Consider the following 114,878-nt stretch of genomic DNA (forward strand, 5'->3'; position numbering starts at 1 on the left):
CAGGATGGAATTCACAGCACAAAGGAAGAACGAGTGGGAATGGTCATAAAGGAAGGAATGGAAGGCACTTCTGAAGGGAAAAAAAAGCCTCTCATTTCAAAATGAAGCAGATGTCAAAGCAAAAGGTGAATTTTTAAACCTCTTTTCCATCTCATCCAGGAGGTTTCCAGCTGCAGGTCAGGCTGTGGACACACATCTGTCCTACACAGCAATGATCAAAGGACAAATGTGAATAACTGAAAACACAAACCTGCTCCCACAGGGTTGAAAAAACACCCAGTCCTGCCCTAATTCCACCTCCAGAGCTCTGCAGGACTTGCCCTAGAAGTCTCTGTGTACAGTAGATTTAGAGGGGATGACTCCACACTCTGGAATCAACACAAGACAAGCACAATTTCCTGAGTTTTTGGAAAGAAGTTTGGTGTGTTGGAAGCAGTGGCTGCAAATGTCAACAGCCTCCTTCCCCAGAACTGGAAACACGGGATGCTGCACCCACAGCAGCTTCAGCCAGCCTTGGAACAGGGCAGGGGCACTTCAGGAGCATCCCCCACGGAGAAATCAGGGAAGGAGGGATGGGAACACCCCCTCCACCCATTCTGGGGGGAAATTTCATCACCCAAAGCTTTGTCCAGCCCTGGGGTCCCCATCCTTGGGGGGATTTCACAGCCCTGTGCGTGTGGCACTTGGGGACACGGCTCAGGGGTGGCCCTGGCACTGCTGGGGGAACACTGGGCTCCATCTCAGAGGGATTTGGGGGCAGCAAGGCCCTCAGGCTCCCTTTGTGTCTCCTGGAAAGCACAAATCAGCAGCTGAGTGGCCTTGAGCGTGCTCCAAGGGAGGCAGGATCTCGTCAGGGCTCCAACACCCCCGGTCTCCTTCCCAGGGAACAAACCTGCCCCTGTGTCTCAGGGAATCCAGCAGGGAGCCCAGCCCCAGAACTCCCAGCCCCTTTTCCTTCAGGAGCACACAAAGCTCATTTCCAGCCCCAGAACAAAACCCCAAAGGCAAGGCAGCAATTCCATCCCGCCTGATCCCAAGGACAAGGCAGTGGAAGGAGCCAATTCCAGGTGAAGGCCGGGTTGGACAGGGCAGGGGGTGGCACTGGAGGGGCTCCCAGCTCCCTGCAACAGATCCTCTGATCAACAGGTAAAACTGGATTTTGGGATGTGGGAAGGTCTGAGGAGACAAGGCACAGTCTGAGCTGATTTATCCCAGCCATGGGATGGAGTTATTTGTAATCTGCACTGAGACCAGACCAGATCAGGGAATCCTGGAATGGTTTGGGATGGAAGGGACCTTAAATCCCATCCCATCCCTTCCCACCCCATCCATGGGCAGGGACAGCTCCCATTGTCCCAGGTGGATCCAATCCCAATGTCCAGGACATTCCCAGGGATCCAGGGGCAGCCCCAGCAAATCTGGGAATTGCAGCCCAGGCAGGAATTCCTTGCCAAGATCCCAGCCCAATCTCCCCTTTCCCAGTGAAGCCATTCCCTGGCTCCTGTCCCTCCCAGGCTCTCCTGGAGCCCCTTTCAGGCTCTGGAGGGTCTCTCCAGAACCTTCCATCTCCAGTGGTGCCCAGCCCTCCCAGCACTGGGTGTTCCCTCCCAGCTGCCTCTGGCCTGGGTTGCCACAAACATCCGAGGCAGAGATCATCGGAAGCCACAGCTCACACCCACTCTGCTCTCCTCAGATGTCTCTTCCTGTTTATCCATCCTGTGACTGCTCAGGGGTGATCAGATCAAACTGGGACAGGTCACAAACCTCATCCCCCCCTGCACCTTCTCAGTGATGCTGCTCCAGGGCACAGCCAGGGGTCCTGGCAGGACAAACCACCTGGGAAAGGGGATTATCCCAGGAAAGGCCTAAAAACCCCCACGTCACCAGAGCTGTCCCTGCTCAGCCTCTCCTGGTCCCTACACAAACACAGCTGCACCACTTATAACAACTCACCTGTTTTATTGAAGGGTTCTGCAGTATAAAACATAACAAGGGAATTTTCTACATTGAGACAGGAATTTAAAAAGTTTAAAAATCCCCATTAAAATCCATTGAAAATAAATATAGAAAACTGCTATTCCAATAAGGGAGTTATAAATATATTATGAACCAAGTTTTTCCAGACTGTTTCCCCTGCAAGTGCCTAACACCACTATAAAAACACAGCTATTTATTTAAAACCCTGACACTGCCCCCAAACAACTGATTCTTACACAGGGCAGAATTAATCAGTACAAAAGTGACCCAAGAGCACAAACTCGAGCTGCAGAAGCATTTACTGCTTTCTCCCTGTCCCAGCAGGTGCTGCTGCAGCCCAGCCTGGCTGGAGAGGCTCCCCTCAGCTCCAGGACACCTTCTTCCCCAGGACACGGTTGGTGATTTTCTGAGAGAAAAACAAAAGGACACAGATGAGTTTCAGTGATTTGAAAATGAAAACTGCTGAGCACAGGTTCTCTGCAGAGACTGTTGTGCAACCCCAGAGGGGTTTGGGTGGGAAGGGCGCTTCAAGCCCCTCCAGGGCCACCCTAACCCTAAGCCTAACCCTAACCCTAACCCTAACCCTAACCCTAACCCTAACCCTAACCCTAACCCTAACCCTAACCCTAACCCTAACCCTAACCCTAACCCTAACCCTAACCCTAACCCTAACCCTAACCCTAACCCTAACCCTAACCCTAACCCTAACCCTAACCCTAACCCTAACCCTAACCCTAACCCTAACCCTAACCCCTAACCCTAACCCTAACCCAACCCTAACCCTAACCCTAACCCTAACCCTAACCCTAACCCTAAACTCTAACACCCTAACCCTAACCTCTAACACCCTAACCCTAACCCTAACCCTAACCCTAACCCCTAACCCCTAACCCCTAACCCTAACCCTAACCCCTAACCCTAACCCTAACCCCTAACCCCTAACCCCTAACCCCTAACCCTTAACCCCTAACCCTTAACCCCTAACCCTTAACCCTAAACCCAAACCCTAACCCTAAACCCTAACCCTAAACCCTAACCCCTAACCCTAAACCCTAACCCCTAACCCCAACCCTAACCCCTAATCCTAACCTCTAACCCCTAACCCCTAACCCTAACCCTAACCCCAACCCCTAATCCTAACCTCTAACCCCTAATCCTAACCTCTAACCCAAATCCCTAATCCTAACCTCTAACCCCTAATCCTAACCTCTAACCCAAATCCCTAATCCTAACCTCTAACCCCTAATCCTAACCTCTAACCCAAATCCCTAATCCTAACCTCTAACCTCTAACCCCTAATCCTAACCCTAACCCTAACCCTAACCCCTAACCCCTAACCCTAACCCTAACCCTAACCCTAACCCCTAACCCTAACCCTAACCCTAACCCTAACCCTAAACCCTAACCCTAACCCTAACCCTAACCCTAACCCTAACCCTAACCCTAACCCTAACCCTAACCCCTAACCCTAACCCCTAACCCCTAACCCTAACCCCTAACCCCTAACCCCTAACCCTAACCCTAACCCTAACCCTAACCCTAACCCTAACCCCTAACCCCTAACCCTAACCCCAACCCCTAACACCTAACCCCTAATCCTAACCCTAATCCTAACCCTAACCCTAACCCCTAATCCTAACCTCTAACCCCTAATCCTAACACTAACCCCTAACCTCCCAGTGTCCCAGGGGCTGCAGCCCCGTCCAGCCTGGCAGCAAGGACAATGAGCAGCTCAGAATGGGAATTCAGCCCCTCCAGGACAATCCCAGCAGCTCAGAGGCTGCTCAGAGAACAGCAGGATGTCCCTGGCAGGAACAGGCCAGGGATTATCCCTGGAGCTGGCTGAGGCTGCTCCCTGGGGCAGCATCCCGAGCACACCGCGTGTGCCCCAGGCTGGGATGTCCCAGGACAAGCAGCAGCTCCAGGGAAGGTCCAGGAAGGGATTTCCACCATCAGCAGTGGGATAAAGCAGGACTCCAGAGGGAGGGATGGGCTGGCTGAGGGGAGCAGAGGGAAACCTGCACTACCCTGGGACCCAACACGGGAAGAGTCATTTGCAAACTCCTCCCAAAAGGAGCTGAAAATACCTGGTGAAAATACCAAAGCAAAGCAGACCCAACAAGAACCCCTGGTCTGTGAGCAGGGCTTGGATCCTACAGGTCCCTGGAGCAGGGGGTGGTTCCAGAAGCTTCCCCCAGGCCCAGAAGCTCCCTGTGCTGTTTCCCTTTGGGGCAGTGCCAGCCTGGTCCCTGGCCAGCAGCAATGCTCCTCACTGCTGGGGCTGGTGGCACAGGGACAGCTGCCACCACCTGCTGCTGCCTTCAGGGGCTTTCTCCCCATCCACAGGGCTCACCCCACCCAATGGGAAATCCTCAGGAATGGAACCAATCTGGATCTGATAAACTCACAAAATCCATTCCCACTTCACTGGGGTTCAAAGTTCCGACTGCTGCTGCAGATCAGAATCTGTTCCCACTACAAAGCGTGCAGAATTCCAGGGCCCTCCCCATCCCCTGATCTGACTGGGATGATTTTATGCTCCATTTGAAATTGGAAGTACAAAAGCAAAGGGCTGCTGGGACAGAACATCAGCCCAGATCCACATGCACCCTGTGATAAAAATAACTTTGCTGTCTCAATGAAGGGAAGCATTAAACAATTTCACAGATTGAGAATGTCTGTGCACTCCAGCCCAGGGAATTTTATGGCTCCAGTTCTAGGTGGGCCCATGGTGGTTCCCCTCAGGATCATCCTCACTCAGTGCCAATAAAACTTATTATTATTGTCTTTTCACCTCAGTGAGCTGCCCCAAACTGTCACAGAAATGCCTTGGAACCAGCCCTGACAGCCCTTCCCCTCCAAAGCCCTGCAGGGATATTTGCACTCTGCTTTACAAAACTGAAGCAAATTTTGTTCAAATCTATTCACTGGTTTGGGGTCTTATTTTGAGTCAAATAAACTCAGCTGCATCTCATCCCTCAGCCTGGACACTGAGATTGTTCCTCCCTGGCACTGCCCGAGGCCAGGCTGGACCTGTGCGAGGTGTCCCTGCCATGGGATGGGATGGGATGGGATGGGATGGGATGGATTCCTTCATCGCTTCCTTTCCCAAAGTTTAATCACTCCCTGTGAGCCCGGAGAATTCCTGAGGGAGCTGGGAAGGGGCTGGAGAATTCCTGAGGGAGCTGGGAAGGGGCTGGAGAATTCCTGAGGGAGCTGGGAAGGGGCTGGAGAATTCCTGAGGGAGCTGGGAAGGGGCTGGAGAATTCCTGAGGGAGCTGGGAAGGGGCTGGAGAATTCCTGAGGGAGCTGGGAAGGGGCTGGAGAATTCCTGAGGGAGCTGGGAAGGGGCTCAGGCTGGAGCAAAGGAGGCTCAGGGGGAATTTCTGGCTCTGCACAAGTCCCTGGCAGGAGGGGACAGCCGGGGGGGATTTGGGAACTGCTCCCAGGGAACAGGGACAGGAGGAGAGGGAACGGCCTCAGGGCAGCTCAGGGTGGATTTTGGGAATATTCCTACATGGAAAGGAATCTGGAAGTGCCCAGGGAGGTTTGGAATTCCCATCCCTGGGGGTTCCAAAGCCCCTGGATGTGGCACTCGGGGACAGGGACAGCGCTGGCCCTGGCAGGGCTGGGGATGGTTGGGCTGGATGGGATCAGAGGATTTTTTCCAACCTGAACGATTCCATGGTTCTCTGATTTCTGGGACAGGGCACATCCCAAGCCCTGCCCTGGGGTCAGGGAACACAGCCCCACACAGAGCTGACTCTGCCTCCCTTTCCTGTGTTTTCCCTGGATAACTGCTAAAGGAGCTGCTCCCTGCTGGGGGCACTGGGGCTGCTCCACACAGCCCTTCCCAGCACGGGAACAGATCCCTGGAGCAGCCTGGGGCACGGGGGTTCCCTGAATCCCACAGCCCCATCACACACTCCATGGAGCTCCTGGAGCAGCTCCTTCCTCCCCCCTAAGCTCTGTCTCATGTTTGGAGTCATTCCACAAAATCCGTGGTTCATTTCCCGGGCACAGTGAAGCCGGTGCTCTCACCCATCCTCACCAAACCATTCCCTGATTTACAGCTCCCCTCTGCAGCTTTTCTGCACCAGCAGGGAAAAATAAAACTTTGGAATTATTTACTGCCACGAATCATCACCTCCCTCCCAATCAAACCCATATTTATGTACAGAAGTTCTGATCCTATTCCCTCCCTGCTTCCAGCTGACTCTATCAATGGCTGCCAGAATCCATTAATTCCTCAAACTTTACTGAACCAGCATCTGGAATTCTCAGACCAGGGAAAAAAAGATGTCCTGAAAACACCCTGCCCAAGTATAGCCACAAATTAAAGTCTTTCTAGTGGTAAACTCCCCAGATTGGAGTAGGAAGATGTTCTGGAGAATCCATTACGAGTGCTGACTTCCAAAATCCAATGACTGCTGTTCCCAACAAATACCCAAGGCTATTATTCCAGCTCTGGAATACCCCAGGAAAGGAGTTCTTCCAGCCAGGAGTTCAACACTGAAGCTGAGGTGCAAGTTTAAGGTGCAGAGTTTAAAAACCAGCCAGTTTTGTTTGTCCATGCTCAGGGACACTGGCTTATCCCACAGCTCCCCAGTCAGGGCTGCCAGGGGCCAGCAGGAACTGCTGAAATCCTCTGAGCTCACTTTCCAGCAGCACTGCAAGCTTTTGACTGGGAAATTAAGGATGACTCCAGGCTTTGTTAGGCACAGCTGGGAAGTTGGCTGGGAATTCCCTGAGCCAAATCCATCCACAGCCAGGGCTCAGGAGAGCAAACCCAGCATCCTCATCCACCTGTCCTTCCTGGAATGTGCTCCAAGATCCCTCTGCTCCTCCCAAAGCCCTGCACAAGCCCTTTTTTGTATCATTCCACCGGGACCTTTTTTCCATGGAGTGGGAGGATTTCAGGAAAGGAACTGGTGTCACAAAGCTTGGCTGCCTTGCCCTGGTGAAATGGAACAGCCCTGGCAGCCCAGCACCTGAATTCCCACTGCCCAGCCCCCAATTCCCACTGCCCAGCCCCCAATTCCCACTGCCCAGCCCCCAATTCCCACTGCCCATCCCCCAATTCCCACTGCCCAGCACCTGAATTCTCACTGCCCATCCCCCAACTCCCACTGCCCAGCCCCCCAATTCCCATTGCCCAGCCCCCCAATTCCCATTGCCCAGCCCCCAATTCCCACTTCCCAGCCCCCAATTTCCATTGCCCAGCCCCCAATTCCCACTCCCCATCCCCCAATTCCCACTCCCCATCCCCCAATTTCCACTCCCCATCCCCCAATTCCCACTGCCCAGCCCCCAATTTCCACTGCCCAGCCCCCAATTCCCACTCCCCATCCCCCAATTCCCACTGCCCAGCCCCCAATTTCCACTGCCCAGCCCCCAATTCCCACTCCCCATCCCCCAATTCCCACTGCCCAGCCCCCAATTTCCACTGCCCAGCCCCCAATTCCCACTCCCCATCCCCCAATTCCCACTGCCCAGCCCCCAATTTCCACTGCCCAGCCCCCAATTCCCACTCCCCATCCCCCAATTCCCACTGCCCAGCCCCCAATTTCCACTGCCCAGCCCCCCAATTCCCACTCCCCATCCCCCAATTCCCACTCCCCATCCCCCAATTCCCACTGCCCATCCCCCAATTCCCACTCCCCATCCCCCAATTCCCACTGCCCAGCCCCCAATTCCCACTCCCCATCCCCCAATTCCCACTCCCCATCCCCCAATTCCCACTGCCCAGCCCCCAATTCCCACTCCCCATCCCCCAATTCCCACTGCCCAGCCCCCCACTCCCACTCCCCCTCCCCCAATTCCCACTGCCCAGCCCCCAATTCCCATTCCCCATCCCCCAATTCCCACTGCCCAGCCCCCAATTCCCACTGCCCAGCACCTGAATTCCCACTCCCCATCCCCCACTCCCCACTGCCCATCCCCGTGCCTGGCACGCTGCAGAAGGACACTCACAGTTCTGTAGAGCCGAGCCTGCAGGCGGTGGGAGCTGTACTCCAGCTTCCTCTGCTCCTCCTCCCTCTTCCTCCTCACCTCAGGGAGCTGCTCGTAGAGCCTGACCGGGGAGCAAAGTGAGCCTGAATCCACACCCTCTGCTTCATCCCCACCGTGCCAAGGGCTGCTGGCCAAGCACACCCCTGGCAAACGTGTCTGGAGCGTGCTGCTGTCCCACCGGGAAACCATGGAGTCCACAGCAGCCTGAGCCTGGGAATTCCTGTCCCTGGACACCTCTCCTGTCCCTGGACACCTCTCCTGTCCCTGGACACCTCTCCTGTCCCTGGACACCTCTCCTGTCCCTGAACACCTGTCCTGTCCCTGAACACCTCTCCTGTCCCTGAACACCTGTCCTGTCCCTGAACACCTCTCCTGTCCCTGAACACCTCTCCTGTCCCTGAACACCTCTCCTGTCCCTGAACACCTGTCCTGTCCCTGAACACCTCTCCTGTGTCCCTGAACACCTCTCCTGTCCCTGAACACCTGTCCTGTCCCTGAACACCTCTCCTGTCCCTGAACACCTCTCCTGTCCCTGGAACACCTCTCCTGTCCCTGAACACCTGTCCTGTCCCTGAACACCTCTCCTGTGTCCCTGAACACCTCTCCTGTGTCCCTGAACACCTCTCCTGTCCCTGAACACCTCTCCTGTGTCCCTGAACACCTCTCCTGTCCCTGAACACCTCTCCTGTCCCTGAACACCTGTCCTGTCCCTGAACACCTCTCCTGTCCCTGGAACACCTCTCCTGTGTCCCTGGAACACCTGTCCTGTCCCTGAACACCTCTCCTGTCCCTGGAACACCTCTCCTGTCCCTGAACACCTGTCCTGTCCCTGAACACCTCTCCTGTCCCTGAACACCTCTCCTGTCCCTGGAACACCTCTCCTGTCCCTGAACACCTCTCCTGTCCCTGGAACACCTCTCCTGTCCCTGAACACCTCTCCTGTCCCTGAACACCTGTCCTGTCCCTGGACACCTGTCCTGTCCCTGAACACCTCTCCTGTCCCTGAACACCTGTCCTGTCCCTGAACACCTCTCCTGTCCCTGAACACCTCTCCTGTCCCTGAACACCTCTCCTGCCCCTGGAACACTTGTCCTGTCCCTGAACACCTCTCCTGTCCCTGGAACACCTGTCCTGTCCCTGGAACACCTCTCCTGTCCCTGGAACACCTGTCCTGTCCCTGAACACCTCTCCTGTCCCTGAACACCTCTCCTGTCCCTGAACACCTGTCCTGTCCCTGGAACACCTGTCCTGTCCCTGAACACCTCTCCTGTCCCTGAACACCTCTCCTGTCCCTGAACACCTCTCCTGTCCCTGAACACCTCTCCTGTCCCTGAACACCTCTCCTGTCCCTGGACACCTCTCCTGCCCCTGAACACCTGTCCTGTCCCTGAACACCTCTCCTGTCCCTGAACACCTGTCCTGTCCCTGAACACCTCTCCTGTCCCTGAACACCTGTCCTGTGTCCCTGAACACCTCTCCTGTCCCTGAACACCTCTCCTGTCCCTGAACACCTGTCCTGTCCCTGAACACCTGTCCTGTGTCCCTGAACACCTCTCCTGTCCCTGAACACCTCTCCTGTCCCTGAACACCTGTCCTGTCCCTGAACACCTGTCCTGTGTCCCTGAACACCTCTCCTGTGTCCCTGAACACCTCTCCTGTCCCTGAACACCTGTCCTGTCCCTGAACACCTCTCCTGTCCCTGAACACCTCTCCTGTCCCTGGAACACCTCTCCTGTGTCCCTGGAACACCTGTCCTGTCCCTGAACACCTCTCCTGTGTCCCTGAACACCTCTCCTGTGTCCCTGAACACCTCTCCTGTGTCCCTGAACACCTCTCCTGTCCCTGAACACCTCTCCTGTGTCCCTGAACACCTCTCCTGTCCCTGAACACCTCTCCTGTCCCTGGAACACCTCTCCTGTCCCTGAACACCTCTCCTGTCCCTGAACACCTGTCCTGTCCCTGGACACCTGTCCTGTCCCTGAACACCTCTCCTGTCCCTGGAACACCTCTCCTGTCCCTGAACACCTCTCCTGTCCCTGAACACCTCTCCTGTCCCTGAACACCTGTCCTGTCCCTGGACACCTGTCCTGTCCCTGAACACCTCTCCTGTCCCTGAACACCTGTCCTGTCCCTGGACACCTCTCCTGTCCCTGAACACCTCTCCTGTCCCTGGACACCTCTCCTGTCCCTGAACACCTGTCCTGTGTCCCTGAACACCTCTCCTGTCCCTGGAACACCTGTCCTGTCCCTGGAACACCTCTCCTGTCCCTGGAACACCTGTCCTGTCCCTGAACACCTGTCCTGTGTCCCTGAACACCTCTCCTGTCCCTGGAACACCTCTCCTGTCCCTGAACACCTCTCCTGTCCCTGAACACCTGTCCTGTCCCTGGACACCTGTCCTGTCCCTGAACACCTCTCCTGTCCCTGGAACACCTCTCCTGTCCCTGAACACCTGTCCTGTCCCTGAACACCTGTCCTGTCCCTGGACACCTGTCCTGTCCCTGAACACCTCTCCTGTCCCTGAACACCTGTCCTGTCCCTGAACACCTCTCCTGTCCCTGGAACACCTCTCCTGTCCCTGAACACCTGTCCTGTGTCCCTGAACACCTCTCCTGTCCCTGGAACACCTCTCCTGTGTCCCTGAACACCTCTCCTGTCCCTGAACACCTCTCCTGTGTCCCTGAACACCTGTCCTGCCCCAGCAGCTCCTCGGAGCAGCACTGCAGCTGTGCCCTGCTGGGGTGACCCAGCTGGAGCAGGTGGAGCTCAGTGTCCCCAGTGTCCCCAGCCCAGGACACCCCCAGCCATCCCGGGCCACGTCCCCCCTGCCATGGAAGGAGTTCAGCACAGCAATCACCTCACTGAGGCTTTTCAGGCATTTCCAAACTTTCAGTAGTGCTGCCCTGCTTTGTCTCCTGTGCTGATGCTGCCCCAATCAATTTTCCTTCAATTGTGGCACCCTGGAATGGTTTGGGGTGGAAGGACCCCAAAGCCCATCCAGTGCCACCCCTGCCATGGGCAGGGACACCTTCCCCAGACAGCCTAACAATACTCTTAAATGCTAAAAATCATTAAAATGTATCATAAAAAACATTAAAATAATTACAAGTCACCAAGGGGTTTATTTTATATATTTCAGTGGGTATTTTGTGGGATCACAGAGAAACTGAGGTTGGCAGAAACCTCTGGGGGTCACCAAGCTCCTGCTCAAAGCAGGGCTAATTCCAAGGCTGGGTCAGGCTGCTCAGGCCTCATCCCAGCAAGCTGTGATTATTTCCAAGGATACTGCACATTTCCAATGGCTCTGCCACCTCTGTGGGGTCCTGGCCCAGCACTTCACATCCCATTTATAGCAAAATTCAGCTGCAATCAACTCCCACTTTTTGTTATCCCTCCCCAGGCTCCCTCTGCAACACAGCTGCTCCAAAGGGTAAATCCATGTGAGCGTGCTGGGCACTGCAGAGATCAATTCCTGCAGTCAAAAATAAGACAAGACCTTTCCTAGGGTGGTTTATCCAAGGGTAAATTGGATAAATTCACCTGGGTTCTCTTGGGGTGATTATTTCTATAGAAAGCCTCTTCCTTTGGGGGAAATGCTGCCTCACTCCTGCCCCAATTAGCACTTGGTTAATTTGTGAGCTCAGATGCTCCAGTGTCCCCCAGCCCCACTCCCTCTCCACTTGGGACCCTGTTTGTGGGTGGCTGACACTGCAGCAGAACCCTCAGCTTTAGCTACAGAAATCACTTTTCCAATATGATTTTCTTTCTTGGAATTTCTAAGTAGGACATTTCTCCTCCCTCTGATGAGACACCTGCATTTTTCACTGAAAAAGCTGAATTATTTGCACACCCGGTTCTTTGGCTGCAGACAGAGCTCTTCCCTACCCAGGGCACTGATCCACCTGAAATAAAACTCCCTGAACTTTACCTTTTAGATCTTTGAAACATTTCTCTCTTGGGAATTGCTCTTCTTTTTTCTTTCATCAGGAAACCTGAACAGAAAATTCTGAGGTCAGTGAAGGAATGAACAAGTTTGTTCCTGCAGCAAGGTGAGTCCTTTATCAGCTTTAGAGAAGTTGTTACAAAAAACTCTTTGTAAGATCTTGCAGACAGCAGGGTTAAATAACTGTAATGCCTTTATGAGAAACAAACAATAAATAAATACACCCTGAAACATAATGTGGGGTCCATGAAATCCAAGAATTCAAGGCAGACCCCTGAAGTACCTCGGTGATTTGCAGTCCTGCAGGCCTGTCTCTTCCCTGGAGGCTGCAACAGCTGCTGGGATGGCAGCAGCTGCTCCTTCTGGGGCTGCAGCTCTCTCTGGGACTGCAGCTGCTGCCTCTGGGACTGCAGCTGCTGCCTCTGGGACTGCAGCTCCTTCTGGGACTGCAGCTCTCTCTGGGACTGCAGCTCTCTCTGGGACTGCAGCTCCCTCTGGGACTGCAGCAGCCTCTGGAGCCTCCTCTCCTCGCGGAGCAGCCGCAGGTGCCGCAGGCGCTGTCCCGAGCGCGAGATGAAATCGGGGCGGTGCAGGGCCAGGGCCTCCTGGGGGGACACAGACAGACAAACCGGGGCTGGCAGCTGTGGGGGAGACACAAAACATCCACCACAAACCCCAAAGCATGGGAAAAAACCCCATCCTAATACTGGGTGTAATATGGAACTCGTATCCTTGATGCTGGTCCTTGAAACTCCTGTCCTAGGTGCTCAGAGGTTTAACAGTGTGGAAATAAACTGGCCAGAAAATAAAAAAAACTAAAATAATAATAAAGAGTAGTAAAAACTCATTTTGATCTCATGCTATGTACACCTGAGAATTATTTCTGTGTGGAAACTAGTGTGGTGGGATGTTCTGCCAGCTACATCCCTCTGTGTCCTGAAGCCAAGGGATTTAATCCCTGTAACGTCAGACCAGGTCAGATGTGGGGGAAATGAACTGTGGAGCTGTTCTGGGGAAAGGCAGGCTGCTGCCAGGAGCATCCCATGGCTCCCAGGCTGGCCCTGGTGCCCTCACCTGCAGTGTCAGCTTCCCCAGGGGCTGCCCCAGCCCCCTGCCAGCCCCTGCCCGGCCCAGGCTGGGCTGCTGCTCCCAGTTCTTCTCCCGCAGGGGCTCTCTCCAGGGCTTTGTGCTGCTCCAGGGCTCAAACCAGGCTGGCCCAGGGCCAGGAATGGCACTGGACTGGTTTTCTTTCCTCCATTCACATTTCAAGTCCTCTGCTGGGACGAGCCACTGAGTCCCTGTTAAAAGAGCACGGAAGAGAAAGGTTTGAGACAATTCCTGCTGTCCATCCCAATCCACGGTCCTTTATTCCTGGAGGAATCCCAGAGGCTGAGGGGACAACAAAGAGCTGGGAGGGGACACAGGCAGGAGAGGTGATCCCAGCTGACCCCAGGGCCATGGGCAGGAGACAGCTGAGTGAAGAGGAAGGGGAACACTGGGAATGGTGGTGCCTTGACCTCCCAAGTCCCCATCAGGCACAGTGGAGCTCTCCTGGGGATGGGAAAGTGGGCAGGGGCTGAAAGGTCCCTCCAGTGCCTACAGGGGGGTTCCAAGGAGCTGCAGAGGGACCTGGGACAGGGGGAAGGAGGAAGCTGAAGGAGGGCAGGTTTACACCAGACATTGGGCAGGAATTGTTCCTGGCAGGGTGGGCAGTGCCTGGCACAGGTGCCCAGAGCAGCTGGGGCTGCCCCTGGATCCCTGGCAGTGCCCAAGGCCAGGCTGGACACTGGGGCTGGAGCTCCTGGGACAGTGGGAGCTGTCCCTGCCATGGCTGGGGTGGCCCTGGGGGGGATTTGGGGTCCCTTCCAACCCAAACCATTCCAGGATTCTCCAAATGGAGAATGAATTCCTTGTCCTGCTGTGCTCCTTTCCCTATTAACCTGTCTCCATCCCAATGCAGTGGTTTCCTCCCCCTCCCCATCCTGCCCCACATCCCTTGGGAAGGGAAGGAGCAGGGGGTTAAACCTCAGCAGTGCCCAGGTCTGCAGCTAAACCCAACCAGTGCAGCAACCCCTCACACTCCAGAGGGAATTTCTGTAGGAACACCTTGGGCAGGTTCAAGAGAATTCCCTCCTCAGGTGTCCCAAAAGCAGCAAATCTTTATCAAACACCACTTTGGAAAAGCCCAGAATTGTTCATTTTCCAGGTTTCTCTCCATGGAAAGAACAGTTATTTACCAGCAATCACACATTTTTAAGGAGCCTCTGTGTTAGGCCTAAGCCCTGTGGCTCTTTATCCACATTTTGGAAGATCAAATGCTTTCATCACCCAAATGTTCAGTGTGTCTCCAGGAATTCAGTTACTCACAATTTACACACACAATGATGTGAATACATCAGCTGGGATTCTGAGCAGATATTCTGAATTTTCTAAATTAAACCCTTATGAGAGAGAATGATCAGTCCCCACAACAACAGTGATGAGTAAGGGAAATATTTTTAAACATTTAATTGTGACGTTGTGAAGAGTGGCAGGAATTTAAGAGAGACAAAAAAATGAAAACTTCGTAAGACTCCACCAGCAGCCTAAAAATGCAACTCTCAAAAACAAGTTGAGTTCTTCCCAATTTCCACTCAAGTACTCTGGAAAAATCTGGGAAGCCTCAGGGCATGAGACAGTAAGGACAAGTTGGTGACCAGCATGGAGAGTTTAACAGAATGTTCTCTATCTCAGAAGTTGGTATAAAGTACCTGCAAGATTCTCTCCAGCCTGTTTATTCCCCCCTCCCCAGCCTGTTTATTCCCCTCCCCAGCCTGTTTATTCCCCTCCCCAGCCTGTTTATTCCCCCCTCCCCAGCCTGTTTATTCCCCTCCCCAGCCTGTTTATTCCCCACTCCTGCCTGTTTATTCCAGCCTGTTTATACCCCCCCCCAGCCTGTTTATTCCCCTCCCCAGCCTGTTTATTCCCCTCCCCAGCCTGTTTATTCCCCCCTCTCCAGCCTGTTTATTCCCCCCTCCCCAGCCTGTTTATTCCCCTCCCCAGCCTGTTTATTCCCCTCCCCAGCCTGTTTATTCCCCCCTCCCCAGCCTGTTTATTCCCCTCTCCAGCCTGTTTATTCCCCCCTCCCCAGCCTGTTTATTCCCCTCTCCAGCCTGTTTATTCCCCCCCCCCCAGCCAGTTTTTTCCCCTCTCCAGCCTGTTTATTCCCCCCTCCCCAGCCTGTTTATTCCCCCCTCTCCAGCCCGTTTATTCCCCTCCCCAGCCTGTTTATTCCCCTCCCCAGCCTGTTTATTCCCCTCTCCAGCCTGTTTATTCCCCTCTCCAGCCTGTTTATTCCCCTCCCCAGCCTGTTTATTCCCCCCTCCCCAGCCTGTTTATTCCCCCCTCCCCAGCCTGTTTATTCCCCTCCCCAGCCTGTTTATTCCCCCCTCTCCAGCCTGTTTATTCCCCCCTCTCCAGCCTGTTTATTCCCCTCCCCAGCCTGTTTATTCCCCCCTCCCCAGCCTGTTTATTCCCCTCCCCAGCCTGTTTATTCCCCCCTCTCCAGCCTGTTTATTCCCCTCCCCAGCCTGTTTATTCCCCCCTCCCCAGCCTGTTTATTCCCCCCTCCCCAGCCTGTTTATTCCCCCCTCTCCAGCCTGTTTATTCCCCTCTCTCCCCCGCCTGTTTATTCCCCCCTCTCCAGCCTGTTTTTTCCCCTCTCTCCCCAGCCTGTTTATTCCCCTCTCTCCCCAGCCTGTTTATTCCCCCCTCTCCAGCCTGTTTATTCCCCTCTCTCCCCAGCCTGTTTATTCCCCTCTCTCCCCAGCCTGTTTATTCCCCTCTCCAGCCTGTTTATTCCCCTCTCTCCCCAGCCCCTCCTGCAGCCGTGTCTGCCTGCAAACAGCAGCAGACCGCAGCTCTGCAGCCCCTGGGCAGGGTCTGAGCCCAGTGAAATGCCAGTGGCTGTGGCAGGGCTGGCTGTCCCCAGCTCCCCGTGGTGCTGACCTTGCTGCAAGTGCAGCCTGCTGCTCCTTGTCCGTCTGTCCGTGGGGAGCCTGTCCGTGGGTGCCCGCTGCCAGGTGCCAGGGACAGCGTGCCTGGGTCCTGTGAGCTGCTGGCTGTGTCCCCTGAGCTCCTGGCCGTGCCCTGTGGGCTCCTGGCTGTGTCCCCTGAGCTCCTGGCCGTGCCCTGTGGGCTCCTGGATGTGCCCTGTGAGCTGCTGGCTCTGTCCTGTGGGCTCCTGGCTGTGTCCCCTGAGCTCCTGGCTGTGTCCCCTGAGCTCCTGGCTGTGTCCCCTGGGCTCCTGGCTGTGTCCCCTGAGCTCCTGGCTGTGTCCCCTGAGCTCCTGGCTGTGCCCCACGGGCTCCTGGCTGTGTCCCCTGGGCTCCTGGCTGTGTCCCCTGAGCTCCTGGCTGTGTCCCCTGAGCTCCTGGCTGTGTCCCCTGAGCTCCTGGCTGTGTCCCCTGGGCTCCTGGCTGTGCCCCACGGGCTCCTGGCTGTGCCCCACGGGCTCCTGGCTGTGTCCCCTGAGCTCCTGGCTGTGTCCCCTGAGCTCCTGGCTGTGTCCCCTGAGCTCCTGGATGTGTCCCCTGAGCTCCTGGCTGTGTCCCCTGGGCTCCTGGCTGTGTCCCCTGAGCTCCTGGCTGTGTCCCCTGGGCTCCTGGCTGTGTCCCCTGAGCTCCTGGATGTGTCCCCTGAGCTCCTGGCTGTGCCCCACGGGCTCCTGGCTGTGTCCCCTGGGCTCCTGGATGTGTCCCCTGAGCTCCTGGCTGTGCCCCACGGGCTCCTGGCTGTGCCCCACGGGCTCCTGGCTGTGTCCCCTGAGCTCCTGGCTGTGCCCCCTGAGCTCCTGGCTGTGCCCCCTGAGCTCCTGGCTGTGCCCCACGGGCTCCTGGCTGTGCCCCCTGAGCTCCTGGATGTGTCCCCTGAGCTCCTGGCTGTGTCCCCTGAGCTCCTGGCTGTGTCCCCTGAGCTCCTGGCTGTGCCCCACGGGCTCCTGGATGTGTCCCCTGAGCTCCTGGCTGTGCCCCCTGAGCTCCTGGCTGTGCCCCACGGGCTCCTGGCTGTGCCCCACGGGCTCCTGGCTGTGCCTGGGCGTGGGGAAGGTCACCCCCACGTCCCTGGTGTTCCTCCTGGTGCCGCTGCTGACGATCTCCAGGTCTCCTGGAAGGGAAAGAGAGCGGGGACCCCTCACTCCCGTGTGCAGGGAACGGCCCCGTTCCAGCTCAGAGGGAAGAACCTGTAAAAAGCTGTTTACTTTTACTTTTAAAAGCCAAGAACCTGTGCTTCACCCACCTCCAGCAGTCAAAGCCTTCTCCATCCCCACCTCCCCAAACCAAGGAGTTTCCAGTGGCTCGGGATTGTGGCTGTGTGATAATCTGAGTGAAATTAAAACCAAATACCCCGAGCAAAACACACATTTGTCTGGGGGTGGGAATGAAACTGGAATTAACTCTGCCCTGTGAAAATGCTTCCCTGAATCAATCTGCTTGCACACAAGCAGGAATAAATAAATAATTGCTGTATCTGATGAATAAACCAAGGCCATTACTCAATGTGATGATGGGGAGTTGGTGTGGAAATGAAAGCAATGAAGAAACTGCTAATTGCCACCAGAAAAAAACCCAACTGCAGAACTGCACCAGGCCAGGAGCAGCTCAGGACTGAAATAGAACTGAACACCCAAAATATTCCCAGGAAGAACACGGAACACTGCAGTTGCCTTCTGAAATAGCATATGCCTACAAAACCCATTCTGGGAGGAACAGATGTCTTGGGGAAAAAAACAATAGATAAAAAAGGCAGCTCACCTTTGCCACTGAAATGGAGCAGGAGCTGAGGTTAATCAGTTTACAAGTGAGAATATTGGTTATTAAAGCAGCCCAAGAATGGCAACTGAGCAGCTGATGTTCACACTGCCCCTCTCTGACAGCACTGAAGGGAATTTGGAGAGTGCTGCCCGTGCAGGCCCATCACCAGAAACTCCCAGACTGTGGAGGAGGGGTTCCAAAGACAGGAAAGGCAGGAGGAGCTCAGGGAAGTCTGGGATTCAGGGCCTCACCTGCCTGGATCCCTTTGTTCAGCATCCGTGTCCGTCGCTTGTTTCTGAGGGCAGAGCTCGGTCCCCAGGAGCTGCTGCTGGCACAAGTGGAATCCGAGGAAAAGGGGATGGTGCTCTACAAAAACAGGCCAGAGAACAGAAATTCCTGAAATTCCAAACACAGTGAGCAGAAAACAGGATTTACACAGAAAAATGACACTGCTTTTCCCTTGTACCTATTGTAAAGTGCTGTCAGTGATGCTGAGCCCAGGCTGCTCTGTCCCACTGCTCTCACAAAAGCAGCCCTGGCAGCTCAGGCTGGTAGGAAAAACACCTGATTTCTGTGGGAAGAGCTTGCTGGGATCAGCCAGGACAGCACTGGGGCTGTCCTGCTGCAGGGAGAGCCCAGAGGGAGCAGGGACAGCAGCCAGGGAATGGTTCCCACTGCCAGAGGGCAGGGATGGATGGGATCCTGGGCAGGAATTGCCCCTGGGAATGTGGGGAGGCAAAATCCTCTCAAAGCAGGGAAGCTCCCTCAGCCTGTGATCCTCACCAGGCTCCTCCAGCTGGGAGAAATGAAACTCAGGAAATCCAAGAAACAGGAGGGCCATGGAAGGAGCATGGCTGAGGGACAAGGGGAGTCTCACACCAGGCCAGCTGTGGAAGCTGCAGGGCTGGGCACAGCTCGGAGATCACACCTGGATTTCAATCACTAAATCCACTGAAAAGCAGGAATCCTGTCCCAAGGCTTGGCTCTGTGAAACACGAGGGCTGGGGCTTCGTTAGCACCAGGACCTGGCAGTGCCCTGCAGAGCTGCCCTCCCCTGCTCACAGCAATTAGCAACCCCGAGTCAATTAACTGGGGGAAACCAACAGCAGCCACCAGAAAATGCAGAGGCTTCTTTATTCCCTTTTACTGGAGCTCTGTCACCCCAAACAAAACTTCACTTCTGTACTAAAAGGAGGCCATTCTGACTTTCCTAAACCAATTTCAACAAAACAAAACTTCATTTCTATACTAAAAGGAGGCAATTTCTATACTAAAAGGAGCCAATTCTGACTCTCCTAACCCAACTTCAATAAAACAAAACTTCACTTCTGTACTAAAAGGAGGCAGTTTTGACTCTCCCAAACCTGTTTCTGATTTCCTGTAGCTATCCCAGCTCCAGGAGAGGCACTGCACAGATGCACTGATACGGATTTTCTTTCAGATAACAGAACATGTGAACGTTTGAATTGTGAACGTGTGAATTGGAATTATGTGCTCGGCGAGAAATGTGTAAAAGCAGGGAGGAAAACCCCAAAATATCCCGTTCCCCTGCCCGTGCAGCACGGAGCAGCCAGGAACATTTGGGATGGGATGGGAACACTCCCTGCTCTCCAGCCACAGCTCCTGGAGGGGACCTGGGGCAGGAAAACCTCCCGGCATGGCTCTGGGAGCTGTAAATACAGAAAGAGTTTGCTGGAAGCAGAGCTGACAATGGGCTCCAAACGCAGCATTCCCACAAGGATTGGGGCAGGAATCTCTCTGGGATACCAAAAATACCAAAATGTGAAAGAAGTAATTCAATATTCCTCACTTGTTCTGTACTTTTCAGCATTCCTGTGTATTACAGAACCCCCAAACTTTGTAATTCTACTAAAATCACCAGATCTGCCTCGGAACCACAGACATCTGCACTAAAAATACAAATCAATCTTGACTCTTCCTCAGCTAAACAGCCCAGAAGTGACCAAAATTGGAATTTTAAATTAAATTTATTATTTTAACATCTATTTTCTCGCACTTCTTATTTGAGGGGGTTCATGTGTGTGTTCAGATGGATTTTTTAAAAGAATATTTCACCAGCAGATAAAAAATGTGAGTTTCTAAAGCCATGGGGGTTCAAAGAGCCTTTAAAGGGTTTATTCCCCATAGCACTAATTCCATTTGTCACCTCACAGGTGATTTAACAGGTAAAAAAATCAGATTTGGGTTTAATAGACCCAAGTAACTTAAGGCTGAATAGAACCTGAAAAATTCATCTTGTGAACGGAACGTGGAATAAAATAAACTAGATTCTGCCAGAAATGCTGGATCCTAATGCTGGTGTTCTGGTTAATAGTCTTAGTATGGCAAAGTTCAGGACAGCTTTTTTTACCTTTAAATAAATGCTACAAATAAAAATATTAAATAAAAGATTTTTCAACCATTCTTCACCTTTAAGAAAATTCTTTCTCCCCCAGATTTATTTAGTTATTTGCATTATTTTTCATTGTTTCATAATTCACTGGCTTATTTGACCAACTGACTTGGAGTTGTTTCCATAAAATAAAATAGTTAATTTCAATTAAATCTGGTAGTAATGATGCCAGTTCCACTTTCATCTAGAAATACCAAAACGTGAAAGAAGTAATTCAATATTCCTCACTTGTTCTGTACTTTTCAGCATTCCTGTGTATTACAGAACCCCCAAACTTTGTAATTCTACTAAAATCACCAAATCCAGGCTGAGTCCCTCCTTAACAACATTTCCATTTCTCCTGCAAAGGGCAACAGCCAAACTCACCTGAAGGAATTATTCCCTCCCCTTTCAGAGAGCTGCAGTTCTTACCTGCAATCCTCAGCTCTTTAAAGAGAAAATGTTCACAGCCAGACAAAACAACCCCACTATTTACAAGACAAGCAGTAGGGAAACTCCAATAATTGTATGGATCCTTGCCCAGGGATATTCAGGCAGGAATTTACACCAGAGTTACAACCTCGAGTTGGGCAGTGCCAAAGCCAGAGCCTGCAGGGATCTGGGAGGAGCAGGATTTGCTTCCCAAGGGAAACTGAGGCCAGGGAAGAAAGCCCAGGTGTGTCCAGGTGTGTCCAGGTGGGGCCAGGGGGTGTCCAGGTGATGCCCAGGGGGTGCCCAGGTGATGCCCAGGGGGTGTCCAGGTGATGCCCAGGGGGTGCCCAGGTGATGCCCAGGTGATGCCCAGGGGGTGTCCAGGTGATGCCCAGGGGGTGCCCAGGTGATGCCCAGGGGGTGCCCAGGTGATGCCCAGGGGGTGCCCAGGTGATGCCCAGGTGATGCCCAGGGGGTGCCCAGGGGGTGTCCAGGTGATGCCCAGGGGGTGCCCAGGTGATGCCCAGGGGGTGCCCAGGGGGTGTCCAGGTGATGTCCAGGTGATGCCCAGGTGATGCCCAGGTGATGCCCAGGGGGTGCCCAGGGGGTGCCCAGGTGATGCCCAGGTGATGCCCAGGGGGTGCCCAGGTGATGTCCAGGTGATGCCCAGGGGGTGCCCAGGTGATGTCCAGGTGATGCCCAGGGGGTGCCCAGGTGATGCCCAGGGGGTGCCCAGGTGATGCCCAGGTGATGTCCAGGTGATGCCCAGGTGATGCCCAGGTGATGCCCAGGTGATGCCCAGGTGATGCCCTGCCCTCCTGAGCTGCTGCCCCGGCTCCTGCAGGGCCAGCCTTGGTCCCAGGAACATGGAACTCCCCTAGAAACCATTCGGTGCCTCCCAGCTAAGGGAGCCCGTCCAGCAGTGGGAATTCCCTGGGGAGCATTCCGAGCTGGGCTCAGGGAGCTCTCACCTGGCTCTGCTGCCCCTTCCCGAGGCTCTCAGCCCCTGCTCCTTCGCTCTCCTCATCCCAGCGCTCCAAGCGGCTCTTCTGCTGGCTGATGGCACAGTACAGCTGGGCCAGCCTCGGGGGCAGCTGTGGGGCCAGCTGTGAGCCCAGCTGTGGGGCCAGCTGTGGGGCCGGCTGTGAGCCCAGCTGTGAGCCCAGCTGTGAGCCCAGCTGTGGGGCCGGCTGTGAGCCCAGCTGTGGGGCCAGCTGTGGGGCAGGCTGTGAGCCCAGCTGTGGGGCCGGCTGTGAGCCCAGCTCTGGGGGCAGCTGTGGGGCCAGCTGTGAGCCCAGCTGTGGGGCAGGCTGTGAGCCCAGCTGTGAGCCCAGCTGTGGGGCCAGCTGTGGGGCCAGCTGTGAGCCCAGCTGTGGGGCCAGCTGTGGGGCAGGCTGTGAGCCCAGCTGTGAGCCCAGCTGTGAGCCCAGCTGTGAGCCCAGCCCCAGCCTGTGCTGCCCAAAGGCCCGGAGCAGCCTGGCCGTGTCGATGGTGGCCAGGGACAGGGAGCTGCTGTCCCCAGAGGCCGGGGAGGTGTCCAGCCCCGCCGGGGTCCCCGTGTCCCACCCCGAGGTGCTGCAGCTGCTGCAGCCGCCGGGCTCTGCGCTCAGCCTGGCCTCCGAGGAGCTGTCACTCGCAATTCCCAGCTGCTGCTGCTGCTCCAGAATCCTCTTCAGGTGCTGGATCACCTTCTGCCCCGGCCTGTGTGCCCCGAGCTCCTCCTGGATCACCCGTGGCCTCCGTCCCGCTCGCGTTCCCCGGGGCTCCGTGCCGCTCCCAGACCTGCCTCCTCCTGCCAGCAGTATTTTCAGCCGCTCCCTTCCCTGCGGGCACCCCTCAGGAACCTTCTCCCCAGCTGCTGCCGGTGCCAGGGCGTGCCTGATGGGATTCTGCAGGAGCCTGGCCAGCCGCTCCAGGCGCTCCACGAGGGACAGCTCTCCGCTCTCCCCGAAATCCTGCTGCTGTCTGCTCTGGCGCTCCAGGAACGTCACCCACAGCTCCCCCAGGCTGCCCCTGGGGCGGCTCCTCTGCCGTGCTGCCTTCCCCCGGCTCTCAGCTGCTGGGCCGGGCGGTGCAGGATCCCTTCCAGCAGCGTCCGGCTGCGGCTCCATCCCGTTCCCAAAGGCTGTGCCGGGCTCCTCGCTCCCGCTGTCATCGGCCTCTGCGGGGAGAGCCGAGAGCTGCCGGCCCGTCCCGGGGGGCGCACGGGGACCCTGCCGCCGTGACCCGGCCGGGACAGCCCCCGAGGAGGGGACAGCGTGTCCTGCTCCAGCAGAGACCCCGCACAAGTGCCGGGGAGCCGGGCAGCAGCCGCCGCTCGCGGGGTCAGGGGCACAGCCGGAGGGTTTTACACGCCCGGAGCCATCTGGGAGCTCTGCAAGAGAACAAAACACTTGAATGTTTCATTTCTCAGCTTCAAGTGGAGGATTTTCATCCTAAAACTTCCAAAACACGTCAAAGGATTAAAAGCGGGATCACTGAGCTCATTCCCAAATGCAGTGAACTTGGAAATGCACTTTGAGCACCATTAACGTCACATAAACAGCATTTTCTACCATTTGCAACATGGAATTCAAGAGAATGTTATATCCAAGTGAATCTGGGGAGGAATTTGACTCCACCTCAGGGAACTGCCCTGACCAACACTGAACTGAGCCTTTCTTGAGAGTGATGGAAGAGACCCCAAAGCCCCTCCGGGTCCCCTGGCCCCACCCAGGAATGGGGATGCTCTGGTCATCCCTGAAGCACACACAGCACGTGCCAGGAACACCCTCCAAAACAGCTTTAAAGTAGTTTTCAATATCATGTAAAACTGAGTTTTGAAGTGTGTTTTGTGCTGTTTTTTCATACAGGGCTGGGCCATCGGATCTCCTCCCTCCCCAGCACAGGGGCTCTGCTGGACACAGAGCTCACGGATGCTGCAGCCAGCCCCAGCCTCACCAACTCTGCAAGTGCAGGAATTTTTCTTCCCTTACAAGGGCAATGTTTATAAACTTGTGTAAGAGGCTTCCTCCACATCCTCCTGACAAATGAGATCAGGCTTGGGAATGCCAGGCAGAACTTTGCTATTCCTGGCTTTTTAGAAAGTTACCAAGAAATGGAAGGAATGTAAACAGGCAAAAAATAAAAATAAGTTTGTACAGAGAAACTTTTTTTTTTAAAAAATACATAACTTGCATAATTTTAAGCTCTAGACAAGCTCTGTGGGTAGAGGTAATCTTTTATTAGATCATCTAAAAATATGGTTGAAGAAGTCAGGGAAGATTTAAGACAAGTCTTTCTTCTGAAAGCATCTTTAAAGTTCCAGCTGCACTGGCTGCCTTCACAAAAGAGTCTTTCTCCTTACAGTTCTTTTCTTACCTGGGCCTTTAGACCACCACAGCTATAAAAAACTGTTAGAAGATAATTTTATATTAACACTTTTGTTCCCCTCTCATTTTTATCCCAGTTACTGATAGCCTTACATAATAACCATTGAAATTTTCCTCTGCAAATAAAAATTGTCTTCTGGCAACACCAAAATCTCTCCATTCTGAGAGGAAAAACTCCAAAGATAAAAACCCCACCTGAAGGAAAAAATGAAAATAATCAGACGGAACCTCTATCAACACACCAGGACAACTTCCTGACAGGAAACATCAGGAGAGCAGCTGCTGCAGGACAGATGGCAGCCACCCAGGAATTGTCACAGTGTCCAGGGATGAAAACCTGGCAATCAGCCACTCACAGTCAGTATTTGTGCTGAACAAACCTGTCCACGAGGATTCATGTCACCTGCTGCCACCAGAGCCAGAGTCAAACCCCAAAATCAGCTGGACTTTGGCAGCATCCTCAGCAAACGGAGCTCGGGGTGGCCCCTGGAGGAGCAAACCCCGACCCCCCTGCCAGGGCAGGCTCCTCCAGCAAGGCCAGCTTGGCAGGGACAGGGACAGGGACAGCAAAACCACAGCCAAAGGCTGGGGACAGCCAGGGGACAGAGGAACCTGATGTGACATCACAGGGCCGTGGGCAGGGACAGCCCCAGGGAATTCCTGACAATCCCACACAGCCCTGGAGACACAGGAGTGCCAGCAAATACTGATGGCCAAGTATTCCATGGAATTATGGAATAGTTTGGGTTGGAGATACCTTAAATCCCATCCAGTGGCACCCCTGCCACTGCCCCAGGCTGCTCCCAGCCCTGTGCAGCCTGGCCTGGGACACTGCCAGGGCCCACAGCCTCCCAGGGAAAGCTGCATTTTATCTCTCAGGGAGAAGCAGAAAGACCAGGAAGAGAAAAACGAGTCAAATTTAGCATTTTCTGGCAGACTGTCAGCAATGTCACTGAACCACGGATCCTGAAATGTCAATCTTCTCCTCTGACTTCTTTCACGTGTACGAACGCACACAAACAATTACAGAATTAAAGCCACGTTCCAATTACCTGAAGACTGTTCCAGTGGTGTCCCCTGCTCCTCAGCCCAGGCCAGCTTAGCCCTGTGGCCATGGCTTGTCCCTCTGTGCTGGGCAGCTGCCCTGGCTGGAGGGGAATCGTCCCCCAGGGCCAGCACTCGGGCCAGGAGCACTGCAGCCGCATCCTCGGACCCTGCAAGAGAGCAGCACCAGTGCAGTGGGAAACAGGGAAACAGGGAAATGCCAGCCTCAGCCTGCAGCCAGCAGCCCTGGCAGTGTCCCAGGCCAGGATGGACAGGGCTGGAGCAGCCTGGCACCGTGGCAGGTGTCCCTGCCATGGCAGGGCTGGGCTGGGCTGGGATTTAAGGTCCTTCCAAGCAAAGCATTCCATCACTCCATGATCTCAACATCAGAAACCCACAACTGTCCCCACCAATTTCTCAACCCTGCCAACCCCACCTCGTTACATCCCATGGATTTCCTGCTCTCAGCTCCCTCAGCTGCTCCCCCTGAGCTGAGCCCCGAGTGCAGCAGGGACTGGGAAAAACAAAATGTGTTTTTTCATCCTGCTGTACGCTTTCCTAGCACTTTGTGCTGCTTCATTTGCATAGTGAATTTTTATATATGGCATCATCATTTCTGCAAAACAACAGATTTGTATCACATTTGTTCCTCTCATTTTGGACACGTTTCCTCAGATAAACTTGAAAAAGGTCAAGAGCAGGGACATCTGAAGCATGCCCAGCACAGTTTGGCTGTAGTGACTGATCTGGACACTGCTGGCAGTGTTGGATCCCCTGGGCACCACTGCTGGAATCCAGAGCTGGGCATCTCTAACACGAGTTTTGTCTATAGATAACTTTGGATATTAAAAAGCTCCGAGTGAGATCAACCTGCAAATAAAACCTGCAATGCCCAGTGATCCATTCCTTCCAGGGCAAGTGGCAGAGATCTGAAAGGGTGAGCAGTAATTCCCAGAGGAAAGTAAGGGATTGTCAGGTTGTAGTGCTCCTTTCCAGTGCCAGAATGGAGCAGGAACCCCCTTTCCAGCCCGGAGATGGAGGGCAGAGCTGCAGAGGAATTGTGTTTGTGGGGTCACAGCTGATTCAGGGCACCCTGTTGAGCCCTGGAGGAGGAGGATGCAGTACCTGAGTGGGAGCTGTTTCCGCTGGCCTCGCTGGTCTCTGGGGACACGCTGGCTCCTGATCTCTGGCAGGGCACATAATACATGCCAGCACTTCCCAAGGGCTTGTAGGGCAGCAGCAAGGGCTGGGCTGGGGGTGGAAGGGAAACAGTGAGCAGGAGCCGGGCTGGAAACCTCCAGTGCAACAAGGCAGGGCCTGGGGAGGCTGCTCGGGGTGTTCCTGCTGCTAAAGCCTGAGAAATACCCCCTTCTTTAGCAAATTGCAACTACTATTTCATTAATTAAGTTAAATAACTGAGTTTTTTAATACCCACCCGAAGATAGAAGGTTTCCATCACTTACCTGGGAAAACAGCTTCACCTATTGAGTATTAAAATTGTGATCAGGGTGGCAAACACTGACTTAGAGAAACATCCCCTGGATCCACAGAGCTCCCAGTTTGTGGGAATCATTTTAAAGGAGTGGGGATATGTCCCTCAAGTCAATAAAAGCAGCAAGAGAGCCCCAGTACAGAACACCACTGTATTCACCACTGTGAACATCCACGGCCCTCTGCTGACAGATACCCCAAACCCTGCCCAGTTTTCTGTTTAATTCTATTAAAAGCAGCAATGTGCAGATTTCCCTCTGATTTTTTTGGTGTTACCTTGATTAGAGAGTAATCAGGAATCAGATCCACCTCTCACTGAACTCCAAGTGAATCAAATCCAATCATCTACACACAAACACCAGAAAATATTCTCCAACCACGCTTGGACACAATGAATTCAGTTCTAGGGAAACCTGAAGTGAACCCAAACTGTATCCACACAAATCCCTCCCGACAAGGCTGAAAAACCCAAGTTTAAGGGTTGGGTTTGGGTTTCAACATTTATCAGCATCTTAACCTTGTACAGATTCCAGTCCACAGACACAGGTAAAACAGGAGTTTGCTCACCAGGCTGCCTTGGGAAGGGAGGAATCTCCCTGTGGGATGAGGCTGGAACGCCGGGAGCTTCAGGGGCTCTGGGGAGCGACGAGTGCTGGGCAGCATTTCCCCCCTGCCAGGCATCAAGGCAGATTTCTGCTGAGAAGCTGGTCTTTGTAGGACTTTCTGTGGTGATCTGAGTGGCAGCATCAGAAGTCCTTCTCCCAGGTTTTGCAGGAGGGGCAGAGCTGGGGATCCCCTCTGCACCCCGAGCCCCTGAGCCCCGGAGCAGCAGCAGCAGCTCCTGCCTGGGGGGAAACGCCTGGCTGGGATCTGCCACTGGCACAGCTGGGCTGGGATCCTCTGGAATACCCTCAGCAGGTGAGAATTTAGGAACACTTTCCACCGAAGCTTCTGGAGCTGCTTTTAAAGTCGCTGCCTGAGCCTTCACTTGGGGTTTGTCCCACAGCCCCATCCCAGCTCCAGCGGTCCCGGCGCCGCGCAGCTCGGAGCGATCGGCCCTGGAGGAGAGGGTGATGTGCACACAACTCAGGAATCTCCTCACTGCTGATGAGGGAGCCTCAGATGTGCTGGATAAAGCCTCCTCTGCAGGTAAAGGGTGAGAAGAAGCCTGTTCTGGAACGAGAGCTGCCTCAGCGGGGCTTTTCCTGCCCTCTGCCAACACCTCACTGGGGCTCTTCTCCAAACCCCCCTGTGCAGCTGCACCTGAGCCCTTCTCCAAACCCCCCTGTGCAGCTGCACCTGAGCCCTTCTCCAAACCCCCCTGTGCAGCTGCACCTGAGCCCTTCTCCAAACCCCCCTGTGCAGCTGCACCTGAGCCCTTCTCCAAACCCCCCTGTGCAGCTGCACCTGAGCCCTTCCCCAAACCCCCCTGTGCAGCTGCACCTGAGCTGTTCCCCAAACCCCCCTGTGCAGCTGGACCCGAGCCCTTGGAGCTGTCACAGAGCTGGGTGTGCCCAGCTGGGATCTCCTGCTGCTGGGGTGAGCTGACAGAGCGGGGTTCAAGCAGTGCATTTATTTCCTGTGCCGTGCCGCAGCGCAGCCCCGCAGCCCCGGTGCTCTGTCCGTGCCCCCCAGCCACAGCTGCAGCCGGGATTTGGGGCTGCTGTGCACCCAGGCTCTGTGTTTGCCCAGTGTGGATGCTCCCAGGCCCCCAGGCTGTTCCCTGAGGAGCTCCAGCACTGGCAGCGGGGACGGGAGGAAGCTCTGCAGCATCTCCAGCCTCCCGGGAGCGGGCCAGCGTGGGGCTGGGGGGACAGCTCTGGATCCTCTCCCAGGGCTCTGTGGCCAGCCTCTCCTCCCCAGGGCGAGCACAGGGAGCCTCCCCCGGCAGGATCCCGTCCCTGGCCAGGCTGGGGCTGCGTGCCCGGGACCCCAGCGGGGCCGGCGCCCGTCTCCACGAGCAGAGGGTGACGGAGGAGCTCGGCTCGCCCGGCTGCCCGCGGGCACGGGGGGCAGCTGCACCGCTCCCTGCACAGGGATCCCCTGCCAGGGGGGCACAGAGCTCTGCCACGGCACTGCAGTGCTCCACGGCTCGGTGCTGCTCACACACTCGCAGCTCAGCGGTGCTCTGGGGCTTCAGCTGCATGTCCTGCAGCCCAGCAGTGCTCTGGGGCTTCAGCTGCATGTCCTGCATGTCCTGCAGCTCAGCAGTGCTCCTGGGCTTCAGCTGCATGTCCTGCATGTCCTGCAGCTCAGCAGTGCTCCTGGGCTTCAGCTGCATGTCCTGCATGTCCTGCAGCTCAGCAGTGCTCCTGGGCTTCAGCTGCATGTCCTGCATGTTCTGCAAGCCAGCAGTGCTACGGGGCTTCAGCTGCATGTCCTGCATGTCCTGCAGCCCAGCAGTGCTCTGGGGCTTCAGCTGCATGTCCTGCATGTCCTGCAGCTCAGCAGTGCTCCGGGGCTTCAGCTGCATGTCCTGCATGTCCTGCAGCTCAGCAGTGCTCCTGGGCTTCAGCTGCATGTCCTGCAGCTCAGCGGTGCTCCAAGGCTTCAGCTGCATGTCCTGCATGTCCTGCAGCCCAGCAGTGCTCCAAGGCTTCAGCTGCATGTCCTGCATGTCCTGCAGCTCAGCAGTGCTCCGGGGCTTCAGCTGCATGTCCTGCATGTCCTGCAGCTCAGCAGTGCTCCGGGGCTTCAGCTGCATGTCCTGCATGTCCTGCAGCCCAGCAGTGCTCCTGGGCTTCAGCTGCATGTCCTGCAGCTCAGCAGTGCTCTGGGGCTTCAGCTGCATGTCCTGCAGCTCAGAAGAATTCCAGGGCTCCAGCTGCATGTCCTGCAGCCCATCTGTTCTCCGAGTCTCCAGCTGCATGTCCTGCAGCCCAGCAGGACCCCACAGGTTGAGCTGCACGTCCTGCAGCAGGGAGCAATCCCAGGGATCAGCTCTAGGGACTGGCACTGCTGGTGGGGAGCCGGACTGGAAGAGCTGTCTGTCTGTCTGTCTGTGCCTGTCCCTGGGAAACCTGGGAGCCTGGAAACGCTCCTGGTCCTGTTCCTGCTTCCTCAGATACTCAGAACCTGCTCCCAAACCACAGAGCCACGGATCCTGAAAAACAGAGCACAGTTCCCAGAGGTCATTCCTGGCCAAAAGCTGGATGGGAAAAGCCAAAGCTGAGAGCTGTCACTAACCAGGAGTTTATCATCAGGAAGGGAGGGAACTCAGCTCTTAACGACCTAATTAGAACTTTATCCTTTCTAAGTGCCAAGTGACCATGCCCAGCTCTGCTGACCCCAATCCACGGGAGGTGCTGCCCTGGAGGACACCAAGAGCTGAGATCTCACCTGGGTCTGCACTGATGGAACACAGAGCTGCTCCCACCCCGACAGAACCCCACAGCAGCCTGCACAGCCCGTGCCAGGGAGCAGCACCTCTGCCACCGCTGCCGTGGGGCACTGGCAAGGGACAGGACAGGGACAATTCCATGGGGAGCCAGCCCTCCCAGCCCGTGTCCGGGGTTCAGGCAGCACCCTCCTGGGCACAGAACCTCTGGAATGGCCTCAGGTTGAACCAGAGGACGGTTAGATGGGATCCTGGGAACAATTTCTCCCTGGAAAGGGTTACCAGGCATTGGAACAGGGAGCTGGTGATGTCACCGTCCCTGGAATTGCTTAAAAAACGTGTGGATGAGGCATCTGAGGATACTTCAGTGCTGAACATGGTGGTGCTGGTTGGTGGCTGGACTTGATAATCTCAGAGGTCTTTTCCATCCTGAATGATTCTGTGATTCCAACCGTCAACATAAATTTATAAATTCAAGTGTAATCCAAAATTCCACCACTTCCACTGAAGAGAGCAAATCTGAGATAAATGTGCTGCCATGGAGATGGGCCAGATAAGCTTAATTAGGGAAAAGAGACACAAAAATCTGGGTTATATTTACTTTTTCCTACTGACTGGGACAACTGTGGAAGCAGCAGAGTCTATTCCAGTAATGAAGCAACACGGGTCCCTGGGTGATTACATCCCCATCAACCACCGGGAATTTGGTGAGAAACAGCAGTGGGAAACATTTTTGGTGTAAACCAAACACACAAACAAGTATTTCACAACAGCTTTCCCAGCCTTTCTCCATCCCAGATGTCATGACAGCAGCAACTAGGGCCTGGATCATTATCCCACCTCTCTAAGGGGAAGTTTTATGCATTTAAGGCAACAAATCAGTTTCTTTGGCATTTCCTCCAGCCAGGAGGGAGAGCGAGGGCCTGTGGAAGAGCACAGGGACACGGAGCAGAGCTGTGCCAGCACAGGGATGATCCCAAGACTTCTCCTCCCTGCACCACGTGCCAGTTCAACGGCCTGAGGTAATCCAGAGCAACTCCCACCAGCGAGAGCAGGCACAGAAGTTGTGATAAACTCATCTTCCCAAGCCTTTCACATGTTTTATTGTGCCTGTTATGTGTCATCCTTCCAAAAAAGCTCCCTGTGCCATATGATCCACAGGAGCCTGCAGAGCAAAATTAGAGCTACAACTCCGTGAACTTCCTGGAGAAGTGAGAAAGCTCAAGGAGTGGAAAAGTACAGCAGGGAGGGGAGGAAAACACTGCACCAGGGGGAAAGGAGCTCACAGGAAAGGGAAGAGGGAGCATCTGGCAGCCTAAAATACAGGTGGGGGGATCAGGTTTTCAATTTCGGAGGAGAATCCTGAGGCTGAAGATGTTGGAATTGTATTTACATCCAACAGCAGCTCCAAACCTGCCATGGCAGGGACAGCTCCTGTTATCCCAGCTGGATCCCATCCCAATGTCCAACCCGGCCTTGGGCACTGCCAGGGATCCAGGGGCAGCCACGGGAAATCTGGGAATTGCAGCCCAGGCAGGAATTCCTTGCCAAGATCCCAGCCCAATCTCCCCTTTCCCACTGGAAGCCATTCCCTGGCTCCTGTCCCTGCAGCCCTTGGCCCCAGTCCCTCTCCAGCTCTCCTGCAAGGGGCTGAAGTTCTCCCCAGACCCTTTCCCTCTCCAGGTGAGCACCCCCAGCTCTCCCAGCCTGCTCAGGTTGAATATTCCAGGGGTTCTGAGCCTCTCCAGAGCCCTGGAGGCCACGTCTGCAGCCCCTCCTGGACCCTCTGCCAGCCCAAGGTGGGGCACCCCCAGGATTTCTCCTGCTGTGACAAACAGCTCCCAGAGACCCTCAACTGCCTCAAAAGATGGAAAATCTTCCCAAGAAAAACATCCCAGAGAATTTCCCCGAAGTGTCCTGCTCCTTTCTCTGCCCACAGACTTCACACACTCCCCGTGGCACACAAGAAAATGCCTCAGTGGCACCTGAACTCCTGGAGCTGTCACCTCTGGGGAGGAGAGGCAGAGTCTGAGCATTCCCAGAGAACATCCACCCCAACAGCCCCACACAGAGATCCCAAAGATCCCACTGGAGCAATTGTTTGCTGGAGCTGTAGGAACAGTTTGTCCTTCTCAGTCTGAAAAGCTTAGTACAGGAAAATATCTTTTCCTAATCTTTGCTGTGTTCTTTTTAAGTCCATGCACAGCACTTAGGCTCTAAACTTCCCCACTTATTGTACACAACAGCTCCCATTAAATTTACAGATTATTTTGCCTGGCTGTGTTTTTTTTTTCAGTGCAGCAGTTTTGAACAATCTGTATTTTTCAGTGACAGTGTTTGGCTTGGAGGGAAAAATACATTTATCTTAAGTACAATTTAAAAAACCCAGTCACCTTCACTCTGCAAATTCAAACCATTTTTTATCTCAAATTAAAAACATTGCAGTGCAAAAATATTTTTGAGATCAAAGCAGGAGGTGCTGTGGTTGAACAAAAGCAATTTCTTGGCAGCTTGGTTTGCAAAATTAAGGTGAATTTCTTCTCACTCTAAATGTGGATAAAACAATCCCCAGCTGACACTGAGTCACAGAAAGGTAAAATCCTTGGCTCCACACTGCACAGAGTTCATTTCAGGGACAAAGCTGTGACCAAGCAAGATCTAAGAGCTGGGGGGAAAAAAGCTTTGATGCCTCTGGTTTTGTATTTGTGTTTTGTTTCTCTCTTTTAAGAAATCTGAATTTTAAGAAATGTGAATTTCTAAAATATTAAATAATATTTAGGTAATTAATTTATAAATGATTATGAATAAAACAGTCCCTTTCTTTTCCCCCAGCTGCCCAGATTCCAGCAATCCAGGAATACCTGGGAAGTGTGGCCTGATGGGTTTTGGGAGCTGCTCCCAGCACTGCTTCCAGAGAAGCTCTAAACACAGAGTACTCCTAAAGCACTGACTGTCACTCCTGCTAATGCAGGGCTTTTAATTAAAACAAACAAACCAACCCCTGCTGCTTTTCCTGGGAGGCAGGCAGGCTGCATGAGCAAACAGGAAAAAAAAACAAGGGAAAAAATAAGAAGCTCTTCCTAAAGCTCAGGGCACTTCTCTGAAACACCAGTCCCTAAAAATCCTGCCATAACCACCCTGGGCAGCAGAGCAGGGCCAAAAATGGACATTTAAAGTGAAAACAAAGGTACCACACTCCTGCTCAGACAAATTCCAGCATTTTATACATGAGCTGGAAACACTCCAAAGAGATGCACAAACCATGGCAATTCCAGGGCAAGTTCTCCCAGACAATCAGAGCTGCAGAGCCTGAACCTCCTCAGCCCTGAGCCCTGATCCACCACCGACACTTCCACACCCCCCCAGACCCTTCCCAGGCTCTTGTGGAGAACATCCTGTGCCCACCACTCTGATTTCCCCCGGCATCCTCACCTGCAGGAATCCTGGAGCAGCCCCTTCCCTCTGAGCCAGCGCAGGGACAATTCCCTCCCTCCTGCCCCAGGAGCCTCTCAAGGCCAGCTCCACGTGGGCAGCACCCAGCAGACACTCCCAGTGCCCGAGGATGTTCCAGGGACACCCAACTCCTGCCACAGGCACAATCTGCACCTCCACAAATATTCTGTGGAAAGAATTCCTCCAGACAATCCAGAACCAGGAGCTCTGGGCACTTTCTCACAGCAACTCTCCCCCCACATCTCTTCCTTCACACCTTCCTCTGGGGCATCTGCAGCCGAGTGTCACCCCCACAGCCAAATCACCCCAAAATGCCTGGGAAAACCACAAAAAGAGCCATGAACACCCCAAGAGCAGGTGCAGCAGCATTTCCCCCAGCCTGAGCTGGTTTGTACCTTGGCTTGTGCAGATTCCCTGGTCTTTGGGAACAGCTCTGCCTTCATTCCCTCCATCCTGTGCTGGGTCTCTTCATCCCTGTCTGGCCCAGACTCCTGGGACTGGCTGGCCAGTTTCAGCTTCACCCAGGCTGCCAAAAACACAAACCACGAGAGGTTTCCTTTCCCATTTAGTGTATGAGAAGAGTTTTTAACTTAAATCAAAGCTGTGCATTTCCAGTTACCCCAGCTGAGAGAACAAGGACCACATCAAATTCCAGAGCTCCTGGAATGACCAGGAATAATATAATGTAAAATGGCTCCTTGAATCCAAGACTCTTTCCTGGTTCTGTCATCTTCATAGTTACAGACACAAGTCAGAGCTCACTCACACAATCCTTTCCCACATTCCTGACAATAATTGTGTGGACAAAGTAATTCTTTACAGTGATGTCAGGAAAATAAGGTTTTCAAACTGGAGAAGCCCAGTTCTACCACAGCACAGATTACAGGAGAGCGTCCCTCACCGGAGCCCTGTCCCATTAAGGCACAAATTAAATTAAAACACAAACAATCCCCTCGGAGGCAGGGAGCAGCCTCAGCTCTGCTCACAGCCACCTCCCATCACACCCTGATACAATCCCACAATTTGGGATGTGCCAAACCCACCCGAGCCACGTTCTCACCTCGGATTTTCCTCTCCTGCTCCTCGGCGTCCCTGAGGATCTGGTGGGCGGCGGTGCCCGGGGCTGCCGGCCCCAGGAGGCTCCGGACGCGGGCGGCCAGGGAGTCACCGCTGCTGTCCTGGAGAGCCCCCTGGAACGTGCCTGGCTGTGCCCTGGTGCTGCCCAGGAGGCTCCTGACACGGGCACCGAGCGAATCCCCACTGCTGCTGTTCTCCAGAGCCCCCTGGAACGTGCCCGGCTGTGCCCCGGTGCTGCCCAGGAGGCTCCTGACATGGGCACCAAGCGAATCCCCACTGCTGCTGTCCTGGAGAGCCCCCTGGAACGTGCCCGGCTGTGCCCTGGTGCTGCCCAGGTGTCCCCCAGTGCTGCCCAGGAGGCTCCTGACACGGGCACCGAGCGAATCCCCACTGCTGCTGTCCTCGCTGCTGCTGCCCCGTGTCCCCTCCGCCCCTCCAGCCCGGCCCACAGAGCCCCGGGAGCCGCCCGGGAGAGCGGGGCCGGTGCCCGGGGGCTGCAGGGGAGGAGGGCCCGGCTGTGGGGCCGAGCTCAGGGCGCTGCTGGCTCCGCTCTGTGCCAGCCCCACCAGCACAGCCTGGCTCCTGGGCACAGCGCTGCACCCCTCTGGCTCTGCCCTGCCCTGCCTGGGCCGCTGGGCCGCTCCCCTCAGCCCTTCCCGGCGCTGCAGGCTGACAGCCGAGGGATCTCCCCGTCCCCGGTGGCAGCTGCCGGGATCCGGAGGATGGAACCCCAGCCCCTCTCCCCGCACACCCCTCTGGGTGACGGGCTCAGCCCCCCGCGGCTCGGGGATCCGCTCCTTCCCCAGCCTGGGCTCCCCGGGATCGGGCTCCCTCCCAGGCAGTGCCGGGGGAGCCTCCCCGGTTTCCGTGCGGGCAGCTGAGGGGAAGGCAGGCCGGCCCCAGCCGGCAGCCAGATCCTCGGCCCGTGCCAGCAGCTCCCGCAGCTCCCGCAGGGCCCCGGAGCCCATCGGGGAATCTCCTTCCCACCCCTGGCTGCTCTCACTTCCCCCGCTGCAGCTCTGGGACCCTCTGTCTAATTCCACTCCATTCCCAGCTCCAGACAAAGCCCCAGCAGCCCATCCCTGCAGGCTCCAGGGCTCACGGCCAGCAAAGGGAACCCGAGCACTCGTCCCCCCATCCCGGGCACCGTCCCTGCCCGAGGAGCAGCTGGGCACGTCCTGCTCCGCTCCAGCAGATCCCGGGGAACCCTCCGCACCCCGGGCTGGGGACGTGGGGACAGCCAGCCCCGGCTGGGGACCCGGCACACTGCCCTGGCTCTCTGGGTGCTCCCCGGACAGCTCCCGGGGGGACAGCACCGCCTCAGAGCCCCCGGGAAGGGACACGCTCCCCGGGGATGCCGCCCTGCCAAAGCCGGCCTCTGACATCTGGAAGGCTGGCAGCAGAGTACCTGCAAAGGAACACAACACTCAGTCACCTGCAGGCTCCAGAAACATCCCTGCTGTGCTCCAGGCCACAGAAAGGGAGGGAAGGATTCAAGTACTGGAAAATATTTAAGGTGCTGTTCTTAGGATGAGACTTGGGCTAAGATTTCTGTAAGAATTGTCTCCTGAAAGAAATCTCAGGAGTATTTCACATAAATATCAAAGAAAATACAAAACTTATTGAGGAAATATGGAATATCCTGAGTTGGATGGGGTCATCCATCCGACCCCTGGCCCTGCAGAGTCCCACCCTGTGCAGCCCTGGGAGCAGTGTCCAGGCTCCTGGGGCTCTGGCAGAGTCGGGTGTTACGAAGCCACACCAGCTTGGGTGAGGATGATGATGGGTGGATGGACTTAAGAACAGATCTGGTCAGTTATAAAAATACACTGAACAAATCCCAGAATGCAAAAGGAACCAAGAATTATTCCTCTCCCAGGAAGGAGAAGTCCAGTCCCATTCCCTCAATCCCAAGATACCATTCCCATCTGAACCGTTTCCTTCTGAAGGACTCTTGGGAAAAGAGAAACGCAGGGAACAAAGCCAGCGTGCCCTGCAGTGCCCACAGCCCCGATCCCTCAGGTCTGAACACTCCCAATGCCCACATCTCCTGCTGGGGATGGGGAAGGTGGATCCCAGGACAGCCCCGAGGCGCAGGAGGGTGAGCTCTGTGTCCTGCCCGTACCCTGTGCCTGCGGGGGGACCCTGGCCAGGCAGCCCACAGGATCCTGCAGGCTCCTGAGCTCCGAGGGGGAGAACTCCAGCTCCCACAGGGGCCTCCGGGGCACGAAGGGCGCCAGGATGCTGCCAGGGGACTGCTCGATGCCCAGGTTCCGCAGGTAGATCTGGAAAACATGGAATAACCAGTGCTTAGGGAATGGATGGATCCTGGGCTGGCAGAGCTCTTTCACCCCGAGGCTGGGCACTGCAGGAGTGACAACTCTCTCAGCTTCAGCCTCACCTGCTGAAAATTCCATTTCCCAGCTGGAAGGAGAACACAAAGGTTTGGTTTAAAAACCTTCTCCCTCCCCAGGCTGCCCAGAAAACGCTGCCAGGCTCAGGAATTCAAGGCAGCAGCCGGGAATCTCCTCATTTTTTAGGACAGGTTTGTTCAAGCCTGCCAGGCAAATAGTCGGGAGGACTTTTGTCAGAGCTGGTTTACACACAGATATTATATGCAGGAAAAAAACTGCCATAATTTTCCTTGACTTCATCACCTGTAGAGCAAATTAATTTCAACTCATCCACACTATGTCCTAAACTAGCCAGGAAAATTAAATAAATTACCTTACACATCCCAGCCAACTCCATCTCCCACGATTTTGTTATAAACCTCCACATTAACAGCCAGGTAAGTGACCTGATCTCCTTTACCTTCCAGTGGTTTATGGGAGCAGAATTCCTCAGAACTAGGCTGGAGAATGTGTAATTATAGCCAGGAACAGAAGTCATCTCTCTGTCTCATGAATTTCATTTCAAACACCCTCCCTCCAATATTTATATTTGTTTCACCACGGGTTTGCAAAGACAACAGAGTGAAAAGAGCTTCCAGAGCACATTCCCAAAGACCTGATGATTATGGAGTCATCCTGTGAGAGGAGCAGCCTCTTACTCAGAGGATAATTTGTTTGTCAGTACCATAAATCTGCATCTCATTTGCTATTAATGCACAGTGCTCTCCATGGCCTGCAGCCCCCCAGACACCAGGAAATTGGGAACAGCCACACGGGATGGGAAGGGGGGAACGAAGAGGCTCTGAAGGTCCTTTATGAGGAACACATCAAGGATTCACAACTGAGGCCTCAGAAACTGGAACAACGTGAAAAAGCAGAATGAGAAAATCCCAGAAAAGGAGAAATTTCATTTCCAAGGAGCTGAGTTTGCCCCTCCTGCAGAGCTGGGGGTGGAGTTCAGCTCTCCTCACTCAGCACTGAGCCTGAGCCTCACCCTTGGATAATGAGAGCCTGATCTGAGAGAGCCCCCAACCCTCCCTTCCCTTTCCTGCTGCTCCCCTGACACCCCTGGGAAAGACAAGACACCTTTCCCACTCCCAGCCCTTTCCTGTCCACGTTAAATATTACCAGAAGTTATTTTTCCACCTCTGTTTAAGATAAGCTGAACCAGTATCATGGATGAAATTCACTGTAGCACAGCCCTGTGTAAAAACATTTGTTTTGCCTTGTAGTGAGTGATTAGATCCTCTCCTAAAAGGGGAGTGGGGGAAAATGGAAAAGTGAAAATGGAAGAACTGGAATGGAAAAGTGAAAAACAATGGAAAACTCTGAAAAAAAAAAAGTATAACTGAAAAAAAAATAGGTAACTCTGGGGAAAAGTGGGTAACTCTGGAAGCAGAGTTAAATTAGAACAGAACTTACCGGGATCCTTTCCTCAATATTAAACTCTTCTTTCTCAGGAGTCTGCAGCGCTGCTCCAGGGGGGATGGAGCTGTTCTCTCCTGCACTGGGGCAGGGCCTGGGCACCACCAGGGAGCCCAAACCACAGCCTGGGGCCCCCTGAGGCTCCCCAGAACCGACAGGAAAATCCAAATTCTCCAAGGAAACAGCTCCAAAGTTTTCCATGATATCGTGTCCAGTGGGAATATTCAGCTTGAGGGACCGATTTTCCTTTTCCTCACAATCCTTGTGCTTTGTAAGGAGCTGAGCAACGCCGCACACGAACACATCTGGGGCCGAGCTTCGCCTGGTGTCGCCGTGCCCAGCTCCAGCCCTCCGTGCCAGGGAGCCCATGGAGGAGCTCTGGGAGCGTCCCACGGTGGGGCTGGGGTGTCCTGGAGGCTCCTCACTGCAGGCTGGGCTGGTTCTGACCGAGGTTCTGCTCTCACTGCAGGCTGGGCTGGTTCTGACCGAGGTTCTGACCGAGGTTCTGCTCTCACTGCAGGCTGGGCTGGTTCTGACCGAGGTTCTGCTCTCACTGCAGGCTGGGCTGGTTCTGACCGAGGTTCTGCTCTCACTGCAGGCTGGGCTGGTTCTGACTGAGGTTCTGACCGAGGTTCTGCTCTCACTGCAGGCTGGGCTGGCTCTGACCGAGGTTCTGACCGAGGTTCTGCTCTCACTGCAGGCTGGGCTGGCTCTGACCAAGGCTCTGCTCTCCCTGCAGGAGCTCAGGGAGGCGTCAGAGCGGGATCTGCCCCGAGCTGGACCGAGCAGGAGGCCTTCGTGAGGGAAATGCCAGCTGCCCAGAGAACCTGCCCCACTGGAGGAGGGAGCAGCGTAGTCCTTGGGATCCCCAGGGCTCCTCTGTCCTGCTAAAATACAGCTTGCAGCCCTGGGAAGTGAGCTGGAGGCTTTCCTTGCAGGGGGAAGCGCCCCTGGGACACCTGAGCTGTCAGGAACCTGCTCCGGCTGGCTCACGTGCCAGGCTCCCACCTTCTCCAGGAAACCCAGCGCCGGGCAGGACTGGATCCTGCCACAGCCGGGGGATTCCAGCCTCAAGGACTCCAAATGTCCACAGCTTTCTTCCACTGCACTCTGGGCAGGATCTTCCTTCCCTGGTCCAGGGGCAGGGGACTCCCCCGAGGTTTCCTCATCTGAACGGGAAAGAGAGGCCCGAAGGTGCGAAGGGATCGCCGGGACTCCACGTCCTTCTGCCTTCCCGGTTTTCTCGAGGAACACCCCAGGGGTGGACTGGAAGTTGGGACGAGCCAGGTGCAGGGAGAAGGAGCCCTCAGCTCCCAGGCTGAAGGAAGGGGAGATCTCTGTGACTTTGTGTCCCCTCTCTATGGAGAGCTCGGAGCCGGTCAGCTCATCGCTGCCTGCGGCGGGCTCTGCTCCCCCCGGGCAGTGCCCAGGGCACCCCGAGGTGCTCCCAGCCGTGTCCTGGGGCTGGCTGGGGGGCACAGCCGGCTCCTCTGTGCCCAGCCTCGCTGCTGGCTGGCTCAGGATTGCTGGCAGCAGCTCCTCGGGAGCAGCCGTGAGCCCCCAGCCCCTGGGGCCAGCGGGCAGCTGCAGCCCCCCTTCCTGCCCCGGCCCCTGGCCCGGCTCAGGGGCTGCTGCACAAGGAGCACCCTCAGCTCCCCACCTTCCAGAACGGTCTTTCCTCCAGCCATCAGAGAAATTATTCAACAAACCAAGCTCAGGCACCTTCTTTCCTTTTTCCTGCCTCTCCAGGACTCCACTCCCAAGCACTTTTACCTTTTCCTGCCACGCCCCCCTTTCACTTTTCTCTGAGAATTTGGTCAGTGCGGTTTTATAGGAGGAGTTTCCTGAGGATGAGGATTCCTCCTCCTGCCTTGGGGACTCCTTGTCCCTCTCTGACAGCTCAGAGGCAGCAGCTGGGCCATTGCTGCCCTGGGAGGAGCGTCCAGAGGAGTGTCCAGAGTGTCCAGAGGAGTGTCCAGAGTGTCCAGAGGAGTGTCCAGAGTGTCCAGAGTGTCCAGAGGGGTGTCCAGAGTGTCCAGAGGGGTGTCCAGAGGAGTGTCCAGAGGAGTGTCCAGAGTGTCCAGAGTGTCCAGAGGGGTGTCCAGAGTGTCCAGAGGAGTGTCCAGAGGGGTGTCCAGAGTGTCCAGAGGAGTGTCCAGAGTGTCCAGAGGGGTGTCCAGAGTGTCCAGAGGAGTGTCCAGAGTGTCCAGAGGAGTGTCCAGAGTGTCCAGAGTGTCCAGAGTGTCCAGAGGAGTGCCCAGAGTGTCCAGAGGAGTGTCCAGAGGGGTGTCCAGAGTGTCCAGAGGGGTGTCCAGAGGAGTGTCCAGAGGAGTGTCCAGAGGAGTGTCCAGAGTGTCCAGAGGAGTGTCCAGAGGGGTGTCCAGAGTGCCCAGAGGAGTGTCCAGAGGAGTGTCCAGAGTGTCCAGAGGGGTGTCCAGAGGGGTGTCCAGAGGAGTGTCCAGAGTGTCCAGAGGGGTGTCCAGAGGAGTGTCCAGAGTGTCCAGAGGGGTGTCCAGAGGAGTGTCCAGAGGGGTGTCCAGAGTGCCCAGAGGAGTGTCCAGAGTGCCCAGAGGGGTGTCCAGAGTGCCCAGAGGGGTGTCCATCCTTCCCAGCTGTGCTCCAGGGCTGCTCCAGCCCCTTTCCCAGCCCCTCCTCTGGAGCTGGCTGTGCTGGGTGTCCCCTGCTCCGGGGTCCCGGTGCCTCCTGCTCGGTGCCACCGTCCCCCCTGGCCAGCGGCTCCCCAGACAGGGAGCTTTGGGAAGCGGCTCCGGGATCCGCGTGTCCCACGGCCTGGGAGTGCTGGGATGGACTGGGAAGGGCTGGGCCCCTCAGGGCTGCGCTTCCAGCGATGTGGGAAGGCTCTGAATGCTCCAGGGATGCTCCAGAAACATCCGGGATTCCTCTGGAAAGGGCAAGAAAAGTGAATTTCTGATCATTTCTCTTATTTCAACATCTCTGGCTTAAATCAGAGGCAAAAGAACTTCAGGTGACAGCTGGGGGTCAGCAATATTCACACAAATACCCATAAATGCATCCCCTAAAGGGGCAAAAGGAACAAAGAAATATCAAAAATCTCCTACAAAATAAAAGCTCAAAAATGATATCACAATAATATCAATTTCTACTTACTATAGCAATATTTTTCCATCTCTTTAGGACTGAAACATTTTTCACTTCACACACTAATAACTGTTACTAGTTAAATAAATTAAATATGCAGTATGTACTTACACATATCTCAGCTTGTCTATGAGTTTTTAATATAAATCACCTGCTCATTATATCATTATATATATCATTATAATAATTATTCTTTTAAAGGATATAAAAGCAGCCAGATCTCAGATAAGCAACAAATTCCTATAAAGCTCTAATACTCATATTGGGGATTGCTTAATTAATAGTTCCTTTATATTAAACATACCATCAAACCCTAATAAATGTTATTCCATGCAAGCAGAGCACCTCGAAATGCAGGTGACAAAGCCTTTTAGTGAAACAGCTCTTTCTTTATGCATTTTAATTTGTACTGTAAATTCCACATATTGCTCCAGCATACAGAAACCACAACACTGTCCGTGGACATTTTACTCCTGCAAATACAGAAACCTGATTTGTGTCCCCAAAATTTCATTTTTGAAAGCTCCAGAGATGTTGAAGAGGGTGGAGCTCCTCATTTTCCCGTTTTCCTGGGGTACCTCAGCGTGACAAGCTCAGAAGAGCCCGGTCCCGGTTTTCCCTTGCTCAGACTCTTCCAAAGGCAAAATCCCGAGGTTTTGTCCCTCCACACACACCCAAATCCCAATTTCTGGGCCCAGAAACCCCATCCCACCTCAAGGGAAGGAAATCCATCTGGGATCCCTGCAGGAACGTCTCGGCCCGCGCTGGGCTCAGCAGCAGGGGCAGGCACGGGGAGAAGCGGCTCTCCTGGAGATCTGGGAGAGGGAAAAACACCAGCAGGGCAGTGAGAGCCGGCAGCACAGCCCTGCATTCCCAGAGATCCCAGCCCTGCATTCCCAGAGATCCCAGCCCTGCATTCCCAGAGATCCCAGCCCTGCATTCCCAGAGATCCCAGCCCTGCATTCCCAGTGATCCCAGCCCTGCATTCCCAGAGATCCCAGCCCCGCATTCCCAGTGATCCCAGCCCCACATTCCCAGAGATCCCAGCCCCACATTCCCAGAGATCCCAGCCCTGCATTCCCAGTGATCCCAGCCCTGCATTCCCAGAGATCCCAGCCCTGCATTCCCAGAGATCCCAGCCCTGCATTCCCAGAGATCCCAGCCCTGCATTCCCAGTGATCCCAGCCCTGCATTCCCAGAGATCCCAGCCCTGCATTCCCAGAGATCCCAGCCCTGCATTCCCAGAGATCCCAGCCCTGCATTCCCAGAGATCCCAGCCCTGCATTCCCAGAGATCCCAGCCCTGCATTCCCAGAGATCCCAGCCCTGCATTCCCAGAGATCCCAGCCCTGCATTCCCAAAGATCCCAGCCCTGCATTCCCAGAGATCCCAGCCCTGCATTCCCAGAGATCCCAGCCCCGCATTCCCAGTGATCCCATCCCCACATTCCCAGTGATCCCAGCTCTGCATTCCCAGTGATCCCAGCCCTGCATTCCCAGTGATCCCAGCCCTGCATTCCCAGTGATCCCAGCCCTGCATTCCCAAAGATCCCAGCCCCGCATTCCCAGTGATCCCATCCCCACATTCCCAGTGATCCCATTCCCAGTGATCCCAGTCCCACATTCCCAGTGATCCCATTCCCAGTGATCCCAGTCCCACATTCCCAGTGATCCCAGTCCCACATTCCCAGCGATCCCAGCTGCAGGGAAGGGGAGGGAATCCCATCCTTTATCCCCTGAGCCTCCTCCCTCCCGGGTTGAGCTGAGCTTTCTCATCCCGTACCAAATCCAGGTCTCAGCCACTGACTCCTGGCACTGCCATCCCAAACAATCCTGAAATTCCTGCTGGGCCATGCCCATCCTGTCCCACCCCACCAGCACCTCCCTCTCATTTCCAGGTGGGATCACACAGGATTCCCTGTGGGATCTACAGGGATTTTATCCCAAAACCTTGTCCTTTACAGAGCCAGGATCCCTCTCATTTCCAGGTGGGATCACACAGGATTCCCTGTGGGATCTACAGGGATTTTATCCCAAAACCTTGTCCTTTACAGAGCCAGGATCCCTCTCATTTCCAGGTGGGATCACACAGGATTCCCTGTGGGATCTACAGGGATTTTATCCCAAAACCTTGTCCTTTACAGAGCCAGGATCCCTCTCATTTCCAGGTGGGATCACACAGGATTCCCTGTGGGATCTACAGGGATTTTATCCCAAAACCTTGTACTTTACATAGCCAGGATCCCTCTCATTTCCAGGTGGGATCACACAGGATTCCCTGTGGGATTTACAGGGATTTTATCCCAAAACCTTGTCCTTTACAGAGCCAGGATCCCTCTCATTTCCAGGTGGGATCACACAGGATTCCCTGTGGGATTTACAGGGATTTTATCCCAAAACCTTGTACTTTACAGAGCCAGGATCCCACTGGTGCTTTCCCTACTCCGTTTTCCAGCTCTGATTCCAGCAAAGGCTGTGTGGAGTTTTTTCCTTCAGGGATCCAAAGCAATAACCAAACCCAGCAGCCAGGGATGAATTGAACAAGCAATTCCAGTTTCTAGCCTGCATTTCTTTGCTCTTTGGGGTATTTGGTGGATTTTTTCCAGTTCATTGTTTATAAAAGCAAATGGAAATGGTTCAAGGCAGGAGAATAAAAGCAGCTCTAAATACAGATGGAATTATCTGTGGGGTTTAGACACAACTCTATCTTTGGGAGGGCTCTCCTTTCTTTAACTCTAAGCTGGTTATGTGATAAATGTAAATAACTACACACATATCTGAGGGGTGCAAAAAATACTCCAAATATTCCAAACAAGCTTTTATTTTCAAAGGGAAAGAGCTATTTGTGGTCAAGGGAGCGACTTCCTAAGCCAGAAATGCCATTTATTGAATTTAGGCTCATGAGTTTCCAATCACTCGGACAAGCCACAGCCTGCACCACCGAGAGGAGAACAAACAAATCAGAGAAATGATCAGCACACACACAGAAATGCAGTTTTCATTCCATCAGCTCCACCCCGAGCATCACCTGACCAGGGGCAGCCAAACACAAGGCAGCCTTGCTTATTAATTTTTAATTTCATCCTTCTAATTAACTTTTTTTTAATTACTTTAGAACTCTGGGTGGTGAGAGAATAATTACCCAGATAGAAATAACTGAATTTACAACACCAAATATGATTAGAATGCTTTTTTTGGAATCTTAGAGAGAGGAAATGAGATGTAGCTTAAAGAAATAGGTGTAAATAATTATTGCTGAGCAATGTGGCAGCAGCAGGAACTGCAGAGGTGCAATCCCGACTGGAAAACACAGCTGGATGGGAAAGTTAATTCTGACACACGTGGAAGTGCAAAAAAGAGAGGAGAAAATGGGAAGGGAAGGGGAAGGGGAAGGGGAAGGGGAAGGGGAAGGGGAAGGGGAGATAAAGAAGATAAATCACTCAGGATATACTCGGGATAACTCACTGGGACACAGCAGCTCCTCAGAGCTCTTCCACCAAAGGGCACAACCAAACCTGGGGCTTTGAGCACCTCTGATGGGGCAGGGATGGGATTGAGACAGGGATGGGATTGGGGCAGGGATGGGATTGGGGAATTGGGGCAGGGATGGGATTGGGACAGGGATGGGATTGGGACAGGGATGGGATTGAGACAGGGATGGGATTGGGGCAGGGATGGGATTGGGGAATTGGGGCAGGGATGGGATTGGGACAGGGATGGGATTGGGACAGGGATGGGATTGGGACAGGGATGGGATTGGGACAGGGATGGGATTGAGACAGGGATGGGATTGGAGCAAGGATGGGATTGGGACAGGGATGGGATTGGGACAGGGATGGGATTGGGGAATTGGGGCAGGGATGGGATTGGGGCAGGGATGGGATTGAGACAGGGATGGGATTGGGGCAGGGATGGGATTGGGACAGGGATGGGATTGGGGAATTGGGGCAGGGATGGGATTGGGGCAGGGATGGGATTGGAGCAGGGATGGGATTGGGGGATTGGAGCAGGGATGGGATTGGAGAAGGGATGGGATTGGAGCAGGGATGGGATTGGAGCAGGGATGGGATTGGGGAATTGGGACAGGGATGGGATTGGGACAGGGATGGGATTGGAGCAGGGATGGGATTGGGACAGGGATGGGATTGGGACAGGGATGGGATTGGAGCAGGGATGGGATTGGGGAATTGGGACAGGGATGGGATTGGATCAGGGATGGGATTGGAGAAGGGATGGGATTGGAGCAAGGATGGGATTGGGACAGGGATGGGATTGGAGCAGGGATGGGATTGGGACAGGGATGGGATTGGAGCAGGGATGGGATTGGAGCAGGGATGGGATTGGAGCAGGGATGGGATTGGGACAGGGATGGGATTGGGGAATTGGGGCAGGGATGGGATTGGGGCAGGGATGGGATTGGAGCAGGGATGGGATTGGAGCAGGGATGGGATTGGAGCAGGGATGGGATTGGGACAGGGATGGGATTGGGACAGGGATGGGATTGGGACAGGGATGGGATTGGGACAGGGATGGGATTGGGGCAGGGATGGGATTGGAGCAGGGATGGGATTGGGGAATTGGGACAGGGATGGGATTGAGACAGGGATGGGATTGGGACAGGGATGGGATTGGGGAATTGGGACAGGGATGGGATTGGAGCAGGGATGGGATTGGAGCAGGGATGGGATTGGAGCAGGGATGGGATTGGAGCAGGGATGGGATTGGAGCAGGGATGGGATTGGGACAGGGATGGGATTGGAGCAGGGATGGGATTGGGACAGGGATGAGACCAGGGCAGGGATGGCACCAGGGCAGGGATGGGATTTAATCAGACTCTGAATCCTGATTTTAAATCAGGAGGAGGCTGGGCTGATTCCCTGTACCTCCCTCACTTTTCTCAAACACTCAGAGAACAGAGAGGTTTGCTCAGGGCTGGGACTGACAGAGCCTGGACTCCACATTCCCAATTCCTGCCCATTAACTGGGAGCCTGGACTCCACATTCCCAATTCCTGCCCATTAACTGGGAGCCTGGACTCCACATTTCCAATTCCTGCCCATTAACTGGGAGCCTGGACTCCACATTCCCAATTCCTGCCCATTAACTGGGAGCCTGGACTCCACATTCCCAATTCCTGCCCATTAACTGGGAGCCTGGACTCCACATTCCCAATTCCTGCCCATTAACTGGGAGCCTGGACTCCACATTCCCAATTCCTGCCCATTAACTGGGAGCCTGGACTCCACATTCCCAATTCCTGCCCATTAACTGGGAGCCTGGACTCCACATTCCCAATTCCTGCCCATTAACTGGGAGCCTGGACTCCACATTCCCAATTCCTGCCCATTAACTGGGAGCACACAGGATTTCCAGTGCATTTGGCCTGCTCAGTGCACATTCACTCCGAATTTTTCACTGTTCCACTTGGCAGTACTGAGCAGGTTAATCTGGATACAGAATTGCATTAAAGATGCAAACCAGTGTTTTTTAAGAAACATTAAGCCAGCTGGAACCTGAACTCTATCAGCTCTGTTAGATGGACATTCCCCCCTCCCAAATCTTGTTTTCTATTTAAAATGGCATTAGTGAACAAGTAATATTAATTGCAGTTATCAAATCAGAGTTGTCAGCTGCCATCAGGACACACTTCATGTGGCAGAACTGGCACCTTCCTTTCAGTCATGCAAGAGAAGAGGAAAACAAGTTTTTCTGATTTCAGATGAACTTCTTCACTTGGAGTGAAAATGTATTTTCAAGCTAAATTGAAAAGCAGGAGTGATTAAAGAAAAGGTTTTTCCACACCAAAAACAAACCTTGGTGTGCTTTGGAAATGAAGAAACAAAGAGGACTAAGGGAGGGCACAGAAAATAATTGGGGAAAAAAAAAGCTGTCAAAAACAGATGTTGCCAATCTTTTGTGTACACAGATGAATAAAGTAAATGTGCATATCCAGACACACACACCCCCCAGAAATCACAACATTTGGCTGATAAATCAGCACTTTCAGGCTCTATTATATCAACAAAAACCTAAGTGCCACTACATTTGTATTAAGAAACTCAAAGAGATGAAGAAGTGACTGAACATTGTGCAAGCAGAGGCAGAACAGGGAACTCTGCACTGAGCCATTCATTCCCTGCCCCACGTGGAACTCCAGAAATCCCAGAACTCCTCCACAGAAGCTCAAGGACGAGGCAGGCGTTTGCCAAACAACCAAACCCTCAGAGCACAGACCTTCAACAGAGGCCAGGGAAGGGAGGGAGGTGTCCCAGGCCAGGCTGGGCTCCGGGGCCTGGAGCAGCCCAGGACAGCGGGAGGTGGCCCTGCCATGGATGGGTGGGAAGGGATGGGCTTGGAGCTCCTCCAACCCAAACCATTCCCAGTTCAAGATTCCTGACCCAAACCATTCCTGACCCAAACCATTCCCAACCCAAACCATTCCTGACCCAAACCATTCCCGACCCAAACCATTCCTGACCCAAACCATTCCCAACCCAAACCATTCCTGACCCAAACCATTCCCAACCCAAACCATTCCTGACCCAAACCATTCCCAGTTCAAACCATTCCCGGCCCAAACCATTCCTGACCCAAACCATTCCCGACCCAAACCATTCCCAACCCAAACCATTCCCAACCCAAACCATTCCCAGTTCAAGATTCCTGACCCAAACCATTCCCGACCCAAACCATTCCTGACCCAAACCATTCCTGACCCAAACCATTCCTGACCCAAACCATTCCCGACCCAAACCATTCCCGACCCAAACCATTCCCAGTTCAAGATTCCTGACCCAAACCATTCCTGACCCAAACCATTCCTGACCCAAACCATTCCTGACCCAAACCATTCCCGACCCAAACCATTCCCAGTTCAAGATTCCTGACCCAAACCATTCCTGACCCAAACCATTCCCAACCCAAACCATTCCCAGTTCAACACTCCCAATCCAAACTGTTCCTGACCCAAACCATTCCCAACCCAAACCATTCCCAACCCAAACCATTCCCAACCCAAACCATTCCCAGTTCAAGATTCCTGACCCAAACCATTCCCAACCCAAACCATTCCCAACCCAAACCATTCCTGACCCAAACCATTCCCGACCCAAACCATTCCCGACCCAAACCATTCCTGACCCAAACCATTCCTGACCCAAACCATTCCCAGCTCATCCATTCCCAGCTCAACATTCCTGACCCAAAGCACCACCCCGAGCCTGACCCCTCTGCAGGGCGGGTTCAGGGGCTGCAGCTGGACAAGGGAAAGTTCTCCCCAATTCAGAATCAGACCTCGCACACCAAACACCTGTGGGGCTGTGCTCTCCAACTGGGATCCATTCCCTGTTCCCAACTGGGATCCATTCCCTGTCCCCAACTGGGATCCATTCCCTGTTCCCACACTGGGATCCATTCCCTGCCCCCAACTGGGATCCATTCCCTGCCCCCAACTGGGATCCATTCCCTGTTCCCACACTGGGATCCATTCCCTGTTCCCACACTGGGATCCATCCCCTGTTCCCAACTGGGATCCATTCCCTGCCCCCAACTGGGATCCATTCCCTGCCCCCAACTGGGATCCATTCCCTGTTCCCACACTGGGATCCATTCCCTGTTCCCACACTGGGATCCATTCCCTGCCCCCAACTGGGATCCATTCCCTGTTCCCAACTGGGATCCATTCCCTGTTCCCAACTGGGATCCATCCCCTGCTCCCAACTGGGATCCATTCCCTGTTCCCAACTGGGATCCAACCCCTGCCCCCAACTGGGATCCATCCCCTGTTCCCAACTGGGATCCATTCCCTGTTCCCAACTGGGATCCAACCCCTGCCCCCAACTGGGATCCATCCCCTGTTCCCAACTGGGATCCATCCCCTGTTCCCAACTGGGATCCATTCCCTGTTCCCACACTGGGATCCATTCCCTGTTCCCAACTGGGATCCATCCCCTGTCCCCAACTGGGATCCATCCCCTGTTCCCAACTGGGATCCATTCCCTGTTCCCACACTGGGATCCATTCCCTGTTCCCAACTGGGATCCATCCCCTGTTCCCAACTGGGATCCATCCCCTGTTCCCAACTGGGATCCATTCCCTGTTCCCACACTGGGATCCATTCCCTGTTCCCACACTGGGATCCATTCCCTGCCCCCAACTGGGATCCATTCCCTGTTCCCAACTGGGATCCATTCCCTGTTCCCACACTGGGATCCATTCCCTGTTCCCAGCTGGGATCCATCCCCTGTTCCCACACTGGGATCCATTCCCTGTTCCCAACTGGGATCCATTCCCTGTTCCCACACTGGGATCCATTCCCTGTTCCCTGGCTTCACCCAGGAGTGCTCCAGTTTTGGCAGGGATCTGCCTGAGCTCACAGCTCCCTCCTTCCCCAAAGGATTCCAGGGATCTGCTGAGCTCACAGCTCCCTCCTTCCCCAAAGGATTCCAGGGATCTGCTGAGCTCACAGCTCCCTCCTTCCCCAAAGGATTCCAGGGATCTGCTGAGCTCACAGCTCCCACATTCCCCAAAGGATTCCAGGGATCTGCTGAGCTCACAGCTCCCACATTCCCCAAAGGATTCCAGGGATCTGCTGAGCTCAGAGCTCCCTCCTTCCCCAAGGATTCCCCTCGGGACTGGGGGTGAGCTCTGCCTGGAAGCAGCAGATGAACAGGGCCAGGAGAGGAGAGTGAGGGGAAGAAGGGACAGGAGAAGGAAGGGAAGAGGCAGAAAAGTTGGGATTTGCTGCAGCCATGGAAATGCAGCATGGAAATGCATGGAAATGCATGGAAATGCAGCGTGGAAATGCAGCGTGGAAATGCAGCGTGGAAATGCAGCGTGGAAATGCAGCGTGGAAATGCAGCGTGGAAATGCAGCGTGGAAATGCATGGAAATGCATGGAAATGCATGGAAATGCAGCGTGGAAATGCAGCGTGGAAATGCAGCGTGGAAATGCATGGAAATGCATGGAAATGCAGCGTGGAAATGCATGGAAATGCATGGAAATGCAGCGTGGAAATGCAGCGTGGAAATGCAGCGTGGAAATGCAGCGTGGAAATGCTCGCTCCCTGCAGAGGAGAGGCACCACAAGGAGCCCAATAAAGGACATTTTCCCAGGGCTGGAAACCTCATTTAGCAATTATAGAAACATGTAACAATTATTACATAATATTAATAATAATTAGTTCTTGTATGAGCCCAAAGGCAGCCCCGTCCCAGGCTCTGCCTCCTTTGGCTTCCCCACTTCCAACAGCACACAAAGCTCTCCCTGCTCTCCCCTGGGGCAGAAATCAGGGAAATCTGGGAGGCTCAGGATGGATCTGGGGCAGAGTTGGAGGCTCAGGAAGGATCTGGGGCAGAGTTGGAGGCTCAGGATGGATCTGGGGCACATTTGGAGGCTCAGGATGGATCTGGGGCACATTTGGAGGCTCAGGAAGGATCCAGAGGCACATTTGGAGGCTCAGGATGGATCTGGGGCACATTTGGAGGCTCAGGAAGGATCTGTGGCACATTTGGAGGCTCAGGAAGGATCCAGAGGCACATTTGGAGGCTCAGGAAGGATCCAGAGGCACACTGAGGAGTCTCAGGAAGGATCTGTGGCACATTTGGAGGCTCAGGAAGGATCTGGGGCACATTTGGAGGCTCAGGAAGGATCCAGAGGCACATTTGGAGGCTCAGGAAGGATCTGTGGCACATTTGGAGGCTCAGGAAGGATCTGGGGCACATTTGGAGGCTCAGGATGGATCTGGGGCACATTTGGAGGCTCAGGAAGGATCCAGAGGCACACTGAGGAGTCTCAGGAAGGATCCAGAGGCACATTTGGAGGCTCAGGAAGGATCCAGAGGCACATTTGGAGGCTCAGGAAGGATCCAGAGGCACATTTGGAGGCTCAGGAAGGCTCAGGCCTGGAGCAGGTGTCTGGGCTGGAGGCTGCAGTGATTTCAGCACCGCTCTCTGCAGCTCCTCGTGTCAGAGCTGGGATTTTTCCTGCTGTCACTCTGAAGGTCAGAAGTGTCCTCAGTGCAGCTCTCTGAGCAGGCAGAGCTGGGCCTGCTCCTTTTTCTCCCAGCCTGCTGACAAGTCTGAATGCCACAGTCAAGCTGCCATTTGGGGGGGATAAAAAAGGAAGGCAAAACAAAAACAAAGCCCTGGCTCTGTCAAGCTGTTCCACGGAGCACTTCAGTACAACTGTCATTGTCATCCCTCCCCTCCTGACATGAAATCCAAGACACTTTTTGAGGAGGAGGAGGAGAAATAAATGAATATTGCAGCTGTGGCTTCCTTCCCTCTCAGTTCTCCTGCTGTATCTGGGGATTCAGTGCACACAGCAAGCTCATCTCCAGAGAGCAGCAGAGAAAACTGCAGAGGAGAGGCCTCTCCCAGCTTTTATCACATCACTCAGCCTTCTGCTTGCTCCTTAATTCCAGCTGCACTGGCAACATAAAGCTTGACAAATATCAAGAAGTTTTTCTTGATCTAATGGCTTCCAGTTCTGCAAATAACAGTGATGGGGAGAAGGGCTGTAAAATGCAGGGAACACAAGAATCCTGCCCAGAGGGTGTGGGACAAGGCACGGCCAACCTTCCACGTCCTGAGATCTGTCCTGAACCTCACTTCCCTACAAAAACGGGGATTTATTCCCTGTCCACCAGCTCCCTGTGATGCACACACAGCTTTTAACATTTCCTGAAGGGGAAGAGCTCCTCAAGACCATCCCAGAAGCAGTTCTGGAGCCAGCAGGCAGCAGCTCCCGGTGCTGTGATTGAACCCAGGCTGTCGGTGCTGGAGCACTGAGCAGGAACTCCTCCAGCATCCGCCCTCTCTCCACTCCTGTGTGCAACACCACAGGCAAGAGGCTCAAACACAAACCCTGTGAGCCACACAAGTGCAGCTGCCAAAAGCCAATTGAATCCCTGCAGTGAATGGAACAGGAGACACTGGGGACAGCTGCAGCCATCAGGGTGACCCCCACCCTGGGAGGGACTGAGCCTCAGGGGGCCTGGGATGAACCACAGCCCGCCCAAGATGCTCCTTCTCCTCTTACAAACTCCTTCACCAAGGATGCAGCACAGCATTATCAAAACCATCTCAAAAACTGATGAAAATGAGCAGGAGCTTCACATTTAAGAAAGGGTCAAATTCCTAAACCCCTCAGGAGCTGCTACGAGATGGATCTGGGGCAGTTCCCAAGGCAATTCCCAAGGCAAGTTCAACTCCATGCCCTTAGGGGGTGTTTTAAATTCCAAACAAAACCCCAAAAAGCAGCTACACACAGGCAAGCTGACACAGGGAATGGCAAATTGCACAGGCAGTTAACTCCAAGCACAGAGGGTTTATTTTAAAATACACAATTATGTTATTGGCCTCTCCATTTTGTTTGTTTGGGAAGAAACAGCACTGGTGGAGCGACAGCAGCTTTAGAGACACCTTCATCCACCAGCTTCATCCTCACCCTGGGAAACTGAGTCACAAAAGGAATGTCCTCACGGGCAGGGAACTCCTGCCTCTGCAGGGGCAGCGGGGCAAGAAGCAACCCCTGGGCTGGGGAGCAGGGTGGAGCTTTACCAGGTGCAGCTTTACCAAGCTTTGGGTGGAGCTTTACCAGGTGCAGCTTTACCAGGATGGAGCTTTACCAGGTGCAGCTTTACCAGGTGCAGCTTTACCAAGCTTTGGGTGGAGCTTTACCAGGAGGAGCTTTACCAAGAGGAGCTTTACCAGGTGCAGCTTTACCAAGCTTTGGGTGCAGCTTTACCAGGTGCAGCTTTACCAAGCTTTGGGTGGAGCTTTACCAGGTGGAGCTTTACCAGGATGGAGCTTTACCAGGATGGAGCTTTACCAGGATGGAGCTTTACCAGGTGCAGCTTTACCAGGTGCAGCTTTACCAAGCTTTGGGTGCAGCTTTCCCAGGTGCAGCTTTCCCAGGTGCAGCTTTACCAAGCTTTGGGTGCAGCTTTACCAGGTGGAGCTTTACCAGGATGGAGCTTTACCAGGTGCAGCTTTACCAAGCTTTGGGTGGAGCTTTACCAAGCTTTGGGTGGAGCTTTACCAGGATGGAGCTTTACCAGGTGGAGCTTTACCAGGATGGAGCTTTACCAAGCTTTGGGTGGAGCTTTACCAGGTGGAGCTTTACCAGGATGGAGCTTTACCAAGCTTTGGGTGGAGCTTTACCAGGATGGAGCTTTACCAAGCTTTGGGTGGAGCTTTACCAGGTGGAGCTTTACCAAGCTTTGGGTGGAGCTTTACCAGGTGGAGCTTTACCAGGATGGAGCTTTACCAAGCTTTGGGTGGAGCTTTACCAGGATGGAGCTTTACCAAGCTTTGGGTGGAGCTTTACCAGGTGGAGCTTTACCAGGTGGAGCTTTACCAAGCTTTGGGTGGAGCTTTACCAGGATGGAGCTTTACCAGGTGGAGCTTTACCAGGATGGAGCTTTACCAGGTGCAGCTTTACCAAGCTTTGGGTGGAGCTTTACCAAGCTTTGGGTGGAGCTTTACCAGGTGGAGCTTTACCAAGCTTTGGGTGGAGCTTTACCAGGATGGAGCTTTACCAAGCTTTGGGTGGAGCTTTACCAGGTGCAGCTTTACCAAGCTTTGGGTGCAGCTTTCCCAGGTGCAGCTTTACCAAGCTTTGGGTGGAGCTTTACCAGGTGGAGCTTTACCAAGCTTTGGGTGGAGCTTTACCAGGATGGAGCTTTACCAGGTGGAGCTTTACCAGGATGGAGCTTTACCAGGTGCAGCTTTACCAAGCTTTGGGTGGAGCTTTACCAGGATGGAGCTTTACCAAGCTTTGGGTGGAGCTTTACCAGGTGCAGCTTTACCAAGCTTTGGGTGCAGCTTTCCCAGGTGCAGCTTTACCAAGCTTTGGGTGCAGCTTTACCAGGTGGAGCTTTACCAGGATGGAGCTTTACCAGGTGCAGCTTTACCAAGCTTTGGGTGGAGCTTTACCAAGCTTTGGGTGGAGCTTTACCAGGTGGAGCTTTACCAAGCTTTGGGTGGAGCTTTACCAGGATGGAGCTTTACCAGGTGGAGCTTTACCAAGCTTTGGGTGGAGCTTTACCAGGTGCAGCTTTACCAAGCTTTGGGTGCAGCTTTCCCAGGTGCAGCTTTACCAAGCTTTGGGTGGAGCTTTACCAGGTGGAGCTTTACCAGGTGGAGCTTTACCAAGCTTTGGGTGCAGCTTTACCAGGTGGAGCTTTACCAGGCTTTGGGTGGAGCTTTACCAGGATGGAGCTTTACCAGGATGGAGCTTTACCAGGTGGAGCTTTACCAGGATGGAGCTTTACCAGGTGGAGCTTTACCAGGATGGAGCTTTACCAGGCTTTGGGTGGAGCTTTACCAGGTGGAGCTTTACCAGGCTTTGGGTGGAGCTTTACCAGGATGGAGCTTTACCAAGCTTTGGGTGGAGCTTTACCAGGATGGAGCTTTACCAAGCTTTGGGTGGAGCTTTACCAGGTGGAGCTTTACCAAGCTTTGGGTGGAGCTTTACCAGGATACTCTGACTCCATGGGAAAATGAACGGAAGCGAGGAAGCACCAAGGTGAAATACTAAACCTGGAATTTCTCAAAGCCACCTGTAACTGGGGGTTGGATGTGAAAAGGGGCAGCAGAGGCACTGAGCTGCCTGAAGTCCAGTGTCAGAACTGGAAAGTCTCAGCAGCAGTGACAGAAACTGCAGCCAAAGCCAAGGGCAGCAGTGAGGAATAAAAGCAGTGGAATGGTTTGGGTGGGAGGGATTTTAAGGATAGTTCATCCCATCCCCATCCATGGCAGGGACACCTTTCCCTGCCCCAGGGTGCTCCAGCCTGGCCTTGGGCACTGCCAGGGGTGCAAGCTGCACTCAGGGCTGTCCTTAACTGCACAGGAAAACAAGAGCAAAGCTTTCCCTGGGACTAAGGGAACCCCTTCACTCCCAGAACATCCAGGGAACCACACAAACCCTTCAGCTCATCTCCAGGGGGGCTCTGACAACAAAATCACACCAAATCCACTTTGAAAACCTCATTTCTCACCCGAGCAAGGTCCAGCCCAGGTCAGGGGAGCAGTAAATTATCCATTGTGTAGCAATGGCTTTGTGCTGTCATTTCTGATGTCCCCGGCCTCTCTCCACCCTGTGTGCCCTGCAGCAGCCAGGGACACAGGGGAGATGGATTAAATTGCCAAAGAAAACCCTAAAATCGAGCTGCTCTTTCCCTTGCTGAGATGGCAGTCACAGCTTTATTCCTTGGGATCCTTCGGGGTGAGGTGGCAGGAGGGAAGGAGGAAGAGGATGGATGAGCACTCCTTTTTGAGGACAGGGAAAAAGGGTGGGGGGAATTCACACAACCAATAAGGGGAACTGGGGAAGAACAAGATAAAGGGAAAGAAACTCACAGTTCTACATTTGTGGGGGTACATTTTTTGGGTCACACCATTTTTCCTAACTGCATTCCAACAGCTTTGGACTCACCCAGCGGCGAGGCAGGGGCTGGAGCTCCAGGAGAAGCCTGAGCTGAGGACAGCAGCCCTTCCTCCAGCGTGGGGAACTCGGCCAGGTCCGTGCAGCCGCTCTCCACCAGGCACAACCACGAGCCCTGCGGGAATAAAAGCAGCCCTGAGAGATGGAACAAAGCAATTCTGCCTCCAAACAGGGCTCCCAACACTCGGCCTGGAACGGGAAAGGATCACAGCTTGATAATAAACACAGAAAACTCCCACTGAACTGACCCTGCCGGGGCTCTCCTGCCCCTGGAGACGCTCCCAAGGTGCTGAAGCTCCCTTCCTCAGCAGAACTTTGCTGCATGAGCCAGGAGTTTTGCACAACCACTCAGAAATCCAATGGTTTTTAATTTATTGATAACGCTCAGCCTTTGGCACCTGCCAGCTGAGGGAATTCCCAGAGCAATTCAGTATTTGGCAGCACATCCAGCAGATCTCTGCCACTGCATCACGGTGCAAGCTCTGGATTGCACATAAAGCACCTCCTTTTAATTGCAGTCACTAATTAACCCTCACCCCAAGCCACACCAGCTCAGTATACACGCTGCAGCAGCAGTGTCCTGAGGGATGGCTGCTCCCAGGGACATCCCAGGAATATCCCACTGCTCCCAGGGACATCCCAGGGACATCCCACTGCTCCCAGGGACATCCCAGGAATATCCCAGGAATATCCCACTGCTCCCACGAACATCCCAGGGAAATCCCTCTGCTCCCAGAGACATCCCAGGGACATCCCACTGCTCCCAGAGACATCCCAGGAATATCCCACTGCTCCCAGGGACATCCCAGGAATATCCCACTGCTCCCAGGGACATCCCAGGAATATCCCACTGCTCCCAGGGACATCCCAGGAATATCCCACTGCTCCCAGTGAAATCCCAGAAATATCCCAGAGACATCCCACTGCTCCCAGTGAAATCCCAGAAATATCCCAGAGACATCCCTCTGCTCCCAGGGACATCCCAGGAATATCCCAGGAATATCCCACTGCTCCCAGGGACATCCCAGGGAAATCCCTCTGCTCCCAGAGACATCCCAGGGACATCCCACTGCTCCCAGTGAAATCCCAGAAATATCCCAGAGACATCCCACTGCTCCCAGGGACATCCCAGGGACATCCCACTGCTCCCAGGGACATCCCAGAAATATCCCAGAGACATCCCACTGCTCCCAGGGACATCCCAGGGACATCCCACTGCTCCCAGGGACATCCCAGGAATATCCCAGGAATATCCCACTGCTCCCAGGGACATCCCAGGAATATCCAGGGACATCCCACTGCTCCCAGGGACATCCCAGGAATATCCAGGGACATCCCACTGCTCCTGGACTCCTGGGTTGTGCTGCTGCAGCTCAGGAAGTGATGGCACTGGGCTACAAGGGATCATTTGCTGGTTAAAAACACAGATTATTGCTCTGTATTTCAGAGTGTTCATTTGCTTCATGGACAAAGAAATCCATGGAATACTCAGGCCATTCCCAACGGGAGAAGCTGGGCTCCAGCCCCACCCTGGGCAGGGACCTAAACCCCACCCAGAGTCCCAAACTGCACTGCAAGAGGCAGGCTCCTTTCCCACTTCAGCTCCCAAAACCTGGGAGCATCATCCTGTGCACAGCAGCCCATCCCTCCTGAGGGACAGAGCTGCCCATTCCCAAATCCATGAAAATCAGGTTTGGAATAAACTCTAAATTCAGCACCTCCATCACAATCACCACTCACCCTGCCTGCTTTACAACCAGGGCCTGTGGGGGTTTCCAGGGACATCTTTTACATTTATTTCTCATGTTTATCTATTATTTCATTAAAACGGGATTTTACTTCTATTAATGATTTAAAATAGATTATTTTAAAGGCATCTTATGCAAATATCTTCAAAGAAGCCCAGGCTGATTTGTCTATTATAATGGAGCAGTATCTGCCATCCTTGAGGGCAGGGATTGAAGTGGGATTGGATTCCTGCCTGGAATTGAAGAGGGAATTCCTGCCTGGAATTGAATTCCTGCCTGGAATTGAAGAGGGAATTCCTGCCTGGAATTGAAGAGGGAATTCCTGCCTGGAATTGAAGAGGGAATTCCTGCCTGGAATTGAAGAGGGAATTCCTGCCTGGAATTGAAAAGGGAATTCCTGCCTGGAATTGAATTCCTGCCTGGAATTGAAGTGGGAATTCCTGCCTGGAATTGAATTCCTGCCTGGAACTGAAGAGGGAATTCCTGACTGGAATTGAAGTGGGAATTCCTGCCTGGAATTGAATTCCTGCCTGGAATTGAAGAGGGAATTCCTGCCTGGAATTGAATTCCTGCCTGGAATTGAAGAGGGAATTCCTGCCTGGAAAAGCAGCTGGATCACTTTCTCCTGGAGCAGGGAGCAGGGCAGCTGCTGCTGAGCTCAGGGAATTGCTCCCCTCCATCAGCCCAAGCCTGAGGACACGGAGCAGCTCTTCCCACCCAGGGCTCATCCTGGGACACACAAACCCAGCAGGAATGGAGCTGGCAGCCCAGAAAAACCTGGAGACAGGCACTGGGGAATATCAGGGAGGATGAAGTGGGAAGTGAGGTGGGAACAGCAGAAGCAAAGGGTCACACACTAAAAGGATTTCCCGAATGAATGAGAAAAGTGCAGAACACAGGGCTGTTCCAATGGCAGTGGAATTTAAATTCAGCATTTCAGGCTGCTCTCCTGCCAGGTGAATATTCCCTCCCACACGAGCTAACCTCTCACCTGGATTCTGCTGCATCCTGACACCCTACAAAGCCAGGGCATGCAAATAAAAGCTGAAGAGGTTTCAAAATCCATTTTAAGACTGCTCCTCCACACTGGAACTTCAGCATGGTCAGTTCACTCTGGACCATTTACTCATGCAATTTTCTTTTTAATACATAACATCTAAAAAAAGTGACTACAGCCATCACAAATGAATCTCCACCCATCTCCCTTGCTCCTTTTTCTGTGTGTTTCAATGCACCTGGTGTTGAAAAATGTCATAAACCCCAGGCTTATCTGAACAGGTTCCTTCTGCCCATAGAATCGTATTTCTACCTTTTTACCAAAGCATTTCATTATAGAATGAAAAAATAACAGTGATAATTCACTATCAACTGCAAGAATATTCCTGGGAGAGGGAATTTCATCTGAGCCAATCTTGGGCAAATGGGGATGGAATGAGATTACAGAAGATAAAGAGCTGAGCTTCTGCTTTAAGGCAATTTCTTCCCCAGAAACTCTCCCTCCTCCTCCCAAACACTCCCTGTGCACTTCCAGCTTCCCAATCCCATTCAGTTCCCAGAGAACCCAGACCAGGTTGGACCAGCCTTGTTTTGGGAACACAGAGAACCCCGTGCAGGTTTCTCGAGGAGGAAGTGGTGAGGAAATACTAATTAATGAGTTATTATTAATGAGTTATGATGCCACCTCTCCACCCAGCAAACTCCCAGCAGCTTCAGAGCACAGCTCCATCCCAAAGGGCTCCCCAGGGCTGGAGCATCCCATCAGCAGGAGGAGCAGGAAGGGATGCAGGCAGCAGCAGTGCAGAGGGATGGAGCACAGGGCTGAGTGGCTGCAGGCACAGAGAGCAGCAGAGCTGTCCCCAAACCCACCAGGACACACATTTCTCATGTCCCTGACCCCACCAGGACACACATTTCTCATGTCCCTGACCCCACCAGGACACACATTTCTCATGTCCCTGACCCACCAGGACACACATTTCTCATGTCCCCAAACCCACCAGGACACACATTTCTCATGTCAACTGACCCCACCAGGACACACATTTCTCATGTCCCTGACCCACCAGGACACACATTTCTCATGTCAACTGACCCCACCAGGACACACATTTCTCATGTCCCCAAACCCACCAGGACACACATTTCTCATGGAACACCCCACACTCCCATTTCTCTCTGCCCCCACGCCGTGAGAGACGGAACAGCCACGAGCCAGGGGCTCTCCAGTTTGAAGGAGCAGGTGAAATGAGGTGTGGAACAGAGGTGTGTACCCCAGCAGGTAACTCCTGCCTGCTGCAGGACCTGGTCTGACCTGATCTGTCACTGCCACAGCCGTGCTGGAGCCCCAGGGACCTGCAAGGCTCTGCACACACGAGGGATTCACGGAGTTAATTCCTGCTCACACAGAATTCAGAAGGGCCTGCAGCATGCAGCTCACAGATCTAAGCAGGAAAATGCCTTCTGTTTGTTTAAGGAAGGAGAAAACACACAGGATAACTGAGAGCACTCCGACTCCATCCAGGTTTGTTAATTCCCATTTCCACCTCAGTTTGTCACCATTTCTTATCCAAACACCCCTAAACTCCAGAGCTGCCTGCAATGTTCCTGGGTGTGGCAGAGGAACAGGGCTTGGTTTGGGGCTGGGTGGTGGAAGGGAGATGAAAAGAAATAGAGAAACGAATATAATTATAATTGGTCAGGAATTCTCCACTGCACCACAGTCCACAGAAAACACCTGTGGAGTTACAGCCAGAAACTGCATGTGAAAGAAAATGCCACCATCAGTGACTGATTCTCCCAGAAAGGCCCCAATCCTGAAAAACCAGCACCCAACAAGCCAAAAGCTCTGAAATCAGGGAGCAATCCCAGCAGCCCAGCTCTGCAGTTGTCAGCACAACCAACAGCTCCCCCAGCCCAGGGTGGGCACTGGAACCACTCCTGGGCACCATCACAGAACCACAGAACCACGGCCACTGCCCCAGGCTGAGCCACTGCCAGGGCTGGGGGAGCCAGGGAATGGCTCCACTGGGAAAGGGGAGATTGGACTGGGATCTTGGCAAGGAATTCCTGCCTGGGCTGCAATTCCCAGATTTGCTGGGGCTGCCCCTGGATCCCTGGGAATGCCCAAGGCCAGGTTGGACACTGGGATTGGATCTGGGACAGTGGGAGCTGTCCCTGCCATGGCAAGGGGGGCACTGGAGGGGCTCTGAGGTCCCTTCCACCCAAACCATTCTGGGATTCACCAGATTCACCAATATATTCCATAAAGTTATCCCAGGAAAAAGCCAAGACTCCTTTGGAGTTTACTCTTGCAATGTTTCCTTCAAGGGAAGCGAAATGTGGAGTTTTACACAAAGGCATTCATCCAAATTATCCAAAAGGGATGCTCTGAAGAGGATCAAGAGCCAGCCACGCTTGAGACACTGCAGTAGGAGAATTGTGGAATCCTGGAATCCCTGAGGCTGGAAAATCCCTCCCAGCCCACGGAGTCCCAGCCCAGAGCCCTGAGTGCACGGCCAGGCGTTCCCTGGACACCTCTGGGATGGGGATTCCAGCACAACCCTCAGGAAAGCTCATCCCTTTTCTCCTGCCATGCCCAGCCTGAGCTGTGCCCTCCCTCAGCAGCAGCCCAGGCTCACAGGGGCAGCTCCCAAGGGATAAAACACGCAGGAGCAATCCCTCCTTCCCAGGGAGCAGCAGCACCCTGCTGCCTTCTCCACAGCAGATCCTCCTTCCACAGGGAAAGGGAAAGGATTGCCCCAGGACAGCACTGGCTGTACCAGGGCACAGAATGAGGCAGAAGGAAAGATTTACTAAATGGGTGTAATCATCTCTGAGGGCTCCCTCATCATTTAAATCAAATGAAGAAAACTTAACAACGTTTTTCTTCCTGAAATCCAATACACGGGTTCTGCTGCTAAATACATAAAGAGGGGTAAAGACTAAAATAAAGCTGAACAACTCCAGCCACCCCCACACCACACAGTGCCATGAATTAAAGAGCTGGAAAAGCAGCTCTGAACTCATGCTGCAGTTCATGGATAGAAATATGAATGCTACTCAGTTTTGAAGTACTTTCAACATCCAGGTTAGCTCTCCTCGTGTTATTGTGCCCCACAGAGCACTGGAAATCTCCCACAATAGAACAAAGCAGAAATCCAGGGAGACAAGGGAAAGAGATCTCCCCAGATAACCAATGCCAGCTAGCTGATCTTCCCAGGACATCAGAAACCCACTCTGACTTCTCCCCACACCTCGAGCCCAAGCACAGGGCAGCAGTGGCAGAGCCAGCACTGGAGCACAGACCCACCAGGCTGTGAACTGTGCCAGGGCTGAGCTGCAGCACTCCCTGGGCATCCCATCCCCATCCCCATCCCCTCCCATCCCATCCCCATCCCCACCCCCAGCTTTTGGGAACAAGCTCTGCTAACACCCACCCAGGCTGTGAACACTGACAGGGGCTGAGCTGCAGCACTCCCTGGGCATCCCATCCCCATCCCATCCCCTCCCATCCCATCCCATCCCCATCCCCATCCCATCCCATCCCCTCCCATCCCATCCCCATCCCCATCCCCTCCCATCCCATCCCCATCCCCATCCCCATCCCCATCCCCTCCCATCCCCAGCTTTTGGAACAAGCTCTAACAGCCAGGCTCAGCTCCCCTGGCCCAGGGAGGCTGCTCCCTGCTGCCCTGCCGTGTGTGAGGTGGGACACCCTGGTAGAGTTCAGAGTTGGGCATGACTCGGTGTCCAGAGTGAGCGTGGCAGGATTTCCAGCTCTGGAAGCTGCTGGCACAAGGAAGAGCTCATGGAAGATCTCCAGCCTGTCCTGCCTTTCTCCCTGGCCCGGGGTGCAGTGAGAGCCCGGTGCCACTGGGAGTCAGCAGCTGCTGCTGCTGGGCAGGGACAAACGGGAATGCACCTGGAATGGCAGGGATCCACCTGGAATGGCAGGGATCCACCTGGAATGGCAGGGATCCTCCTGGAATACCAGGGATCCACCTGGAGAGGGCAGGGATCCACCTGGAATGGCAGGGATCCACCTGGAATGGCAGGGATCCACCTGGAGAGGGCAGGGATCCACCTGGAATACCAGGGATCCACCTGGAATACCAGGGATCCACCTGGAATACCAGGGATCCACCTGGAATGGCAGGGATCCACCTGGAGAGGGCAGGGATCCACCTGGAGAGGACAGGGATCCACCTGGAGAGGGCAGGGATCCACCTGGAATACCAGGGATCCACCTGGATCCCCTTGGAATAGCAGAGATTCACCTGGAGTAGCACAGATCCACCTGGATCCACCCGGAGCAGCAGGGATCCCCCTGGATCCCCCTGGAATGGCAGGGATCCCCCTGGATCCCCCTGGAATGGCAGGGATCCGCTGCTCTGCCCCCGGGGACTGCAGGAATCCCTCTGGCAGCCCCAGGGCTGTGTGTCCTGCTCCCTCCTGGAGCAGCTTCCAGCTGGGAATGTGCAGGGAGGAAGAGCAGGGCCAGAGCCCTTCAGAGGCCACACACAGACACAATTCCCTTCAGAGGTCACACACAGACACAATTCCACAATTCCCTTCAGAGGTCACACACAGACACAATTCCCTTCAGGGGTCACACACAGACACAATTCCCTTCAGGGGTCACACACAGACACAATTCCCTTCAGAGGTCACACACAGACACAATTCCACAATTCCCTTCAGGGGTCACACACAGACACAATTCCACAATTCCCTTCAGAGGTCACACACAGACACAATTCCCTTCAGGGGTCACACACAGACACAATTCCACAATTCCCTTCAGAGGTCACACACAGACACAATTCCACAATTCCCTTCAGAGGTCACACACAGACACAATTCCCTTCAGAGCTCACACACAGACACAATTCCCTTCAGAGGTCACACACAGACACAATTCCACAATTCCCTTCAGAGGTCACACACAGACACAATTCCACAATTCCCTTCAGGGGTCACACACAGACACAATTCCCTTCAGGGGTCACACACAGACACAATTCCCTTCAGGGGTCACACACAGACACAATTCCACAATTCCCTTCAGGGGTCACACACAGACACAATTCCACAATTCCCTTCAGGGGCCCTGCACAGACACAATTCCACAATTCCCTTCAGAGGCCACACACAGACACAATTCCCTTCAGGGGTCACACACAGACACAATTCCACAATTCCCTTCAGGGGTCACACACAGACACAATTCCACAATTCCCTTCAGGGGTCACACACAGACACAATTCCACAATTCCCTTCAGGGGTCACACACAGACACAATTCCCTTCAGGGGTCACACACAGACACAATTCCACAATTCCCTTCAGGGGTCACACACAGACACAATTCCCTTCAGGGGTCACACACAGACACAATTCCACAATTCCCTTCAGGGGTCACACACAGACACAATTCCACAATTCCCTTCAGAGGCCACACACAGACACAATTCCACAATTCCCTTCAGAGGTCACACACAGACACAATTCCCTTCATGCCAGAGCCCTTCAGGGGCCCTGCACAGACACAATTCCCTTCATGCCAAGAGATGTGACTGCAACCCAACCATTTCACCCATCGTGGCCCTGCAGACCCTGTCAGCCCTGACAAATCTGCAAAAAGGTGTTCATAAAAACATCCAAGTCTCATTAAACGGCACAATCCAGTTTTACATCTTTTTTTTTTCTTTTTTTTTTTTGGCCAGAAGCCTGGTGGCACAAATTAGATAAAAATCATTAGCATTTAAGGCCAGCTAGTGAAATGAATGAAAACTCCCACTGTCTGCACACAGCTCAGCACTAGAGCTGGGAACATCCCTCATCTGTGAACGTGCAAACAAGTAACACACATTTCAAAGAGTCAGAGAAATGGAACAAGGATTTGGTGCTGGCAGGTATGAGAAACACAGAGCTGGACCTCGTTTCTCCAGCCAGGACTGGTGTGCCAGCAGAGCTTTCCAACCCAAACCTTTCCCTGCTGCCACCAAGGCACCAGCAGAGCTGGAAAATCCTGAACTGCTTCAATTTGTGCAACAATCCTGGGGCTGCCCAAGGCCCACAGGAGATGAGAGCCAGCAGAGCAGCCACCAGTCCTGAACAACAAACAAACAGCCAGGGATGAGCTGCCAGGGCTGCAGAAACGGGGAGCTGGGTGCTCACATTTGGGTGCTCACAGGGCTGGGTGCTCACAGACACATCTCCTGTCCTCCTGCAGGGCCCACAGACACATCTCCTGTCCTGCAGGGCTCACAGACACATCTCCTGTCCTGCAGGGCTCACAGACACATCTCCTGTCCTCCTGCAGGGCTCACAGACACATCTCCTGTCCTGCAGGGCTCACAGACACATCTCCTGTCCTCCTGCAGGGCTCACAGACACATCTCCTGTCCTCCTGCAGGGCTCACAGACACATCTCCTGTCCTGCAGGGCTCACAGACACATCTCCTGTCCTGCAGGGCTCACAGACACATCTCCTGTCCTGCAGGGCTCACAGACACATCTCCTGTCCTGCAGGGCTCACAGACACATCTCCTGTCCTCCTGCAGGGCTCACAGACACATCTCCTGTCCTGCAGGGCTCACAGACACATCTCCTGTCCTCCTGCAGGGCTCACAGACACATCTCCTGTCCTGCAGGGCTCACAGACACATCTCCTGTCCTGCAGGGCTCACAGACACATCTCCTGTCCTGCAGGGCTCACAGACACATCTCCTGTCCTGCAGGGCTCACAGACACATCTCCTGTCCTCCTGGGCTCACAGACACATCTCCTGTCCTCCTGCAGGGCTCACAGACACATCTCCTGTCCTGCAGGGCTCACAGACACATCTCCTGTCCTCCTGGGCTCACAGACACATCTCCTGTCCTGCAGGGCTCACAGACACATCTCCTGTCCTCCTGCAGGGCTCACAGACACATCTCCTGTCCTCCTGCAGGGCTCACAGACACATCTCCTGTCCTGCAGGACCCACAGACACATCTCCTGTCCTCCTGCAGGGCCCACAGACACATCTCCTGTCCTGCAGGGCTCACAGACACATCTCCTGTCCTGCAGGGCTCACAGACACATCTCCTGTCCTGCAGGGCTCACAGACACATCTCCTGTCCTGCAGGGCTCACAGACACATCTCCTGTCCTCCTGCAGGGCTCACAGACACATCTCCTGTCCTCCTGCAGGGCTCACAGACACATCTCCTGTCCTGCAGGGCCCACAGACACATCTCCTGTCCTCCTGGGCTCACAGACACATCTCCTGTCCTCCTGCAGGGCTCACAGACACATCTCCTGTCCTGCAGGGCTCACAGACACATCTCCTGTCCTGCAGGGCCCACAGACACATCTCCTGTCCTCCTGCAGGGCTCACAGACACATCTCCTGTCCTGCAGGGCTCACAGACACATCTCCTGTCCTCCTGGGCTCACAGACACATCTCCTGTCCTCCTGCAGGGCTCACAGACACATCTCCTGTCCTCCTGCAGGGCTCACAGACACATCTCCTGTCCTGCAGGGCTCACAGACACATCTCCTGTCCTCCTGCAGGGCTCACAGACACATCTCCTGTCCTGCAGGGCTCACAGACACATCTCCTGTCCTCCTGCAGGGCTCACAGACACATCTCCTGTCCTGCAGGGCTCACAGACACATCTCCTGTCCTGCAGGGCCCACAGACACATCTCCTGTCCTCCTGGGCTCACAGACACATCTCCTGTCCTGCAGGGCCCACAGACACATCTCCTGTCCTGCAGGGCTCACAGACACATCTCCTGTCCTCCTGCAGGGCTCACAGACACATCTCCTGTCCTCCTGCAGGGCTCACAGACACATCTCCTGTCCTGCAGGGCTCACAGACACATCTCCTGTCCTCCTGGGCTCACAGACACATCTCCTGTCCTGCAGGGCTCACAGACACATCTCCTGTCCTGCAGGGCTCACAGACACATCTCCTGTCCTGCAGGGCTCACAGACACATCTCCTGTCCTGCAGGGCCCACAGACACATCTCCTGTCCTCCTGCAGGGCTCACAGACACATCTCCTGTCCTGCAGGGCTCACAGACACATCTCCTGTCCTGCAGGGCTCACAGACACATCTCCTGTCCTCCTGCAGGGCTCACAGACACATCTCCTGTCCTCCTGGGCTCACAGACACATCTCCTGTCCTCCTGGGCTCACAGACACATCTCCTGTCCTCCTGCAGGGCTCACAGACACATCTCCTGTCCTGCAGGGCTCACAGACACATCTCCTGTCCTGCAGGGCTCACAGACACATCTCCTGTCCTGCAGGGCTCACAGACACATCTCCTGTCCTCCTGCAGGGCTCACAGACACATCTCCTGTCCTGCAGGGCCCACAGACACATCTCCTGTCCTCCTGGGCTCACAGACACATCTCCTGTCCTGCAGGGCTCACAGACACATCTCCTGTCCTCCTGCAGGGCTCACAGACACATCTCCTGTCCTCCTGCAGGGCTCACAGACACATCTCCTGTCCTGCAGGGCTCACAGACACATCTCCTGTCCTCCTGGGCTCACAGACACATCTCCTGTCCTCCTGCAGGGCTCACAGACACATCTCCTGTCCTCCTGCAGGGCTCACAGACACATCTCCTGTCCTGCAGGGCTCACAGACACATCTCCTGTCCTCCTGGGCTCACAGACACATCTCCTGTCCTCCTGCAGGGCTCACAGACACATCTCCTGTCCTCCTGCAGGGCTCACAGACACATCTCCTGTCCTGCAGGGCTCACAGACACATCTCCTGTCCTCCTGCAGGGCTCACAGACACATCTCCTGTCCTCCTGGGCTCACAGACACATCTCCTGTCCTCCTGCAGGGCTCACAGACACATCTCCTGTCCTCCTGCAGGGCCCACAGACACATCTCCTGTCCTGCAGGGCTCACAGACACATCTCCTGTCCTGCAGGGCTCACAGACACATCTCCTGTCCTCCTGCAGGGCTCACAGACACATCTCCTGTCCTCCTGCAGGGCTCACAGACACATCTCCTGTCCTGCAGGGCTCACAGACACATCTCCTGTCCTGCAGGGCTCACAGACACATCTCCTGTCCTGCAGGGCTCACAGACACATCTCCTGTCCTCCTGCAGGGCTCACAGACACATCTCCTGTCCTCCTGCAGGGCTCACAGACACATCTCCTGTCCTCCTGCAGGGCTCACAGACACATCTCCTGTCCTCCTGCAGGGCTCACAGACACATCTCCTGTCCTCCTGCAGGGCTCACAGACACATCTCCTGTCCTGCAGGGCTCACAGACACATCTCCTGTCCTGCAGGGCTCACAGACACATCTCCTGTCCTCCTGGGCTCACAGACACATCTCCTGTCCTGCAGGGCTCACAGACACATCTCCTGTCCTGCAGGACTCACAGACACATCTCCTGTCCTGCAGGGCTCACAGACACATCTCCTGTCCTGCAGGGCTCACAGACACATCTCCTGTCCTCCTGCAGGGCTCACAGACACATCTCCTGTCCTCCTGCAGGGCTCACAGACACATCTCCTGTCCTGCAGGGCTCACAGACACATCTCCTGTCCTGCAGGGCTCACAGACACATCTCCTGTCCTGCAGGACCCACAGACACATCTCCTGCTCATCACCACCTTCCAAAGAGCATCGAGGTTCCTTTTGTGGGACCATCCCAGCCCCCCCAGACTGCCACAGCTGCCCAGCTCTGTGCACTGGGCTCTGCCCAGTTTATCCCAGCAGCTCCTGTCCTGAGCCTCCATCCTCACCCCAAACTCCTCCCCAGGCACACAGGAACATCTCAGAGCACCTGGGGTTATCCCACTTCTGTCCAGAATTCCTCTTTCTGTTCATTCTCAACTCATTACTTTGGGTTTCGTGGAGCAGCTCACTCAGAAGGGACCATGAAAGATCAGCTGGTTCAAGCTTTTGTGGGAAATAAATCCCAATTTCCAAATAAAAGCACTCAGAGTTCACAGCACTGCAGCAGCCACGGCTGAACACCAAACCCAGGAACTTTCTCCAACATCAGCCTGCTCCTGGCTACTGCAGATCAAATTTAGAGTCACCCAGGGCAGCTCTGCCATCAGAATTTCATTCCTGTGCAAAGCCCCCTCACCTGCCCAAATCCCAGCTCCAATGCCAACATTTAACAGCATTTCTGAGTTATTGTCTGGAATCAGGAGCTACCACTCCTTCACACTCGCAGCTTTGCACCACTGAAAAAGCAGAGACTGTCCCCTGCTTCTTCATTTATTCTTTGTTTAAATCATACAGGAGCTGCACTTTGCACCCCTCTGCCCCCAGGCTTTAAGAAAATGCTCATTCCTGTATCTTTTCCACCACTGAAATAAAAGGTACCTCTGTCAGTGGGTACTTTAACTTGCTATTCCTACTTAACTTGAACAAAAAAAAAAGCAGAATTTAAAGGAATTATGGACTCTCTGGAACATAACCATCAATCTGCAGCATTTAAGAATGAAAACCATAAACCTGATCCTTCTGGGCCTCAACTGTCACACTAGTTAAATGCAGAATCAAAAACCTGGTAGGGCAGGGCTTAAATCATCCTCAGCATCAAAAATCAGCTGAAAGAGGAAATGGACAAAGCTGATAAAGCTGATATTAAAAGTGGTATAAACAGTAAGAAGCTCTGTGGGCTATGGAATTCCTCCCCACTGTTACACTCTGATGCCCAGAACACCTTTAAATTACCAGAGCCTGGGTAATTACCTTGGCTGGGACATCATTCCCAGCCTCTCCTCACTCAGCAAAACCTTGAGGGAAGTGTTGAGCACAAGGTTTTTAAGCCCACTTGAACCCAAATCCAGCAGAAATCTGTGCTGGTTTCTGTGAGACACCAGCACAGAGGCCAGGACAGGTGAGCAGGGCACAGCAGCTCAGGGGGCTCCTGTTCCCTGCTGGCCTCCAGCCGTGGCTCCCCTGGGAAGCTCCAGCCTCTGTCACCAGCAGAGGGGATTCTGTGGAATGAGCTGAAATCAGCTCAGAATGGAACAGGACAGGGCAGAGGTGGCAGGGCAGGGCTCCTGGGGCAGCAGAAACTGCTCCTGCCTGCTCAGTCTGCACCTACAGCCCCAGGGAGCAGCTCCAGGGATATTCCCAGAGCCATTCCCAGGGCCATTCCCAGGGCCATTCCCAGAGCCATTCCCAGAGCCATTCCCAGGGCCATTCCCAGAGCCATTCCCAGAGCCATTCCCAGGGCCATTCCCAGAGCCATTCCCAGAGCTCAGCTCCAGGGATATTCCCAGAGCCATTCCCAGAGCTCAGCTCCAGAGCCATTCCCAGAGCCATTCCCAGAGCCATTCCCAGAGCCATTCCCAGAGCCATTCCCAGAGCTCAGCTCCAGGGATATTCCCAGAGCCATTCCCAGGGCCATTCCCAGAGCCATTCCCAGAGCTCAGCTCCAGAGCCATTCCCAGAGCCATTCCCAGAGCCATTCCCAGAGCCATTCCCAGAGCCATTCCCAGAGCTCAGCTCCAGGGATATTCCCAGAGCCATTCCCAGAGCTCAGCTCCAGGGATATTCCCAGGGCCATTCCCAGAGCCATTCCCAGAGCTCAGCTCCAGGGATATTCCCAGAGCCATTCCCAGAGCTCAGCTCCAGAGCCATTCCCAGAGCCATTCCCAGAGCTCAGCTCCAGAGCCATTCCCAGAGCCATTCCCAGAGCTCAGCTCCAGGGATATTCCCAGAGCCATTCCCAGAGCCATTCCCAGAGCCATTCCCAGAGCCATTCCCAGAGCCATTCCCAGAGCCATTCCCAGAGCCATTCCCAGAGCCATTCCCAGAGCCATTCCCAGAGCCATTCCCAGGGCCATTCCCAGGGCCATTCCCAGAGCCATTCCCAGAGCCATTCCCAGAGCCATTCCCAGAGCCATTCCCAGAGCCATTCCCAGGGCTCAGCTCCAGGGCCATTCCCAGAGCTCAGCTCCAGGGATATTCCCAGAGCCATTCCCAGGGCCATTCCCAGAGCCATTCCCAGGGCCATTCCCAGAGCCATTCCCAGAGCCATTCCCAGGGCCATTCCCAGAGCCATTCCCAGAGCCATTCCCAGGGCCATTCCCAGGGCCATTCCCAGAGCCATTCCCAGAGCCATTCCCAGAGCCATTCCCAGAGCTCAGCTCCAGGGATATTCCCAGAGCCATTCCCAGGGCCATTCCCAGGGCCATTCCCAGAGCCATTCCCAGAGCTCAGCTCCAGAGCCATTCCCAGAGCCATTCCCAGGGCCATTCCCAGAGCCATTCCCAGAGCCATTCCCAGAGCTCAGCTCCAGGGATATTCCCAGAGCCATTCCCAGGGCCATTCCCAGGGCCATTCCCAGAGCCATTCCCAGAGCTCAGCTCCAGAGCCATTCCCAGAGCCATTCCCAGGGCCATTCCCAGAGCCATTCCCAGAGCTCAGCTCCAGGGATATTCCCAGAGCCATTCCCAGGGCTCAGCTCCAGGGATATTCCCAGAGCCATTCCCAGGGCCATTCCCAGGGCCATTCCCAGAGCCATTCCCAGAGCTCAGCTCCAGAGCCATTCCCAGAGCCATTCCCAGGGCCATTCCCAGAGCCATTCCCAGAGCTCAGCTCCAGAGCCATTCCCAGAGCCATTCCCAGAGCTCAGCTCCAGAGCCATTCCCAGGGCCATTCCCAGAGCTCAGCTCCAGGGATATTCCCAGAGCCATTCCCAGGGCCATTCCCAGAGCCATTCCCAGAGCCATTCCCAGGGCCATTCCCAGGGCCATTCCCAGGGCCATTCCCAGAGCCATTCCCAGGGCCATTCCCAGAGCCATTCCCAGAGCCATTCCCAGAGCCATTCCCAGAGCCATTCCCAGAGCCATTCCCAGAGCTCAGCTCCAGAGCCATTCCCAGAGCCATTCCCAGGGCCATTCCCAGAGCCATTCCCAGAGCCATTCCCAGAGCTCAGCTCCAGGGATATTCCCAGAGCCATTCCCAGGGCCATTCCCAGGGCCATTCCCAGAGCCATTCCCAGAGCTCAGCTCCAGGGCCATTCCCAAAGCTCAGCTCCAGAGCCATTCCCAGAGCCATTCCCAGGGCCATTCCCAGAGCCATTCCCAGAGCTCAGCTCCAGAGCCATTCCCAGAGCTCAGCTCCAGAGCCATTCCCAGAGCCATTCCCAGGGCCATTCCCAGAGCCATTCCCAGAGCTCAGCTCCAGGGATATTCCCAGAGCCATTCCCAGGGCCATTCCCAGAGCCATTCCCAGAGCCATTCCCAGAGCTCAGCTCCAGAGCCATTCCCAGAGCCATTCCCAGAGCTCAGCTCCAGAGCCATTCCCAGAGCCATTCCCAGGGCCATTCCCAGGGCCATTCCCAGAGCCATTCCCAGAGCCATTCCCAGAGCTCAGCTCCAGAGCCATTCCCAGGGCCATTCCCAGAGCTCAGCTCCAGGGATATTCCCAGAGCCATTCCCAGGGCCATTCCCAGAGCCATTCCCAGGGCCATTCCCAGAGCCATTCCCAGAGCCATTCCCAGAGCTGAGCTCGGGTTGCCAGAGCAGCGCTCACACCCCGGGGCAAAACAAACACAGAGGGAAGCAACGGCCACCAGGAACCAGCAAAGGACACAAACAGGACCCAAATAAAGTGACCTGTGCTGAGCAGAATGAAGGAGACACAAGAAACAGGAGGTAAATTCACTGCTTTACATCACAGCTTGGGATCAGCGTGCCTGGGGAACTCACCTGGAAATCAGCACTCAAAGGAAAATCCTTTCTGTTTAAATATGTGGAAGAATAAGCAGCAGTGCAAGATCCAGCCCTGCTGTCCTGTGCAAGTTATCCTTCCTGAAAACACACAGGGCAGGTTTATGGGAACTGCATTAGGACTGCACTGAGCTCCCACAGCCACCAGTCAGAATTGCCTTGAAGATGTCCCAGTTATTCCCAAGGCTGTTTCCATCCTTTGTGCCAGGTTTTATCATTTGTCCTGGTAACACTGAGCCCCTACCAGCCTGTCCTTCCTCCCAGGGAATACTTCTAGAAGTTGCTAAGGTTTCTACCCCTGGTTTCCACGTGGCTGCCGCACCTCTGGGCTCCTTCCTGGCTCTGGAGCTGCCACCCTGGAGCTTTTCACTCTGAGAACAGAGGGACAGCGATCCCCAGAACTGCACCAGCACAGGCAGGATGTGCCCAACGCTCTCACAAGAGCCCAGGCCAGCAGGACACCGATTCCTGCACGTCCAGGATCTCATCCCTGTCTCCAGCACGGCCAGGAGTGCACAGAGCTGTGTGTGAGCCCTCCTCAGAGCCACTCCAGCCTGCAGAAAGGAGAGCTCCAGGGACACCTCCAGCACCTCCCAGTACTTAAAGGTGACTTTAAAAAAGAACAACTTTTTACACTGCCAGATACTGAAAGGACAAGGGGGAACTGCTTTAAATTAAAAGCTGGGAGATTTAGGTTAGATATTGGGAATAAATCGTTCCCTGGCAGGCGGGCAGGCCCTGGCACAGGTGCCCCTGGACCCCTGGCAGTGCCCAAGGCCAGCCTGGGCAGGGTGGCACGGGATGATTCTGAAGGTCCCTTCCAAACAAAGCATGCTGTGATTCCATGACTCCAGCCCCTCTGTCCCTGATTTCCCTGCAGGGTCAGGGCCAGCTGCACTCACCTCTCTGCAGGGCAGAGCAAGGCCCGAAGGGAACTGATTAATCCATAATTATTAAACTATAATTAGCACAATAACAGAACTCGTGGCCTTTTCCCAGGAGAGGAGGAATCCAGAGTCACTGGCTCCTTTCTCCCGGGGGGAGCGGGGCATGGAGGGACCTGGCCAGCCTGGGCCCTGCTGGGGAGCACAGGGGACAGGAGGTGACACCACTGAGAGCCTCTGCAGGGACAGGAGGTGACACCACTGAGAGCCTCTGCAGGGACAGGAGGTGACACCACTGAGAGCCTCTGCAGGGACAGGAGGTGACACCGGGCCTGCTGTGCCAGTCCCAGCAGGATAAGGGGCAGCGGAGTGATGGCGTGGGACACACGGACACATGGACACACGGACAGGGATATACACACACACACACAGGGACACACACAGGGACACAGGGACACACGGACACAGGGACACACGGACACAGGGACACACGGACACAGGGACACACGGACACAGGGACACACGGACAGGGATATACACACACAAGGACACACGGACAGGGATATACACACACACACCCAGGGACACACGGACAGGGATATACACACACAAGGACACACGGACAGGGATATACACACACCCAGGGACACACGGACAGGGATATACACACACACACACAGGGACACACGGACAGGGATATACACACACCCAGGGACACACGGACAGGGATATACACACACCCAGGGACACACGGACAGGGATATACACACACCCAGGGACACACGGACAGGGACACACGGACAGGGATATACACACACCCAGGGACACACGGACAGGGATATACACACACACACACACAGGGACACACGGACAGGGATATACACACACACACCCAGGGACACACGGACAGGGATATACACACACACACACACAGGGACACACGGACAGGGATATACACACACACACACAGGGACACACGGACAGGGATATACACACACACACACAGGGACACACACACACCCAGGGACACACGGACAGGGATATACACACACCCAGGGACACACGGACAGGGATATACACACACACACCCAGGGACACACGGACAGGGATATACACACACCCAGGGACACACGGACAGGGATATACACACACACCCAGGGACACACGGACAGGGATATACACACACACCCAGGGACACACGGACAGGGATATACACACACACACCCAGGGACACACGGACAGGGATATACACACACACACCCAGGGACACACGGACAGGGATATACACACACCCAGGGACACACGGACAGGGATATACACACACCCACGGACACACGGACAGGGATATACACACACCCAGGGACACACGGACAGGGATATACACACACCCAGGGACACACACAACCGCCTCGGATGGTGAGCGGCTGTTCCCACGCGCCCCACCCCGTGCTCCCCCCAGCCCGTGCTCGCCCAGCCCGCGCTCACCCCAGTCCGCTCCTCTGCCTCCTCCTCCTCCTGCCGGCTGTGCTCCATGGCGGCGGGACGGGACGGGGCCGCTGTGTCCGTGTGTCCCGTGTCCCCGCGTTCCCGTCCCGCTCTCTGCCGGGGCCGCGCCGTCGCCAGGGACTCGCACTCGGACTCGCGCTCGCCCCGCGCGCGCATGCGCGGGGACCGCCCCCTCCCCGCTCCGTGATTGGTCAGCGAGGGGGCGTGACCGCTGCGCGAGCTCGTCCTTCCGCGCGGTGATTGGCGGGCTGGGAGCTGAGGGGCGGGGCTCCGGGAGCGCGCGCGGGGGTTTTGGCGGGCAAGGGAAGTACCCGGATGAAGGAGGGGGCGGGGCCGAGCCAGGGGCGGGGCCGAGCCAGGGGCGGGGCCGAGCCAGGGGCGGGGCTGAGTCAGCGGCGGGGCCGCGGGGCGTGCGGTGAGACCGAGCAGAGCCGAGCCGAGCCGAGCCGAGCCGAGTGGAGGCGTGACGAGCCGAGCGGAGCCCGGCCCAGCTCAGCCCGGCCCGGCCCGGCCCGGCCGCCAGGGGCACCTCCCCTGTCCAGGGTGCTCCCCCCAGCCTGGCCTGGGACACTGCCCGGATCCAGGGACAGCCACAGCCGGTAACCTGTGCCACAAAAAGTTTCCCCTTAAGATCCGATCCAGCAGGATCATCCCTGGGGTTGGAAAAGCCCTCCCAGCCCATGGGGTCCCGGCTGTGCCCAATTCCCACCTTGTCCCCAGCCCGGAGCAGAGGGCCGCATCCAGCCCTTCCTTGGGCACCTCTGGGATGGGCACTGCAAACCCCCTGCCAATATCCCGTCACCCCTGCCGTGAACAAAACCTTCCTGATGTTTGTCCCCTTGTCCCGTCCCTGCCCTCTGGCACTGGGAAACCATTTCCCCTTGTCCTGTGACCCCATCCCTTGTCCCAAGTCCCTCTCCTGGAGCCCCTTGGTGATGATGGACACTGAAATCCCACATCAGGCATTTTGAGGTTGATGATGGACACTGAAATCCCACATCAGGCATTTTGAGGTTGATGATGGACACTGAAATCCCACATCAGGCATTTTGAGGTAGTCCTGGTGTCAGCAGGAAATGAGATGGGATTTTCCTCCTGGGAATTGCATTCAGCTGACTCCCAAGCTTTCCAGTGGGAGCGGGGTCTCTGGTGCTCTGTCAGGATCCATCTTCCCAGCTGGCTTGGGAGGACACACTCAGAGTTTGGGAAGATGCTCCACAGTCTGGGCAGGTGGAGAAGATGAGGTGAAGCTCTCCATGGACACCTTTAGATCTGGGTGTGGGTCCTGCATCTCTTCCCGATCCATGAACTGCTCCAGCCTTGCTGATCCCTGCAATCCTGCCTCAGTTCCCTGCAGTGCCGTGAGGGAAGGAGCAGCTCTGCCCTCCCTGACACAGCCATGCCCTGTGTCCCTGTCCCTGAAAAGGGATCTGGATGGTTTTTAAGGTCCCTCCCAACCCAAGCCATTCCATGATTCCATGATAACGCTCTCCCTGAGGCATTCGGTCCGAGCACGGATCAACATTCCATATTTCAGCTGCTGGCAGCAAGGGCAAAGGAGGAATTTCCCGTTAAAACCAGGATTTTCCCTATTTCCCTATGGCATTTGGCTCCCCTGAAGCTGCAGGACAGGTGGCAGCTGAGGCAGCAGCTCTGTGACCTGACACTGCCAGTGCTGTGACACTGCCATGGGCTGTGACACTGCCAGTGCTGTGACACTGCCAGTGCTGTGACACTGCCAGTGCTGTGACACTGCCATGGGCTGTGACACTGCCATGGGCTGTGACACTGCCAGTGCTGTGACACTGCCATGGGCTGTGACACTGCCAGTGCTGTGACACTGCCAGTGCTGTGACACTGCCATGGGCTGTGACACTGCCAGTGCTGTGACACTGCCAGTGCTGTGACACTGCCATGGGCTGTCCCAAACAGGGACAGGGACATGAGCTGTGACACTGCCAGTGCTGTGACACTGCCAGTGCTGTGACACTGTCCCCCAAACAAGGACAGCAGTCCCAGAGCCATGGGCTGTGACACTGCCAGTGCTGTGACACTGCCAGTGCTGTGACACTGTCCCCAGACAGGGACAGCAGTCCCAGAGCCGTGGGCTCCCCGTGCCAGGTTCCAGTGGCAGAACCCCAGTTCATCTCTCCCGGTCACCGAGCTCCATCTCAGCAGCAATTAAACTTTGGTGCTGAGGCATTAGCAAGTGTCCAGCTGTCCACATGGATCAGCTCCAGGCTGCCCAGCTCTCTGCAGCCCAGACAATAAATAACTGCAGCAATTTCCATCCTCTGCAAGCAGGGAAGCTGAAGTAACTGGAAGATAAAGGTATTTCCACAACATTTCCTGTCTCCTGGGTTATTTACTGTGCTCGGAGCAGTTATCTGCTGTGTATCCAGTAGAACCTCTCCCAAAGGCAGAGTCTGCACTGGCTCTGCAGTGATTTGGGTGGGATTTTTCAGCACTAGATAAATGTGAACGCTCAAGTACAGCAAGGCAAACATTCCTTAAAATAATTAAAATGCTGACAAGAAAATGCAGCTCGATATTCGAACCCATCTCCTGTTACAAATCCAATTAAATGTGTCCAGCTCAGCCTGTCCCGGTGCTTGTTTATCCACATCCTTAAAAATCATCCCCTCCTCATTTAAAGGAGACAGCTCCCATGGGGTGCACGGTGCAGGGACAGGGTGAGGGACACAAGAGGCAGCAGCCAAAAAGCAAATCCCACTGGAAGAAGCAGCAATCCCATGCTTTGTTTCCCTGCAAGTCCAAGGAAGAGCCTGATGATTTCCATGAGGTTTCCCCCGGTTGCAGCGGCTGCAGTGCTGGGAACAGCTCCAAATGTCAGCTGTGAGGAACCTGCCAGCTGCTGCTCCCCGCTGCAAGTCACTGCAGGGCTGCTCTCGTCACCCAAGCCCCAAATTCTGTCATCCCCTTTATTTTTAGCAGCGCAATTCACAGGCAGGGAGGGGAGGAGGAAGGCTTTGCTGAATGTTTATCGCTCACACATCACTCAGGAAGCTGTTCACATTTTTATTAATTGACTAACAATATCCAGAGACTTACTCAGGCTGAGATGGAATATGCTCAGATCCTTTCCAGTAAAATGTCACTCGAAATGAAAATGGCAGAGGAATTTTTGGAAAGGCCATCGCTGGGGGAGATTCTTGGAGAGAGAAGAATCTGCCTTCCCCCAAAACTCTGGCAGCCTCAGGGGCTTTTAAAGGTGACATGTAATATGTTAAAATACAGGGGCTGATTAATGTGCTAATTGCAGGGGAGAATATGAAATACAATCGTGACTACAAATACCTGGAAAAAGGAATGTTTGAAGATCAGGCCGTGGCTGGTGCCAGTGACATGTTAATTGCCAAGTTTTCCACGTGAGGATTTCTGTGCTCCAAGGTAGCTGGAAACTCATCATTATTGGGATCTGATCACCAGGATTCCCCAGCTGCTCTGGAAAATCAATCTCAGCTGCTTTGGTGTCTGTGTATTCCAGCATCAGGTAACTTAAGAACACTGAGAGCTGCCTGAGCCTTTGTTCCCTGGTTTGTGATTGAAGAAAGGATTGTGGTTCCATGGGAGAGAGCCGGGCAAGCTCCACAGCCAGCTGCAGTCAGAAATGGGAGAGAGCTGGGCAAGCTCCACAGCCAGCTGCAGTCAGAAATGGGAGAGAGCTGGGCACATCTCCACAGCCAGCTGCAGGCAGAAATGGGAGAGAGCTGGGCAAGCTCCACAGCCAGCTGCAGTTAGAAATGGGAGAGAGCCGGGCAATCTCCACAGCCAGCTGCAGGCAGAAATGGGAGAGAGCTGGGCACATCTCCACAGCCAGCTGCAGGCAGAAATGGGAGAGAGCTGGGCAAGCTCCACAGCCAGCTGCAGGCAGAAATGGGAGAGAGCTGGGCAAGCTCCACAGCCAGCTGCAGGCAGAAATGGGAGAGAGCCGGGCAATCTCCACAGCCAGCTGCAGGCAGAAATGGGAGAGAGCCGGGCAAGCTCCACAGCCAGCTGCAGGCAGAAATGGGAGAGAGCCGGGCAATCTCCACAGCCAGCTGCAGTTAGAAATGGGAGAGAGCCGGGCAAGCTCCACAGCCAGCTGCAGTTAGGAAACGGAGAGGAAGCAGAGTGAAGATAAAGTGTGTCAGAAGGGTGGGCAGCGAGGAGACGGCAGGCGCTGACACACCAGCACAGGGATGAGGCAGGTGATTCCATTAGGGAAGGGCAGTGGGAGTTCTCAGCTAAAAGAGGAGCTGGAATGTGTATTATTAGTGCCAGGGAAGGAGTTCAGTCTGAGGCTGCAGGACATGAAACCAGGAATTAGGAGAAGGATGATGATGACAAGGCAGAGCTCCTGAGCAGAGCGCAGGCTCCAGGAGGATGAAGGCACAGCGTGAATGGGGAGGGAGCAGCTGCAGTGGGACAGCACAGGCTGGGACAGCACTCCCAGCAAGGCTGGGGACAGATCTGTCCCCTGGCTGCCTGCAGCAGCACCAGCAAAGTGCCTGCTGAAATCCCAGAGAGAAGGCTCCAGGCTTTATTGGCTGGTTCTGGCTAAATCAGATTGAGGGATAAACGGGATCTGGGCTTAGCTGTGGTTTCTGAGCCAAAAAGAGCAGCTCAGGATTAAAGCAGGAAAACAGTTTAATGGGATAGAATGATCTGAGGGACTTGGGCTCAGCATCCCTCACCAAAGCTCACACTGGGGTGTTTAAGTGGCGATGGTGGCTGCCTCACAGTCCATGGCAAGGGACGGGATCGTGGAATGGTTTGGAATGGGAAAGACCTTAAAAACCACCCAGTGCCATGGCAGGGACACCTCCACTGTCCCAGGAGCTGCCAGCCCTGTCCAGCCTGGCCTTGGGCACTGCCAGGGCCGCAGGGGCAGCCCCAGCTGTGTCCCTGTGCCGTGGGGAAGGTGACTCAGGAAGGTGCAGTCTGAGGGGACACAGCTCCTTCCAGCGAGCCCAGAGAGCACCCAGGAGAACCACACACCTGCTTTAGGTACCCTGCCCAAAACTGGGGTGAACACACCCAGGTGCTGGGAACCTGCATCTGGAGAAAGCTTGGGGTTCTTCCTGTGAGTGCTGTGTGTTGTTAAATATTTTATTCCACGTGCAGCGATGAAAGGGCTGGAAGGGTCTGGAGCTGGGGTAAAACAGCCTCCAGGAGGGGACTGGGGATAACCAGGGAGCCCCAGGCAGGGAGCAGGAGGTCCCCAGATGGAGCTCTGCCCTCAGGGTCAGCAAGCTCCGGGTGCAGCTGGGAGTGTGAAAGGCTCAGGATGGGAGAAGGAGCTCCAGCTCCAGCCTGGGTAACGCTGAGCCCTGGGCCCAGACAAAAGGGGAACACTGGAGCTCCTCCAGTGACCCTGCAGCGGGCTGGGAGCTGCTCTGAGATGTTCCCTGGCCTGACACCCTGCACAGCTCCTGCCACCGGCACAGCTTCGGGACCCGTGGCTTGACTCACGTCTTATGCAACCCCTCTCCTCCCCAGGAAGTGAGAAGGAACCGATTAAATCTGCCCACACAGCGTCTCTAATGCCTCAGCTGAAAGTGGTGGGGAATTATGATGGATGTATGAAGCCCTTCCTCAGGTTTTCAGGCAAATCAGGGGAAAGTTCCTTCAAAAAATGTAGAGCTAATTATGGATTTTCCAGCTGTGATAATGTTTGAAGGTCTAAGTCTTTAATTAAATCAGAGGTTTACAAGTGAACATTTCTGGTAGGAGTCTGTAGGGAGTAGCCTTTGAATTGGTAAATCAGCTCCTGAATAAACCACTTGTCAAGCTGAAACGCTGCGTTCCCTGAGTTCTGTGCTAAGTTTAAACAAGAAAATAACTGAATTTCAGGGAGATGAAAAATGGCAGCTCTGGGAACTGGAGATTTTCTCTCACCCTCAGGTGCAGTGCAGCTCCTGCAGAACATTTTCTGTCTGTGCCATGCCACCAGCTGCTGCTCCATCACACACTCTGCCCTGCTCTCTGTGCTGCCCCAGCTGCCCCACACACACCCACGGCCCCCAGTGCCCTGGCAGGGTGGGCAGGGCTGTCCCAGGAGCCCAGAGCAGCCCCTGGATCCCTGGCAGTGCCCAAGGCCAGGCTGGACACTGGGGCTGGAGCTCCTGGGACAGTGGAGCTGTCCCTGCCAGGGCTGGGGTGGGGATGGGATGATCCCTAAGTCCCCTTCCAACCCAAACCATTTCATTGTTCTTTATTTGTACTGGTTCCATGGTTCTTTATTTGTACTGGTGCATTTTAGGTGCCTCAGACCCAGGTGTGCCAGGACTGCCCACATCTGCTCTCCCTGACCCAACCTGCAGCAACATCGGCTCTGGGGCTGGGGAGGCCACAGAATCTGCTTTTTATCTGCTCTACATCTGCTTTATACCTCTTTTATATCTGTTTTATATCTGCTTTAGATCTGTTTTACATCTCTTCTATCTGTTTAATACCCAGAACATTGGGAAGTGTTACATTTCCAATGTCTCCTTCACTCCATCCCCCCTGTGCCCTGGTGGCACTCGGGGACCAGGGCTCCAGGCCACACTTTGTGCTCTTTTCCCTGAGCTCTGGGGCCAGCTGCTCCCTTTGCTCAGTGGCCAGCAGCCCACAGGCAGCGTGTGCCCAATGTCACAATGTCACAACAGCAGGGCTTCTGTGCTCAGCCATCCCCTCTGCCCGGTGTCCTCCCTTTGGTGTCTCCTCCCTCTGACTGCCCTGTCCTTCAGCAGTGTCCCAGTGCCACCCCTGTCCTTCAGCAGTGTCCCAGTGCCACCCCTGTCCTTCAGCAGTGTCCCAGTGCCACCCCTGTCCTTCAGCAGTGTCCCAGTGCCACCCCTGTCCTTCAGCAGTGTCCCAGTGCCAGTCCTGTCCTTCAGCAGTGTCCCAGTGCCAGTCCTGTCCTTCAGCAGTGTCCCAGTGCCACCCCTGTCCTTCAGCAGTGTCCCAGTGCCATCCCTGTCCTTCAGCAGTGTCCCAGTGCCAGTCCTGTCCTTCAGCAGTGTCCCAGTGCCACCCCTGTCCTTCAGCAGTGTCCCAGTGCCAGTCCTGTCCTTCAGCAGTGTCCCAGTGCCATCTCTGTCACCTCAGCCGAGTGTCCCAGTGCCATCCCAGCAGTGTCCCAGTGCCATCCCAGCAGTGTCCCAGTGCCAGCCCAGCCCTGTCACCTCAGCCGAGTGTCCCAGTGCCATCCCAGCAGTGTCCCAGTGCCATCCCAGCAGTGTCCCAGTGCCAGCCCAGCTGTGTCCCAGTGCCAGCCCAGCAGTGTCCCAGTGCCAGCCCAGCAGTGTCCCAGTGCCATCCCAGCTGTGTCCCAGTGCCAGCCCAGCCCTGTCACCTCAGCAGTGTCCCAGTGCCATCCCAGCTGTGTCCCAGTGCCAGCCCAGCCCCAAGTCCAGCCCCTCCCCACGGCCCGTGCAGAGAGCTCGGGCAGCACTGGCAGCAGGAGTTGTGGAAAGTTCAATTCCCTCAGCACAGACTAATCCAAAGCCAGGTGTGTGAGCTCTCTCTGTAATCTGTGGGGGAAATCAGAGTCTTTTAGGGCATGAGTCAGCTAATCTGTTCGAGTCTCTATTTTGGGAGGAGATGAAGCATGTCCTCAAACTTGCTGTTCTTCTCTGTTGACTTCAAAGGGAACCCAACGTGACTTGCTGGAATGGAGGTGTCTGTGCAAGGAAAGTCTATCTTTGGGCAGATGAATCTCAACAATGAAGGGGAAGGGTGACTTCATCCATTATCTGTTCATTCTTTTGAGGGATCCACTCCATTCCAAGCTCTGCTGCCTGGCTGATGCACTGCTGGCTCCTCCAGGTGCCTTTCCTTGCTGAGGACGGGATCTTGCCTGCAGCTCCCAGGAACTGATGGACAGCGTGTGTGGTGGCCCCTCCCTGCCCTCCTCCTCACTCTCCTCCTGGTGTGAGAGTTTCCTGGTGTTCCCCACTCTTTCCTCACGTTCCTCGCACTCTCCTTCGCTCTCCCTTCCATCCCCTCCCCGCTCTGCCCCACAGCCCGTCCATGACTGACAATTCCTCCTCACAGTCACACCCGAGGTTCTCTCATGGCCAAACCCCTCCACTGTGACCCCACCTGACACCTCCATTCCCTCCCCAGCCTCCTCTGGCTCCCCTCCAAGGTCCCTGAGCACACTGAACAGTTCCTGCCCACACTGAGGACTTCCAGGACCTGGCAAATCCACCTGGATCAGATTGCTCAGGGCTTTGTCCAGTGAGGTTCTGAATACCTCCAAGGATGGACGTACCAAGCCTGTCCAGGATTCTTCCGGTGCCCATCCCTTCCAAGACCTAGGAAATGCTCATTCCAGAGTCCCTCGTGAAAGTTCAATGAATAAAATGTTAAAAAGTTAAACCCAGAACCAGCGGTTCATCCTCACCTTCCCTGAGCTGTGAGGCAATTCCAGAAGTGACAGCGACCTCCAAGTCTTGTCCTTCTCTGGGGTCTTCCTATTTCTCGGGTGGCTCCTGCAGGGCAGACCCCTCCAGTGTGGACTTCAGAGGATTTTCTGTCCCCTTTCTGAGCTGGAAGAGAGCTGGAGCTGCCCTGGCCACGTGTGCTGGGACCCAGAACCCCCAGGCTGGGCTGATCCCAAAGGAAAGGTGGGAATTGTGTCCCGGAGCCCCTCAGGTGAGGCCCCACCTGCAGAGCTGCCCCAGCCCCGGGGCCAAGAGCAGGAGGACGTGGAGCTGCTGGAGAGAGTCCAGAGGAGGCCCCGGAGCTGCTCCAGGGCTGGAGCCCCTCTGCTCTGGAGCCAGGCTGGGAGAGCTGGGAATGTTCCCCTGGAGAAGGGCAAAATGCAGGGAATGCTGAGAGTCCCTGCAGGGGCTCCAGGAGAGCTGGAGAGGGACTGGGGCCAAGGGCTGCAGGGACAGGAGCCAGGGAATGGCTTCCACTGGGAAAGGGGAGATTGGGCTGGGATCTTGGCAAGGAATTCCTGCCTGGGCTGCAATTCCCAGATTTGCTGTGGATCCCTGGCAGTGTCCCAGGCTGGACTCTGGGAGCAGCTGGCACGCTGGAAGGTTGGCAGAGGTTGGCAGAACCTGCTCCTTGAGCTCCCGCATTCCCCAGCAGCTCCAGCTCCCTCCGCTCCCTCCAGTGCTGCTCCCAGCCCCTTCCTGCCCTTCCTCTCCCGAGTTTTGCTGCCATTCCCGCAGGGATCCCGGCGAGAGGAGCTGCTCCCCTCGCTGTCCCCTCCCTGCTCCATCTGTCCTGTCCCATCTGCTCTGAGACACCGACTGCGCTTTTCTGCTCTGCGCAGCCTGGCCCGGCTGGGAGCGGGGCCGCAGGGCCCTCCCTCCAGCACAATCACCACAAAAACCACCCTTTGTATCATTTCTACATAAATAACAGAAATAAATTCCTCTCGTGGCACCGCTGGGGGATTGACCAAGCCCTGCCCTCCCCAAACCCTGCCCAGGCTAACGAGTGCCTGCCTCTGTCCCAGCCGTCTGATCATCCTGAAATCGCTGAAGTTATAATCAAAAACCTCCAAAGTAAGAGCAATAACGTGCAACTGGAGCTCATTTTCACACTTGGCTGAGAAAAGGATGGAACCAGACGGAGAAATTTTAATTTAGGTAAATTAAGGGTTTAAATTTAGCCTGGTAACTAAAATCCCACAAATCACAAACCATCGCCCCGTGTTAATTGCACGAGCATCCTCTTATTATTTCTTGGTGTCTGACCAGTCAGAATCCTCATGCCAGTATTAGTCATGCCCTGGGTGTCTGGGAACTTGTAATATTTTACATTGTGTTTCTTTCTCACTTCATGGAAAGGTTTTTTATTGCTTTACTATTAAAGTACAGTACAGGGCTATTTTGGGACAGAAACCTTTAAAATTAACTGAGTTTTTATACCTTGTAAAAATGAATCCTACCCTTTCTTTCAGTGCTCATTCTTCAATTTAGTGCTGAGTACCTGAAGCAGTAAAAGATTTTGCTCTTAATCATATTAATGAACTTGATTATTTTAGGAAGCCAGGCTGCCAAGCAGGTTATCTATTTCAGTCTGTAACTGCATCATGAATTAACAGAGCAATTAAAAGCAAAGGTGGAGCCAATAACGAAGGTGGGAAGGGATTCACAGGGGTCTGGAAGGAAAGCAGCAGAAACCAGGGAGGGGTTTTAGAGGAACCTCTTGTCCCAGCTGGACATTCCCAGTGCAGGGAAGAAGGAAATGGGATTTCCTTGCACAGAAGATACAACTGTGTTATCCCAAGATGTTTTCCACATGGATTATTTATTTGATTCTCTCTTGAAGGGGTAATGACTTTAAACTGAAAGAGGGAAGGTTTGGACAGGATATTGGGAAGGAATTCCACCTGGGGCTGCCCCTGGATCCCTGGCAGTGCCCAAGGCCAGGCTGGACACTGGGAGCTGGGATTTGAGGTCCCCTCCATCCCAAACCATTCCATTATTCTGTATTTATAGGATAAATATCCCAGAAATGTTTCACATTTTGGATACAGATTAACTCCAGAGAAATCCAAGAATAAAAAGCAATATTTATGTCTTGTGGCTGTGAAGGTCCCAGGCAGGAGCAAAGTGCTGAGCTCAGTCCGAGGGGAGGAGGAGGGGTTTGTTCTTCAGAGTTATCCACCAAAGACTGGGAGCAGCTCCAGCCTGGGATGGGGACAGGCACCTCTCCAGGGGCTTCGGCTCTTGGAAAGTCCTGGGAGGTTTTGCATCACCACCAAACCAACTTTTTGGGAGCAGCTTCCTCTGCAATTCCCACGGCGGGAGAATCCACGGCTCCACTGGGAGCTCTTCCTAATTATTGCAGCAGGGAAGGGCCTGGCTTGGGAGGGACCCCAAACCCCCCCAGGGCCACCCCAGCCCTGGCAGGGACAGCTCCCACTGTCCCAGGAGCTCCAGCCCCAGTGTCCAGCCTGGCCTTGGGCACTGCCAGGGATCCAGGGGCAGCCCCAGCTGCTCTGGGCACCTGTGCCAGGGCCTGCCCACCCTGCCAGGAACAATTCCTGCCCAAATCCCATCCAGCCCTGCCCTCTGGAAGTTCACCCTCACAAATTCCAGCTCCTCTCTGCAGAGTCCCTGGGCATTGCAGGGTTGGGTTCTCCTGGAGCCCAGAGCCAGGACTGGGAGCCTGAGCTGGGTTTTCCTGCCCATCCCTCAGGTAACATTTCCAGGGTAGCTCCATTAACTCTGCAGTGTCTCCAGAAGATGAGAGAGGGAATCATCCCTCTCCAGCACAGCAGCTCCCAGTCCTCCTGAAGGGAATTCCCTTGGGGAACGGGGGATGTTTCCCACGGCAGGTTTCCTCCCCACATCCCCAGCTCCCCGTGTTGCTCTGAGCCCAGAGCCAGATCATTCTGCAGTGATCTCCAGGGCTCTGCCATCCTCCTTCCAAACCATTCCTGCCCATTCCATGCCCCAGCTGGATCCCAGAGTTTCCCATCCCGGCCGTGAGGGCTCCAAACACTCCGTGCTGGGCTGCCAGCCTCAAGCTGAAGGGTGATAAAAGAAAGATGAGAGGAAAGGAAACGGGAGCTGATTGATAAAAATATAATTCCACTGATAATTCCATCTGTCAGACTGATAACTCGCTCAGAATGTTTTTTTAATAATAATAACTCCTGCTTACATAACGGCTCCTATATGTGGCTTTTTAAGTGGTTTGTAAGTATTGATTAAAGCCCAGAACAGCCATGTGAGGCATGGGATGGGAATTCACATCCAATCTCCTGTCATAGCTCCACATTCCACAGGCAGGGAAGCTGGCAGGGCTGCAGGGAATTCAGATCCCTGGGAACAGAGCACCCCTGAGCAGTGTGGGGTGGGCAGGAGGGGATTTGGGACCCCTGAGCCAGAACTGCTCCCTGCAGAGCTCAGGAATCACATCCAGGGCTGGGGAGAGCCAGGATCAGCCAGGATCGCTGGGCACAGCCATCTGAATTCCCTGCAGCCAGCCCTGCCACTGTCCCAGATCCAGCCCCAGTGTCCAACCTGGCCTTGGGCATTCCCAGGGATCCAGGGGCAGCTACGGGAAATCTGGGAATTGCAGCCCAGGCAGGAATTCCTTGCCAAGATCCCAGCCCAATCTCCCCTTTCCCAGTGGAAGCCATTCCCTGGCTCCTGTCCCTGCAGCCCTTGGCCCCAGTCCCTCTCCAGCTCTCCTGGAGCCCCTGCAGGGACTCTCAGCATTCCCTGCATTTTGCCCTTCTCCAGGGGAACATTCCCAGCTCTCCTGGAGCCCCTCAGGCCCTGCAAAGCCCCAGTGCTGGTGCAGAAGGGAAGGTTTTCCAGAGATGTTTCCTGGATGTGAGGCTGTTTTGCTGTGCCCCCCCTGCTCCAGCTGCTCCTTGAGGCATCCTGGCTTTTCCCTTCTCCAGCACCTCCCTTCAGCTGCTCAGAACTTTTGCCAAACTGGAACTGTTTGGACAAGAATTTTCTGGGACAAATGTTCCTCTGCACCTGAGCTTTTGTGTGAAGTTTCTGGTAAAACAGCTCTGTGGTTTTCCAGGAATCAGGGGAGGAGAAAATAAATAAATAAACGTTGTTTTGCCAAATTAGAAAATGCTTTGGAGCGCTCGGAAAGGTGGAGACGCCTATCCCAGGAAAATCCACCTGGAGAGCTCTGGAATGTTCCAGTGGAAGGTGGCCCTGGCAGGGCTGAGGCTGGGATGGGTTTGAGGTCCCTGCTGAGCCATCTGTGCCAGTCCTGGCAGTGCCCAGCAGCAAAGCCAGGCTGGCACCGAGCTCAGGAGCCCTGGGAGCCTCCCTGGGAGCCACAGCCTGGGCTCTGCTCCCCCAGCTGTTATAGATACATTTTATATTTTATATTGGTGGCTTTTTGCAAATATTAAAATGAAGGTTATGTGTATAAGAATGGGAAATTTTGTTGTATTAATATGGTTTTCTTTATTTCTGTTATTGATGAAATTTAGAAATAGTGGTATAATACATATATGTTAGGCTATGGAATAGTATTAAAATAAAAACTGTCTTTGTTTGTGTAACCCAAAGACTGAGGAAAAAAAAATAGCTGGAGAACGCCTGCATTTGTAAACTCTCTTATCCAGGTGAAGACAGCAGTGACCAGAGCTCTGGGGGAGGAATTTATTGCATTCCTGGTATCAGAGAATGTAAATCTCAATGGCACCAAGAGCATTGATCCATTGGGAAGGGGGCAAGAGAAAACTGAACAGAAGAACCCCAAAGATCCTGAGAAGAATGTCTGGATATGTGTGAGAATTTCTGGATATGTGTGAGAATTTCTGGATTTGTGTGAGAATTTCTGGATTTGTGTGAGAATTTCTGGATATGAATGAGAATTTCTGGATGTGAATGAGAATTTCTAGATATGTGTGAGAATTTCTGGATATGAATGAGAATTTCTGGATATGTGTGAGAATTTCTGGATTTGTGTGAGAATTTCTGGATTTGTGTGAGAATTTCTGGATATGAATGAGAATTTCTGGATGTGAATGAGAATTTCTAGATATGTGTGAGAATTTCTGGATATGAATGAGAATTTCTGGATATGTGTGAGAATTTCTGGATATGAATGAGAATTTCTGGATATGTGTGAGAATTTCTGGATATGTGTGAGAATTTCTGGATATGTGTGAGAATTTCTGGATATGAATGAGAATTTCTGGATATGTGTGAGAATTTCTGGATATGTGTGAGAATTTCTGGATATGTGTGAGAATTTCTGGATATGAATGAGAATTTCTGGATATGAATGAGAATTTCTGGATATGAATGAGAATTTCTGGATATGAATGAGAATTTCTGGATATGTGTGAGAATTTCTGGATATGTGTGAGAATTTCTGGATTTGTGTGAGAATTTCTGGATATGTGTGAGAATTTCTGGATATGAATGAGAATTTCTGGATATGTGTGAGAATTTCTGGATATGAATGAGAATTTCTGGATATGAATGAGAATTTCTGGATATGAATGAGAATTTCTGGATATGAATGAGAATTTCTGGATGTGAATGAGAATTTCTGGATATGAATGAGAATTTCTGGATGTGAATGAGAATTTCTGGATATGTGTGAGAATTTCTGGATATGTGTGAGAATTTCTGGATATGAATGAGAATTTCTGGATATGAATGAGAATTTCTGGATTTGTGTGAGAATTTCTGGATATGAATGAGAATTTCTGGATATGTGTGAGAATTTCTGGATATGACTGAGAATTTCTGGATATGTGTGAGAATTTCTGGATATGAATGAGAATTTCTGGATATGTGTGAGAATTTCTGGATATGAATGAGAATTTCTGGATATGAATGAGAATTTCTGGATATGTGTGAGAATTTCTGGATATGTGTGAGAATTTCTGGATATGAGTGAGAATTTCTGGATATGAATGAGAATTTCTGGATATGTGTGAGAATTTCTGGATATGAATGAGAATTTCTGGATATGTGTGAGAATTTCTGGATATGAATGAGAATTTCTGGATATGTGTGAGAGTTTCTGGATATGAATGAGAATTTCTGGATATGTAGCAGGGTTCTGTTTTTAAGGGACAATCCTTTGTCAGTGAGGTGAATGCAGAGACACCCGGCCCTATCTCTATACTTTGCTTTATTTTTTTCTCCTGATTGTCTTTTTTTTAATTAAACTTTTAAATCCTATAAAAATGATGTGAAGCTCGTTTTTCACGCAGGGAAGGACAATCCCCAGCAGCCAGCCCCAGGAGCCAGCTCCTCAGTGGCAGATGGCTCCAGGGACTGCCTTGGTCCCGTGGAAATGGGAATTTGGTCCCTGTTTTCCATGACCTCGATAAAGGGGAGGTGAAAGCTGGCAGTCCTTAAACATTCCAGGCTGGGATCATTCTCTGGAGCACACAAACATCATCCCTCAGCTCCTTCCTGAGGTCAGGGAGAGGCTGGAACCTCGAGGAGAGAATGAAATCAGCAGCTCTGATGTCAGTCCTGGCTCCCAGAGGTCACAGCAGCTCTCACCTCATTCCATCCCCTGCGAAACAGGAGCATCCTCCTCGGAAATCTTCCAGCTCCCAGCCCTTCCTGAGCTCTACAGCTTTTACTGCCAGGGTTTGAAGGTGAAGTCTAAAAAAGGGGGGGGAAAAAAAAAGAAAATGCCATGTGGAGGTTAAAATAGAAAATATTTAAATGTTCTGTATCAGAACTGGTTGTTTCAGAGCTGAGGGTAAATAGTCATGAGCATATTCAGGCCCTGAGGACACAGGGATTATGCCTTGGACAAGGCAGGAAATCCAGGAAATTCAGGGTATTTCCTGAGAAGTCAACTTTCTGTGTTCCACTGGGAAAAGAGGGAAGGAGAATTTCCCCAGTCAGTCACCGAGGAAGCAGGACTGTGCACAGGCTGTGTGTGTGTGGAGTCACACAGGGCTGGAAGGGACGCTGAGCATCACCCAGCCCAGTTCCAGACAAGCCCCCATCCCCCTGGCTGGGGATTTTCACCCCACAGTCCCCTCTGGGACACTTCTCCAGTTCATGAATTGACTCTCACCGTGCTCCTCTGCCTCAGAAAACCTTGCTGGCTTCGGCCCAGAGCAGCTGGGGCTGTCCCTGCACCCCTGGCATGTCCATGCTCTGACCCCTGCATCCCTGACATGTCCATGCTCTGATCCCTGCATCCCTGACATGTCCATGCTCTGATCCCTGCATCCCTGACATGTCCCTGCTCTGACCCCTGCATCCCTGACATGTCCCTGCTCTGATCCCTGCATCCCTGACATGTCCCTGCTCTGATCCCTGCATCCCTGACATGTCCATGCTCTGACCCCTGCACCCCCAGCCTGTCCCTGCTCTGATCCCTGCACCCCTGGCATGTCCCTGCTCTGATCCCTGCACCCCCAGCCTGTCCATGCTCTGATCCCTGCACCCCTGACATGTCCATGCTCTGATCCCTGCATCCCCAGCCTGTCCCTGCTCTGACCCCTGCATCCCTGACATGTCCATGCTCTGATTCCTGCATCCCTGACATGTCCCTGCTCTGATCCCTGCACCCCTGACATGTCCATGCTCTGACCCCTGCACCCCCAGCCTGTCCCTGCTCTGATCCCTGCACCCCTGACATGTCCATGCTCTGACCCCTGCATCCCTGACATGTCCCTGCTCTGACCCCTGCATCCCTGACATGTCCCTGCTCTGATCCCTGCATCCCTGACATGTCCATGCTCTGATCCCTGCATCCCTGACATGTCCCTGCTCTGATCCCTGCATCCCTGACATGTCCATGCTCTGATCCCTGCATCCCTGACATGTCCATGCTCTGATCCCTGCATCCCTGACATGTCCCTGCTCTGATCCCTGCATCCCTGACATGTCCATGCTCTGATCCCTGCATCCCTGACATGTCCATGCTCTGACCCCTGCATCCCCAGCCTGTCCAGGGCTGGACATGGGGCCCGGAGCCCCCCGGGGCACTGGGAGCTGTCCCTGCAGGGGTGGGATGGGATTCAGGTCCCTTCCCTCCCCAAGCATTCCCTGATCCCCCCAAGCTGTGCCACCCCCTGGATTCCCTCTCCAGGGTGATCAGTGTGGGGTGAGGATGCTGAACCTGGTCCTTCCCCTCGGGCATGGCCAGGGCAGGAGACAATCCCGATCCATTCCCGCTGTCCTGCCCTGCTGGGAGGGTGATCCCAGAGCCCCAGAGTGCCCTGGGAGCTGAAATCCCTGCAGGAGAAGCTGCTGGTCCAGGTGGCCGTTCCCAGCCCCCCAGCCCTGCCCGGTGCCCGGGGATCAGGAGCAGCACACGGATGGGGCAGTGCCTGGCCACAATTCCCTGGAAAAGGAGCTGGGATGGAGCCAGAGCGTGGGAGAGACACGGCCCAGCACTTCCAGAGGATTTCCCAGTTAAAATAAAGCTTCTGTTTGGCACAGAGGGACTGCCTAACCCAGATTCTGGGAATCACAGCAGCCAGGGCTGAGGGTGAGCACTGCTCCAGGACCTGAAAGCAGAAAACATTTCATAAAAAATAGGAAATAAAATCCTTTTCTTTATGCGCAGACCCAGCAGTCTGGGGAGTCACCTTTGTGTTACCTGAACACTTTGGGTCCACAGCTCTGACTGAATCCTCATTTCTGGGTATTTTTCCTGTCTGTAAAGGAAGGAAATGTTTGTTTTTCACAGAGAATCATTGATTTGGTGGGTTTTTTTCCTGGGCAGGGGTTTAAAGGCCCAGCACTGAAAAAGATGATCAAGCTTTAGAAGTGTCTCCCCTCAGGAACACCTTTTTTTATTTTTATTTATCTATTGCCCCAGAATTCCTTGAAGCAGACTCAGCTCCTTCTGCTGTTTATTTTTAGTGGTGAACTGGAGCAGGGAAGGAGGAATCAGCGTGAGCTGAGCCTGTCATGCCTGGCTGTCACATCAGCACAGGCACCGTGCCCTGCCTCGCTTCCCGCAGCATCTCCGGCCCTCACATCCCTCTCTCCTGGGGAAAAAGAGCTCACAGAGGAACTTCACAGCACAACTGCCCTAAAATCAGCACCAAATCCCTCACCAGGGGTTTCTGTGGAGACTCTGCCCTGGCCCAGCAGCACTTTGTGCTTGCTGCTAATTCAGTTTATTTCTGTTTGTCAGAGGGGCCAACCCTGCTCTGTCCCTGTGGGGCAGCCCAGGATTCCCTGGGGATCCATCCAGGAGAGCTCTGGGCACAGAGAAAGGGACCAGGACAATTCCTTCTGACTCCTGCAGGATTTGGTCAGGGCTGGTCACTCCAGCTGTGCCCAGAGAGTCCTGGAGGGCACCTGGGAGCAAACCTTGTTCTGAGCCCTGGAGCTGGGATGGGCTGGAGAATTCCTGAGGGAGCTGGGAAGGGGCTGGAGAATTCCTGAGGGAGCTGGGAAGGGGCTGGAGAATTCCTGAGGGAGCTGGGAAGGGGCTGGAGAATTCCTGAGGGAGCTGGGAAGGGGCTGGAGAATTCCTGAGGGAGCTGGGAAGGGGCTGGAGAATTCCTGAGGGAGCTGGGAAGGGGCTGGAGAATTCCTGAGGGAGCTGGGAAGGGGCTGGAGAATTCCTGAGGGAGCTGGGAAGGGGCTGGAGAATTCCTGAGGGAGCTGGGAAGGGGCTCAGGCTGGAGCAAAGGAGGCTCAGGGGGAATTTCTGGCTCTGCACAAGTCCCTGGCAGGAGGGGACAGCCGGGGGGGATTTGGGATCTGCTCCCAGGGAACAGGGACAGGAGGAGAGGGAACGGCCTCAGGCTGGGATTCTGGGATTCAGTTAAATTCTGGGATTCTGTGTTTGTGCACACAGTGGGCTGGCCCGGGGTGTTGCAGGTAATTCCATGCTCCCTGCAGCCCTTGGTGCTTTTCCAAGCACCACCTGCAGTCGTGTCCGTGACCCCCTCAGCTCCTGCTCCCTCTGATCTCAAGCAGGGAATGCACACCTGGCCCAGCCCCCTCTGAAATGAATTATCCAAAAGCTTTTCATCTCTGAGAGTTATTTGCTTCCTTGACCAGCTCATTGCTCCTTTTCAGGAAAGCTTCCAAGAACGTGGAGAGACTCTCCAGAATCGTTAATCAGAGCAGCAGGGAGATTTATTAACTCTGCTCTCCGTGCAATAAACCCATCAGGCTCCAAAGGCAGCCCTGTGCCATCAATTCCTCCTCCAAATTTAAAGGCTGCTAAGGAAGGCAGCTCCAAGCAGCCAGCCCTGATTTATTGTTTGTGGCTGCAGAGTTGTGATCCTGACCCAGCTCCAGAATCCAGGAGTGAAATGAGGTCCTTTTTTTCAGCATTAATTACCTTAATGAAACCCAGTGATGTCCATGCCAAAGGTTGGGAGCGCAGGGACACCCATGGAACTCTTCAGATGGGCTGCTGTGGAGTGTTGGGATGTGACTGGGAAGACCCTGAGCTGTGGTGTGGGATGTAAATGAGCACAAATGAAATCTGTTCTGAGCAGCAGAATGTCCCCCCTCGCTCAGCTGGGCTGCCCTGGGGGAGAGGGGAACAGCTTCAGCCCCAGCTGGAAATGCCACGGGGCTTTTCTTACCCCAAAGCATCACGGCTGAAGGATGTGGCTGGATCTGTGCTCAGCTGCACTGGGGTGAGGGACCTGGAGCAGGACACGACCCCATTGCTGTCCCTGGCTGCTCCAGCAGCTCCTGCTGCACTCACACACCCTCTGCCCTTTGGGGCTGCAGCCAGGGAAGGGTTCTGCTGGAACCTGCCAGCCCTGCCAGCCCCTCCAGCCCTTCCAGCCCTGCCAGCCCTGCCAGCCCTGCCAGCCCTGACACAGCCCTGCCAGCCCTGCCAGCCCTGACACAGCCCTGACACAGCCCTTCCAGCCCTTCCAGCCCTGCCAGCCCTGACACAGCCCTGCCAGCCCTGACACAGCCCTGCCAGCCCTGACACAGCCCTGACACAGCCCTGCCAGCCCTGACACAGCCCTGCCAGCCCTGCCAGCCCTGCCAGCCCCTCCAGCCCTGACACAGCCCTGCCAGCCCTGCCAGCCCCTCCAGCCCTGCCAGCCCTGACACAGCCCTGCCAGCCCCTCCAGCCCTGCCAGCCCTGACACAGCCCTGCAGCCCTGACACAGCCCTGCCAGCCCCTCCAGCCCTGACACAGCCCTGCCAGCCCTGCCAGCCCCTCCAGCCCTGACACAGCCCTGCCAGCCCTGCCAGACCCTCCAGCCCTGCCAGCCCTGCAGCCCTGCCAGCCCTGCCAGCCCTGACACAGCCCTGCCAGCCCCTCCAGCCCTTCCAGCCCTGCCAGCCCTGCCAGCCCTGCCAGCCCCTCCAGCCCTGCCAGCCCTGCCAGCCCCTCCAGCCCTGACACAGCCCTGCCAGCCCTTCCAGCTCTGCCAGCCCTGCCAGCCCCTCCAGCCCCTCCAGCCCTGCCAGCCCTGCCAGCCCTGCAGCCCTGACACAGCCCTGCCAGCCCTGCCAGCCCTGCCAGCCCTGACACAGCCCTGCCAGCCCTGCAGCCCTGACACAGCCCTGCCAGCCCTGACACAGCCCTGCCAGCCCTGACACAGCCCTGCCAGCCCTGCAGCCCTGCCAGCCCTGCCAGCCCTGCAGCCCTGACACAGCCCTGACACAGCTCTGCCAGCCCCTCCAGCCCTTCCAGCCCTTCCAGCCCCTCCAGCCCTGACACAGCCCTGCCAGCCCTGCCCCTCGTCCCCAGGCGCCACAGCAAAGGGCTTTGGAACCCCCCAGGGTGGGGAGTCCCTGTCCTGGGCAGCTGGGCCAGGGCTGGACAAATATTTCCATGGGGAAATTCCTGCTGCTGTCCACCCTGAGCTGCCCTGAGGCCGTTCCCTCTCCTCCTGTCCCTGTTCCCTGGGAGCAGATCCCAAATCCCCCCGGCTGTCCCCTCCTGCCAGGGACTCGTGCAGAGCCAGAAATTCCCCCTGAGCCTCCTTTGCTCCAGCCTGAGCCCCTTCCCAGCTCCCTCAGGAATTCTCCAGCCCCTTCCCAGCTCCCTCAGGAATTCTCCAGCCCCTTCCCAGCTCCCTCAGGAATTCTCCAGCCCCTTCCCAGCTCCCTCAGGAATTCTCCAGCCCCTTCCCAGCTCCCTCAGGAATTCTCCAGTCCCTTCCCAGCTCCGTTCCCTTCCCTGGCCACGCTCCAGCCCCTCCAGGCTCTCCAGAGCTGTCCCAGCACTGGAGGTGCCCCAGCACAGGGGACGGGCACTGCCCTGGTCCTGCTGCCACCCCAGAGCTGGCACAGCCCAGGGACCAGCGGCCTCCAGTGGCCCCTTGCCCACCTGGGCACACCTGGGTTCATTGTCCAGAAGCTGTCAGAGCACCCCCAGGGCCTTCCCAGCCCCGAGTGCTGCATGGGGATGTCCTGAACACCCTGCAGGACCTGGGGATGTTCTCAGCACCCTGCAGGACCTGGGGAGGTTCTCAGCACCCTGCAGGACCTGGGGATGTTCTCAGCACCCTGCAGGACCTGGGGATGTTCTGAACACCCTGCAGGACCTGGGGAGATTCTCAGCACCCTGCAGGACCTGGCCCAAGCTCCTCAGTCTCTGCAGGAGCTCCCTGCTCGTTCCCAGTAATCCCCGTGGGCGCTGGAAAATCGGGTGTGGGAATGGGATGGGTGCCCGGGCAGGGGGGTGGGGACAAATCAAATCCACCTGGAGGCTTTTTCCATCCCAGGTGAGGGAGCGGCTCCTCCCTGTCCCCAGCTCGGCTCCTGTGCCCTGTCCCGATCCAGGGGTGTCCATTCCGAGGGGTCCTGAATGAGCCATCGGTGTCCCCCCACGCCCTCCAGTGTCCCCACACACCCCCAGTGTCCCCCCACGCCCCCCAGTGTCCCCCCACGCCCCCCAGTGTCCCCACACTCCTCCTGTGCCATCCCCACACTGTCCCCTCCTCTCCAGGGGTCCCCCAGGCTCCCCAGCTCCCTTGTGTGCCCCCAGTCCCTGCCCAGGCCGGAGCAGGAGGAGCTGCAGAGGACACCCAGCCCCTCCTGACCGCCACGCAGCCCCCCCCGAGTGACACCCAGCCCCTCCTGACCGACACCCAGCCCCTCCTGACCGACACCCAGCCCCTCCTGACCGACACCCAGCCCCTCCCGAGTGACACCCAGCCCCTCCCGAGTGACACCCAGCCCCTCCCGACCGACACCCAGCCCCTCCTGACCGACACCCAGCCCCTCCCGAGTGACACCCAGCCCCTCCCGAGTGACACCCAGCCCCTCCTGAGTGACACCCAGCCCCTCCCGAGTGACACCCAGCCCCTCCTGAGTGACACCCAGCCCCTCCCGAGTGACACCCAGCCCCTCCCGAGTGACACCCAGCCCCTCCTGAGTGACACCCAGCCCCTCCCTAGTGACACCCAGCCCCTCCCGAGTGACACCCAGCCCCTCCCGAGTGACACCCAGCCCCTCCCGAGTGACACCCAGCCCCTCCTGACCGACACCCAGCCCCTCCCGAGTGACACCCAGCCCCTCCCGAGTGACACCCAGCCCCTCCCGAGTGACACCCAGCCCCTCCCGAGTGACACCCAGCCCGGCACTGGGGTGCCCTGCAGATAATTTACATCCTAACGATGCTCAGGGCTCGTTGGGGAGCTTCAGCTGAAAACTAAAAAATTAAAGTTCAGTGTTTTGCTCCAGGCTTTTTCTAAATAAAGCGGTCCAGTAATTTGGTCTAAAACATGTTTTATTTAAAAATATGCACAATTTGTTTAGAGGTGATTAAAACCAGCGTGAGATAAATGAAGAAAGACCTATTTGGGGCTCAATGAATCATTTCATTCAAACTGAAAGCCATGGGAATGTTTGCAGCTTCCCAGTCATTATATCAAGGCACACAAGCTCCTGGGATAAAAAGGCATTTTTAAATATGGCATAAATTTTAGGAAGGAGTTAAGAAAATGGTCCTCTCCTGCTTTTCTGACTTTGTCAGAGCCAAATCCTGGCGTTCCTGGGAGCCCTGGCCTCAGCCCCGAGCTCAGCCCGGTTAATCCTCCTGCCCTGGCTGCTGTGTGCAAACCACACTAAAAATACCGGGCTTAGGGCGTGTGGGGAAGGAGAGAATAGAAACCCCACTCCTGCTCCCTCTGGCTGCTGCCAGAGCTGCCGGAATTAGCGCCTTGCCTTTAGGCTGGGCTGGGATTTGGTTGTTTGGGGGGCAGCAGAGATTATTTCTGACTCTCTCCTATTTTTGGGAGCGGTGCTTTGCCACTCCTGCCCTCGGTGTCAGCCCAGAGCTGCAGGCAGCAGCTCTCACCCAAACCCGGCAGCCTGGGGGGAAAAAGGGATGCAGGAGAAGGAAGCCGTGGGTTGAAGGGCAGGGAGAGCTGTGGTGGCCAGCGGAGCAGCCGGGGAACGTGGAGATGCAGGATGGAGATAACCATCGAGCCTGACCCGCACCTGGCACGGGCTCTGAAATTCCAGCCTCGTGCCCGGTAATTAAAAATGAAGATCCCCTTTGGGCAGGCATTTCACAGAGCCTCACGTGCTGTTTCGATCTGCTGAGGAAAATCCTCCCTGGGGAAGAGCCCCGGAGCGTCCCTTCCCCTCCCGGGGCTGGTGGGCAGCGGGAGGGGCCGGGAGCCCCTGCCCCACCTCCCCAGGGTGTCTCCTGTGCCGCTGGAGCATCCTTGAGGCACCAGGAATAGGTACCCAGCGAGACGGCACCGCTGGGCCGGGGCCGGTTTCCATGGAAATGCGGAGCTCGGCGCTCTCCTGGAAGTTCTGGAAGGGGAGATGGATGGAGAGATCGGAGCGGGAGAGGGAGGGCAAGGAGATGAGATCCACAGTGCCAGAGGGCGGGGATGGATGGGATCTTGGCAAGGAATTCCAGGCTGGGAGGGTGGGGAGGAGCTGCAATTCCCAGATTTGCTGGGGCTGCCCCTGGATCCCTGGCAGTGCCCCAGGCCAGGCTGGACGCTGGGATTGGATCTGGGACAGTGGGAACTGTCCCTGCCATGGCTGGGCTGCCACTGGGGGGGCTTTGGAGTCCCTTCCCAGCCCAATCCATTCAGGGATTTTCAGATCCAGTGTCCCATCCCTGCTCCCCGTGGCCATCCCAGCAGGAATCGCTCCTGAGACACCCAGACCCTGGGAGATCCATGGGCAGCTCCAAGAGCTGGGGCTGCTGCTCCCTCCTCCATCCCAGGGAGGGCACAGGGAGCTCCTGCTGCTCTCTCCATCCCAGGGAGGGCACAGGGAGCTCCTGCTGCTCCCTCCTCCATCCCAGGAAGGGCACAGGGAGCTCCTGCTGCTCTCTCCATCCCAGGGAGGGCACAGGGAGCTCCTGCTGCTCTCTCCATCCCAGGGAGGGCACAGGGAGCTCCTGCTGCTCTCTCCATCCCAGGGAGGGCACAGGGAGCTCCTGCTGCTCTCTCCATCCCGGGGAGGGCACAGGGAGCTCCTGCTGCTCTCTCCATCCCAGGGAGGGCACAGGGAGCTCCTGCTGCTCTCTCCATCCCAGGGAGGGCACAGGGAGCTCCTGCTGCTCTCTCCATCCCAGGGAGGGCACAGGGAGCTCCGGGAGCTGCTGACGGTTCGGGCTCTGGGCTTGGCTTTGGTTCAGTGGGGCCGGGGGTGGGAGGGGAGCTGGGGCTGCTGCGGCAGCGCCTGGGGAGCCGTGGGTGCTGCAGGGTCCCTCGGGCACCCCAACTCCAGCAGCACTTCCAGGGGGGCTCCTCTAAAATCCCCAATTCCATCGGCTGCTCCGGCCCTGTGCAGAGCCAGCCTGAGCCTCGGGAGGGACGCCAGGGCTGGAAGTGCTGGGGAGGTGGGAAGTGCTGCGGATCGCTCTCCTTCCCTCGGCTTCCGGGGTCAAAAACCACTCTGGAATTCCAGGAGCATCTTCTGGAATACTGAGGAACCAGCAGAGCTTTCTCACCCACGGGAGAAGCCTCGGGAGGGCTCGGTGTTCCCTGCAGGGAATTTTCTGGCTCTGCCCCCGGAGCAGAGTCCCCAGGAGGGGACACAGCCCCAGGACCCAGCACTCACCCGTGCCTGGAGCTCTTCCGGAACGCTCCAAAGGCACAGGAACAGGGATTTCTTCACCTAAAACATCATCTCCCCGCCCAGGAAAGGGAGAGGGCTCCCAGAGGAAGCCGTGGGCAGATCCCCTGGGGAGCTCCAAACGTGGGGCATCGGGTGCTGCGAGGTGCCCGAGCCAGCTCGGAGCTGGGGGAGCACATCTGGAATTTCCATTTCCCCAGCTGCCCGTGGGCTGCCCGGGCAGCGCTGCCACCAACCAACCTCAGCCCATCCCTCTGGAAAATGAATTCCAATCTCACACCAGCCCATCTCTGCCCTTGCCCTCGTGTTCCAGAGGGAAAAGCTGTTCCCAGACCTTGCCCAGCTCCTGCCTGGCTCGTGGAGAGGCAGGGGGAGAGAGGATCGTTCTCCTCTTTTCCATGGCAGATTCTCCCTCAAACACGGCCGCGAGTCCCGGGAGCGTCCAGCCCCTGCCAAAAACTGCCGGATTTACAGGGCAGAGCCAAAGGCAGACTGCAGAGGGGAAATCCAGGGCACAAACCTGGCAAAGACAGGAGCTGGGGCTGGATCTCCGTGGGGAAACCCCAGCTGGGAGCAGGGAATGGGGGAATGGGGGAATGGGGGAAGGGGGGAAGGAGGGAAGGAGGGAAGGAGGGAGGGAAGGCAGGGGGGCGGGAAGGAAGGAAGGAGGGAAGGAGGGAAGGAAGGAAGAAGGAAGGAAGGAAGGAAGGAAGGAAGGAAGGAAGGAAGGAAGGAAGGAAGGAAGGAAGGATGGAAGGAAGGAAGGAAGGAATGTAGGAAGGAAGGCAAGAAGGAAGGAACGAGGGAAGGAAGGTAGGAAGGCAGGAAGACAGGAAGGAGGGGAGGTAGGAAGGAAGGAAGGAAGGAAGAAAGGAAGGAGCGAAGGAAGGAACCAGGGAAGGAAGGAAAGCTGGAAGGCAGGAAGGAAGGAAGGAAGGAGAGGAGGAAGGAAGGAAGGAAGGAAGGAAGGAAGGAAGGAAGGAAGGAAGGAAGGAAGGAAGGAAGGAAGGAAGGAAGGAGGGAAGGAGGGAAGGAGGGAAGGAGGGAAGGAGGGAAGGAGGGAAGGAGGGAAGGGAGGGAGGGAGGGAGGGAGGGAGCTGCCCCAGCCCTTTCCAGACCCCTGAGGCTCCAAAGGCTCCTGCAGTACCCCGGGGAGGGGGCAGAGAGAGCCCAAACCCGGGCAGAGCCTGAGCCCGGTGCCCCTGGACACGGCACGGATTTCCTCCCTGCTCCTGGTGACGCCACAGTTCCCCCCAGGAAGGCAATCCTCGGCAGCCAGGAGCCCTTCTGGCTCGGGAAATGCGGTGCCAGCACCTGATCCAGGGCTTGGCTCCAGCCCTGGTCACGTTTTCCCATTACCTCATGCGTGGTGTCACCTCCACAGCCGCTCTCCTCCCCGTCCTGGAGGGTCACTTCAAACTGCTTCGGGTTTTATCATAGAAAAACACAACATAAAAAGCTTTTTCAGGGAAGCCTCTATTTATATCAGGCTTACAGGATGAGAGCTTTCATCCAGGGGAGGAGGGGACTTTAGGCAGGACCTCTGCAGCTGAAGGTTGGTGAGCCACACAACGATGGTTGGTTTCCCTCTGGGGAGCTGAAGCAGTGCCAGTGTGTCAGGAGCAGCTCTGAGGATGAGGGAGGTTTGTGAGAGCTGCCCCGTGGCTGTGGCTGTGGCAGGGAGCCCCCCCTGCTGCTGGTCCAGCACATCCCTCACAGCAGCCTGGGCTGTGCTCAGTGGCCACAGGGGAACATCGCTCTGGACATCCTGGTCCCCATGATGTCCCCAAGCTCCAAATTCCAGGGTCACCGAGCACTGCAGGGTGAAGTTTTGCCTTTGATTTACTGAAACCCACGGTCTGCCCACTGCTCTGGGCCGCCCCACCTCCCCTGAGGAGACAAATGGGGAATAAAGGGGTGGAAATGCGAGCATTTCCACACTCTGATCATTGCCTTGTCTCTCCATCCCCTCTTTTATTTCCAGCCTGGCCCTCAGGGCTCATTCCCTGACTCTCCCTGAGTGCCCAGGGGGCTTTGTTGCCTCCTGGCCTCTGTGCCAGGGCTCTGCTGTGTGCAGAGGCAGCAGCTGCCCCCAGTGAGGGGAGGTGCTGCGAGACAAATCCCAGGGATCTGCCCAAGGTGACGCCGTGACTCATCCTGGTGCCAGGAATAGCTCAGGAACAGGGCCCTTCACCTGCTGCTGCCAGCTGGGGCCTGGCCTGGCACGGCCCTGGGCACGGGGGCACAGCCCAGCACAGCTGGGACACAGCTCGGCACATCTGGGACACAGCCCAGCACATCTGGGACATGGCCCAGCACATCTGGGACACAGCCCAGCACATCTGGGGCACAGCCCAACACATCTGGGACACAGCTCAGCACATCTGGGGCACAGCCCTGGGCACGGGGACACAGCCCGGCACAGCTGGGACACGGCCCTGGGTACAGCCCAGCATATCTGGGACACAGCCCAGCACATCTGGGGCACGGCCCAGCACATCTGGGGCATGGCCCTGGGCATGGGGACACAGCCCAGCACAGTTGGGACATGGCCCTGGGTACAGCCCAGCACATCTGGGGCACAGCCCAGCACATCTGGGGCACAGCCCAGCACATCTGGGCACAGCCCAGCACAGCCCAGCACATCTGGGGCATGGCCCAGCATATCTGGGGCACAGCCCAGCACATCTGGGCACAGCCCAGCACAGCCCAGCACATCTGGGGCATGGCCCAGCACATCTGGGGCACAGCCCAGCACATCTGGGACACAGCCCAGCACATCTGGGACACAGCCCAGCACATCTGGGACACAGCCCAGCACAGCTGGCCTTCCAGCCGGAGCTGTGAGCACCTGGAGACATTCAGGGAGGCCAGGGAGAGGCCCCCTCCTCTTTCCCAGCTCCTTTCATGCAGAGCCTCCCTCCTGCACACCGAGGTCACCTGAGCTGCTTTGAGCTGAGAGCAGCAGGTTTGTACCCCAAAGATTTGTGTGAACATCCTTCACAGAGGGGTTTGAGCCCGGCAGCCAAAACGCCCAGAGCATTCTCCTCCCCAGCCGTGCCGGAGGCCAGGGACAATCCTCTCCCCAGAGCGTCCCCGCCTGTCCAGGAGCAGCTCCAAAGCAGCGCTGGGATCCGGACACCTCCGGCAGGGCCCAGCGCGGCTCCCGGGGATGCTCGGGCTGGAAGCTCAGGATCCCTCCCGAGCCCTGGGAGCCCGCTCTGAAAGCTTCCCCCTGGAAGATGGTGCGGTTTGCAGGATGGATCTGCCTTCCCCAGCCCTGCTCCGAGCCCGGAGCGCTCCAGCCCGGCTGGGAGCCCCGAACTGGGATGATTCTGGGAGCTGGGAGCTGGGAGCAGCCCCTGCCTTCCCCTCCCGGCCGCTCGCTCTGCCGCAGCCGCCACCGAGGATCGCAAAATCCGGCCGGGAGAGGAGGCCAGGAAGGGAAGGGGGCAGGAAGAGCGAACCTTTGGCGCTTCTAGAAGGAACAAGAGCAACAAAAGGCATTCACAAAACGGGGAAAAATAGCACAGGGCGAAGGAGAGCCTGGGGAGATGCAAATCCGGGAGAGGAGCAGCCCACGGTGGGACGGGAGCCAAGGCTGCGGAGCAAGGGCCGAGCCGCGGGGATCCCCGCAGCCTCCCCAGATCCCTGCGAGCCGCAGGGGATGGAGCGGCCGGGGGGACAGCGAAGGCTCCGGGCGAGGCTCGTTCCTGCACAGCCGGGGCTGCGGGAGGGGATGCTGGGCACACACGCACACAGAGCGGCGGAGATTTGTTAAAAATATCGCGATTATTAGTTAAAAAGAGAGAAGGAAGGGGGGAAAAAAATGAAAAACAGAGGGAGAGAAAAGGGGGAGGGGAGGAGGGAAGGGGGAGGGAAGGGGCATCGCGTCACGGGAGAGATTTCCTTATTGGGACTCCCTAGCCTACATCCTGAGTCCATATATGGGCATTTACGTCACGGCAGCCTCACTGGGGACTCCAGAAATGGCTGCGGCGGAAGGTCGGAGCAGCCCCGCTCCCGCTATAAAGGGGGCGGCGGGGAGGGAGCTCCGGGTGTCCGCTCGGGCTGCGCCTCCGCCGGGCCCTGCCTGCCCCCCCCGGGCCGGGCCTGCCCCCGCAGCCCCCCCGGAGCGCCCCCCGCACTGCCCCGAGCCCCCCAGAGCATCACCTGCAGGGTCCCCGGGACCTGCCCCGAGCATCCCTCGGACCGATCCGGGCACCCCGAGCGTCCCCCGGCTCGTCCCTGAGCGTCCCTCGGATCGGTGCGGGCATCCCGAGCGTTCCCAGCTCATCCCGGCCTCGCCCCGAGCATCCCCGGGCTCGCCTGGAGCATCTCCGGTCTCGCCCCTGAGCATCCTCCGGCTCTCCCTGGGCATCCCCCGGCTCCTCCCGAGCAGCCCCGGCTCGTCCCAGCCCGGCCCCCCCGCTCCGGCCGCGTCTCCAGGGAAGATGCTCAACGTTATGGATTTCTCCTGCCCGGATCCGCTTTACTCCAAGTACGAGGAGAGCTGCGAGATGAAAACCGGAGACCTGCAGGGCTTGGGGCAGCCTGAGCAGCAACTTCTGGCAGAGGCCGATTTCCTCGGAGGTAAGGGCGGCCGGGAGGCGGCCGGGGACGAGGGACCCCGCTGGGAACGATCGCTGCATCCAGGAATCGGGAACCTTCCCCTCCTCCGCCCTCAGCCCCGGCCTGGGGGTTCGGCAGCCCCCCGCTAGCTCAGGGCGGGGGTCCCGAGGGTCCTGCCGGGGGAGGGGGGTGAATCCCGGGGCTCCCCGTGCGGTTTGAGGGACGGAGCCCTCGCAGTGACGCCACAGCCTCCCGCTGCTCCCCGCATCCCGCCCCCGGATCCCTCCAGCCCTCTCACCACCGTCTCCTCTGGTTCCCAGGTGAGCTGCTGGGTGCCCCCGGCAGCGGCGGGGCCGTGGATTACTCTCTGCTGGGCAGCCAGCCCTCGCCTTCCCTCAGCTACACCGGCAGCTTCTTCATCAAGGCGGTCCCGGAGCACCCGCAGGACCAGGAATCCCTCTTCAACCTGATGTCGGGGATCCTGGGCATCTCCCCCTTCGCCTCCTCCGAGGGCCACCAGAGGCACCTGGATGCTCTTTACCCGTGTCCCGAGGTGGCTCAGAGCCAGCTGGAGCTGTACCCGCCGTGCCAGCCCGAGATGAGCGGATCCAGCCCGTTCCCGGAGCCGGGCTTCGGAGCCTTCCCCGCGGCCGAGGGCGCTCAGCCCCTGCCGGCACAGCCCGGGCTGGGAAACAGCTCCCAGTGCTTCTTCCAGCCCAAGCTGCTGGACAGCAAGCAGGACATCAAGCTGTCCTCCGGCTCCTCGGCCCTGGACAAGTTCAAGGCCTCCTGTGGCCAGTGGGATCCCATCTCCCAGCAGCACCAGGCCTTCTTCCCCTCTCCCGAGGGCTTCGCTGCCGCCGACAGCGGCCAGGGGCTGTTTCCCCCGCTGGGCTCCAAGATGGAGAGCGTCCTGTCCGTCAGCTGCCAGTCGGAGCTCGGCAGCCTGGCAGAGGACTCCGCCTGCTTCGGAACCCATCTGGGCTTCGGCTGCGAGCCAGAAAACTTCCCGGCCCGCGGGGACTTCGCCGACGCCAAGATCCACAACATCCCCGCGCCCTTAATGCCGGACTTCGACTCCTCCCTGGCCCAGCCCGAGGTCCTGCCGGGCCTGATGAGCTCCGCCGAGCTCCTCCATCCTCACCCCTCTCCTTCCGTCCCCCCCACGGACTTTCTGGGCCACCCCACGTCCTCCTCGCTCCCCTCGCTGCTGCCCCCCAACCCTCCGGCCCTGGCCGAGCCCAAGAAGAAGACGCGCCGGAGCAAGTGCTCCTCCAAGTGCTTCTGCCCCAAGCCCCACGAGAAGGCGTTCGCCTGCCCGGTGGAGAACTGCATCCGGAGCTTCGCCCGCTCCGACGAGCTCAACCGGCACCTGCGCATCCACACGGGCCACAAACCCTTCCAGTGCCGCATCTGCCTGCGCAACTTCAGCCGCAGCGACCACCTCACCACGCACATCCGCACCCACACGGGCGAGAAACCCTTCTCCTGCGACACCTGCGGCCGCCGCTTCGCCCGCAGCGACGAGAAGAAGCGCCACAGCAAAGTGCACCTCAAGCAGAAAGCCCGGACCGAGGAGAAGCTCAAGGGCTTGGGGTTCTTCTCGGTGGGGCTCTCCTTCGGGCCGCTCTGAAGCTCCGGCCTGAGCGCTGCCCTGGCGGGCGGCGTTTCCCGAGGTCCCCCGAGCGTCTCAGGGGAGAGCCGGGCTGGGAGTTCCCTCCTGGGTGAGGAGGGAGGCGTTGGAGCCGAGCCGGGCCCCGCAGGGCCCCGCGGGAGGCGGTGCCGGGGCCGGGCCGCTCCCTGCGGGGATGGGATGCGGAGCCGCCTCCGAACCACCGGGACCAGCTCCCGTTCCGAGGAGGGCAGCGGAAAAGCCGTGTACAGACAGAAATCGCCACCGACGTGGGTTCTGTGGACGCTCGGCGTTCGTAGAGGCCGGGCTGCGATTTCCCAAGCCGGCACTTGGCAGGATGCTCCCGGCTGGAGATTTCCCGGCCGGCACGGGAGAGAGACACCACCGGGCTCTGGCAACCGGTGCTAACAGGCCCTTGGGAAAGGTGATTTCAATACTATTATCATCATCATCATCATCATCGTCATCGTCATCATTCTGTTTGTAAAAAGAAAAGGCCTCTATCAGGAATATTTCAAATTTGTGTCTATTTTTCTAATTAAAGACTTGAGCTGATCCAAGTCCTCTCTAAGGCTGCTCTCTGCCTTTCCATCCTGTATTTCTGTTGGGTTTCTGACCTCTGCATTTTTTGGGGGAAAAGGTGTTTCTGTAATTAGCAGGGAGAAAAAATCTGTCAGTGCAGCGGGGTGACACCTCCTGAGCATCCCCAAGCCCCGAGGGAGGGCTCATCCCAGGGAGGGACAGGGCTGGGATCCTGCTCCTCGTGCTGGGGCTCCCTCCAAACACAGCACGTGGCTCTGGGTTTGTTCTGATGGCTCCTGGAGGAATCTGCCCCTCTCCTGTGGGGCCCCCAAAGGCCAGCCCAGAGCCCCCACTCCAGGATCCCGGTTCCCAGTGGGATGTGGATGATCCACAGGAAATGGGATGAGATCCCCATTCCCCATTCCCAGCCTGGCTCAGCCCCAGGGTTGGAGAGATCCAGGCAGCACCAGGCAGGATGGGGACCCTGCACAAAGGGAGGCCCTTTACCCCCTTCCTTTTGGAATTTCAGCCGGCAGAGGGACGCTGGCTCCCCTCTCCCGGGAATGGCCGGGTGGCTGCTGCAGCCAGGAATGTCCCTCCATGGAAAAACCGCCCTCCTCTGGTGGTTAAAAACCAGTTACAACCAGGAAATCCCAAAATCCCATCCTTCCAGTGGGAGATGGGGCACGCCGAGCTTTGGTCTCCGTTCACCGGGAGAAGGAGCCTGTGGCAATGGAGGCAGCAGTGCCATTGTCATCAGTGCTCAGTGATTCAGGGCTGATGCTCCTCTCCTTGCCGAGGGGGGAAACTGAGGCAGGGAAAGGGCACAGCTGCAATCCGCTCTTTCCTTTCCTGATGGGCTTTGTCCCCTCCAGCAGCCCTGGGCAGGGGGGCTCTGCCCCCCAACCATAAAATGAACGAGAGAGGGGCAACCCTGTCCTATTCCATCGTGTCCCTCAGCCTTTGTCAACACATGGACTGGAGCATTCCGGGGCTGAACACCGGGAATCCCAGAACCCAGTGTCCCAGGAATCCCAGAACCCAGTGTCCCAGGAATCCCAGAACCCAGTGTCCCAGGAATCCCAGAACCCAGTGTCCCAGGAATCCCAGAACCCAGTGTCCCAGGAATCCCAGAACCCAGTGTCCCAGGAATCCCAGCAGAACCCAGTGTCCCAGGAATCCCAGAACCCAGTGTCCCAGGAATCCCAGAACCCAGTGTCCCAGGAATCCCAGCAGAACCCAGTCCCAGTAATCCCAGCAGAATGGGAGCTTGTGTGGGGTGTGGAGCTGGGGTGGGAAGCTGGGATGGGGATGGGGGTTGGCAGCAGAGATGGGATGTGGGAAGGGGCCAGAAGGAAACCTGGTTGATGGGGAAATCCCAAACTTCCCCTCAGATGAATCCCTAAAATCTCATACCTGGAGAGCACCCAAGGGTGCTCCTGACCCTGGGGGAACCCCTCCAGTGTGTGGGAGCTGAATCCCGAGCCAGGACCACTCCGAGGGGTGCAGGTGACCCCAAACTCCCGGGAAAATCTTTTCTGGGGAGACACCGCAGGTTCTGTGCTCAGAGAGGAGCTCGGGTTTCCTTTGGGAAGGGGCTGGGAGATGTCAGATCCCGCAGGGCAGCGGAGCCGAGCTCCCCCTGCACCGCTGGCCATGAATGATGCACGAGGCCTTGATTAATACCCCTCAGGAAATGATTAATTATTGATGCTGAACCTGGAGCTCTGCACAGGCACCGCTCCAGCCTTGGCCCTCTGCCCCTCTGGCCGGCGCTGCCAGGGAGGAGGGATGGGTCACACCCCACAGACACCCCAAAAACACCCCACAGACACAGAAACACCCCACAGACACCCCAAAAACACCCCACAGACACAAAAACACCCCACAGACACCCCACAGACACACAAACACCCCACAGACACACAAACACCCCACAGACACCCCACAGCCTCTGGGCAGCTGCTCCTGACTGGGCTGGGGACACGAGTGGGGGGACAGGAGCAGTGGTACCCCAAATCCTGGGGCTGGGGACACCAACGGAGAGGAGACTCGAGGAGACTCGAGGAGAGGAGACTCGAGGAGAGGAGACTCGAGGAGAGGAGAGGAGAGGAGAGGAGAGGAGAGGAGACTCGAGGAGAGGAGAGGAGAGGAGAGGAGAGGAGAGGAGAGGAGAGGAGAGGAGAGGAGAGGAGAGGAGAGGAGAGGAGAGGAAGAGGAGAGGAGAGGAGAGGAGAGGAGAGGAGAGGAGAGAGGAGAGGAGAGGAGAGGGGAGGGGAGGGGAGGAGAGGAGACTCAGACGAGAGGAGACTCGAGGAGAGGAGAGGAGACTCGAGGAGAGGAGACTCGAGGAGAGGAGACTCGAGGAGAGGAGACTCGAGGAGAGGAGACTCGAGGAGAGGAGACTCGAGGAGAGGAGACTCGAGGAGAGGAGAGGAGACTCGAGGAGAGGAGACTCGAGGAGAGGAGAGGAGAGGAGACTCGAGGAGAGGAGAGGAGACTCGAGGAGAGGAGAGGAGAGGAGAGGAGAGGAGAGGAGAGGAGAGGAGAGGAGAGGAGAGGAGAGGAGAGGAGAGGAGAGGAGAGGAGAGGAGAGGAGAGGAGAGGAGAGGAGAGGAGAGGAGGAGAGGAGAGGAGAGGAGAGGAGAGGAGAGGAGAGGAGAGGAGAGGAGAGGAGAGGAGAGGAGAGCTCGGCAGTGCCAGGTTCCTTTGGCACGGGCACCAGACTCAGGGCTCAGGAGCTGGATCAGGATCAAGCCAGGGTTAAACCAGAGCGCTCAGGGACCATCTGGGGATCAAGGCAGGGCCCAGAAGTGGATGCTCAGGGATTCAGTCAGGACCAAGGCTGGGATTTACCAGATCAGGACCAAGCTGGGAACCAGCCCAGGGTATTTGGTGACTGGACTGGGACCAAATCAGGGGCCTTGGGGCCGACCCGGGCACCGAACCAGGGCATTCAGGGACCAGAGCAGGACCAAGCTGGGAATTGAGCCAGGGTGCTCAAGGATTGGATCGGGATCGAGCTGGGGATTAAGCCAGGATGATCAAGTACCTGCTCAGGACCAGCCAAGGACCAAGCCAGAGTGCTCAGGACTGGGTCAGGACCAAGGCAGAATACTCGGGGACTCGATTAGGATGAAGCCAGGGATGAAGACAGGATGATCAGGGGCTGTCCCGGGACCGAGCCCGTGTCAGGTGCCCAGGCTGGGCCGCACACCCGGCTCTGTATTCCCGGGAGGATTCTCGGGGCCAGGAGCTGCCAGGGGCAGGGGCTTCAGCCGGGGGGACCGGGGGCTCTGGGGGCCGGGGGCTGCCGGGGCCCGCCGTGTTCGTGGGGAGACAGGCAGAGGGAGCTGTGCGGGAGGAACCGGCAGCGAGGCAGCCCCGGCTCCGGCTGCAGGGGAGGAGGCGGCTGCCGGCGCTCGCCCTCCGCCTTCCTCCATCCCTGCATCCCTCCCTCGCCGCCTCGCTCGCCATGCCGAGCCCGCTCTGAGCCTCAGCGCCCCGGGCACCCGCCATCCCCAGGGTGCCCAGAACCGCCATCCTGCCAGGGCCCCGCCGGGGCCTTCAGCCTCGGCTTCCTCCCTCCCTCCTCCTCCTCCTCCTCCGCCTCCTCCTCCTCCCCCCACCCCGCAGCCACCACCCTCCCTCCCTCGCTCCTTCCCCGGGGCCTGGCATGGAGGTGCTGGCCGCAGGGAGCCGGGCGCTTCCCTCGGGCCGCATCCCTCCTTCCCCGCATCCCTGTGCCCGCATCCCCGGAGCCCCGCATCCCCCCGGGCCGGCGCAGCCCTGAGCCGCCCGCAGCCTCCTCCTTTGTGCGGCGGAGCGGGCTCCGGCCCCCACCCGCACCCCCGGCTCGGGGGCGGCCCGCGGGCGAGCGGGAGCGATGCTGCCCTCGCCGGAGGAGCCCAGCGCGGGAGGACGGCGGCCAGAAGCAGGTATGGGGCCACGGGGGATGGGACGGAGCGGGGATGGTGGCCCGGGAGGTGGTGGCTTGTCCCCAGGATGCTCCTCACCCGGGCCCCCGGGAGCAGCGGGACGCAGCGGGGACAAAGCCGCTGCCAGGATGTGAGGACGGACCCGCCGCCGCTCCCTGCCCCAGGGACTGCGGGGGGCGAAAAATCCATCCAGATTTTCGTGCCCACCTTCCCCGAGCCCCCCGTGCCTCAGCCCGGGCCGTCCTCGCCCACCGCGGTGCTCCCAGCCCGGGGAAGGAAGGGAGCAGCGGCACGGGCAGCATCCTCCAGCCCGACATCAACCTGCAGCCGCCTCTCTGCTCCATCCCCGCTTCCCTCTCCAGCCAGGCAGGGGAGCTGCCTGCTGGTAACATTTTTGGGGGGTGGGTGGGCAGGAAAAGCGTTAAACAATGCGAAGAAAGGCTCCATGATGGATGGCAGGTAGCGGCGCTGGAGCAGCCCGGGGATGCTGCAATCCCGGCGCTCGGGAGCGTTTCCCGGCTCCGGATGCCTGCGGCTTTTATCAGCGTGGCCGCCGTAGTAATGACTCCACCAATAATTCCCTCAAATCCCGCTCGTTGCCGTGGAGATGGGAGCGAGGAGAGGTTTTGCGGCCGGGGTAGGACCTGCCCAGGACAAGGAGCGGGCTCCGTGCGCTTCCCGATCCACCTGGGCAGGATCCTGCCTCGGATTTTGGCCGGGAAATTCGGGCTGAGGCTGCTCGGGTGCCCCGGAGACGCCGTGGGCAGGAATCCAGGCCTGAGGCACCACGGCAGATTCCCCATCCCTGCGCTGGAAAAGCGCTTTCTCATCCCCCCGGCCGAAGTTGCCGGACGCGCTTTGTGCTCGCCGGGGTTCGGGTTCGGGCCGGCCCCGCCGGGGGTGGCCCAGGTGGGTTTAATGTGGCAGGGTGTGTTTGGTAACGGCCCCAAAACGCAGCCAAGCGGGTCACAAACCCTCCGGCCTCATCTCGGTTTGATTTCTGCCGTGCATTTCTTGCCTTTGCTGATTTTTCCCTTAAAAAATGGTTTCCCAGCCTCGTGGCCTGGTTGTCCCTGTGAGGGGACGCTGAGCCACCGGGGATGCTGCCCTGGGGAGCAGCAGGGACGGATGGAGGTTCCGTGGCGGTTCAGGGCTCAGCAGCTGCTGGTGATGGGATGCAGGAGGGCTCCGAGGGCTTTTAAGGTGGTGGGAAGAGCTGATTGTGGGATATTGCAGAGGGATGAGCAGGGGATGCTCCCACCCCTGGGTGCCCTCGGTGTTCTGGGGTAAAAACAAATTCATGTTTGAATGACAAATGAATGAAAAATGAATGAAAAATGAATGAAAAATGAAAATCTTGTGCCCTGAGGTGTGTTTGTGCCTCCTGGGCTGGATTTTCACTGGCTTCTCCCATGTCACAAGGGTGGGGTTTCCCCCAGTGATGTCGTGGAAGATTTTGTGAGTGGGGAATGAGGCAGCTCCCACAGGGACCCTCACCCACCCAGGCAGGAGAGGCCACCGTGTCCCCTGCATCGGACATGGATGAGAACTCTTGGGAGTGAATCCCACTCCAGCCTTCAGGGGCTGATCCAGCAGGATTGGGTCAGCCTTGCTTGGAGCAGGTGGATCCCAGCAGCTGCTCCTGGTGTTGGACAGGGGGATGATCCTGGGCCTTGGAGACCCCTGATGCTGCAGGGGCTCACGGGGTGGTGGCTGGGCAAGAGAGCCAAGGGGTCACCTCTGCCACCTCCTGTGACAAGCTCAGGGTGGATGGAGCGAGGTTCCTGTGGGTTGTGCACCTTCCTGGTGGCTGTGCTCCCCCTAGATGGTTGTGAACCTTCCCAGGGGCTGGGAGACCTTCCCAGCCGTTCTGGATCTTCCCAAGGGTTGGTAGAACCACAGAACCATCCAGGCTGGAAAAGACCTCAAAGCTCATGGAGTCCAGGAGCTGTGGAACCTCCCAAGGGCTGTGGAGCTTCCCAAAAGCTGTGGGTCTTCCCCAGGGTTGTGGAACTTCCCAGTGGTTCTGGAGCTTTCTGGGGCTCTGCACCTTCCTGGGGCTCTGCACATTCCAGGGGTTCTGCACATTCCCAGGGCTCTGCACATTCCAGGGGCTCTGGACCTTCCTGGGGCTCTGCAAATTCCCGGGGCTCTGGACCTTCCCAGGGCTCTGCACATTCCCAGGGCTCTGCACATTCCAGGGGTTCTGCACCTTCCTGGGGCTCTGCACATTCCCAGGGCTCTCCACCTTCCAGGGGTTCTGCACATTCCCAGGGCTCTGCACATTCCCAGGGCTCTGCACATTCCTGGGGTTCTGCACATTCCTGGGGCTCTGCACATTCCAGGGGTTCTGCACATTCCAGGGGTTCTGCACATTCCTGGGGCTCTGCACATTCCAGGGGTTCTGCACATTCCTGGGGTTCTGCACATTCCAGGGGCTCTGACCTTCCTCAGCACCACTGCCCTCCCTAGGGATGCACGTGGGTGGGAGGAACACGGGAGGGTGGGATGGAGGCACAGAGGGGACCCAGAAAAAGGACCAAGGAGGGATTTTTGGGGACCCCCAGCCCTGTATCACTGACCCCCATCTCTTCCAGCGCCCGGCACCGCTTGCTGCTGACAGCCCCCCAGGACTGCGGGACCCCTCGTTCCATCCCAGCCATGTCCCAGCGGAGCCGCCGCTCCTCAGCCGGGGGCTCCCCGGGGACCCCCGCGCGTCCCCGCGGCCTCCGCGCCGCGCCATGAGCGGGGTCCCGCGCGTCCCCATCGCCGGGGAGCAGAGCTGAGGGATGGCCTCGCTGGACCTGCCGTACCGCTGTCCGCGCTGCGGGGAGCACAAGCGCTTCCGCAGCCTGTCCTCGCTGCGCGCACACCTGGAGTACAACCACACCTACGAGACCCTCTACGTGCTCTCCAAGACCAACAGCATCTGCGATGCCGCCGTGTTCCCGCTGGCCGCCGACGGGGCCCTGCTGACCCCGGCCGCCCGCAGGGACTACTTTGAGAGCACCTCCTTCCAGGGCAAGGACCAGCGCTTCTCCTGCGACCTGGTCCCCGCCGAGGAGCTGGAGCCGGCCCCGTCCTCGTCGCCCTCGCCCCGCTATGTCCACGAGATCGAGATCCCTCTGAGCGAGATCTTCACCCGGGGCAAGGCCGTGGCGCCCGCGCCCGCAGCGCCGGCCGCCATGGACGCGGCCTACGAGGAGGGCCTGGCCCGCCTGAAGATCCGCGCCTTCGAGAAGCTGGAGGTGGACAAGAGGCTGGAGAAGCTGACGGAGGAGGTGGAGCAGAAGATCGCCTCGCAGGTGGGCCGGCTCCAGGTGGAGCTGGACCGCAAGAGCTCGGAGCTGGAGAAGGCCAAGCAGGAGAGCCTGAGGCTGAGCCGGGAGAAGCAGGAGCTGGAGGACCGGGCGTCGGAGCTGTCCCGCCAGGTGGATGTCAGCGTGGAGATGCTGGCCTCCCTCAAGCAGGACCTGGTGCAGAAGGAGCAGGAGCTCACCCGGAAGCAACAGTGAGTCCTCTGTCCCTGTCCCCACCGCGGGGTGGGAGGAAAGGGGTTCCTGGCAGTGAGTCCTGGAGAACCTGGGGCTGCCCCGTCCCTGGGGGGGCTCAAGGCCAGGCTGGACTGCGTTTGGAGCAGTGGGGAACAGTGGAAGGTGTCCCTGCCCACGGTAGGGGTGGAGTGAGAGGAGCTTTGGGGTCTCTTCCAGTCCAAACAGTTCCTGGGTCCAGAGGAGCCCAGAACCAGCACCAAGCGCTCAGGGCCAGGGCTCAGGCACAGCCCCTTGGTGATGCCCATCAGCACCATCCCTTATCAGGCTCTGCATCTTCTCCCACCCGCCCAGTGTCCCTCACACCTGGGCCCCTCCTCGGCTGGGTCACGGCAAGCCACGCCTCGTACAGAGCCACCAGTGCTCCCAGGCTGGGGACCACAGAGTCACAGCCTGCTTTGGCCTGAAGGAACCTCAAATCCCAGCTGGTTCCCACCCCTGGCATGGCCAGATTCCAGGATTTTCTCCCAGAGGGAGCGTGGGGCAGCCCAAGCGGTGCCACCTCCATTTGCTGTTAAGGCTGTGACGCTGCCATCCTCATTTCCATCCCAATTTCCCCACTCAGCACCCCCTGCCCACCCCAGCAGGATTCCTGAGGTTCCCTCCAGGCCAGCCTGGCTCGTTCTGCCCACTGATGGTGTCCAAGCAAACCAGACCTGGCTCCTCAGGAGCTGGAGCGAATCTGGAGGGGCCCAGCGAGTCCGAGAGGAGCTGGTGGGGGACGGGCACGGCTGGGCTGGGCTGGGCTGGGAGCACTGCTGATGTTCCTGAAGGAATTGTGTGGTCCCCATCACCCTGTGCACATTGTGAACGAGTGACTCTGGGATGATGGCCTGGCTCTCCCGGGGTGGGGAGCTCCTGGCACAGGAGCGGGGTCACCCTGCGGCTGGATAACAACACCCCCAGGTTTGGGTGTGTCTGTGGGACAGGCAAGGAGGGGTGGGGGCTGCCTCAGGGGTGCTGTCCAGGGGAACCTTGGGGATATGGGGTGATGGAATTAAACACTCCAGTGTGGAAGGGCCTGGAGCAGGGCCTGGAGACAGCTAGACAGGGTAAATAGAGAGTCAAACACCTCGTGGTAGAGCATGGACAATGTCACCACCTAAAACCCTGGGTTTATGCCAAAGCCACCTTCCAGACCTCCCATTCCTCAGAGAAACTCTCCTGCCCCTCAACTGTCCCCATCAGCCCCCAAACTTCTCCACCCCAAGGGACAAAATCCCTTGTGGGGTGGCAGGGAGAGCAGGGGAAGCTCTGCTGTGACAGGAGCTTTTCTCCTGGACGTGAGGACACCATCAGAAATCATTTTAATCAGCAAAGCCTCTCCTGGAAACACCTTGGGGACATTTCCCAGCCCTGCCAGCTCCAGGGCACCATGAAGCCGGTGTCCTCCTGGGCCACCTCTGGCTCCTGGGCTCCGTTTCCTTTGCCAGGAGTGTTTTTCCAGCAGTCCATGGGAATGAGGGTGATAACCATCAGCATCACCTTACAGCTGCTGCCCAGCTCCACATTTGCCTTCCAAATCCCCTCGGGCCCCTTCCAGGAGCCTTCCCAGAGCATCCCCAGAGCTCCCAAGCTCGGCCTGCGAGCGGCAGGTTGGGCAGAAATTAATTGATAATTAATTGGTAATTAATTGGTAATTGATAGCCAGCAGTGGGAATTATGTCA

The 114,878-nt window shown here is 56.0% G+C and overlaps 3 protein-coding genes and 1 long non-coding RNA gene across 4 annotated transcripts in view; 2 read left to right on the top strand and 2 right to left on the bottom strand.

Annotated features, from left to right (window-relative positions):
* Positions 1-1,939: 1,939 nt before the first annotated feature.
* Positions 1,940-74,725, bottom strand: ALMS1 (ALMS1 centrosome and basal body associated protein). Its single transcript, XM_088056384.1, has 18 exons — positions 74,549-74,725; positions 55,698-55,821; positions 41,972-42,074; positions 38,137-41,041; positions 36,447-36,606; positions 34,305-35,729; positions 33,640-33,770; positions 27,022-29,557; positions 26,089-26,214; positions 24,972-25,133; positions 21,520-22,922; positions 17,976-18,090; positions 15,920-17,077; positions 13,007-13,230; positions 12,216-12,537; positions 11,918-11,981; positions 7,951-8,050; positions 1,940-2,383 (listed from the first exon to the last, which is right to left on the bottom strand). Exons 1-18 carry the CDS (start codon positions 74,723-74,725, stop codon positions 2,339-2,341), a joined length of 11,280 nt encoding a protein of 3,759 aa, XP_087912510.1. The 3' UTR covers positions 1,940-2,338.
* Positions 74,726-93,319: 18,594 nt separating this feature from the next.
* Positions 93,320-95,556, bottom strand: LOC148184063 (uncharacterized). The gene is made up of 3 exons (XR_015772816.1): positions 95,283-95,556; positions 93,558-93,620; positions 93,320-93,419 (listed from the first exon to the last, which is right to left on the bottom strand). It is a non-coding gene; the product is annotated as an uncharacterized LOC148184063 (long non-coding RNA).
* A 7,892-nt stretch (positions 95,557-103,448) lies between these two features.
* EGR4 (early growth response 4) lies at positions 103,449-105,439 on the top strand. Its single transcript, XM_005532578.2, has 2 exons — positions 103,449-103,587; positions 103,887-105,439. The coding sequence occupies exons 1-2, from the start codon at positions 103,449-103,451 to the stop codon at positions 105,197-105,199; spliced, it is 1,452 nt and encodes a 483-aa protein (XP_005532635.1). The 3' UTR covers positions 105,200-105,439.
* A 3,743-nt stretch (positions 105,440-109,182) lies between these two features.
* FBXO41 (F-box protein 41) overlaps positions 109,183-114,878 on the top strand; it is a 25,989-nt gene continuing 20,293 nt past the window's right edge. Inside the window, exons 1-2 of the mRNA XM_088056983.1 lie at positions 109,183-109,659; positions 112,257-113,170. Coding sequence (XP_087913109.1) covers positions 112,449-113,170 — 722 coding nt within the window. The 5' untranslated portion in view covers positions 109,183-109,659; positions 112,257-112,448. The remainder of the gene's footprint in view (positions 109,660-112,256; positions 113,171-114,878) is intronic.

This window comes from Pseudopodoces humilis, chromosome 6 (assembly GCF_049639895.1).
Source record: "Pseudopodoces humilis isolate 2021_Gansu_Grassland_sample_001 chromosome 6, ASM4963989v1, whole genome shotgun sequence".
Lineage (NCBI taxonomy): Eukaryota > Metazoa > Chordata > Aves > Passeriformes > Paridae > Pseudopodoces > Pseudopodoces humilis.

Bases quoted from the DNA above. Each gene is read 5' to 3' on its own strand.
- ALMS1 (XM_088056384.1), bottom strand. From the start codon at position 74,725: ATGCGCGCGCGGGGCGAGCGCGAGTCCGAGTGCGAGTCCCTGGCGACG. The intron at 25,134-26,088 runs GTACTGCATCCT...GCTCTCTTGCAG, and splicing joins CGGAAACAGCTCCCACTCAG to GGTCCGAGGATGCGGCTGCA. The intron at 8,051-11,917 runs GTAAAGTTCAGG...CTCCCCGGTCAG, and splicing joins ATGTTTCAAAGATCTAAAAG to GCTCTACGAGCAGCTCCCTG.
- EGR4 (XM_005532578.2), top strand. From the start codon at position 103,449: ATGCTCAACGTTATGGATTTCTCCTGCCCGGATCCGCTTTACTCCAAG. The intron at 103,588-103,886 runs GTAAGGGCGGCC...TCTGGTTCCCAG, and splicing joins AGAGGCCGATTTCCTCGGAG to GTGAGCTGCTGGGTGCCCCC.